At 36.6% G+C, this 144,179-nt stretch overlaps 3 protein-coding genes and 2 long non-coding RNA genes across 7 annotated transcripts; 1 reads left to right on the top strand and 4 right to left on the bottom strand.

Moving 5' to 3' along the window:
- Window positions 1-1,427: 1,427 nt before the first annotated feature.
- On the bottom strand, window positions 1,428-74,205 carry LOC120774233. 2 transcript variants are annotated; one of them, XM_040103694.1, is made up of 5 exons: window positions 74,129-74,205; window positions 4,189-4,439; window positions 2,131-2,241; window positions 1,909-2,061; window positions 1,428-1,849 (listed from the first exon to the last, which is right to left on the bottom strand). In XM_040103694.1, exons 2-5 carry the CDS (start codon window positions 4,411-4,413, stop codon window positions 1,733-1,735), a joined length of 606 nt encoding a protein of 201 aa, XP_039959628.1. In that variant the 5' UTR covers window positions 4,414-4,439; window positions 74,129-74,205; the 3' UTR covers window positions 1,428-1,732. The 2 variants fall into 2 exon arrangements, with proteins under 2 accessions (XP_039959628.1, XP_039959627.1); XM_040103693.1 differs by lacking the exon at window positions 74,129-74,205 and adding an exon at window positions 30,831-31,005.
- Window positions 73,457-83,704, bottom strand: LOC120774231 (pancreatic lipase-related protein 2). 2 transcript variants are annotated; one of them, XM_040103691.1, is made up of 5 exons: window positions 83,507-83,704; window positions 83,143-83,442; window positions 74,662-74,816; window positions 74,129-74,596; window positions 73,457-73,968 (listed from the first exon to the last, which is right to left on the bottom strand). In XM_040103691.1, exons 2-5 carry the CDS (start codon window positions 83,349-83,351, stop codon window positions 73,559-73,561), a joined length of 1,242 nt encoding a protein of 413 aa, XP_039959625.1. In that variant the 5' UTR covers window positions 83,352-83,442; window positions 83,507-83,704; the 3' UTR covers window positions 73,457-73,558. The 2 variants fall into 2 exon arrangements, with proteins under 2 accessions (XP_039959625.1, XP_039959624.1); XM_040103690.1 differs by having other exon boundaries at window positions 83,143-83,704.
- LOC120774232 lies at window positions 77,204-78,154 on the bottom strand. Its single transcript, XM_040103692.1, has 2 exons — window positions 78,036-78,154; window positions 77,204-77,977 (listed from the first exon to the last, which is right to left on the bottom strand). The coding sequence occupies exons 1-2, from the start codon at window positions 78,081-78,083 to the stop codon at window positions 77,297-77,299; spliced, it is 729 nt and encodes a 242-aa protein (XP_039959626.1). The 5' UTR covers window positions 78,084-78,154; the 3' UTR covers window positions 77,204-77,296.
- An 11,097-nt stretch (window positions 83,705-94,801) lies between the features above and the next one.
- LOC120774234 lies at window positions 94,802-95,291 on the bottom strand. The gene is made up of 3 exons (XR_005705228.1): window positions 95,222-95,291; window positions 95,007-95,172; window positions 94,802-94,938 (listed from the first exon to the last, which is right to left on the bottom strand). It is a non-coding gene; the product is annotated as an uncharacterized LOC120774234 (long non-coding RNA).
- A 17,350-nt stretch (window positions 95,292-112,641) lies between these two features.
- On the top strand, window positions 112,642-117,958 carry LOC120776098. Its single transcript, XR_005705385.1, has 3 exons — window positions 112,642-115,330; window positions 116,348-116,971; window positions 117,920-117,958. It is a non-coding gene; the product is annotated as an uncharacterized LOC120776098 (long non-coding RNA).
- Window positions 117,959-144,179: the final 26,221 nt, after the last annotated feature.

Here is a 144,179-nt window from a genome sequence, read left to right on the forward strand (position 1 = left end):
TTGACGAAATTTCTTCAAAACATTTGGTATAAGATATTATCCTAGACAAGGGTGCAATCTTCAAAAAATTCAGATCAGATCACTATAACATATAGCTGTCATATGAACTGATCGATTAAAATCAAGTTCTTGTATTAAACTATATTATTTTTCAAGGCTATTTCAGCTGTGGTACAATTGAAATTAAGGTTTTCCCTGCTTTTATAATATTTTAAGTCCAGAAAATTGCATTCAGGTATGGCGTAAGACCACTGTGCGCTTGCAGAAGTAAGTCATGTACGGCATCGCTAGACAAAAAAAAAAGCGGCAAGGCAGTTGTCTCGTGAGTATCGAATTATGACACTTTTAGTGGTTTTTAAAAATTGCAAAACTCTTACTATAGTGCAAACACTAGTGATTTGATTTGCGAGTGTTGTTGCATCGGCAACTACTGGCTGCCGCTTATAACTAGTATGTCTGTTGTAGTTGCCGGGCATTGTGCTTTCGTTGTATAATTTTATGTTTTTAAAGTTTTAATTCTTCTTGGCTGACTATGTGTGACTGCTGGCACATCCCAGACGGGATAAACGAACCCAAAGTTGCTGGCATGCGACACGATGATGTCTTCAACAAAGCATGCGACAAGTGGCAACGGCGACAACAACATTTCGAATGACAACGACGACGACTATTGCCACCAAAAGTTTATCAATAAAATTCTGACATAAACTTTTTAATTTGATGTGTTATTATCTGGTGGATGTGTTGCTGCTAAAAGTGAGCTACTAAGTGTATATACGTGTGTGTGTGAGTATGTGCATAGTTGCTTAAGTTTTGTAAAGAAAACGTCTACGCATCTGGGTATTAATGTGTTGACACTGGGAATACGCTAGTTTACTCACGCAACTACAAATGTTTAAACGTATGTACTTTATAACATATTTTCAAAAAGTTTATTTCATCCTCGTTTAAGAGGTGACAACATTTAGCGCTTGCAGTAGAAATTTACAACGCAAAGTTGTGTGGTTGCTTTGGATATTGACAGTTAACTGTAATGCTGTTAAGGGAATACGGCATGGTAAAGGGACCGTGAAATTGGTTATTTCCTATAAAAAAAGGTTGGCCTTTCGGAAATTGATTTGAGTTTTGGCAAAACCAAAAAATTGTGTGGTACGGCTGTACGCTAATTAATCGTTTTTCGGCCACCAGCAATATTGTTATTTACCATATTAGAATTTAGAATTTTATAATCATTACAATTGCCATAATTTCTGATTTTATCGTTTGTAATAAATTTCTTTTCCCAACAACTATTTATGTAAGTAGTTTCTAACTGATAATGAAAACAAAAGTTCGACCAGGTTTTATTAAAATATTTTTTATGTACAAAAATAGTGAAATTTGTTAGTTTTCATATCGTTTAATTTTTTGTACGTAAACAATTTCTATCACAGAATAAATAATTGCCAACTAAACCGCCTACAATATAAAAAATTCTTATCGACTGCATACTTTTTCATTAAAATAGGCAAATAAAAATGTAGAATACATTCTATACAAACTACAAATTTACCTATTATTGATTTAAAATTATGAAATTTTTTAATATTTAGCAGAATATTCTAAAAAATTATAAATACAAAAAGTATTAATGTATTTGAGCATACAGCAGCTTCTGAGACTTAAATGCATACTTATTTACAGCTTCCTCTTCGGCGTAAGGTATGTACAAACGCACCTGGTAAACTTCACCTCAGCCAGCGATAGCCGCTTTCAAGCCTTTAATTTTATTCACCTTCTCCACACCGACACTATTTGCGAATTGTTTGCGTGCTTCATCTTTGTATTCCTGTATGTTGTAGTGCGATTGCTATGTAGAAAAGAAATCAACAATTTAGTGATTTTCAGTAAAAAAAAAATGTTTCTTACATTAAATGCATCCTGGAACTCGATTTTGGTCAAACGCTGCAAACCACGGAAGTTGCGCCCTAAAATGCGTCCCAATTCATAGCGTGACACTCGGTAAGCTTCGGTTGTGGTGGACATTTCCGCGCTGCCAGACTGATCTTCATCGCTTATTTTCTAGCATTGAAATTATTGATAATAATTAAAGTTTACGGTGATTATAATAAATCATTTAATTTCCATTACCATTGTACTCGTGTGTGGCCTTATTGTCGCTTTTGGCGGCGCTGGATCGCTGAATCCTTCATTCAATAAATTGTAAACGTCGCTAAGTGTGTCTCTTGTGTCAACATATTGCTGTAATTAAAGAAATAATGTCATGACGGTATTAAGAATGAAACGTATCAAAAACGAAAAAGCTTTAACTTCGGTTGCACCGAAGCTGTAACATCATTCATAAATTAAAAAATTGTCATATAAGAAATATTATTAATAATAATATTATATAATATTATTTCGATTGTTCAGTTAGTATAGTAGTATGTATTGGAGAAGAAACAGCTGAAAGACATGTTTATATATATACAGAGAGGTAGACGGGCAGACTAAGTAAATATATAGCCATAATTGTAATATTACTTCAGTTAATAAAGAAAGGCTAAGATCGGCAAAGCTGATCCTTTGGTATTTATGTAATTTAAGAACAGGGAACTTCATGAAATTATATATTATATAACTTATTTATTTATTGTTATGGATATTCAATCCTGACGGAGATTTTGGTACTGCTTTTGAAGTCTATATCCCACCACGAATTCCACACCGAATTTGTGCTCCCTTATATGACATTAGGCCGGACCGGACATTATAGGTGCATACCCCTAAATCATAATCCTTAATGGTTCACTTTCTTTCGGGGCGTTTTTTACGTGGCGAGTCCCAAACCCAACACACAAGCCTGGGCGGAAAAATGGTTCACTTTCTTACTTTAGCTCGCCTTCAAACGGATGCTCTTAGGCTTCCTCTGGGTAGCTGTGAGCTGCTTGAGCCAAATGTAAAAGAATCGTTGCTGGCCACTCCCAAGTGAATGGTGTTCAACTTCTACACATGGCTTCATCCTCCTTGAGAACTTCACAATACATATAGTATATAAAAAACTTACATATATTTTATATTATCTAGGAATGCGCTCGGTCTTGTAAAAAGAAATCCATTGTTATTGCATTTAATTGAATTTTGTATTTATAATTATCCTATTTTGATGAAATGAACAATATTCAGTTCAAAAACTTCTGGGGCGACTTTCAGTGTTGCCATTCTCATAGCAGCTCTCGTCTTTATTGGCGAAAAACTGGCACAGTATACAAATATTATCACAAGTTTGTTTTTAGGTGAATGTTTCAAAAGCAAAATCATACACCATCAGCGAAAATAAGTAGTAATCACTTGATGCCAGGTCCCAGGTCTTCTTGCTAATCCTTTCCGATGCGCGTGGACCGGCGTCGTTCTAATTGAACACAATTCTCTCTTATTAGCCAAAGCTGGCCACTTCGGGGCGATTGCTTAGGTTAGACGGCTTAATTTCTCACAATGCAGGTCTGAAGTGAAATATATCATATTATATAATTCCCTGCACATTCCACCACACAAATAGCAAAACCCTTCTTAACCGTTAATCCTTACTTAAAACCTTCAAAAATGGATCGATTTATTGTCTAACAATTCATATTACGTTTCAGAAAACGTGAAAATTTCAACAAAAACAATGGAATAAAAACATTAGAACTAATATGTATTTATTAAAACTAATCGAGCAACTTTTTAAATAAAAAAACAATTCGAATGGAATATGGAACTACTTTCCTGTATACTTGATTTTCTGTCTACGTCACCATTGTTTAGATATTTATTGATTTTTTGTAGCTAGATTATGGTTCAGTATACAATAATTTTAATTATATGAAGTGTATGTATATCATGTATATCGACCACCAAAATGCAAAACAACTTATTATCGAAGAAATCGATTTTGAGTTTTTTATTGCTCAAGATTCACTACATCATATTACATACTTATATGTAGCATAACATTTTTATCTTCCGCTGTTAGATATAACCAATATATAACCATTGTATAAGCAAACCTCAAACTATATTTCAATATGAATGGTATATCGTTCTTCTATCGTCTGTAAACTTATGAAAAGTGATGTGTATATGTGTAATATTTGTACGAAAATAAAATTTCTAAATAATTTTCATTTGCAACAATTTTTTAGTTAATTATATTATTATAATACTTACATCAACAAGTAAATTTTTCGTCGTCACCATTTTCTGAAAAAAGTCCCAAAATATGCCACGTTTTGTACGCGATTTTGGAATATCTTCCGGCGCTATTGTCTTAACTATTTCATGTGTTATACCATATGCATCTGTTTCTATATCCACTTCATCCGGCAACTGCGTATAACCTGTCACTACTGCAGACAAGACTAAGCACACCAAAAATAATTTGTGAGATGCCATCGCTTCTTAGTGATTACAACCAAAAACTGCAATGAGTCATTAACAAATATTTTAATCATTTATATTAATTAATTACGTTAAGATCAAATAGAAATAAATAACAACCTTAGTAGGTGATAACAAAATAATAATTTAATCAATCAAATCATAAAGCACTTTTCATAATAGCTCGATGTGAAACAGAATTATGGAAAAACAAAGATCGGACCATTAGCAAAAAGAGCAATGCAGCGTTGCTGTAGTGGCGTGTGTTCGTGGTGCGGATCACATTATGACACCGTAACAATGTGTAAAAGTCAGTTTATGTTTGTCAGTGTCATTGTTGCTCCACGTTTTTCCGATAATCTAAGCTATTTGCGAGCGTTATGTGCCTTCATGAGCAGCTCATTATTTTGGCATTTGACATGCATACATAAGTAGTACGTACATACATACATACATGATGTACGTGAGAAGGACACGCGAGCTAACAGAGACAACAGCAGATTTATATTCATGTAATTGACTATCATCGAATGACTTTGCTGTTGGCATTATACCCCTTGATCAAGTAACAACAATAAGCGGAATAAACCATGCAACATGCAATGACCAGCAAACGGTAACCAGCTACTAACGTGAACAGACATAAAAAATGTGTATGTTTTCATCCAATTCACGTACGCACTAACATATTCATTCATTCGAACGGGTGAGAAGCTGGAGAAAGGGGTAGTGGTAGTTTCTGCCACACAACAACAACAAGCGCTATGCAGGGGTATTAAGTTTTCGCCTTTCATAGTTGCAGCGATACGCCAGTGAATCGGCGAAAATCGTTTTGGACACGTTGTTGTTCTGGATGTATGCATGTGTGCGTGTATGTATATATGAATACGTAGTGCTGTTAAATTAGCAGCTGATTGCTCTGTTTGCCATGGATTCTGCATTGCCTGGAATGCGAAAACTATTGAGCATCATAGCAAACTGAATGCATAATTAATCATTACCCATACATGTAAACAGTCAAACAATCACGTACTCCTATTTAACCAATTACAAAACTAATTGAAATACGCATCTCTTATTGTGCTAATTGAATTAAAAATGAATTACAAATCACAAATGAATTTGAGAAGTGAGCATGAAATTTGATGTACCGAACGTAATTAAGCGTAATTAAGCGGTACAACCACAAACTATTCGTTTACGTTGTGTGTGTGTGTGTGTGTGTGTGTGTAAGAAATCAATTATTATTATTCTATTAATAAAACGAAATTAATTGAACGGATTTTATTTAGAATTAAATTTATTTTAATCTTATAATTTTTAGTGTGGGTTGAATTGAAAATTACATAAATGCATACATACATGAAACCTTAAAAGGTCACGTGACAGTATAAAATGTGATAATGTGTTTGTAATGTCTTTCAAGCGTTTAAAAGCAAGCAAATGTTAAGTTTCTATCCAGGCAAGAAAAATTATATGCAAAACTCATAGAAATTTTTTAAAGCTAGCATAAAGAGTATGTCTGAGGATACTGGAAGCACCATATTAAATGAATAAAAAATTATGTAAGCAATACAAACATGTTTTTATTAATTTTTTTAAACTTTCAAGTAGGTTTTCCTTAACGGGTAACATGGGCCTACGGGTTTCGAAAAATCGATAATTTTATTGCCTTATTAAATTCTACAACTCTAGCATTTTATCCCAAATTTTCAAGTTGATCTGAGTAATAATTTCGGAGAACTTGTGCACTCCAGGCTAGCGAGGCTAAGTGCGCCGTCTTTAAACGCGTTTTTTTCGAAACTGTGTTTTCGAAGTCGGTTGGCAAGATTTATGGGGAACTGCTGAAACGATATTCTTGAAGTTTAACACAGGTCCTTGAGATACAATTCTTAGAGGCTCAGACGAAGGACTTTTTTTCGATTACAACAATTTGAATGAAAAAAAGTGTAGGAAAATTTTCATTTTTTTGCAAAAATGTCTAGCAAATATACAATTTTCAGTTTATTTTTTTACTTTAGATGATCCTGTAAGGAGTTATCTTGCCAACGCGAGCGCATCTCTCTTTCTAGGGTTCACCGGAAATGGCGTCATAATGGCCCAGTTCCAAAGATTTTTTTCCAAAAATTTCAGAATTTCTTTCTGAATGATGTATGTTTGAAACAATAAAAAACTCGAACAAAATATTTAATTTTTTATATGAAAAAAAATTGTTGATCAAAGGCTGATTTTTACCCAAGGAACTCCATATAACCCCTTAATACTTCAGACATCGTATACCAGTAAATTTATATCATTGGGTTGTAACTGCTTAAACACGATGCATAAAGTGCCATTCCTATTCAAAACATTTATAGGTACTACTGTGAATCAATTGAAGTGATTAAATTGAAAGGTGAATTTTGTCCATTTCATCTCCATCAAAGTAATCCCCTACCGCTGCAATCCACTTATGCCAAGAAATTTTCCAGTCATCATTGCACTTAGAAAAATCCTCCGTCGTGATGGCCATCAAAGCCTTCACCGATTCAGCTATTATATCCTCAATTGAGTCAAAACGGTGCCCTCGGAGTGGTCATGTAAATGTGCTTAATAGCTAGAAGTTACACGAACGTAAATCAGGCGAATGCAGTGGTTGCGGGACGATATTAGTTGAAAATGTGGCGAAATGATCACACCTAACGAATGCAGTATGAAATGGTGCATTATGGCACTTCTTTCTTCAATAGATTCAGACATAGTAAAAATCGAAGAAATCACTTTTAAAGCCTCACAAAACGACGCCTATCTTAAATACTAATGAATATTTTAACGTGAAATTTAGCATAGATATCACTAACAGTACTATTAACTTACAGAAAAACACACGAAGTATAAATTAAAAGCAGTATACCTAAAATATTCCTCAATTAGGTTAGACTAGGTATTGGCTTGATCCAAAATCACTTGGACAGTTGTTTGAGCATTGTTTTATTCAAAAGCTTCTTAAAATGCATCACCTCATAGATTGACGAAGCATATTGATCTTGCAACGAATTTATTCAGGCGGTTAATATCAATTGCAGTCACTTTGCTGGGTTGAACAGAGGTATGTCTATCGAGATATTTCAATATAAATCTGTTAGAACTTAAGCACTGTTGCTTAAGTTTCAAATTAATAACATATACTCCAAAAGATGCACAAGAACACTAAATTTTCGAAGCATTTTTGGGTTACTTAGCTTGAAAATAGTTAGAGGCTCAACAACATTCCGCCTACAGTTATGTGTTACTTTCATATATTCACGGTAATTGCATGGAGCTGGCTTTAAGGCAAGCAACGCAATGTATGATAATTTAAGCAATTTCGTTGCTTGGCAGATGAAAACCCGAAAAAAATGTTGAAAAGTAATAACACGTTTTGTCAAAGAAAAGCATCACCCACGCTTTACCACTATTTTGTCACTACACTAAATTCAATCTGTTGCCGTATAACTACAGCTGTTGCCGCTATTCCTGGTCGCCAACAAATATCCCGTTTTTAGCTTTGCCCCCGCACGTTTTTTGTCTTTTTCACAAACTATTTTAATATTTACTTCTCACTCCTTTTATTATGCATAGCTGCTAGCTAGACTGGATGCCTGTCACATTTGCATACAATCGCTTCTAAGTTGCCACATCTGCCTTTTCATCCACTCGCCACAGCCTCATTATTATGAATATATGTTTTCGCAATAATAGTCTAGAGGCATTTTTTAAATTAATTTTCGCGAATCGCCTCTAACTTCATTTAATAAAATGCATTACAAACGCTTTTGTAGTTTTGACAATTTGTACAAACTTTTGCTTTATTTAATATTCCACTCTCTATTTATATCCGCATGCAAACATATGGCTTCTTTTATGGCCACTGGCAAGTCATTTTATATTAATTTTTCTGTGTTTGTTTCTAAAATAAATTTTAATTTAATTGAGTTTATATGTAGTGTAGGCAAGAGCAGCGATGGATAATATTTAATGTCTACATAAAATATACATAAATATATATTGTGTATATATACATACACATATTTATGTATATTCATTTGTTTATTTTCATTCACAAACTTATTCAAGCGATTATTATTAAATAAAACGTTTGATAAATTGAAACCTGAAATTGAAAATGAATTGACCCACTTTGTTTTAGTTACCGTAAAAGTAGTTATGATGACAAGTAATTGTAGTCATTAATTAATTTAAATCTTTGGCGCTGTTTAAGAACCAAAGGATAAAACAATAAAGGTCACACTAAAAAGGTCCCAAACTGACAACGAACCTTTTTTTTTTTTAAATTTGACTAACCGTTTCTTTTAACAGAGAAAATTTATCCAGATTTTCCGTATCAGATTTTTCCAATACATTGTGAAATTTCCTAAAACTTTCGATGACAGCAAAGTTGAGTTAAGTTCGAACGGCAAAAAAAATTATTTCAAATATAGCGACAAAAACCAAACAACATTCTCACATATCTTAAAACAAAACTTTTTCATCGCCCTCGAAATAAAGTCCTATTAAGCCAATACAAGCATACCGATGCTTAATCCAATTTTCTATACAGTTGTTATAAATCTCGCCTAGGATGGTCTTCAAAGCCTTCAGCGAGTTTTGTTTTTTATTTCTGATTTTGGTTCATTTTTGGAGTGTCATTCGTTAGATTGTTGGACAAATTTGACGTCATATTCATAAATCTACGATTTTATCATCATTGCGCTCTTGGAGCATTCCTGGATATTTCAGGATCATTAAATAACGTCTATACGGAATCTATACTGAACAGTATCCAGTCAACTGGTGTCGATCCTGTTATACAATAATAGTTCTAGAATGTACTTGAAAGGCAAGGCCCATAAGATAGTGGCATATGAGGACGGCATTGCCATCTTAATAATGGGTAGGTCTACAGACTATTAGGGGTATTATGATCTCCACGGAGGTTTCACCTTGCGGACACCTTGCGGTAGTCTTGGACAGTAAAGGAAGAAAATTAAGGAAGGCCAGCAATGTTTTATATGCGTGTAGGCAGAAGCGTGGAACAACCTGCAGTTTCTCTCCATCTCTCATGCACTGGTGCTATACAGCTACTGTAAGATCAATTATGCTTTACGGCGCAGAAGTATGGTAGACAGGCGTACGGGAATCCACCTTCCTGAAGCCAATGGAAAGGGTTGAAAGGTTCGCTGCGATGTGCATAACGTAAGCTTTAAGAACAACTTCAACGGCGGGTTTTGAACTGATACTAAACCTAGCACCTACAGACCTCTACGCTGAAACCCGGCAGCAAAATCGGCGGGACGACTACTTACTGCTGAAGAATTTACATATCGAACTTTTGGGTATAGCTTGGTAGGTAGTGGCGGTTGGGCAAACACCGACTACACGATCCCACTTTTCAACTGGGCAAAAAAGGTTCAAGGAAAACAAAAGAAAAATATGGCAGGACTATACTGTCCAGAGTTAGGCATAAGGCAACCTTTTAAGTTGCCGGACCACTGCAGTATCTTTCAAGCTGAGGTCTTTGCTATCGCAAAAGTCGCGGAACTGGCCTCCAATGCACCTGCAGGCAATTCTAGAGTCAACATCGACATCTAGACAGCTAAGCAGCAATGAAGGCAATCACCTCGTTCGCATATCAGCCAGAAGTGTCACTGAAAAGTATTGCGAGAAGCAAGCAACTTCACTTCTACTGGATGCCAGGCCCCAAAGACATCGAAAGCGTTGAGATAGTGGACGAGATAGCCAAGAATGCTGTATGGCTAACATCCGAAAACTTTATCAACATTGGGAAACCCATGCATGGTCTTTACAACGATTTCGACAGAAGCATGATCATGGATCGGAAGAAGGCAAAATTCCTATTGGCACTCGAAAGAAGAGACTGTAGAACCATGATGGAAATACTAACCGGTCACCACGTGGTAACTATACCGCAAATGTGGACCACAGATATCGTTAATTCATGTTTCTAAAAGTTTATAGAAAAAGGTGAAAAGTTGTTACATTTTATTCAAAAAGCAAGAGAATTTAGTTTACTCAATGCCGCTTAAGGTTGACTAGCGGCCCCTCATAGGTGAGGTTTATCATTACAAAGACGAGTAAGTTTTTCGACTAATTTTTTCTAGTTTGCTCAGAAACTAAGATAAATAATTTCGAATGTTTTGTTTATGTATTATATTTCAAAAATATATAAATTGCCCACAGGAAGCCCACAACACTTTAAGTACCTCAAATATTTACTTAATCAACAAACAAATTCGACTAACTAAACTCTAACAAATAAATATGGTATATTAACTGATAAATGACTAAACTAACCAAAGTAGTGAATTAGCTGCGAAAACATGGCTAACGGAAATATAATAAAAGAGAAAAAGCATTTGCAAATAGACTCAATTAAAAGTGTATGAAACTAGGAACTCACCGAATTTAATGTAGGCCCATTTAATAAACCGGTGAATGGTCACCAGCCACTATTCAAATAGAAGTGAATACACACGTTTACAAGCTTATTTATAATTTAAAATTACACAATTTTATTTAGAAATTCGAAACAATTTATTAAAATTAATGAATGAAAGGCAACATTAAACGAATTATCAAACAGCTAGCCATATTCTAATTGTGCGCGCATTCAAATATAATTAATAAACCAGCAAATTTCTAAATGTATTTTCATGTACTAAGCGACGAAACAGCAAAAAGTGAAAATACGGAGTAGCCAATATGCTGCAAAGGATTTCGAAATATGTTTTTGTTGCACTTATGTGTAGATGTGATAACCCCCTGCACAACATTAGTGAGGGAATATATCATATATGTCCTTTAAGCAATAACGCCTAAACGCTTCTCTATCCTCTTGTATTCTACTACTAGATAGCTGTACTTTGCGAAGCTCGGCAATTGATCGCAGGAGATCTAGTGATCTCTTTGCCCTCAGTACAGCTAGCCTGCTCTTAGTTGTGGGACTTTTAACAGGCCATTGCCATATTAGCGTCTATACGCTAAGGTTGGGAATCTGACCAAACGCCAATTTCAGAAGCTGTATGGAAAAAGATGGGATGGAAAAAACTTCTTTCTTGACTATTCCGCGTTTGGGAGGTTAAGGCTTTTGTACTTAGGACCCTTCAGACATCCCACTGAACTGGCGGCGGAAGAGAATCTTATTCTCTTAAAACATGCTTCGCTAAAGAGCGGATCGCAGTTTGGCTAGTTTGTGTTTGTTGGGTAAAGTTAGAATCTACATACTTATGTATATATGTGTTGGCATTTTAGAGCTTTTACGCTTTTGGCTTGCGCCCACAGATATGCAACAATATTCGCGTAAATAGTGGCACAAAAACATTTTATTGTTGCAATAACTGTGAAATTTATACATTTAATTAAATTGCAATCGCGCTCCCATACATATCTACACACCCGCATGCATATGAATTGCGAAATGTCAGTGGTCATGAAAATATGTTGCCACAAATACAAACATGTGTTACACACATTGTATACTAATTTCTACGTGTTTATATCTGAAGTTTTTTCAAACTAAATTCGAAAATGAAGCTGCAGCAGGCTTTGGTTCATAGCCAATGTAAATTAGAAGTGGAGCTGCGAATTATCAATAAATACGTACGTACGTATATTGAGTTTAGGGTATCCATTATTTTTCAAGTTGATTTTTTTTTGTGCAGACAGGCCGTGGTTTCATTTTTTGCTGAAAATTCCTAATCCTTGAATTTTGAAAAAGTTATATCCTTATAAAAAAAAATTCTGGTCTAGAAGTTGGGATGCTCTTTTTAATAAAAAAAAATACCTTTCATAGTTATATGCAGTTAAAGTTATACATCAAATGATCTGAGCATTCCTACAAACGCCTTATAATTTCTCTGTTGCTCATACGGCATGGTGTACTATATAAGTAGAGCAAATTCTCTGTTGCTCATACGATATGGTCTACTATATAAATGCGGTTTACTTGGGACATATCATTTGCTCCCAAAAATAAGCCATTTTTATTTTCGAGCGCATACGTCTATGGGACTTTCGCTATGCTTACTTTTCACATATCTGCTATTTGCAACTTCAACAGCCTGTGTTTGTGGGCTGCTGTTAAACCAGCATTTTCGCATTAAATAATTATTTATTTATTATTACTTTTGCGTATTTTGTTGTTATAATTTTTATTTATGCACAGTTAACTTTGACATCCAGCTTCTGGTTGGCACCGAATTGGGAATCTACTTTGGTAATTACAACATACGAATACAATAGCTGGCCTAATTAGAACGCATGTGTGCAATTGTACGCAAATATTTTGCAAATATACCATAATTAGTTTTATAATAAATAAATCAATTGAGAATTGAAAATTTGCGAAGCAACTAATATGCAATATACGAACATAACAGTGAGTTCACGAGCATGCTTGCATAACTATTATATTTAGACATGAGAATCACTGCCGCCAGCAGCCAGAGAAAAGCAGAGATTTTTCAGCGGAGTGGAAAATAACTAAAACACAATTTTTTGGGTTAGAGATTTCATGAGTATTTGTGAAAATAATACATGAGCAATGCTGAAAATAAGGTTAAAGCAGTAAAATAATTTTTTCAAGTATTTTTTCAAGTTAATCCTTAGCAGGGTAAAAATCCGGATCCGTTCACGTTAAGCCCGACTGTCGTGGGAACGGAATGAGAGTCATAGTGGTCGAGTACCTAAAAGTGCATACGTGACTTGAGTTTAGTACCAGTTTTGTGACAAACATAAAAAGTAACCTATAAGTTGGTTACTTTATATGCTTCTTACGTTATAAGTTACTACACATAATCCTATTTTTGAGTCACCTAATTCTCCACGAATCTCTTTGATTTCGTATACGATAAATCTACATTATCCACGTTTTTCTTCTTCTTAATTCACCTCTTGGGTATAGGTTTAAACAAACATTACGTATGCAAATATGTTCATATATATGCACATATTTGTAAAGATCCCGATGTAACTAGTTATAACGACTTAGTTGGCTTCATTCAACCGTTTGACTGGCCACCTATTCGACTTGAATATAAAAACTTTTCTTGTTTACATTCCGCCTTGATTTCATTTTCTCACCATTTTTCTTCATTTACTGCAAGCTTTTCCAACTACCGAGCAATTGCCACTGTGCGCCTGCAAACTTTAGCTCCTTGAGAATTTTAATTATACCCTAATGGTCTATAATGCAAGTACTTGCCTTACCTATCTTACTATCTTTCTTGAGAAAGTAGTTAAAAGAGAGTTTGAAGAGGAATAGCGATAGTGGTGCATTCCACTGCACTTCCGGTGTAGTAAGTAGCATTCATTAGTGTCCCGCGATTACGTTAAGCAATTTCTATTTCGTCTATTTCCTGTTATACTCGCTTACTTGTGTGACCTCGTTTTTACGTATTTTTTCGTGTTTGCTTGTACTATTTTTATTTTTTTTCTCTTTCTTATTAAATTCTCACTTTTGATTAGTTTCTCATTTCAACTTCATTTGGTCTTTATTTTGCTTGGCTTTTAAGAAAGTGAAGCTTTTCGTTTGTGTTTGAAACTTTTGCCATTTCGTAGAGCTTTGCGCACTTTATTACCTCCGCCTAGACGCTACCCGGTCATGCCTTGGCTGTTTTAACTTTTTCATGCCCCGTCAACAATTTCCCACCCATTTTATTTACCATTAGAGTTTGCAGGTATTTTCGAAATTAAAAATTTCAACAATATTCTGAGTCGGTTGTTTTCATTCCTGAATTTGTTAGTAACAAAGTAGAAGAACTGAATATCTTCAAGTAAAATGGAAAACAACGTATCCCCAAAAGTATTGAAATTAATATTTTGGTGCTAACGATTCACCACATTTTAATACATTTATGTAGCATAAAATTTTCTGCTTCCGTTGTCAGATATAACAAATATACAAGGTCTGTCGCAAAAGAAAAGAACAAGAAAAAATTAATATTTTCAAAAGATATATATTTTTATTCAAAGTAGTTTCCTTGTGCTTCGATATAGCGTTTAGCCCGGTCAATTAGCATTTCAAATGAGTGCTCAAGGTCATTTTTCGGAATGCTCTTGAAAATATCGGTCGTCGCCTTTTGGATAGCTGAAATGTCCTAAAACCAGTGTCCTTTCATGGGCAAATGAAGTTTTTCAAATAGGTAAAAATCACAGGGTGCCAGATCAGGTGAGTAGGGTGAGTGATTAATGGTTAATATGGAGTTTTTTGTCAAAAAATCAGTGAGAAGCGTCGACCGATGACACGGCGCATAATCGTGCAACAGGCGCCAGGACCCTGCTTCACGGTATTGTAATCGAGGACGACGAATGCGTGACAAAAGACGCTTTATAACACCAAGATAAAACACACCATTAATCGTTTGGCCAGGTGGGACGAACTCTCGGTGTACAATACCCTCGGAATAGTAAAAACAAATCAACATTGTTTTTATTTTTGACTTCTAAATATGACCGACTTCTGATCGTCACAGAGGTTCTCACGACCTTCTTGGAATCGTTTAAACCACCCATGCACATTACTACGGGATAGGCACTGATCACCATAAACTTTTTTCATCATTTGAAATGTTTCAGTAAACGTTTTCCCAAGTTTAAAACCAAATTTAATATTTGCTCACTTTTTGATCGATAACATCGATTGTAGTTATCCAATTGTCTTAAAATTTTTACGAAATATCAATAAGAAATCAAACTGTTTATTTCACTAGGTAGGCGCCACCAGAAACAGTTATATTTAAAAAGTTCTGTTTCTTTTGCGATAGACTTTGTATAACCATTTTATAACCAATATATAACCATTTTATAACCAAAACTCGAATTTTGGTTCCTTTTATAATGTTTTTCCTTCCATGTAATTTCATGAAAATTGATGTTACGTTAGTTTGCATTTTAGGTGACGATATGAGACCTTCTGCAAAGGAACGATATGTCTAAACACTATTAAAAGAGACTGAAGAATGAATTAATCAAAGAACTTAGTCTTAAATCTGGATTACCTTAAGTTAAAAGTTTTAGTCGTTCAGAGGTCAACAATGGCATTGCTTTTGTAGGAATGAGCTAAAATAATGTTTCAAAATATACTAAAATTCTTCGATTTATTTTTACCAGGTTTGAGACACATTCTTAAAAGTCTCCGAAGTTCTTTAACAACCAATTTTAAAAATATTTTTAGTTAGCAAGATTGGCCACTTTAGTTGAGAATATCAAATAGTTCTGTAGATATAAGAAATTTTTTATTCTTTCAAGAAATAGTTTTCCAAAAAGATACACGATAACCTTGAACAACTGGATTCCAAAATAGGTTTTGCTTACTACAATACGTACTATGACTCATCATAAAGTATTGTCACCAAGAAAACTCCATAACTTCGTCACTCGCCTACGTATGTTTTCTTCAAAACTGTATAGCTTCCACGTTTGAATGTATGTATGAAAGTTATTTATTTATGTAAAATGACTAATTAAATTTCTACGATATTCGCGTTTGCCGCACTATTTGCTCTGCTTCTTCTTTATCTTTTGCATGCCTTAAGCTAATTAAAGACATTCCTTGGAAATAACCCTTCGATTATTCAATGCATGTGACGGCGACAAGCAATCCATATCTCCTTTAGCTGACAGTAGGTTAATGTGTCATAAATAATACGCATCGATAAGCAAATTATCGCTTGTCAATATTTTTGGGTGTCATGCCTACATGCACAGTAAATGTATGCGTAAATATTTCGAATATGAAATTGCTCAAAGCACGCACCACTTGAATGCGTACAACTCTATTAGGCGAACTCACATATCATACACTCGTCCCTGACCAAAGAATTTATACAAATATGCTTATATTTCGTTTTTGTCACGTGATTTTCTGACAGTTATTAATAAATCTGAACATATATGCATATGTAGCTAAAATACTAGAATAAATGCAAGTTCGGCAATTGCCATTTGGCATGCAATATTTCAGCTTCACTCCATCACTCTATTACTCCGGTTCGTTGTAACTCAATTTAAACTAATACAATTGTCTCTCATTTGTGCAAATCGATTTGATTTGTGGTTACTGAAAACTGCTTTTACATATGAATTTTGTTGTTATTATACATTTAGATTTGTGCAGCACAATTTCTGTCCTTTTTGGCAAAAATTTGTCACATGTTCGAAAAAATTTACATTTAATTCAATAAGTAAACACAAATTTGTGGGATGCTATTAACATATTAAAGGATGAGGTAGGCAATAACATAAGCAAGTTTTTATGAATTATGTGAAATATAAATCTTTGCTGATTGTGTGATACTGTGTAGTACTTTATAACAGCTCATGATGTTTTGGCTTATTGTCTGTGAAGTCAGAGACTTAAGAAGATTCAAAAATAAGTATTTAACTTAGAAGGAAGGTAGTGCAAACTAGCAGTATTTGGTAAATATAACAACAAACTGTTTTCGTGAAATTCACTTATAAAAAGAAGAAAAGAAGGAAAACAAGTAAGGAAGGGCTAAGTTCGGGTGTCACCGAACATTTTATACTCTCGCATGATAAAGTGATAATCGAGATTTCATTATACCTCATTTACATATTTTTCAAATACCATATTTGTGTAATGTTTTATTCCGCTATCATCATTGGTTCCTAATGTTTATACTCGTATTATGCAGAGAAGGCATCAGATGGAATTCAAAATAGCGTTATATTGGAAGAAGGCGTGGTTGTGAACCGATTTCACCCATATTTCGTACATGTCATCAGGGTGTTAAAAAAATATTATATACCGAATTTCATTGAAATTGGTTGAGTAGTTCCTGAGATATAGTTTTTGGTCCATAAGTGGGCGAGGCCACGCCCATTTTCAATTTTTAAAAAAAGCCTGGGTGCAACTTTCTTCTGCAATTCCTTCCGTAAAATTTAGTGTTTCTGACGATTTTTGTTAGTCGGTTAACGCACTTTTAGTGATTTTCAACATAACCTTTGTATGGGAGGTGGGCGTGGTTATTATCCGATTTCTTCCATTTTTAAACTCTATATGGAAATGCCTGAAGGAAACGAGTCTATAGAGTTTGGTTTTTCCAAATATGCCCCTCCCTAATGCGATCCTTTGTGCCAAATTTTACTTTAATATCTTTGTTTATGGCTTAGTTATGACACTTTATAGGTTTTCGGTTTTCGCCATTTTGTGGGCGTGGCAGTGGGCTGATTCTGACTCTTTTAGTTTTCTTCTTCTTCTTAATTGGCGTAGACACCGCTTACGCGATTATAGCCGAGTTAACAACAGCGCGCCAGTCGTTTCTTCTTTTCACTACGTGGCGCCAATTGGATATTCCAAGCGAAGCCAGGTCCTTCTCCACTTGGTCCTTCCAACGGAGAGGAGGTCTTCCTCTTCCTCTGCTTCCCCCGGCGGATACTGCGTCGAATACTTTCAGAGCTGGAGTGTTTCATCCATCCGGACATCATGACCTAGCCAGCGTAGCCGCTGTCTTTTAATTCGCTGAACTATGTCAATGTCGTCGTATATCTCGTACAGCTCATCGTTCCATCGAATGCGATATTCGCCGTGGCCAATACGCAAAGGACCATAAATCTTTCGCAGAATTTTTTCTCGAAAACTCATAACGTCGACTCATCGGTTGTTGTCATCACCCAAGCCTCTGCAGTTTTAGGACTTACAAACAACCGTTATGTGAACAAAACTATAATACTCTCCTTAGCAACTTTGTTGCGAGAGTATAAAAACTTAGTAGGGGGCGGGGGCACGTCCATTTTTCCAAAAAAATTACGTCCAAATATGCCCCTCTCTAATGTGATCCTTTGTGCCAAATTTCTCTTTAATATCTTTATTTATGGCTTAGTTATGACACTTTATAGGTTTTCGGTTTTCGCCATTTTTGTGGGCGTGGCAGTGGGCCGATTTTTCTCATCTTCGAACTTGACCTTCTTATGGAGCCAAGAAATACGTGTACCAAGTTTCATCGTGATATCTCAATTTTTACTCAAGTTACAGCTTGCACGGACGGACAGACAGAAATCCGGATTTCAACTCTACTCGTCACCCTGATCACTTTGGTATATATATACCAAATATATCCTATATCTGATTATTTTAGTTTTAGGACTTACAAACAACCGTTATGTGAACAAAGAGAGTATTTCCTTAGCAACTTTGTTGCGAGAGTATAAAAACAAATACTAAGGAGTTATTTGTCAATTAGACAGTAACTTGTCATGTGGCTTATTCATAAGAGTAAAACTTCTCCCTGAACTGTAAATAGAAAATCGATTTATTGGGGTGTCATTAGTTTCTTGTATCGAATTGAAATCGTTGGCTTTCTTGTCGACTTTACATTTTTGTTGTATATGACACTTGTTTGCAAGACAGCAGCGCCCAAAACTAGCGAGCAGAGAAATAGCAAATCGATGGCGTCTAATATTGCAATAACAATAATTGAACCACATATTTTTCTTAACACCAACGAATACCAGCTGAAATTCCGTTAAAGCTTGAAGTGCTCTCTTTAAAACGCTAAAGAATACCTAATTTCAACCGCAACCTGAGTTAGGTATTCTGACCCAACCTGTTCCGTGGCAAGTACGAGTATATGGGAGTATTGCATTTTAAATTAGCAACATACCGCGGTTTCTTGTGTGTATGGGTACATACATTCCAGCAGTATTCGAACGGAAGGCCCAAGCACACTTAAACACACGTAAGCTTATAGGGGAAGACCTAATGCATTGCCAACGCGTTGGTGGGATGGCTGGAAAATTGTTTATGTCATACATGGTGCTCATTAGTTGTGGAAAATTGACATACCGACGTGAAAGCCGGAAAGCGCGGTGGAGGAGTATAATTGTCAGCGGAATGATAAAGTGAGTGGGTGTTCTGGCGATTCTATGCTACACATACACAACATAGAGGTGTGTATTAATGTAGACACGTGAGCACGTGGCGTACTGGTACGCTCATATTAGTCACAGTTAGCCTTTTAAATAAAGCGCGGGCATTTGGAAAAAGGAGCAAAGCGAAAAGTAATGGCCAAAGGTAGAAGTAAATTGCGTAAAAGTCAATACTGCTCAGGGGGTAAGGGGAAATCATGATTAGTCTAATACAAATACACAAATATGTACTTAGTTGGCTGGCGGCTTACACGGCTGTGTAGTGGCATATGCTTATGCTTCTAATGTCTGCCAGAAGAAGAGAGTGCTGAATAATAAATGTTAATAAGCTTTATGAGCAGCCATGCAACTTGACTGAGATACATGTATTTGGCGCGTGCCTTGCTATATGCGTGCATAATATGTAATTTGTAGGTAAGGTCGTGTTAATAAAAAATGTACAAACATACCCGTGCTTCGTGTACAAATAAAGTGGACTCTGTCCTTGCCGACAGACGTACTATACACCATCGTGTGTTTGTTTAGCGCAAGATTTGTTAAATGTTAAACAACACAAGCTTCCATTAAGCGTATGGATTGCCATTCATAACTGTCGCACGCTCAAAGTTCACGACAAACATTCATATGCTCATGTTAGCAATATCTGTACGCAATAAGAGTAATAGATACCCGAGTGTAAATGTATACAAATACACACACGATCTATGACCACACGGATAAATCATTTATATGTAGTCGTGCAAGATACCGACAGACAAGTATTCGTATAAGAGAAACTGAAGTAAAATCTTTAACATTATGCTCCATATACTCACATAGATATTTTCCATTTTTGGATTCGCATGCAGGCAAAATTACTTTTCATGTCGCGTACGTTTGAGTTATGGTGTTCGCAGGTGACTGCCATATCAACAACAATACTAACCCGACCTTAGCAGCGACCTGGGTAAAACCTTATCCAAACTATACAAGTCGGAAAGTGGGGGCATCAATAGCTCGCAATGTATTAAACAAAACCCAGAGTTTGGAAGGCGGTCACAAGCGCCAAAAATAATTATCACATTTTATGTCAAAGCCACATCTTAAAAGTTAAGTTTTAAGTGTAAGTGCAATCGTTTTTATGCCTGTTTATAGACGGAGCTGTCGGTTACTCAATGATATTTGAAATAGTTGCTGATAGTCTACATATCAAAGTTGCAGCAAGCAAACCTAAATTTCTAGATCACCCAGCTGAAAGTGAATTGTTTTCTAAAGTCATGTTTCAGTCGGATTACAAAATATTAGGTGCCAAAACAATAATTTAGCAGTAGCCTATCGATTCCTAGCTTATCGTGCCTTTATTAAGACAAGTCGAATTCCAAAAAAAAAAAATTAACTAACAAAATAAGATGCCGCGGAAACAACCTTCTAACATACGTAAGATTGGATCCTCCCTTCCGCAAATGGTGGGACAATCATTTCAAAACTTCTTTTTCAGATACAAATTCTTGGATATGTAAGTTGTTAAGTTACTATTTCTACAATCTACGTGTGGACTTAACCCAGCGAAATGAAAAGCTATGGCCTGCGCTCCGTTGGAAAGATCAAATAGTGAAAGATTTTGCTTGATATTGATTTTTGCAATTGAGAGAAAATGATGAATCATATAACTGAATGCCACGCTAAACTAGTTAACAAAGTTATAGGGTCAGTCCAAAAAAAAGAAGACGTAGCCTAATAATTAATAATAATAACAATATTAGTCTTGAAGTCGTTAATAGTGCGTTTAGGGTTGGCCAACCTTGCTATCAGAAACATAGAGTGCCTTTGTGATAAGACAGGTATCTGAGCCAGGCCCCTCAGTAAGGCTAGCTTTCCATAGTTTTGGTGCTTTCAACGGGTCATTGCCCTATTGGCGTCCACGTAGTAAGGCGAGGCGACCTACCAGACGTCACCTGCAGAAACTCTTTGCAGAAGACGAGGTGAAAACAACTCATCACTTTCTTCTTGAATGTCGCGCGCTTGGGAGGTCAAGACTTAAACACTTAGAACCGCATACATACATTTCGTGAATACATCTCGTCAAATGAAAAATGTTTACATATACGAATAAGAATTTGACTCCGATGTTCGAATGCTACTGTGGTCCGATATCGGCTATTTCAACAAATGAGCACATTCTTGGTGAGAAATGGGAGGGTGTAAGATTTCAGATCGATATCTAAAAAACGGAGAAACTAGCTCGCGTATATGTAGAAGGACATTGTTAAATCGGCTCAGCTCGTTACGCTGATTATTTATATATATATATAGACTTTATATGATTTCCGACATTATCTTTAGGTGTTACAAACATCGTGGAAATGCTAATTTAACCAGTTCAGTTTCGAAAAAATATATGTCTTTTAAAAAAATTAAGAAACGAACCAATCATGTACGTTTTTAAAATTCTCCTATTATTTACTTTGACCATGTATGCGACCATACATCCATAAACTCGAACGTTTATGTTGGCGCCCTTGACTTTCTTAAGTTTTGTAAGTTTTTTAACATTTTTATTTTTCAACTCAAACTGCTTGTTGTTGTTCAAGTATAATTTTTCTACGATTTTGAATATTTATGCTACTTTTTGACACTGGCTTATCGTCTTCACGAAGTATACATATGTACGAGTATGTTGTATATGCCATCGAGCGAAGAAGGGCATAAATATGTATGTATATACATCCACATACATATATGCATGTGTATGGTGTGAGAACGTGTAGAGTCTGCATTGTTTGAAGTTCAAGCTAACTTTTGAGTACGCGCCATCACACGTTCAATGCGTTTCATGCATTGACTGGCTGGAAGTTGTTGTTGCGCGATGGAAATCAAATGGTGGAAGAGAGCTCAAGAGAATTTGCATAAAATTTCAAAGTCAAACAAATTGAGCGCGCGTTTGAAAAATACCAGCACGATTAAACGCTTACATTTATGTGCGTATGTTTGCATACCAACCACTACAAGGCGCCGGCAGAGCGAAGTACCTTCATCATAACAACAGCGCCTCGCGAAAAAAATAAACGAAAAACTGACCAACAGCTATAACCCCGCGTTAAAGCAAATGTAGCGAGGAGCTCTAAAACGTGTGCCGTGCCTTTTTAGAAACCGTTGGCCAAAAGCGATCTGTGACGCATATTGTAAAAGTAATTATACAAACAATAAAAATAATAATATTAAAGTCAATGCATTTGACGTGAGGCCTGTCAACAATCACACGTTCAGCTCTGATTCAATGTAAATGTCAATAAACGATTAGTATGGCAGACAGTACGTACATAAATGATGCATACATACATATGTATGTACATACGTGGGTGTACGTAGCGTTGCCAAACGTTTTCGCCGCTTTGTTTACAAACACTTCACGGTATGTGACAGTTGTGAAATCTATGCATGGCGGCATGATAATTGAATGATCCAACACTGACACTGACAGTGAGAAACCATGAAAGCTAAACTATTTAAAAGAGACAGTCCCAATAAATATTTCGAAGTATTTTTGTGACCATTTGTGTACATTAGTGTGAACCGAGTGGGAAGATTTATATGTGTTTGATAGAATTTTCGAAAGATTTAGGTCACATACATTTTTATTGCGCTCAGTATTTTTGTACAATAGATGGGAAAGTGTGGAAAAATTTATTGTAATTAGGAAAAAACGCACTTTACAGTTGTATTTATAAAAAAATAATTAATAATAATTAATCATTTCAAGAGAATATGAGCGAAATAAGCGAACACAGCTACAGAACAGAGTTCAAAAAAATATTTTACTGAACTAGCTTTAGCTTATAAACTGAAAATGTTTATATTTGTGGTATAGTAGATATTAATGCCGGCTACATAATAGCATTTTAAAACTGAAATTTTCTGTTTGGAAATTTATGCTCTGAAAAAGGTAAGTTTAGGTCATCGCAAATATTTTGTTGTTTTTATAACTTTTTTTGTAATATTTTGTTTAATTATTTTTTTAACTAAAAAAAACTGCTAGACCATGGGGTCAATAGTTATTTGTTATCAACACTATATTTTTTAAAACTTTTTTTAAAAATACTATAATATTGATTCCACAAAGCATGCTCTTTTTTTAATTTTATTAAAAAAATGTTAATATTTTTTTAAATGTTGGTTTATCAAAAAAACATTTAAAAAAAAATTAATTGAAGTCACTAATAAAAATTGTCTTCTTCTTTACTGGCAAAAAAAATTGATAGATAAAAAATATGTTTTTACAAACAATAGTAAAACAGCGTAAAATATTAATGTAATGTAAAACCGCCCAGACCCTAGCGATCGTGGAAAAAACTAAAGTAATGCAGACGCTCACAAATTTTTATATATTTGCACATACCGATTGTGTTTATTTGGCTGCTTGAAAACAAACGTTTAGCTAGCGTTAATTGATATCTCGGGGTCATTGATATGGAATTTACGTTTCGCTTTAAGTTAGTATTATAACGAATTTTTTTAGTATTTTTTTCGGCGGAACTACGCAGCGTATGAGTAATGGGAATTTGTGAAATTTCAGTGTCTTACTTATACTGCATACATATGCAAAAATATGTAGGTATACAAATGTGTGTATGCATATATACATTAACTAAGCGCATGCCAAGTTCTGCAGCCATATTAAATTAATGTATTATAACCAGCGCAGACACTTTATTTAAGACGCAGAAACTTAAGCATTGATTTCGAAAATTTAATCAGAATCCAGCAGTATATTTAAGCTAGAGTAAATATTACTGACACAGGTTGCTTTTCAAAGCTATTTTTACATAATTAATCAAACAATGTGGCAAAAAAGCACACGGAAATTGTAATTAAATTTCCCGGGTAAATGATATTTCAAAAAAATGTATTTTGCTGAGTTGGTAGCACTGTTCTTAATTACTATGCCAAATATGATTGCGAGCTGTCAACCAGTTTCTTTATAGCGGCTGCTTGAATCGATACACTTCTGTAGTTTGTTGCGATTCTTACAATGGATAAAAATATCGATCACGGAATTTGTCTCAAATTTTAAATTTCTAACCAAATGTCATCTCTCGCGAGTCCGTTCGAATGATTTTGGAGGATATTTTGTGTACGAAACGCGTTCTTTTTCGACTTTTCGCAATAAAGTTGAAGGACAGATGGTCAATGAGGATTTCTGTTTGGCCGTATTGAGGTGTTTGCGTGAAAAACGCAACGAATACAACTGATCAACCAGATTAGGCTCCGTGGGAATTTTTCTTTTTCCCGAAACTGAAATTGATATTCCGTGAAAGACGCTTTCAGTTGATCGAAGATAAACTAACTGTAAGAGCTGAAGCCATCCCAAAAAGTGCTTATTAAAAGTGTTTCGAGGACTGTAAAATTCGTTGGCATCTGGTGTTTGAGCATCTGGTATCGACCACAGGAGAGTAATGCTTAGCGAATCGAATAAAGCTGTTACTTATTCATCACGCTTACAGCTTATTAAAGTGGTGTCTCAAATCAATACAGTTATCATAATCTTTATTAAAAAAGGTCATCGATCATTCAATTGCAGGATCAAAACAAATATATTTTCATTAGTATTTTTTTTTTAAACAGTTTCGAATGCTAGTAGTACCCACATCATTATTTATGGTGCAATGTTAAGTCTATAAGGCGAGAATTCAAAACCCGTATGAAAAAGTCTTTCCTAAAGTGGTCAGAATGTCAAACTTTGAGGAAAACACGTAAGCTTTTTCAAAAACTCATTGAGTTGCTTTTTGCGACTTCAAACTTCTACGGTCAGGAAATTCTTATTGAAATTTTCAACAGCTCTTCTTATTTATAGGCGTAGGCACCGCTTAAGAGGTTATAGTGTTATATTTTATAGATTATATTTTCAACAGCTACTGTTGTATAAATTAAATAAAAGTATATATTGGGTAATCGAAAAAGTCTTTTCGTATTTCTAGACAAACTTCAACTTATTTTTTTATATTTATAATAACAAATATGTACCATTTTGGTCGACTATTTTTTGCCATTTTTCCGCTCGAGACATTATTCCATCAGTGCAAATTGAAATTTCAACTTCCCCAAATTAAATAATTTTTTGGTCAAATGAAGCTTAAATGTTGAATAACTTTGGCAATTGCTAGCCGATTAGTTGCTTAGATACAATATAGGAACCAATGTTAGTATAATCGTGATCTCACCTTTCCAACACTATATGGTATGACACAATGTGATTGGTAGTACTGGAGATATTTGACTGCAACAACATATACGAAAAGACATTTCGACTATCAAATATTAATATGCATAATAATTTTTGATATCTTCAGTGCCAATTTTGAAAGTTTCGGGATAAAGCTATTTTTCAATCAATAATTGTGTCCATAATTAAATATTTCCAATTTATGGGTTGAGATTTCCTTAGAAAAAAAAGAATGATGTTGCATGAAAGAGGACTGCGCTAACTAATGCTGAAATCATACATAAATTCGGGATTAAATATACAAATTTTTTCAAAACGTCAAATAAAAAAACCAATCGGACTAAATTAATGATAAGTACGAACTATAATTTAGGGCAAATTCGGCATGACTTCTAACCAAATGCTGATAACCATTGGCAATGAATACGAAAAAATTATAAATAAATATTACGAATAATTAGTTTTCTCTTTTAATTTAAAAGTTTTATTGAAGTTTTATATTATTGTGATAACGTCGCACTTTCTTTTTGTTTTTTAATTATTTATGAGAATTGCATTTTTTCAGCGCAGTTGGTTTTTCCTGCTTAATAATCATAACACACAACGCGTAAAAAGCATTTTAATTCTGTCCAAAAAAAAAATTTGCCATTGAAATGCAGCGTTTCACAAATGCGCACCACCTGCACCCAAACTAAGGCGTAATATTTGCCAAACCGATGCATTAACATGCGCGTCTACTGCAGTTGAGTGCAAAAGCTGCACGAGTACTATTAAAGTGAAAAATGACCGAGTTGATCGACCGCTTTGTTTAAAGCTCAATTAGTTGACTACACAAACGCGCCGAATGTTGCACAAAATTTCAAAAGAAACTGCGAAAGCATAAATTATTTTATAAAAACCATAAAACAAATTGCGTAGACCGAAGCAATGGACGCAAAAAGAACCGAACCGAACCGCACAATAAATTGCGCAAAAAGCTAACAATGCGAAGTTCGCAGCGCTATCGTACCCCAAATGCAAAATAAAGCGAAAAATATATACATACATATATAAAAGTCGCATTTGGAAATCAAAAATATACGAAGAATGGTGCACATATGCACTCAAAAATTGTAACGTCGTTTTTCGTCTTTTTTAGTGTATTTGTTATTTTTTGGCTGCACGTGGAAATGCCATACAAATATGCACAATTCATTTTTTGCGGCATTAAAAACTTACCACTAAATGTATTTATAACATTTCGACTTTTTTTGTAATAAGCCCAATGTTGTTTAAAACAAACAAATAAAAACGAAAAAGCCGATTTACCTCGAGAAAATATGAATATGAAATATGGTCAGAAATATGTGTAGACGCAAAATTTGCATTTTATTATAGTTGGAATTTCGTGTATGCAAAAACAAACAAGAAGATAGATATGTACACATAATTGAACGTGTGGCTTGTATGTTTGTTTTCACAAAATATTACTAAGGCAACGCGTATTTGGAGTTGAATCTGCACTTAGGCGGTTTTTGAACCCGCTGTTAGCGAATACTTGCGTCACAGCGGCATGACCTTCAAAAATCAGCGAATAAAAAACCGACAATGAAGATAATGTATACAAATGGGTTTGGCAGTACGAAATGGCATAGAAAAAGTTATTGACACCTAGTGGATTTTGAAGCATTTTTCAAACAAACATTTTATAATTTTGGCACTATGTATATTAGTATGTTTTAATGTTCATAGCACAAAAAAAAAATAAAAGCCAAGCAAAAATTTAAAAATATAATTATAAACTGTTGTAAGTATTTTCATATTTTTTATCAATCATCAATCCTTTATCTTAAAGTATAAGTTTAGTTACCGGCTTTTGAATAAATTTGAAGTAATACAGTTTCTGTGACTTTTCAAGTGTTTTCAACAGTTTTTTTGCAAAAGTCTTTGTGTTATTTTCAATTGATACCTAACAGAGTTTGTTGACCGACTTGCATATATGCATTTTAGCGCCTCGGTTGACGAGGTGTGAGCTTAAGTGAATTTTTCAATAAATTATGACTATACGGCATGTAAATATTGAATAACTTTGGCATTTGCTAACCGATTAGTTGTTAAGAAATATTTTGGAAGCCAAAATTATTATAGTCGTGATATGTTTAATATTGAAAGAATGGATTGAAATCGACTTTACTCGTATAACCATACTTAGTAATAGTCAAGCGGCACTTAAAGCTGTGTCCTCCTACGAAAACAAATCGCTCTTGATGAAGGAGTGTATATGTATAATGGCTAAATAGCCTAGCGGAACGTTACCAAGTGCAGCTCATCTGGGTGCCCTTTCTACAAAGGCATAGCCGGGAACGAACTGGCTGATGAGCTCGCACGCCGCGCAGGATCCACTAACATGATAACTGCATGGCTACGGCAATTAACCTCCCTACGCAATTAACCTGCCTAGGGACAAATTCAGACAGTAGTCGCATTGAACACTGAAGAGGCACTTACACCACTTGGTCCTAGCTTCTTGCGTAAATTGACGGTTCTGCGACAGGGAGCCTGAAACACCAGAATATTTGCTAATTGACTGCACAGCAGTGTGCAGACGCAGATTGAAGGCCATTCGAAACATGTTTCCAAATAGGAATCATGCCCTAGGTGAGTATTTGTGCTTTAGGAGAGGGCGCAATAGACCTAAGGTCGCGGTGCATTCCTCAATCAAATTGTCGATTATTTCTTTTAACTCAATAATTTTCCTTTTTCACTCATACTGAAAGCATTAATAATAAACAAAAAAGCATAATTAGAGAAAATAAAACCAGTTCTAGGCAGTTGTTTGATGAAAACTGTTTGAAAACGAGTGGGCTCAGTTTCTGTTACGAATATTCCCAGAAATATGAGAAATTAAGTGTCAATTTTTATACTTCATATTTCACGCTTGTGACGTCTTTTTGAAAACCAGCAGTATTTCTCGGACTACTGACGAGCTCATTTTTAATTTAATTAATTTATTTTTGTATATGAATTAGAAATGCATTTATTTTTTTCAAAGTTATTAATATTTTTTTTATACATATTTATATAAAACATGGCGCATACTGTACATATGTTCGTAACCAAAGAATCGTAAAAATTATACTAAAACAAAAAATATTTGGAGTATTATAATACTATTTCCATAGGCTAAACAAAAATGTTTGAGAAATATTTAAATGAATTACAAAAACATTTATCTCAAAAAGTCAGCTCAAAAAATGTTTTCCAAAAATTTTTGGGCACTTTTAAAAATTCTAATTTAAGATAATTAAAAATTCTAATATTTTCTATACAAAGATTAAAATGAGCATGCAAAAATATTTATACGAGTATGCAGAAGGAGCACTATTTTTATATCGCATTATAAAATTTGCATACGCTTATAGAGTTAACTTAAAACATTCAGGGGATATTGCTCTAAAATCATTAAAAATCGCAATTTCAAATTGTGCTTAGCTTATGTTTTTCTTACAGGGCATCAGCTTAACTCCGCCTAGCTAATAAATCTCGACACACGAATACTTTGAAATGTGCTAATGATAATTTTTAGAACTTTGACTGATGAATGTTGTATATAAAACTGGAGTAACATGTGGCCAAAGTTCCATTGTTTGTTATTGAAGTTGGGTGTGGTATATACATACATATGTTAGTTTTGCATAATAAGTATACACATTAAGTTTAAAACATATTTGCTTTTTGTGGCAAGCGACATATGACAATTTCATGAAATTTCAATAAGAATTAAAAAAAAATAAGTTGAAGTTTGATTAAAAATACGAAAAGACTTTTTCGACTACCCAACATTACCAAACTAAGAAATTATAACTTCGGCTGCAAAGAAAGCATAAATACATTTTTAAAGCACAAAAACGTATAAAAGATCTTTATCTTGATTTTGATCGGTCAGTTTGTAGGGTAACTATACGATATAGTAGTCTGATCTGAATCATTTTTTTTAATTGATATCTCTTTATATAAAGAAGTTTTCCATACAAATACATGTATAAGATCGTTCAGTTTGTATGTTATAGAGGTCCGATATTAGCAGTTCCAACAAATGTGCAGCTTCTTTGGAAGAAAAACGTATTACAATATATATGTATTACAAAAACTGAGAGACTAGTTCGTGTATACACACACGGACAGACAGACGGGCACGGCTAAATCGACTCAGCTCGTCACGCTGATCTCTATATGGTACTTTATAGGATCTCCGACGTTTCTTTTTGAGTGTTACAAATATCGAACACATATCCCAACTATTCCCTGTGCAGGGTATAATAACCATGAGTGGTTGTATCTTTTAAGAATTTATTAAGACGTTACATGGGTTGAAGGGTTACAAAAAAATTATTATATTGTTAAATTCTACAACGCCTCTAGAACACTGTCCATTTTCAAGTTGATCCGATTAATAGTTTCGGAGATACATCCTTGAGAACTTGTGCGCTCAAGACTAGCTAGGCTAATTGACCCGTCTTCAAACGCGTTTTTCTCGAAACTGTGCTTTTGAAGTCGGTTGGCAAAATTTCTCGAGCAACACTCAACCGATCTTCATGAAATTTTACACAGGTCTTTGAGATACAATTATTTGTTAATAGTGTATGTTTGTATTAATAAAAACACTAATAAAATATTTTGTATTTTATATGAGGAAAAAATTGTTGAAAAAACATGTTTTTTATAAATGTTTTTATATTATTTATATATTATTATATTATTGATTGTTTGTTTGTTTCTACAAAATTCAATATGTACTACTTAATTTCAACTTATATAAACTCGTATTTCAAAACGATTTTTAATTTGTGCCGATTCAGCTGTCAATTTTTTTTATTGTACAATTATCTAAAAGTCCGTTATATATAGTTATGGTTAGTTAGCATGTAATTGTTTTCAATTCACTAGAACATGATTTTCTTAATCATTTTATTTTTTATAAGAAATAAATCGGAATCACTTTGGAACAGTTAAAACAAAATATTCAGTGTGTAAACAAAATTGGATAGCCCACGTGAATTATTTATAAAATTTTTCTTTTAAAAATTTATCACATTCCATATTATATTCTTTTACTATCGTTTCCACCATATTAAAACTCAAATTTTCAATCAGCAATTTATTTTTCATTGGCACAATTTTTCACAGAATTTTCCAATCAGCATAGCACAGTTCTCTGTATCACATATTAATTGATATTTTCGTTTAGTAATCAAGGGACACTCATTTTTATTCTTTAAATTAATATTAAAAACTAAACACATTTTTGACATAATTTTTTTCAACATACCTCAAAATTCTTTAAATTTATAATATCACACTAAATTAGTTAGAAGCAGAGAACCTACAAACCGCGCGCGTTCACCACCAAGAAAAAAATCAAACTGACCAAATAATTTGCCGAATTTCAAACAAATTTGTGCTCACTTTTAGTAACAACTGTCTTAAAAACAGCAATAGTGTGCAATGCTTGAGCTTGGTGCAATATGTGGTAATCGAATAGTAAGATATAAATGTTGAGTTGTACTAACACACAAACACACAGCTACGAGTAATAAATAAGTTAACGCATGTAGTACTAAATTGGGCTGAGTTGAGTAGGGCTAAGAGCGCTAAAAGCGAAGAGCGAAATTTCGTTGAATCAGTTTCAGTGAATGCTCCAACAAGGCCGTCCGAAACAGTGAATAGATTTGGTAATTCTCTCCAATACAAACGCTTATATTGAGGAGAGTGCCGCTCTCTCTCTGCTGTTTATGCACGCGATGCAATCTAAAAGATCAAGCGAGCGGCCAGAGTAGGTCACTCAGTCAGCAGCGAGGCAGTAGGTGCAGCAGCCAGCCAAATAGCCAGCCGGTCCAAAATGCATGCCACCAGACAGTTGTTTATATTGTGGGTTTTTACTGCGATTGCAACGTGCAACTTGAGTGCTAGTGTTGTTGACTAACCGATACAGCTGTTGCATAATAAAACCAACACTTTGATTGTTGATTCACTTGTGCTATTCGTATGCAGTGAATGGCGTCAGCGATGACGTCGTCGCTTTTAAATTACCCACCAATTACCCGTTTTTTTATCTCTCTTTGCGTTTACTTTTTACGAATTTTGGGTTTTCTTCAAGTTTTTACCCATTTATCAGTACAACGGCTACGCTCAAAACGATTGGTACGCATGCGTAGTTCGCGTTTAACGCTCAGCACTTACTTGTAGTATGATACATGGACCTACATATATTGCCGGCCATATAGGTAAATGCTCCATTTAAGTGAACATTAAATCATGTTTAACCTTGAGCTTTGAACCAAATGTTTTTATGATAGGTGCTTATGTGAATACACTGACAGAAATTGTTTTTGGAGTATAGCAACATGTTTCAAAAGGCATGAGAAGTAGTATTGTTCACATAACAACTGTGATGGTTGGGTTATACTTGTATGTAAGTTAGAATCATAAGAAGAAATCTACCATCAGCATATAAGTATAATCAAATAGAGATATGTCAATACAATCTGATATAGGATGTAAAAAATGAGACAAAAGCTTATTATTCAATACTTGGAACATATTACTTATCTGCTCTCTAGGAATAATAGGTCTGTTACTCTCATAACGTGTAAATAAAAGTAAATTTCTACCCACGCTGCTAATTTTACAATAATTATTATATAATGAAATAATGAAAATAAAATATAATGTATTTAAATCTAATTATATAACCGTAAAGTTAATTACAGCTGTTCACCAGAGGTGCGGCTGCGTGCGGGCTCACTATATAAATATGTATAAAACTTTATACGACTCGAATAGCGATGCTGTTGGCTGAGAAACCATTCCCAATGGGAAGAAAACAACAGCCTCGGATGAAAATTATGAACGACCGCAGCACCTAGAATGTCTGTTCCCTAAATTAGGAAGGTTCCGTCGCCCAGTTAGTTGATGTCTACATTATAGTAAAGGCAAGAAATGCGATAGACGGGACAAAAAGCAGACTTTTACTACACCGGACATTAAAAGAAGACATACCGACAGTGGAAGAGGGAAGCCAGGAGCATGTACAGACAAAACCAGAAAGAGGCCGAAAGAAGAAGAGTTTGAAAAACTCGTTGGCAGGGGTAATGAAAAGATGAGGTCATTGACGGAAGGTTTTAAGACCGGACCCATTGTGGTAATCTAGTGGCTGACATTCAGAGCAAGTTGAAGTTATGCAGAGAACAATCGATGACGATGGAATATATATTCCGTGGGAAAGTCCGACTATCGGGAAGGACTTCTCTGAGCTATTCGGTACCAAGCAAGCTTTCTGACACAAGTACTCACTTTCTTATGATTTCTTCAATCTTTTACTGAAGAAAATAATACGAAGTGCAGAACTAAATAGAGAAGGAACTATTACAAAAATGTACAGCTGCTAACGTACGTGGTATCATTGTCCTCAACAACCGCGTTGTAAGTTTTGCTTTCTCTAAACTGAATAAGGAAGCGAAGTATATGGGTCTGGTTATGAACGAAGACAAGACAAAATATCTATAGCCATCAAACAAACAGTCATCGGATTCGCGACTTGGCTCACATGTCACTGTTGACAGTCACAACTTCGAAGTCGTAGATAATCTCGTCTATCTTGGGGGTATTAACACCAACAACGTCAGCCTCGAAATCCAATGCAGAATAACTCTTGCCAACAGGTGCTACTTTGGACTGGCGAACAAAGACCAAACACTAAAAGTCACTCATTATTCCGGTCCTGCTATATAGTGCGGAGACATGAACAATAACATTATCTGATGAGTCGGCCTTAGAGCGATCAGTTTTTATGGCATATACGACGACCATTGGAAAGTTTGACATTTTTTAGCATAACATCACTCAGAACGTTTTGTCATTTAATCGTGAATTGTTTTATTTACAGGGAATTAAAAAATTCATCTCGGCCAAAAAATTGAATTAACTCATGAACATTTTCGTGCGATAATTTTTCACAACTTTCGACGTGGATTATCACGACAAGAGTGCATCGATGAACTAAAATCTTTGTATGGATATGAAGCACCACCCTATAGCACTGTGAAAAACTGGTACAACGAATTCAATCGTGGCCGACGCTCGCTCAAAGACGAATTCCGTGAAGGTCGTCGCCGTTGTGCCAGAAAACATCGATGCCGTACGTGAACTGATAATGCAAGACCGTCATGTAACATACCTTCAGATAGAGGCATGCCTATGCATTTCTCCCACCAGCATACATTCGATATTGCATGAACACCTGGCCGTAAAAAAGGTTTGTTCTCGTTGGATCCCGCACAATTTGACAATCGCTCAAAAAAAGGCTCGTGTGGATTAGTGTAAAGAAATGCTGAAAAAATACGATCGCGGTGCTTCAAAAGACGTTTATAAGATCGTCACAGGTGACGAATCATGGATCTATGCGTATCGACAAAACAAAAAATAAAAAAAAAAAATAAAAAAAATCCATTTTCGTTGATAAATATGCCTATTTACATTATTAGGCCAGAAATATATATAGCAACCTACGTATATGCAATAGTTGTCCAACGTCGGCAGGTCCGAAGAAGGAGCCACTCCTTTGTGAACAAAGTACGGGTGAAAAACTTCTAATCGATATCTCAAAAACTAGGTTATATTAAGGCGAACAGACGGATAGACGGACGCCTCAAACATTGTGGCATACTTAATATAACCTGTCCGTCAATCCATCTTGATCTTGGCCTTCTCCTAGCCTTAGTGTACAATGCTTTGGCTGCAACAATTTTCTTATACGCTCTTAGTAATATTATCATAATAACATCCGATCAGAAATTTCATTCCTTCATCACTCTTTGTCAATAATAATAGCATTATGGGGAGTTGTTGTTCACTTCCGACAGATGATCTAAATGAAAATACAAAAAACACGTTGCCAATCATCAAGGAAATGCAAACATCAAAAATATGTTTGTATTTACTCATAACACTATTTCACCCAGTGGATTTCGAAGGATCATACTCTTGTGAAACAATACCTCTTAAGATCAAATATGTATTACCAAATGTATGAAGAAAGCACCATCCATTGTAGAAAAAACTTGGCAAAGGTCAAACATTCATTATATAGACTATCTTCATTCATACATATTGCACATCACCAATCCTTCAACTTGCATAAGGCACAAAACATTACAGATAAAGAAAAATAAGATTAAAGAAAACAAACAATGACGACATTGTGCAAAAACCACAATAATCATATTATTTGATATATTACACGTTACCATATACATATAAGTTCTTCCACTCGATAATAAACTGGAAACTTTTAAGTTCTAACTAATACTGAAATTCGGCTTTAAAGGTATACAAGTGGTCCTGTATACTTTACCGTACAGATGACATAAAATTAAAATAAGTGCATTACCATTAAAATTTCATGGCAATTAATACTTAATGAAGAAATAAAATTAATTATATAAATCATTTAATTAAATTGTGTTAATCATTTTAATTCATGAAGTATTCAATTGACACACTTGACTCTGATCGATATCAATTAAATTGAAATGTAAGTGAAATATGAACAAGTGACACGACATTAAACGCTTAGCCTCACCCAACCCCCCCACGACCCTTTGAAGCGCCAACAACCACAATTAACCCGCACTTTTAAGTTCCCGCTACCCTCAGAGATATTTCGAAGCCAACGACCGCAAAGTGTTGGAAATTATTTAATACGCATTCGAGTCATGTTGCGTTGAGCGGCGCTTATCTCGTCAGCATATAATGACTGTCAGCGGCAGTGGCAGCCAGCAGCCGCTGGCACTTGGCTGTTGGCTGTCGGCAGCTAGCAACAGGCAAATGACTTTGCTCTGTGTTTGAGGACCAGCCGCACCCCCACCAGCGCCAGTTTGGCGCGTTGACGACAAAATGAAACGGTACGTTGCTTTTCATTGATGGTGTTAACAAAAAGTTACAATCGTTATAATAAATATTTTGGCGCATGCGGTCTGTGTGTGGACGTGTTTGTATGTGTGTGTGTTAAGCTATGCGTGTGAGCAATATGTGCAACGTGTAATTTATTGTTAATTACATAATATTTTAACTACTCATTAAAAAATTATGTTGTCACTACAAACAATGTGGCATATCGCGCTATACATTCATAAGTACATATGTATGTATGTATAATGTCTCTTTATTCTTTGTGTTGTGCTTAATAATAATTTTTATTGTTTACCTTTTTAATGTTAAATTTTTTGTTACAACATGCAGCATACGCCACTGTAGGTAGAAAATGCCTCTGCCAATACACCAGCAAGTACTAATTGTAGACAACTATTTTTCCGACAATTTAGCATTAGATGGTGTCTTTACGTACGAATTTACATGTATTGCACATAATATGTATGTATTATGTATATTATTCGCCGTATATTTTACATAATACATATAAGGTAAAAACACAAATTGATGAATTTATTTGAAGTATTATTTGAGCGTGGTTCATTTGTGGGATGTTGAAGTACTCCACAATATGATTCTCTGTAATGTCATATGTCCATACCAACTCTTGTCAACATCAGCTCATAACCAAGCGTTAGAGAGTAGCCACTCGAACAAATTATGTAAGATGTTTAAACAAACAGGCGGAACTTACGCTGCAACTCTGTGTTATCATGGCCTCTGACGCATGTTGAATTGTGCTACGACTCTTTCTTGGTGGAGAAATTCTTTTCTCCGTTTCAAAAACGGTTTACTAATCTCTTAATTTTATTAAGATTACTTAAATGTTAGCCGATATATGCGGCATAAAGTCACTCATAAGTTTCAAATCTTTATATTAGACTCATGGAGTATTTGATCCGATTCCACCCTTTTGTAACATGCAAACATAATACACTTAGGAAAAGATTCTCTCTGAATTTCAATTGCATATCTCACAATTTGTCTGTCAGTCCGTCCGTCCATCTGATAACGCGATACCGGCCGCCTTTAGGTGAAAGCGTATATCTCAAGAACTAATATTAAAATTCGAGGAGCATATTGTCTTGATGACAGCATGACCTTGTTTCAAACCAGCGTAAAATCTAGACGATACTGCGCTTAGATCTCATATATCTAATATACATGTTATGGAACTTTTGTCTCACTTTATATCGCATTAGTCGGCCATTATGTAGGAAATCTTAAAGAAATTCAGAAAAAATTCCACACTAATAGCAGTGTATCCTATTGCCTAAAATGGAGGAAATCAAAATGATACACTTCCCCAAGTTCCCATATACTTAATATTCGGATTACCAAACTGTCGCTTGACTTTACAACTTATGCTTTGGTCGATCCGCGAGGTTTCCTAATTAAAATCAGAGGCATTCAGGTCAGAATATTTCCTAGCCCCCGTGTACCTTTTTTCATCTTTTGGTTGATGTTGTCCTCGTATACCTCACATATTAAATAAAGCCGCTTTGATTCTAAATACTTTCATTTGCCAATTGGCCAATTAACACGGTTTAATCGAAATTTTCATATTCTACGATCACTTTGAAATTAGAATTTGGAAGTTTTTTATGCAAGAAAATAATGTGGAACTCTTCTTTAAATGATACAAATACAATTTTCTTTTGCAAAATGTCCTTCTGAAGAGAACATGAAACTGAGCCTTAAATATTGAACAGGTTTCCGATTCTGCAAATTTTTACATTTTTAGATTTTTTGTGCGAGCTCTAGTTTAGAAGTTATAAGCATTTTTCTATTCGGCGGCTGCTTGCAACATACTCCTGGTTGCCTGGTAGAAATCCGGGATTTTGCTACCAAATTGAATGCAAATTTTCTGCAGCAGCTGCCGGAAGGAAAACTGTAGCATATGCAAAGGTGCAAAATTATGCAAAATATGTGGAAATTTGCAGCATTTTTATTTATTTTACCGAAGATTTCGCTCTCTAATCGATGTAAATGTTTAGCATATTATTTTTTTGAACTGTTAGAGCCTTATCACACACGGCAACTTTTGTTGCGGCAACTCTTAGTTTATAGGCGAGGGGGCGACGAGGAGAGGAGAATCGCGCCGAGTTTCCAGTGTTCAGCAACTCGCTTTGTGTTCTTATTCGTAACAGTTCGCTGCGACGTTTTTCGGCATTCGTGTTCTTTCTTTCGTAGTACATAGTTGCATTTGCGTATATTTTTTTGAAATTAATATTTTGAATATATATAAAAAATTTAATTTCATCTTTTGGTAAGTAATTTGCAAATATGTGTACAAATATACATAATATAATATAAATATTTTAGTAAATGGAGTATGACGAAAAAATCTAATTAATTAAAGATATTGTGAAATGTATAGAGGAAGCCATACAAATTGATTCAGACGATAGTAAAAAGGGTGATATATGTTTGTTTTAATAAATAAAATGTATTTCTTAATTGACAGAGCTAATTAATATATGTGATAGAGTGGCCCAAATACCTATAAGGAAAAAGAAACGACAATGGGTTAAAGTAAAAAGTAGACAATGGGTTAAAGTAAAGTGAAAGGGAATGAGAAAAAAACTCGAGCAGAGTTGCGCAACACAAGTTGCTCGTGTGAAGGTAATGGGCGACAGCAAAAGAGAATCGCCCGAGAATTAGCAACTAAAGTTGCCCCATGTAATCGCAAACTTAAGAGTTTGCTAGTATGGCTTATCATTCATACCAGTTCGAAACTAGTTTATTGCAAATTGATTCGACTACTGGGTTGCCGTACATATGTGAACATGGTTATGTGTTTTTGAGTAGAAATGTGTTTATAAATTCGATTCACTGGTGGCAAGTCGCGTGTTTAACGCTCGCAACATGTGCACACAAACACAAAATACGGATACGACCATACATACATATATCCGCGCATACCACGTTTGACAAAACGTTTCAATTAAAGCGATTATTACGTAAATACCGACATTGTTTGTTTGTGGCCCGCATGCAAAGCGCCACCACATTCATAGCGCATCAGAATACAAACCGCAGTAGCCAAACAGTAGTGGGAGGTGAAGGAGTCTATTTACGCACACACACCCATATGTATGTATCTATCGGAATGTGTGGAACGTGCCGCTTGCTATAAGCAGCTTTGCAAGTGTTTATATTTGTTGCTTACGTGCAATATCTACAGCAACAATAACAAAATTGTCAATGATTTATTTTTCTGCGGTGGCTGTGACAAAGCGGCATGTGCTACCAGAAACTGATTATTAACAGCTGAAGGAAATAAAAAATGTTGCAACACTTTGAAGGATAATAACCGAGTTAAGTGTTGTCATTAAAACTGTTATACTTTCACACACACACCTACATACTCGTACTGACTAATACAAAAAGATGATTTAATCGGAAAAATGTATGTATCTACTTATGTACGGATACATATACATATAGCTAGTTTGAAAAACATATTAATATTTTAAAGTGAACCTAGTTTAGAGTATAAATGCATAGCATAAAAGGGTAGAAACGCTCTAAACTTATTATGATCGGCAATACGCTATAGTGGGCCGATCTGAATAATATTTTGTTGCAAATTTCATAGGATGCCAAATATCAGATTTGACTGTTTTACTATAAACTAAATATATAAAACGTGTGATAGCTTATGCAGTATACATCCAATATGTTTAAAAATAAATTTACTTGAAATAAATTGAGTATCTGTAAAATATTTCCTAAACTAATATCCTTTTGTGAAACTATGATTAAATAATATAGCCCAATGGGAATGATATTTCGTCTATTGTGAAACCACACTTTAATCTTATTCCAATATCTTCCCTGAAAACCGAAATAAAATGAAATTCAACAACTGCTACTTTGAAATAAAAAGACAATTTAAGTGGAAGTCCTATATCTACTAAAAACCGTAGTAGTTTATGTGTGGGTTCGCTATGTTCGAAAAAATATAGGTAGTTCCTAGAAACATAAACACATATGTATGTTAAGAGAAGGGTTATTGTGGAAGATTTGAGAAATATTGAAAAATGCTAATCATTATTGAAAAATACAACCGGAAAACATAAACATCTAGTTAATTCTTATCGATCAATTAGTCTACTAGTAATTATCTCGAATATATTCGAAAGAATATTTTTACGCAGGCTTTTGCCGATGTTGAAAAGCAAACACCTTATTCCGATTCCTCAGTTTGGCTTCAGAAAATTTCATGGCAAAATTGAACAATATAATAAGGTAGAACACTTTATAACTGATGCTATGGAAAATAATAAATACTGCTCTGCTGAGTCAAGTATTTGAAAGTCAATGCCTTTTTGTTTGCTGTTAAAGTCTTAATAGTGTGATTTGAGATCTCATCATGCTGGCGTGCCCCAAGCCAGTGTACTCGTCCCTGTGCTCTATATTCTTTATACAGCAGATCTTCCAGTAATAACATCTGCCTCCACAATGACAGCAACATATGATTATGATACTGCACTTCCAGCAAACTGCAGATGCTATTGAGTACTCAGGAACCGTGGCTCACCAAATGAAACATTGGCATCAACACCGAAAAGCCCGTACAAGTAGTATATTGAACTCAAGATGCTTTATATGGTCAGTTGTTACCAACAAATAGGCGCTCAAAATATTTAGGAATTGCAATTGAGTAGAGGCGCACTTGGAAAGATGACGCAAATGCAGCGGTGCTAGCTTCTTAAGTCAAGATCTTGCCTCAATCTGAAAAATAAGTTACTAATTTATAAGGAAATACTTAGGCCAATCTGGACGTACGGCAAATCTGGCATAGGGGAACGAATTCAAATTTAAATAAAAATAATTCAAACTTTTCAAAATAAAGTTCTGAGCACCAACCTTATTATGTGAGAAACGATGTAATTTACCGGGATATAAAATTGTTACCTGTAAAGAAAACAATCCAAGAATTTAGCTGACGTTACCTCCTCCGTTTGGAGCATCATGAAAATATATTTGCGATTCCACTGCTGGACAATAGGTTACAAGGTAGAAGATGGAAAAAAATCGACTTGCTAGACCTCCCTTTTCGATTCGATTAATGTTAATTATTTTTTATTTATTTAATGTCATACTACCATAATTCAGTCTATTGTGTTTTCATGAAACTTACAAAATATGAGAACAAAATTTATATACAATACAGGGAATATTTATTGTCGAAAATACTTATAACACAAAGATATTCGTTAATGATCAATGAGTCAATTGCCTTGTGAGTGGTCAACACCCTTCCTCTATTATCTTGCCAAGGGTATTTTTACACATACGTGGATTTTAAGAAACAAAAGATGTCTTCAGGGAGAAAAATAGGGGAAGCTCATTTGCATAATTTTCAACCTTACTTAATTGTTAATTCCATCAGTACAACTGGTTGAGGCACTGCATTTTTTTCCAATATACCATTTTAGTTTAAGGCTTGGTGGCTTAGTACATACATAAGCTTTTAATTATCTCAAGTTTACTACATATTTCATATATATGCTATATGTGTCTTAAAACGCTAATTAATCAGCCCTGCAAACACAAAAATATTCAGCACAATTTAAATTACCGGAGTTTTATTTATAATTTACCACTTTTAGAGAGTTAGTAAGTAAATCAGCCTTACAATCCTGGTATGTATCGTGTAAACTTTACGCTCTCAAGCAAAATGTTGTTTATATTTACGTAAAATGCCTTAAACTCACAAATTTATTTGCACCTGCTGCACCTGTCTATTATTTGTGTGCTCTTCATGGCCAATTAGTAACGCTTTTGCAAAATATAAACTTTTTGATGTGATAAAAATCTAAAGTCAAAACATTTGAACGAGTTGTTCTCAACTCGAAAACTTTCGCACCCAACAACTTTTGTTAGTTATTCAGCTTTTAACTACAGAGTAAAACAAAAACTACTCCATGTACATAGCAAAACAATAAAAAATAGTAAAATCATTAGGAAATGTAAGACCACCGTGTGTACTCGTAAGTTACTTGAGGGTATAGAGTTTCTTTTTTATTTTAGTTTTTTTCGAGAGTAAGCTTGAAATTTCCGAACTTTCTCAACATGAAGCCAGATGCACTGTAATTTGACGATTACATTCGATTAAAAAAAGCTCAAAAATTTTGAACTGTTAAACTTTAAGTTATTGTATATTAGACTGACTAGAATTAGTTAGAAATAAAATTAAATATAATTAGGCTAACTTAGGTTTCATTAAAGCACGAATACATATAGTTTTAGAAAATTTGGAGATATGATTTTGTGAAAAATTAAATCAATAGAGATATGTTAAAGGATATACATATATGAGCAAACTTAAAGCCTGTGTTTCTATGGCGTTATGTACAAAAAGTGTGTTGGCCATAACTTTCTCATCATGGGAAGTTGATTTTAATAGGATTGTTCTTAATTGGAGTAGACACCGCTTGAGCGATTATAGCCGAGTTAACAACAGCGCGCCAGACGTTTCTTCTTTTCGCTACGTGGCGCCAATTGGATATTTCATGCGTAGCCAGGTCTTCCTCTTCCTTTGCTTCCCCCGGCGGGTACTGCGTCAAATACTTTCAGAGCTGGAGTGTTTTCGTCCATCCGGACAACATGACCTAGCCTGCGTAGCCGCTGTCTTTTGATTCGCTGAACTATGTCGATGTCGTCGTATATCTCGTACAGCTCATCGTTCCATCGAATGCGATATTCGCCGTGGCCAATGCGCAAATGACCATAAATCTTTCGCAGAATTTTTCTCTCGAAAACTCGTAACGTCGACTCATCGGTTGTTGTCATCGCCCAAGCCTCTGCACCATACAGCAAGACGGGAATTATAAACGACTTATAGAATTTAGCTTTTGTTCGTCAAGAGAGGACTTTACTTTTCAATGGCCTACTCAGTCCGAAGTAGCACCTGTTGGCAAGAGCAATCCTGCGTTGGATTTCCAGGCTGACATTGTTGGTGGTGTTAATGCTGGTCCCTAAATAGACGAAATTATCGTCAAAGTTATGACTGTCAACAGTGACGTGAGAGCCAAGTCGCGAGTGCGACGACTGTTTATTTGATGACAGGAGATATTTCGTTTTACCCTCGTTCACTGCCAGACCCATTTTCTGTGCTTCCTTGTCCAGCCTGGAGAAAGCAGAACTAACGGCGCGGGTGTTGAGGCCGATGATATCAATATCATCGGCATACGTCAGCAGCTGTACACTCTTATAGAAGATGGTACCTTCTCTATTTAGTTCTGCAGCTCGAACTATTTTCTCCAGAAGCAGGTTGAGTCGCCTTGTCTGAAACCTCGTTTGGTATCGAACGGCTCGGAGAGGCCCTTCCCGATTCTGACGGAGCTTTTGGTGTTACTCAACGTCAGTTTACACAGCCGTATTAGTTTTGCGGGGATACCAAATTCAGACAACTCGGCATAAAGGCAGCTCCTTTTCGTGCTGTCGAAAGCAGCTTTGAAATCGACGAAGAGGTGGTGTGTGTCGATTCTTCTTTCACGGGTCTTTTCCAAGATTTGGCGCATGGTGAATATCTGGTCGGTTGTTGATTTTCCAGGTCTGAAACCACACTGATAAGGTCCAATCAGTTTGTTGACGGTGGGATTTAATCTTTCACACAATACGCTCGATAGAACTTTATATGCGATGTTGAGGGGGCTAATCCCACGGTAGTTGGCGCAGATTGTGGGGTCTCCTTTTTTATGGATTGGGCATAGCACACTTAAATTCCAATCATTGGGCATGCTTTCGTCCGACCATATTTTACAAAGAAACTGATGCATGCTTTTTATCAGTTCTTCGCCGCCGTGTTTGAATAGCTCGGCCGGCAATCCGTCGGCCCCTGCAGCTTTGTTGTCATTGTTCTCATTTTTTAAATAATATATTGTTAATATTTCCATCAATATAATAATGTAAGTTTATTAGGATTCTAGTTTTGTATACAGAATAAATTCATTGATTATCAGTTCCTATCGACTCTTCACTAATGGCTACTAGTATGGGTTTTCTGGCTTTATTGGGTTTTCCTTTCTTAATCAGCTGCCAATCATCTATTCGTGCAAATTTAAGCTCCTCAGGAGCCTCTGCTCTGAAGGGGGCAGCCAAAAGCGAGCATCTTCAACATATTTAAGCTTCAATTTGAAACCTTCAAAAACCACATGCCTGCTCGGTTCGTGCGGTTGATGATCCTGTAGGTCATAAGGGTTTCTGAAGAGTCGAACTTCGGGTTGGGATCCACCGGATTGTTTAATACATAGTATAAAACCAGAACCGACAACCTGACGTCAATCTTCCCCCATCTCTGCTGTATAGTGCTCGGTGTGGTGGAGTTATCATCTATGGCAACCACCTGCAGGCTGTTCTTGCCTTATCGCTGAAGTGCCTTGCTACTACTGCACTATTCTCTTTTGTTTTAACTTTTTGCGCGAACCCTTTTCTTCATTACGATTCTTTTCTATGCACCGCTTTGCCTATTGATTTTGATAGAACGTTCTGAAAGTTTCCTCTTCAGGAAAGTTTCTTACTGATCCACTATCTGTTTTTGGCGCTTCAATTCCGCGTCCTATAAAGAGATGCTGGCAGCCTAGTCTTTGGTTATTTTACCCAGTGTAAAGACTGCCGTCTGGTATCGACTCACTCAATTATGGATTTATCCCTTCTTTTGCGTTGATTTTCTCCTTTAGCAGCCAGCGTACTTCTGTTGGTACTCATTACTTTCGTTGATACTCATGACTGCTTCGAAAGTGAATGATTCCATTTTTATGCTAAACGTACTTTGGTTGTTACCTGCTGTATTATCTGCTGTGTTCTCCAATATACTACAATAACTGGTTCATTCGGAAGAACTCTTAATAGTCTCTTGACGGAAGGGGAAGAGCTTGTCTTCGTTGGACTCCTTCAAGGTTTCTGGCATTCTATACGTCGTTTTCTTAGTCGTTGTCCCTGTCAAAGAGTTGACCGTCAATTTGAGATATTTATTTATTGTTTTCTGTGTTAATTTTTTGTCCCACGAATATGTCCGAAGAAATTGGTCACTCGACCTCAGAACCGATATGCGTTGAGTAAAAGTTTAAAACCAGTAACTTGGAGGGGATCGATGGATGGTACCGTATGTCATCAGCTATTCTATTACCGCCCGCTGATCATACAGTCATCAGCACCGGTACTTCGACACTTTTACTTAGGGTGGTGTTGGTGCGGGTTTCCTCAAAACTTCCAAGTCTATTCATTCATATTAGTTTGTAAAAGGAATACAAGTATGCGTACCCGTTTGGGTTGCGGTCATTACTTTTGTTTAAGCCTCTTCGCCACAGTAAAGCGTCCAAAGGCTGAAGAAGCAACATCTGATATAGTTTTTTTTCGATTCGTACATTCCAGCACTTGGCGAATCCAAGACTGCTAATACTATAACGAAAATATCTCTATTTTTTACAACTTATAGTTTTTTTAGTAGACTTTACGACTACTTCTCCCTTTACTTGATAATACCATTTATTGTCACTTGCTGGTATGATTTCTTATTTGTAGCTTATAATACATATTTTCAGCGAAGGTTTACATTTACTTCACTCAAACTTTCTTAGCATATTTTTTATCAAGCCAGCATTTGCTCTGTTATCAATAAAAATCGTAAAACTTGCACCCGTCATTTTCTACATTTCATATTAATTAGTTATTATATTAATCTGCAATTAAATAATTCTACCATCTCTTTGAAAAAATGCATTACAAAAAGCCTTAAACTGTCCATTGTGATTTAATAACAAACTGTTAATTTAAGAGTTGCATTCAGTTTGTTGAAAAAATCGATACAGAATTAACTTTCAGTTGAAAAACTTCCGCCACAATGGGACCGAAATGATTACATATGTAACCTTTTTCCTGTTTATCTGTCCACTTCCGCTGCACTATTGTTGTGGGTAAACGGGATGGCAACAGTTTTATCGAAACTAAAACACTCGAACTTGCCAACCCCACCCAGTCTAACAGATATTTGTTGCATACTTAATTTGTATAAAAAATATACCGGAAATATGATGTGTTCCTGGTCATTGCAACTTTTACCAAATAAAAGTTTGCATAGATATGACTTTTATATAACCACCTACACAAATGTGCAATTCTCAACTACCCAACACTTTACAACCTGGCAGCCAAAGCAACTAGTCAAAAGCTACATTGTAACTAGTATGTTATAAACGATAAGAGGAATCAGTCAGCTCAAAAACAGTACCTTTTGTGAGATGACAAGCGTCATATTTCGGTAAGAAAGTTACCAGTCTCAATTTTCTTCTACGTGGTTATAGCCGAGTACTATAGTCCCATTACAGTTCCAAAAAGTATATAAAATATTTAAATATATAAAATAAGTCATTATATGGCATTACAAGTTTCACGTCTCATGTTTTCCTGACTAGTTGGATTTCAGTAAGGAAAAGGAAATTTCCCTAGACGTTTGATGCTTCAATGTAGCAGTAATATTATAAATATACATTTACAGTTACATGATTGTTAAAAAACTGAGTCATACTGTAAATCAGCAATGCATATGTGTATACGTATGTATGTATATTCTAATATTTATATGCCATATTAATATATGCAGCGGTACGTGTAAAGCAATGCAATTCGCAAAGTAAACAAAACTCGAGGCTGAGCAAAGTGGAATTTTTGTTGGTGGAGGCTCAGTATACATACATATCTGGCTGTGAGAGTTCGTTATTTTCCAGTAAACTACCTGTTGCACAAATAATCGCTTCCAATATTCGCAACTCTCCATTTAAGAATTTCACCACACTACACTCACTGCGCAGAATCGTTAACAAATCGAGTTGTACCGACCAAACAAGGATACGGTATTTAAAATCTGTAACGGCGAATCGCTTCTCAGTAGTCTCTGTGTTCCCGAACCAAGATGTGTTAATGCTGATGAGATTTGCCATATTTTATTTTTATATTTTATATTTTATATTTTAATGTTCAATGCAGTTATTAAAGCGTCTATGTACATGCTATGACGTTATAAGATATCATGTCCTTTATTTATTTGCGGTTATAACGTTTTCTTTTTTTATACTGAATAATGTATATTAAGTTTGCCATGATATTAGTAATACCCAAAATGAAATTTTACAGACATTCATTTGTCGAAACCTTCGATATCGGACAACTATCAGGAGTCAGGTGTTTATGGGAAAATTTTCTATTTAAGTAATTTTTCGCGTATTATTGTCCAATGCAGCGGTGCAAACTCTGTAGGAATTGTTCAGATCTATATATGTGTATTCTTTTTCAATATAAGCTGCTTGCAACAATTTGGTTTGTTAAATTTTTTGACTAAAAGTTGAAGTATTAGTATTTGCGCTGGATAATTTATTTCTCTACATACAAGCGAAATTTGAAGCGGAAGCCCCAAAATTAACGCAAGATTTAAATTTCCTGCGATTTATGTAATAAAGTGTTGACAACTCTAAGAAACAAAACCAATTGACAGCAGACAGTTTAGGCTTAGTAAAATTGAGCGTTATACGATAGATCAAAGTGTTTTCAATATTGAATTAATTTATTATATACCTAATATTATTAATTATTATTATAATGATTTCACTCATTATAGAAAAATATTTCAAAGTTGATCAACAAGTGGATGCTGATTTTTCGATCAAAATCATCCTAAGCAATGAAACGCATTTTCACCTTGATGTGCTTGTTAGTCGCCAAAATTGCCATTTTTCGGTACTAAGAACTCACATATAACTGTCGAAAAACTAATGCATTCACAAAGTGTCAATACTTGGTGTGGGTTTTGGGCTGGAGACATAATTGGATGATAATTTTTTGAAAATGAGGCTGGTCAAACAGTGACTCTTACTGGTGCTTAATATTGCGACATGAAAACTCAGGCATTTGTGCCAAAATTAGATGATGTTGATTTGGTTAATATGTGGTTTTAACAAGACGGTGTCGCATATCACTCGTTTGGTGATCAGAATTGGTCTCCTAGATCGTGTGATTTTACACCATTAAATTTATTTTTATGGGGTTATTTGAAGGAGGATACTCAACGTTACATTTGTGATATTCAGTCAGTGTATGGCCAGTGCATATGTGTATGGAAAACCGTAGAGTCCATTTACTCGATGTGTTATTCCATACATTTCTTGTACTTTGATTCAATAAAAAAAATGTCAATAGACCAAAACCCTATTGAAGACTAAAGAGCTGTGTTTTCTACCTAATTCTAATCTTGCGTTAATTTTTGGGCACCCTTCATGAGATAGAGTTTAATATTTAAATTTTTGTGGAATTTGATTTCTATTGCTAATTCAAGAGTTCAAGTTATGGGGGACTTCAAGTTATGGAAGCTCAACTGTAAATAATGAAGGTGACGTGCTAAGTTAATTTAAATATTTCCGTCTATCTATCCATATATATATGCGCGAACTCCTCTCTCAGTTTTTGAGATAATGGTCTGAAATTTTACAGACGTCCTTTTCTCATTAAGAGGCTGCTCAATTGACAATTGACGATATCGGGCAACTATAGGATGCTGCTGCCATGCAAACAGATCGATCGGAATCAAGTGCTTGTCCCTCCACAAGGTTGTGCGCCGCGTAAAAATTACCCCCAATGAGAAGGACAAAACAGCCTCGGATGAGAGACCCCCCTTTTGATGACGACCACTGCAAACGTGTTAAGGATTACGATTTAAGAGCATGCACCTGGAATGTCCCGTCCTTTAATTGAGAAGGGGCCGCTGCCTTGGCTGGTCAAACTTGTCACAGTATCAGTTATTTTTGCCGAAATTGTCTATATCATCCAACCAACAAGATGGTGTCATATATCATACAGTTCGTGAAATACTTCAGTTATTGCATGAGACATTTCATTATCAAAAAAATCTGCACTCGATTTAAAATCCATCAGTAAATTGAACGCTTAGGTTTTAAAAACTCGTAATAGCAAATCTTCAGAAAAAATTCGCTTATGTGTATGTATGTACACGTGCTGAATATAAAAATTTATTACCAAAGTTATTTGAGTAGCTAATCATAAAAGTGTGTGAGGTACAAAATAATGTAGCACATCATCTTATATCATAAATCCCGCCCACATCGTTGCGGCTAAACCTACTTGCAAATAGATAGAATAATGGAAGAAGTGCGATAAAATTGAAAAGGAAAGAAGAAAACTAAAGCCATAAAGAAACTATTGCGTGCCTACACAAAAGAATGCTTGCTACTATCTGCCATTGTAACACCCCGCCATTACCGCACAACCAAACATCCTTGAACACATGCACGCACACGCACCAACACTAACGCTGCAACAATAAACTGGGAATATTCGAAATTAATATAAGTAAAATTTAATTTCACGCTTAGTAGACTTTGCTTGCAACTAGTTTTTTTATATTTTTTCCCCGAATTAATAAAAAAATTTAACTACCCAGACGGGCGTGCTTGAGAGCGATACATATGTTGATAATATATACATACATATATCTATGTACATGTTCACACGCGCCTGTGAATATTAGTAAACAATACATTCTCACGCATATGTGTAGATAGATGACATGTTATAAATATATCCATATCTACATGCATACATATGGTAAGGGTATGCTTCAGGGGCACAACTTAGTCCACACTTCAGCTCCATAAGTACGCCGACACGCATGTCATATAGTATCTCCCAAATTTTCCTTTCGTACTCTATTTCAATTTCAATAATGCAAGTAGTGTAAGCTAGTGTATTGTTCCGTACTTAATACTTTAAGTATCTTGCAAAAATATATTTCAAATATCTAAAAAATTATAAGATTACTTTAAGTTCAAATAACTCGGAAGCATTTCATTTTTTACTTTCGAAAATAAAATTTAGTAACAAAGCTAATTTAGAAGTCGATTGGTAAGGTCTATCAAACAGATTATATATACTTCATAGGGTCTCAGACGCTTCCTTCTGGGTGTTACAAACTTCGTGACAAACTTAATATACATACCCTGTTCAAGCGGGTAGTAATGGCACGCAGGACAATTATTCTGATTAAGCAGAAGTACAACCTAAGAACGTAGTTCATAGGCCATTCTAGATATTCGGCTCCGCTGTGAAAAGCCGTTTTCTGCATTATTTTTGTGAAAAACCGGCGAGTTGAAACACATTTATAATTCTCTAAAATTTAACGTATTTCCGAATTCGAATTTTCTTAAATAGGATGGTAGGCCATGCAATTCTGCAAATTTCCACATTTTTAGATTTTTTTTGCGAGCACTAGTTTAGAAGTTATAAGTATTTGGCGGCTGCTTGCTACATGCTCCTGGTCGCCTAGTAGAAATCCTGGATTTTGCTACCAAATTGAATGCAATTAAATTTAAGTTTGGAATTACCCGCAATTAAAAACGTGTCACAAATCGACGGTTTTATGTAAAATAATGCTTAAAACGCTTATTTTTCTTAGGTGAGTACCGTGAAATAGGATTGCAAAACTGTCAAGTATTTTGCTATCTACTCCAAGTACAAAACTTTTCAATTGCTTTAAATTTAAAACTTACCCGCTTACGGAAATCTGTTTAATATTTAAGGCTCAGTTTCATGTTTTTTCAAATAAAATCTCATCAAAAAAGCATTTTGCAAAATAAAACAAGAAAAAACGTTAACTTCGGCTGCACGGGAGCTAAATACCCTTCACAGGTGCATTTCTTTTAGTAACTATGTGTCCAATTGGTATGGAAGCTAGATGCTATAGTTAACCGATCTGAATAATTTCTTCGGAGATTATATTGTTGCTTTAGAAAATAACCTGTGGCAACTTTTGTGAAGATATATTGTCAATTGTGAAAGTTTTCCATGCAAGAACTTGATTCCGATCGTTCAGTTTATATGACAGCTATATGTTATAGTGGTCCGATATCGGCAGATCCGACAAATGAGCAGCTTCCTGAAGAGAAAATTATGTTTACAAAATTTCAAAACGATCTCTTAAAAACTAAGAGACTAGTTCGTATATATACAGACAGACGGACAGATGGACACGGCTAAGTCGACTCAGCTCAACATACTGATCATTTATATATATACTTTAAAGGGTCTCCGACGCTTCCTTCTGGGTGTTACAAACTTCGTGACAAACTTAATATACATACCCTGTTCAGGGTATAATTATATTTGTATTATTTAAAGAAGAGTTCTACATTGTTTTCTTGCAAAAAAAAAACTTCTCAATTCTGATTTCAAAGTGAGCGTAGAATAGGAAAATTTCGATTACACCGTGTTAATTATCCAATTGACAAATGTAAGACATGTTCGCATTTATTTTCAAACATTCTTTCCCCTGGAAGTTTGAAAATCCTTATATTGGATATATGGGGTTTAGGGAAGTATTGACGCGATTCAACCCATTTTTGATATACAGAGATAATAAAATCTACCAGGAAAGTATTCTCTCTTAATTCCCATTGCATATTCCATACATTGACCAATAATTACGGTCAAAAGTACACATTTCCAGTATTTGGGAGCTTCAAAAGTTTTGGTTGGATTTGGAGTTCTCCAAAGGCATTATTCGTGCAAAGTTTCATCCCGTTATATATAATGCTTCTTGATTTATTCAGTGGAAAAAGACAGACTCAAAAGGAATTTTAAATTGTCCTATATTTGTAAAGATCAAGAGTCTCCCGTTATTGTGTTTTCCAGATGATCACGCGCGAATGCATCTTTTCTTAAGTTTCGAATATCAAAGGATAAATAATGAATTCTAGTTACTCGAAGAACAACTAAATTTCATTTTAAAAATACTTTTTTGAAGAGTAGATAGTTGTGGCATCCGTTTTTTCGAAATTTGTCTTTTAAATAGGTATGAACTCATTGCAATAGAGCTGTATTTATTAAACATCCTAAAATATAAAATATATACACACTTGAAATAAAGGAACAGTTTAAGGAGTATACAAAATAGATAAACATGCAAACTATCTTAGAGACTCTATAGACATTTCAGAGTATATATTTATATGTATATATTAGAGTGATTCAAAAACAAATTTTTTTTTTTCGTTTCGTACTTGGAAAAATAGGTTCATAGACACCTCTAAGGAAGCCTCTCCAAACATGAGTTTTTAATTGTAACGGGAAGGTCCTCCTACATACAGTTTTCTATTTTTTCTTATTATCAGATTGAAAAATTTATATCTCGCTTCCAACTACTTAAAAAAAATATCTTGTTCCTTGGATTTTGTAGGAAATTGAATGTTCTTCAAAAAAGGTCTATTATGATTTTTTCGTAAACCCAACCGTTTGAAAGATATTAACGGTTGAAGTTTGATTATTTTTGGGAAAATTTTTTATTTCTTATCAATTTTATAACTCAATGAAAAAAATCATTATGAATAAGGTTTTTGGAGAGGCTTTCTTAAAGGTGTCTAGGAACCTATTTTTCAGAGTATCAAACGAAAAAAAATTTTTTTTTTTTTGATCCACCTTAATATGCATTGATGTTTGACGATGAATATCTCGTAAACGCTTAACTTAATCGAAAAATCATAAGAGACCATTTTATAGAGCTGTAAATTTCCTACAAAATTATGAGTTTCATCATTCATAATAATTTTTTTTTCATTGAGTTATAAAATTGATAAGAAATAAAAAAATTTCCCAAAAATAATCAAATTTTAACTGTTAATATCTTTTAAACGTTTGGGTTTATGAAAAAATCATAGTAGACCTTTTTTGTAGAGCATTAAATTTCCCACAAAATCTAAGAAACAAGATATTTTTTCCAGTAGTTGGAAGCGAGATATAACTTTTCTATCTGATAATAAGAAAAAATAGAAAACTGTATGTCGGAGGACCTTCCCGTTACAATTAAAAACTCATGTTTGGAGAGGCTTTCTTAGAGGTGTCTAGGAACCTATTTTTCCGAGTACGAAACGAAAAAAAAAATGTTTCTTTTTTGAATCACTCTAGTATATACATATATAATCTGCATAAATATCCAGTCATAAAAAATAATAAGGTGAGTTCATCGAAAGTGAAACTATCTTTCGCGGAAGTATAACAGGACAGTCAACAAAGGAAGGAAAGTTTAAACGAGGCAGCTCAAAGTGCAATGAACTAGAAAAATTCCCAACGTTCCAGAGCAACCCACAAAATAACGAAAATACCCAATAAGTCTGAATAAAGCGCAAGCAATTTCCATACACAAGCGCATGTTTATTAGATTCTATGAGTGAGTAAATTTGTTTTGTAATATATGTATATATATATTTACGTATACAAGGAAATGTATTCCGCACTTATAAATTATGCTAAACGGCACTAACACTGTTACGGTTACTCTGGAGGTGGCGGCGACTACGGAAATCCCCCATTTGACTGGCAAAATAAAAAGGCCAACCCGCAACAAAGAAAAGAAGAAAAAAACAATAACACCAAGAAGCAAGGCAATAAACAATGAAATTTGTTGCTTTATTTTATGAGTTCTTCCGTTGTACTAACCCAAAACCCTATCCTACCCGCAGAGCCAATAATGCTGCTACACGCCTAATAACGACTCGCACTTTGATACTCGTTATGTCAGTGGCGTCATGCAATTTGCCACCGCTCAACACTGACTCGCACGTAGCCACAACGAAGGTCGCCCTTTCTCGGGCATTTTCAGCTGAATGTTTAGAGACTTCAAGACAAAATAATACAAGTGCAAGCAACCTGCTGGCGGCCCACTTAAGGAAGCTGCTCGTAAAACGCTTACTGTGCGCACACACAAATATGCTGCTATGCCGCACATAATATAAATATATATTTACAGACAGAGTGCCTTTGTTGTTGTTGTTGTTGGTTTGTATTGGAGTTTATGCTTTGCAGCGTTCCTTCGCTGACATATCATCAACGTGTAGTGTTACAAGTTGCTCCAAGGCCTAACGAAAGCAAATGAGCGTGGAATTTTATGGCATTTTGTTACAAAGCATGTTAGACAGCAGCATCCACAACAAAAACAACAGCAGCTAGCACTAGCAGTACAACTTCCACAAAGAAGTGCACTTTCATATGGAATTTTCGCAATATACTCGTTATTTTATCACTACAAATTTATTAAGAAGCTGGCGGATTTGCTGAGAATGGCAGCAAGGAAGGCAGATGCTTAACTTAAAGCTACGCTTCAACTCTTTTGATGAAACGCAAAAAGAATTTAGTAAACCATATACTCATCTATTCATATGAATGTGTATGCAAGAATTGTAGTTTATACCGTTGTTGCGTTTTGTTAAACGCTTTTGCGGCAATACATTTTGTTTAAGCACTCTCTTGGGGAAAACGACTGCTCTCACAAGTTTAATTTTGGTCTCATTACAATTTCAGCTTTAATATTTGTTAGCCAATTAACTCAAATTTATTAAGTGACTATATTATTCAGAAAAAATATATCAATTTAGCTAACTATAAATTTACAACTTTAAGATTTAAAAAACAGGTGATATAAGACGTGCTAAGTACGTTCTAATTTCAAGGTTGACCCACATTTTTATGAATTAGTAATTTACTACTTGTTAACTCGGCTATAATCGCGTAAGCGGTGTCTACGCCAATTAAGAAGAAGAAGAAGAATTTACTACTTATTTTTCATTCAAAATTTATCATGTATTTTTAGTTAGATCCAATGAATTGCTTACTAATTAATGCTGAGATTATAATGTTTGGGGAGTAAATGGCTATTTTCTTGTGTCGAGTGCTTTATGGAGCTTCCTTTACGAGTGCGTACGAGCGCTTCCTTTACATAAAAGTATGGTTCAAGCAGCTTACAACTTCTGGTTACTATTATTGTATTATACCAAGTATTCTCTGGGTAGCAAAAACACATCCGTTTGGGACCCGCCACGAAGAAACCTTTCTAATGAAAAGGAAACAACAACATCGGATAAGTGAATCCTCTTTTGATATAGAGTAAAGGCTGGCATCACCACCGTCCAAGAAATGCGATAGACGGGATAAGGACTGAGACGAGAAAGTCCTTGTGGCACTTACTACAGTGCCCATATAAAGGAGCTCAAATGAGGGATTCGTGGTGGGAGAGAGACTCCGTCGCTGAGTTGAGGCTGACCGACTTCGCCGGGGTTCGAAATATTGTCACCTAAATTCCAGCATAAGAATATTCCTCAAGCTTCACGGCTGTTTCTGAATCGAAAACTTACTAACCAGATCGATCATGTTGTGATAGACGAAGACACGTCTCCAATATTTTAGACGTGCGTACGCTCCGAGGTCCTAACATTGACTCGGACCACTATCTTGTTGTAGCCAAAATAGGCACCCGCCTCTGTGTAGCAAAAAACGCACATCAATCGTGGCAAAGGTCAAAATTGAATTTTATCTTGACAGTTTTCTTTGATTATCGAGTTGGGTTGCATTCCGAATTCCTTCCGACCGGCAAAACTATCAACAAGGAATACTATATAAATGTTAGTGAGAGTTGAAGCCATTAAACGTAAAAACGCACACTGAAGGCTATTCCGGAAATTGGCTTTAACAACTCTTTCGAAGATTGGAAAAATTCCTTCGTTGGTAAGAGTGTATTGGCACCAAGGGGGAATATTTTGAGGAAGACAACAAATAAAAAATGTCTGACTCATTTTTCGAGCCGCAAACAAATAGCAGTCAAGCCTCCACTTCCAAATTGTCGTTCAAAGATGAAACGGGTCTAAAAGAATTTCGAATCAAACTAGAGAAAATTTAAAGAGATTTTTTTGAATTATAACTTTTGCAGTAGAAAAACACTACTATTGGTCAAAGTAGTAATTTATTACAATAACAATGCATATGTGTATCATAAGTCCAAAAAATGTCATGATTCACGAAATTGTAAAACAAAATTTCTCAATTTGCATATGTAACTTCGATAAAATATAACTATCATATCGCAAAAGGTTCGTACGAGTAAGAATATATTTTAAGAAGTGACAACAATTACTCTTTGCTTCCTGCCAAAAAGTTTGCGAGCAAATAAACGTAGAAGAACGCGAACTATGAACAAAGTGCACACAAATAACGAATTTCTACGGAACCGTGAAAATGTGTTTTATAACAGAAAAGGACTACAGAATGCTATTATAACATAGTTGCATCAAAATTCCTAGCTCTTAACAGTTTTTCTAGGCATTTTTTAGTAGTCTTAGTCGTTTGTAAAATATATTTATATATTTGTATTGTAGCGTGGGCGGACTGTTTGTGGTTTAGCCAAGTCCCTTGCCGAGAGCCAAGAGGCAAAATGGCTCTTACGAAAATTGCATTTTGAAAATGAGTGGTCGTCGCTTAATATTTCATCCCACAGGCTCATTTGCAATATGCAATTTTACCTGCCCAGGCACACACGCATACATATAGAGTAAGCATTGAAAGTTGCAGGCAAGCAGCAGCAGCAATCGTTTTAAGGCGAATTCCATTGCAGTTTTTGCCACTTTCTTTTTTCACTTTCATTTCTTGTGGCCTAATAGCATAACTCTACTCCCTACTCGGTCCCAACATACTTCACACCTTTTGCTAGAATATATTTTGCCGTTAAGCGCAACACCTTGGGCTTCTACTGAGCTATTCGGTTTTGCACTTTGACTCTTTCATTCACTTCGCACTCGCACCTGAATGCGGGCGTTGCACCTGCTGCGCGTTATTTACTGCCACGAGCGGTCGTTTAAAACCATCGACCGGAAGTCTTAACGCTGGAATTAGTTGCAAGTGGCAAACTGGGAGTATTAGTGGTGTGGCACACCATTGCCGCACTTATGTAGACCTGTGGTTGAGAAAATTCTTCAGCCTTAACTTGAAGAAACACTTAACTTTTCGCTTTGTGGGCGTGTGCAACCTCATCCTTATATCACGTCGTGTTAAAGCTTAGACGTCAGGTGGCCCAGCAAGACGTGTGCAAATGTAAAAAACTGTATACCACACCGGGAAAGGGGGAAAGGGAGTGCGTCTAAGCGCTAGACAAGTGGCAGGGATACATTAATTTGCAGTAAGTTTCTTTTTCCGTACATACATATAAGCGCACACCCTCACTCTTCACTCCAGCTCTTACTTACTTACATTGTTCTTTGCGGCTATTTGTGCTTTTTGTGTGCCGCAATCTCATAATTTTTCCTTATGTTGAACGCGTTTAAAAATGGCGAGAAGTGGCCACGCTGACATTTGATGCAAGTCATTCTCACATTAGCACTATTTGCAGCTAACACCTGTGGATGGATCTTGAGCTGTAGTCGATTACACTGAATTAAAGTGAGAAAGAGTGGGAGGGGTAAAGAGCGGACAGAAAGTACCATGTGGCTAATGGATATGGCAGAAATAACTGTTAGGTGAGTACTACACTGTGCAGCGATAGCTAAGAATAGTTCAGCGATACAAAAAGTTTCTCATAAGAAATTTGTGATTTGGATCGGATACTTTCTATGGCAGCTATATGCTATACTAACTCGGTCTGAACAATTTATTCAAAGGTTAAACCGTTGTCTTGTGCAATAACCCATGCTCAATTTAGTGAAAATATTAGGTTAGGTTTATCTGGTAGGCTTATAAGCCACGCATATACTAGTTTGGTTCTTTGCGATATCAGATGGATGGATGCGAATGCGGGGCAAATACATCAGAGATGCTCTATTGTTTCCCTAGTGCCTTACTCTAGACATTTCCTGCAGTCCAGTTAGTATTATTAGTTTGATAGACAATAGGAATTTGTGTTAAAATATTACTTCAAATATCCAAATTTTCATAAAAGAAGACATAAATATAGCACTACATGAATGGTCCCTAATTCAATTGCGTGCCAGTTCAATTAGAAAACTAAGTAGGGACCATAACTTATTATAGTTTTAAAAGACTATTCGGTATCGCTTTGCAAAATCAGCTAACTATATTTTGCATTAAACAGAAAACCATTTCGCTCACTGTAAACGACAGCTAGCTTAGTGAAAGCTGACTCGGCTTATATCGATAAGACCAAAACAACACGAACACATTCGCGCGACTATTTTTACAACTTTTGACGTGGTTTATCTCCGCAACAGTGTATCGATGAACTTAATTCAAAATTTTTGCAATGAAGTTGATGAAGTGTTTATCGATGTTTTGGTGAAGTCAATCTAGATCGCAGATTACTTAAAGAGCGCTTTTGTGAAGGTCGCTCCAAATCGGTTGTTTTACCGGAAACTTCGATGTGAAGCTCACACAATTTGTCGATCGCTCAATTGGTCGGGAGAAGTGTTAAAAAATACGATAGCAGTGCTTCGAAATACCCCTAAGAAAACGTAATAGATGTTAAAACCGCCGAAGACGGATTACTATTCACCACGACAATTTGAAATCTCGCCCATCGACTGAAACAAGTCATTTTTGAGCATTCAAACCGTCAACTTGATCAGCAATCTACCGTATAGTTCTGACGTGTGATCGAATGACTTCTTTTCAGTTTTGGAGTTGAGGTATCTCAAAGTGGCAAAGGTGCTTCGAAAATTACTTCAAACGCATCTTAATTGAAAATGATTTGGAAAATAACAAAGCAATTTTCGACTATTAAAATTTGTGTTTGTTCTCTAATCCCAAAATATAAAATGGAACCTACGTAGAACTATCTTTTTCGTAATCACATCATTACCACCAACAATAAAGTCAGCTTCGAAATCCGACGCAGAGTAACTCTTGCCAGCAGGTTCTACTTCGGACTGAGTAGGCAATTGAGAAGTAAAGTCCTCTTTCGACGAACAAAGACCAAATTCTTTAAGTCAATTATAATTCGTGTCCTGCTATATGGTGCAGAGACATGAACGATGCGAAAGATTTATGGTGCTTCGCGCCTTGGCCACGGCGAATATCGTATTCGATGGAAAAATGAGATATACTTGATAAACGACGACATTGAGATAGTTCAGCGAATTAAGATGCAGCGGCTACGCTGGCTAGGTCATTTCGACCGAACGGAGGAAGAGACTCCGGCTCAAAGATTGTACTTTTGTTTCTGTTGAAGTTGATGACAAATGAAGGAGAAATTAAATGAAGCTATCTTATAACTAGTAGAAAACGAATACTAATTTTAATTGTTTACTTTGAAAAAATCGTATATATTTAACTAAACTTATAAGCGGTCAATGGTATATTCACGAAATTGGTCATTATGTTGTTTTTTTCAGTAGCAATGCAATGCATTTTATTTCTTAGGCGATTTACATATCATCACCTAAAATGCAAAATAACGTATGATCCAAAAATTCGAAATTGAATATTTTACTGATTACGATTCACTATGTCCTTCAAATAAATAAGTACACATGTTCAACATTTTAAGGTTCTGCTATCAGTTATAAACCAGTTTCAACCAATATTTAAATTTTGTTTCACTCATGTTCCATCTTGTAAATTTCCTCCCTGTAAGTTTCTGAAAATGTTGTTACGTTATACTATGTTCGGACCGACAACGAAAACATGTTTTCGTGGGAAAAACTGGTTTCGCACGAAAACTTGTGTTTTCGTCCATGTAAAATCTGTCAAACGAAAACAACAGAACATGTTTTCGTGGGAAAAACTGGTTTTCGCACGAAAACTTGTGTTTTCGTCCATGTAAAATCTGTCAAACGAAAACACAGTTTTCGCTGAAAACTACTTGAAAACTTACATTCAACTCATTATAATCGGTGCATGCTCTAGTTTAATCGATGTTTTTGGAAAACATATTTTGCCGGCCCTAAATTGTCACTTGATATTTGTTTACATTCCATATACAAAAACAGCTGTAGCTTGATGTTCTCATATTAGAGGGATTCTCTTGCTCTTGCAAAACCTTGGACGGTGCAGAAATTGCTGAATTTTCCTCTTGGCGCAACGGTACAACAACAAACACACGTAGAAAATTATTTGCAATGGCTATAAATATGTCAGACCAAAACCCACTTCTATTTTCGTGCCGTCATATATTACTAGATTCTGCAATGGGTGCTCTCTTGGACTTGCATATTTCGGTATAGGATTTTTGCATTTTATGTCATCGTGCAATCTTGCAAGGGCAAGAGAATGCCGCAATTGATAGCTGTCAGAGAAAACTCATCGAAAACACATACAAATGTGTTTTCAAAATGTTTTCAATGTCGGTCCGAACATAGTATTATTTTGCATTTTAGGTGACGGCATATATTTCATACATTATGGAAAGTTTTGCCATTGTTAAGAATATTCTATTTAGGAACGTTGGCAACTCTTTTAAGCCGTGATCATCAACCAGTTTTAATTACAATCCACACACATTCAAGAACACATAGAAACGCATAACGTTGCCTACCTTTAGGTACACTCTCGCTTTTAGGAAAATTTTAAATTTCGGTTGCTAGAATATCCAGCACAAATCAAGAGGTTTCTATGGAGCTGCATGGTTTGGTGGTACGTTCTAAAAACTTGTTCAGAGATTATAGTGTTGGCAATAATCCGTGTTAAATTCATGAAGATCCCTTGTTAAATAAAAAAGTTGTTTACCATGTCGGTAAGACGCACAAAACGGCTAAATCGACTCAACTCATTTATGTCTATATTTTATAGAGTCTCCGACGTTTTCTTCTGATCTTACAAACTCTGTGGCAAAGACAATATGCCCAGTTCAGGGTATAAATATACAAAGCGGCTATTCGGTCAACTAGAATTAAATCCAATTTAGTAATCGACCAGTAATTACTAATATTCCAAATCGAAAGTAGCGAGTCTCAGACTTCAACCGCCGTCTGTTCTATCCACCATAATCCACGAAGCACGCAGGGATGAAAGTTATGCGTTGGCGCTAAGTTTGTGTCACCTATTTCGGCCACTTTGTGCGCGTTTGCGTTCAAACTTTCTAAAACATTAGCGAAACAAATGAATAAAGAAACACAGTAGAGTTAAGAAAAGAAACTAAAACACAAAACTGTGGTGGCCAAAAACTAATAACGCAAGTAAAAGTAAACTAAGGGATTGGCTGAAGGCTGCAACATTTTCAACAGCCACGTAGCAATAAGAACTAGCCAACAACAGCAAGTAGCACAAAGTTATATTGCAGCGTTGTGAGAGCGCTGACAGCGGATGCAAGCCTGTGAACCGCTGACGAAGGATTGAAGTGATGACCACAAACTCCGTTGAAAGCGTACTCTAAGATGCCAGTCACCTCGTGCTCGCGAGAAGCAACCCAAATGGGAAAAGCGTTGTCATCAACGCAATCGGCGTCAGCTCTATAACAATAACAACAAATATAACGGCTACACAATCACAAAAGCACACTCATCGCTTTGGGGTATTGTAAGCAACATCGTGCCCATCATATCAACAGCGCTGCCAGCAGCACGTTGGCAACAATCGTCTACTACAACAGTACATGTCTGTAGCAAAAACAACAACAGCAAAACTAAAAACAATAATAATAGCAATAATGAGAGCAATAGAAAAAGTAATACAAGCAGCAGCAGAGTCAGTGGCAGCAGCAGCGGCCACAGAAGCTATTGTTATTGTTATCATCATTTGCCGCAGACACTTTAAAACCCCAGACAAGCCACTTGCGATTCTTGCCACAATGCGCCAACTGCGTGCCAGCGCTTTCCTCCGCATCATTCTGCGGCACTTAGTCTCGCATAAAAAGCGCGCGGCGCACAACTCTGTTCAATGAATTTGTGTTTCTTTTTAGTGCTGCTTCTACATTTTAACATTTTTCGCCAACATTTTTGTTATTATATGGCATTATGTTGTTGTAGTTGTTGGTGCTTCCGGTAATTGAAAATTCTGTTAAAAATTAACAAAAATGTTCAACAAGCTTTTTTACAACGCCACAGCGCTGCACAAGCTCGCATACAAGTGCGTATGTATGTGTGTGTGTATGCGTCCCTTGTAAATTTTTACAATCCATTGTTGGCGATTATTTTGCATATTTAAAAAGCAGGCTATTCAAGCGCTTCAGGGGCGAACGCCGCCACATTCACCAGAAGTATTCATATTTGAGGGTATGTGTTACGCATAAGCCCTGCCAGCGCTCGAAAGCGCGCCAGAGTGCGAAGTTGGCGATGGTTATTCTCAATTACTTTTTGTCAGCATTTGTGTGTAGCGCATTGCTACAATTTTAAGTGGTACAGGCGTAGATAACAATGACAACAACAACAATGAAACAACTAAAACAATATGGGGCAACAAAAAACAACAATGACAAAAGGGACAATGATCGGAAAATGAGTATACAGTATGTTGCGATATTGTTCAGGATTTTATCCCAAAACCCAGTTGCTGTAGTTAATATAAAAATTAAAAAAAAAATTAAGTTTGTTCAGGGAGTGTTTTAGAATGTAATCCATCTAAGAATCTGATTTAAAAAAGTGAAATAATTTAATTTCATATACGCATACCATGCGATTCTTAAATAAATATTTGTTCCATTTGCTTTCATTGTCATAAAGATTCCTATAACCAACTTTTTTTAGATTATTTCTTCAGAGAGTAATATCGATCTAAGGGCGAAAGAGGTCTTAAACTATATTCCTACGCTTTGTCAAAAGATGTCACAACTTGTTTGTTATTCCATTGTACCAATATTCCGTATACGCGTTCGAAAGCGACCGTCTTTTTTCTTCTCTTTCACGATATGTCATACGTCATTTGACGGATGAAGAATAATGTTTTTCTCACTCAAATATGTTGAGCTTTGATCATGAAAAGTGTTTTTTACAGTGAGTTCATTTACATTACATTAATTTGAAGAAAAGCTCAGCCAAAAGTCATCGTATTTTGGTGTCAGTTTATGGTGAAGATGCTCTAGCTGATCGAATGGTCAAAAGAGTTTTGCACGATCGTTAGTGATGGTCGAAAAAGTTGATAAATGAGGAACTGGAAGCATTATTGGGTAAAGAGCTCGCAGAAACTTTGAGAGTCGCTCAAGCAGTAGTTTCTTATATAGAACCAGCTGGCAGCCAGCTTCCATTGAAGTCACCTCGTGCCGGCTTTTCTTATATAGAGCCACCTCGTGACTTTCAAGTCACACCACCCAGCGGCATGAGCGTCACCTAAGCACTGGGCAGGCGCGATGCCGTCTTTTTTATACAGAGCCAGCTTTCCGTGATTTCTTATTTGTTACAATTTTTTCTCAGCTACACAAAAGTTAGCAACTGATCCCAAATGATTATAAACCGTTTGTCGGGGACAAACCCCAAGTGATTGCTTACTCAACACTGAGAAAAGTGTAGTTGTGATCTTTTATAATTTATATTTTATATTACTTTTATCTTTTATATTACCTACAAACTTGGAATTCTGAATAATATGAGAACATTAGAGAACATTAAATATTCTAGGTATCCTGTGCATGAAATAATGAACATTATTGTAAATAACTGTTAACGCCGAGCACTTCAGCCGCAAAAAGTGAAAAAAGAAAAACGCAAGGGATAGCTCCATCATCTGCCCAATTTGTTCGCAGAGCGTTAACAAATTTTCACTTGCTTTCGTATTATGTTTTCTCTTCACTTTTTTTATTTTTGTTTAACAAGTCTTTTAGGCATTTTTTGCTTATTCGCACCCGCCAGCGTTTGCCAATAACAAACTAAATACACAAATAACCAAAACTACTTACAAATACTGCAAGCTATAACAGTACATACATACAAACAAGCAAGCAGTCATTATAAAACGGCAACAAAAAGTAGTAGGAGATACCATGAATATAAATAGTAAATAAGTCAGGCAGCGGTGCGGTGGAAGCCAGATACCGATTCTTCGATCGAATCGCTGGAAAATGATTTTTATGGAAATTTCACGGAACGAGTATATTCCTGTTTACTTTCAACGCAGTTTTTTATTGCAAAGTTTTTTCCTCCCAGCCATTGTTTGTTGTTTACATTAATACTCTACACACACCCACACAGATAGACCCACTCACAACTACAGTCAACACATTTATGTGCACACAGGCATAAGAGTAAGCGCTAGCAGACAGCAAAGAGGGTCGAAAAGTTGCAGGTAAACTTCATATCTTTCAGCCAGCCAACAAGTCTGCCAAGCTGCCAAGCTACCAAGTTGTCAAGTGCTCTGCATTTTCATCGTTAGTTTCCCAACTTTAAATGATAATTTTGTTTCAAATTGAATTCAATTGAATATCGTTGGAAAAATAGTGGAATGAAAAACAAAATAATAAGTTAAAGTAGGCAGGCGTTAGTATCAGTGCATCTATTTGTGTGTGGTGTCGAGCAATGGTGGGTAGGCACCTCATTCGCATAAATGCATAAATCAATATGTGTGTATTGTGTATACTACGGTTACTCCTCCTCCTGTTGTTCACGTCTAATAATTTGAATGCATAATGAGAAAGTTACGTAATATTTGCTTTCATTGTTATTCGAAGTCGCTAAAGTGCAGATAGTAAATTAAAGTGTTTTGCATGGAATGCACGAAGACAATTTAATTTAAATTAAAAAAAAAAACTCATGAAAATTGCTCTCAAGAGATACAAAATACAAAAGTGGGTTAATGCTTTGCGGAAGAATACAAGATAAGTGACTATTTCTATGTACAACTTCGAGAGAAGTCTTCACGGCACAAGAGTGTAATTAAAAAAATAATAATAATTTAAAATTGTATTTAATTTTGCATAAGTTTAAAAATTCTTACTCATTAACATTTGGCGATACAAATTTTATTAATATATTGAATTTTTGAGAATTGCTGAACTGAATATGGACCGACAACCACTCATATGTTCCTATTTTCAAAGCTAAAGCAAAAAGTAAAGCTTGAACATAATGAAACAGTTGAGGAAAAAATTCAAATTTAATATTGAAACTCAGTCAATAAAAGGGGTTAGTGGCTACATTCTGGATTTTAAATTAATTTCGCTTCAATTTTTGGCAAGTACCGGTAATAAGACAAGAAACCCTCATTCAATGGGAAAATATTATGTGGGGTTCACGAGTATGTAAGTATTAATTATTACAAACTCTGATCTGGAATCTGGAAAACTTACCCTTGCATTTACTAATATACAGAACTCAACTCTCTCTCAAGGGCCGCACCAAGTACCTTGACGTAGCCTTGGACAACAAACTGCTGTAGAAGCACAACGTGGAAGAAAGACTGAAAAAATCTGACAATGCTTTATATGCGTGTAGACGGATGTTCGGCACAACCTCAGGGCTTACTCCCTGTCTCATGCACTGGTGCAAGAAAGCTACTGTAAGACCAATTCAATCCAACACTCTAAATATCTATACTGAATGGGCGATGATGTTAGTGCGGGTATATAATGTCCAGAGTATAATGCAACCTTTTAAGTTACTGGAGAACTGCAGTATATATCAAGCTGAGGTCTTTGTTATTGCGAAAGCCGAGGAGCTGGCAACTTCATTTCTACTGGGTACCAAAGGCATCGAGTGCAATGAAATAGTGGACAATATTGCTAAGAATGGTATACGGTCAATATCCGAAAACGCGATCAACATTGGAAAACTCGTGCATGATCTATACGACGATCTCGTCAGAAGCATGGTAAAGAATATCAAAACCCGATGGAACGAGCAACCTGATGTGTAGAACGGTAGATTGGAAGTACACAAAATTTCTATTGGATATTGGCCTGCTGAAAAATCGAGAAGACGACAGGAAATGTCTAGAGCAAAGCTTCAGGGAAACAGTGGAACATCTTTTGTGTACTTATCCCGCATTGGCAAGACTACGCTGTACGCATCTGAGGTCTCCACTTTTTGATACACTGGAGAAAGCATCAATAGTGAGGCCACAGAGTTTGTTAAAATTCACGTCAAAAGCAGGCATCCTAAAGGAAGACTACTCCTCTTGAACCTAGTAACTGAAATCACAAAATGCCAAAACTGGTCCATGCGCGACTCATTGGTCAACCAGATTAAGATTAAGTTATCTTAACCTACAAATATACGTACATAGACTGCCGTACTTTCAGTTTACTCGGTAATGAAGAACTTAGATAAAAATTGATATGTAAAACCCTAAATACATATAAAGAAATTAATTGAAAAAATGTATGAAATCTATATTTCATCCTAATAATCTAACACGAACGAAGAACGTATATGTGGCTTCAAGACAATATCCATTATACATTAATACTATGAATTTCACTTAAAAAATATATGTATGTCCTTTGTGTTAATCAAAAAACTCCCTAAAGTGCTTCACCTAATAGGTCGACAAAGCGTTTTAAGATCACCATAAATTTATTATCAATTACAGCTATTTCACTAAGTTTCCAAAAGTGTATAAACCGCGAATGCCGACAATAGAGAAGAAAGGGGCAAGATGATTCCACCTCGTTTTCTTCCTTAAAGTATTGACAAAGAGCGTCTATCAGAATATATAGTCGAATCATATGAGTACTTATTGGACAGTATCCAGTAAAAATACCTACAATTGCGACGATATGTACATTGCAAAGGGCAATTAATTCGGAATTGAATTTTTCAGAACCGCCAATACAAACTGCTAAAAAATACAGCTATAATACAAACTTTTCGATGAAACTTAAGTACATGTATAGAAGACTTTTTTATTTGAAAAGATATAGTCTATTCTATAATTAAATCTATTATTGCCCAAGGCAGCGCTGTAATATTGTTGTAAATTATTCAGATCGAACGACCATAAGCTATCATTGCCACTCAAACTGATCGACCATAATATATATACAGATCTTTTTATGTACCCTCTTTACTACAAAAAATAAAGGTGTGGCAAAAGAGCGATTTCCGTATTTACAATACTAATAAAAAAATAACAGCACAACCTATAACGGTGAAAAACTATTTTTAAATTTAATATTCTTAGGTACTTAAAGAAAAGAAAGACTTCATTTTGAATATGTCGGATCTCATATATAGTCACTCTCGAAATTTTTTTTTGCTTTTACTTATTGACTTTCAGGCACTTCTAACTGAATAGCTTTCCAAAATAAGCTTTCAACATGTTGACCGCTGTCTGCAGGTAAAACATAAAACATGAACAAGGAAAGGTCGTTGACTTACGAAACAACAACACCTGCCGTGCCCATCAAGCTACATACCTGAACGAACAATACTACAAGCCTTAACCGCAACAGAAACGCTTTAATAGGTGTGCTTGTGGGACGCTGTATTTGTATATATATATATATATATATATATATATATATATATATATATATATATCTATAGTATAGATTCTATACCATGCAAAAGTGCACATGTACTGACCATACCTACGCCCGCGTCCTCTGAAAAAACATGCGTACATGTACACAAGCCATATACTATACTTGTGCACACATAAATATCTTTCTTGCCATATGTTATGTTACGTATACGCCCCTCCTCCATACAAATTTCCTTGCAACCCTTGATTGCTCAGTTGCCTGGTCAGTTATTACATATTTACACATGCACGTGGAGAAATACCTTAAATTCAATTTGCCCACTACAAGACATAATTTCATTGCTTCGTTGCTCCAATTCTATTCGCAAGAATTCAATAACAAATTCACTGGCCCAGCTGGCCACTTTGCATGAGATATATTACGACTTATTGTTCTTTTCGCAGCGTGCCTTTATTACTGTAGCGATTTGTTGTTGTTACATTTTATAAAATTTATTACTTTGTCTGCGGCATGCATGAGTTATGTTGTGCAAGTTTTTCTAGGTGTTGTTGCCTCCTCTTCCACCACACAGCGAAACCAGTTGCCTCTTTCGTCGTATTGGCAGTGTTAAAAGCTTCCGCTTTCTCCACATTTTTATTTATGTTTTCCAAGCTGTTCATTGCTTATGTTATTCCTTTTTTTTTGTTGCATTTTTGTTGGCGATGTTATTGTTTCTTGAACAACGTAAACGTCAAGAGTTCTTCCGGTCCCGTTGGGGGTAAAATTGAAATTAGTAAGATTTAATTATGGCTTTTGCTACGACTGGGTGCAAGACCTTAGCTGTTGATTGCTGTTTTGATATGTTGCAACAGAAATGTTGCCACAGCGGCTATTTGCATTATACACGCACACATGCGCACCGGCAACACACACGCATGCAAGCATGTTTATAAACAACAAAACGGTTGCAAGTATCCGTTTGGTGTTTTACACTTAGTCCATAAATAATAAAGCCACGTCTAGACGTGAAGATATCAGTACAATTAAAAGTTTTTACAAGCGCACTTCATCCTGTTGAGTGGATAATGAACTATGCGAGTGAGTATAGGGTTGATTAAACTTTTACTTCAGATTTCCAGTTAGCAAAGTCTATGTTGGAAGCTTTGAAATTTGTTTAGAGGTAAATAGTTATATAAATGCAAATATATGGGGCTTAGATATAGGCTACTTGTGGGCGAGAAGTAAGCTACAAATGTATTCATCGCAGAGTTAGAGGAAATAGTTAGTTCTAAATAGCTGAAAATATATTTTTTTATACTCTTGCAACATGTTGCAACAGAAAGTATAATAGTTTTATTCACTTGGCGGATTACAAAAAACTAGGAGCAGCTGGGTATGCTCCGCTGCTAAGATGTTGAATATACATTTCTCATAATTGACTAAAAATATATCTACAAAACTTACTGAGCACAAGTATTTTTATCAACTGCTTAACCGCACCCACCTCTTATTGCCATCTACTTACATCTTCTATAACACAATTATCATATTTGATTTTTTCTCTTCACAATACATAAGAGACTAATATGTAAATAAAACAATAAGATGCTCCACTGTTTCCCTGGTGCCCTACTGTAGGCATTTCCTGCAGTCTTCGCGATCTGTCAGCCCCATCTTGTGGACGTGTGTCGCCACCAGACAGTGGCCAGCTAGTATTCCGATCATGTTCTTACAGTGTCTTCTATCGAGTGACAATAAGAATTTTGTGTACTTCCGATCTGTCGTTTTGCAGACAACTTTGCCCCCAATTAGCTCGTTCCATCTGGTTTTGATTTTCTTCATCATGCTTCGGTTCATTTCGTCGTATAGACAATGTATGGGTTTCCCAACCAGCATCGGACAAACGACAATCTATAAGTCACCGGGAGTGGACGGCGTCTTCCCGGCCCTCTTGCAGCAAGGTATGGATACTCTCCTGCCACACCTGCTAGGGCTGATGAGAGACAGCCTGGCAATGTCGCATATCCCTGAGCCATGGAGAATTGCAAAAGTAATCTTCGTCCCCAAAGTAGGGAGGAGAGACTATTCACTAGACAAATCATTCCGGCCTATAAGTCTCACATCCTTCATGCTAAAGGGGTTGAAGAAAGTAATAGATAACCACATTCGATCGGAAGCGTTGAAGAACGCACCCCTACATGCCAGGCAACATGCGTACAGAGCGGGCAGATCCACAAACACTGCTCTGTACCAACTCATGTCTGAGCTGCAAGATTCGCTGGATAACGGCGAGGTTGCGACCTGCGCCTTCCTAGACATTGAGGGTGCCTTTGACATGCGTCTTACACTAGCGTGATCAAGGCACTTGAGAGAAGGAATGTTACCACTTCAATATGCAGATGGATAGAAGCCCTTCTGCGTACTATGGAAGCGGAAACAACGGTGGGGGAAAGCAAGATTCGTCTTGGCACCACAAGGGGCTGCCCACAGGGGGGAGTACTATCCCCACTGCTATGGAGCTTGGTAGTAGACGAACTCCTCGAGTTGCTCGCCAGCAATGGAATCCGCTGTCAAGGGTCCGCGGATGACATTGTCATAATGGCGAGAGGCATGGTGCAACATGGTAGGGCTAAACATCAACCCAGCAAAAACTACCGTAGTCCCATTCACTAGGCGGAGATCTCTTCCGGGCCTGAGGTCCCTAACATTAGGAGGCACAGAAGTGGAAATGTCGAAAGAGGTCAAATTCCTTGGCCTCACTTTGGACTCATCACTACGATGGAGTAGGCATTTGGACTTCACGCTGTCCAAAGCAACTAGAGCACTTATGGTATGCAGACGCCTGGCCGGCAGATCATGGGATTGCAAGCCAGGAATCATTAGATGGCTGTATACCATGATAGTAAGGCCTATTATCACCTATGGAGCGGTGGCTTGGGCCACCAAAGCAGCTCAGTCTTCGGTGATCCGGAGACTATCAAAGCTGCAAAGACTTGCCTGTGTCTGTGCTTCGGGGGCAATGCGCACATGCCCCACTGTGGCACTGGAAGTCATATTGGAGCTCACACCGCTGCACCAGGTGATAAAACAAACAGCAAACCACACCATGCTGCTAATGTCAGCAGAAGGCTACGGTAGTGGAAAGTTAATGTCCTCCAGACAGATGGACGTACTGGCGGAAAGCACACCGCTAGTCCTCCTCCCAAAGGACGGCACAACGAAGAAAATAAACTTCAAAAGAAATTTCAAAGTTACTCTCGGCAGCAAGACGGAGTGGAGCGATTCCACGCTGGAAAGACTGCTGGAAGACAGTACCATTCAGTTGTACACTGATGGCTCAAAAACACCGGAGGGTATTGGGGCAGGTATCGCGGGACCGCGTACTAAGCTTTCCATACCAATGGGCTGCTTCCCAAGTATCTTCCAGACCGAAGTTTTTGCCATAGGTCAATGCGCTGAAGTCAACCTCAGTCGCAACTATCGCAACCAGCGTATAGCTATTCTCAGTGATAGCCAAGCGGCACTAAAGGCGATTTCATCATATGAGATCAAATCGCTTTTAGTTGAGGAATGCATAGAAAGGCTAAACCGCCTGTCCTTGTGCAACCGGTTTCACCTAATTTGGGTGCCAGGGCACAAAGGAATAGAAGGAAACGAGAAGGCCGACGAACTGGTCCGCGCTGCGGCAGCGTCCAAGGTGATGGGACCAGAACCATACATAGCGGTAGGATCCCACACTTTTAAGGAGCTGCTCCGCACGGAGGAAAGAACGGAGAGAGAACGGCATTGGCAACAATCATCAGGCATGCGCCACGCTAAACTGCGACTAGGGGGGTACAGTCTCTCCAGGTTCAAGGAACTTATTCACCTCCCCAGTGACAAATTCCGTCTCCTCGTCGCAACTTACACAGGGCACTGCAGGCTCAGGAAGTACTTGTACAACATGGGCATAGTATCCTGTGCTAACTGCCGGTTTTGCGACCTGGAACAGGAAACACCAGCACACCTAATCCTGGATTGCACAGCAATCTGTGGAAAAAGGCTTAAGGCCCTGGATTCCATCTATATCAGCAGGGATCACATCACCTCAGTAGCGCCCGGCAAACTCCTTGAGCTATTCAGGCTGCTGAGACTCTGGGAAGACATGTGATATCGTAGAGGGCACAATAGACCCTAAGTCGCGGTGCATTACCTCATAACATTTATCTTTCTATCTATCTATCGGTTTCCCAATGTTGATCACGTTTTCGGATATTGGCCGTACACCATTCTTGGCAATCTCGTCCACTATTTCATTGCACTCGATCCCTTTATGGCCTGGAACCCAGTAAAAGTGAAGTTGCTTACGTCTGGTAACACTTTCCACTACTGCCCTGCTTCCCAAGACACTTCTGGCCAACATGCGATACGAGGTTACTGCATTGGCTGTCTACGTTGATTTTTACTCTGGAATTGTCTGCAGGTGCATAAGAGGCCAGCTCTGCAGCTTTAGCAATAGCAAAGACCCCAGCTTGAAATATACTACAGTGGTCCGGCAACTTAAAAAGCTGCCTTATGCCTAACACCGGACAACTCCAAGGTCCATTTTCGAGCCACCCGTATACATGATTAGAGTTCTGGGCGTAGCTATCATATCTTTATGCCAGCCATTTTTTTATGTTTACTTTGAATCTTCTTTCTCACTTAAAAAGGAGGTCATGTAGTTGGTGTTTACCCTACTGTCGTTACCCATCGAGCTATGCCCGAAGGTTTTATTCTATTCTCAGTGGTTTTCTTAGCAGTTTTCCGCGGCATTGATTCGGTATTCTCCAGACTGGATATGGAAGCGAAGCAAATAGGTCTGGTAGTGAATTCGTTTTTCGTTTATCTTGAAACCAGTATTAATACCAACAACCATCTCACCCTCGAAATCCAACGCAGAATAACTCTTGACAACAGGTGTTACTTCGCCCTGAGTAGGCACTTGATAAGTAAAGTCGTCTCTCGACTAACAAAGACTAAACTCTGCGAGACATTCATCATCCCCGTCCTGATATATGGTGCAGAGGCATGGATGATGACAACATCTGATGAATCGAGTTACGAGTTTTCTAGAGAAATGTTCTGCGGAATATGTATCGCCCTTTGCGTCTAGGCAACGGCAAATACCGTAATCGATGGAACGATGAACTGTACGAGTTATACGAGACATTCACATAGTTCAGGGAATTAAGAGACAGCGGGTACGCTGGCTGAGTCTTGTCTTCTGTATGGATGAAAACACTCCAGCTCTGAAAGAGGAAGACCTCCACTCCGTTTGGGGAAATCAAGTGGAGGAGGACTTGGCTGCACTTGGTATCTCGAATCGGCGCCAAATTGCGAAAACAAGAAACGACAGGCACGCTGTTGTTATCTCTTTTATAACCGCGTAAGCGATGTCCACGCCATTAAAGAAGAAAAAGACAATGTGTTTGTTATCTGAATAAAATTGGGAATGGGAATACACAAAACCGTAAGGCCGGCCACAAAGTATTGTATTACCAGCTAAGACCGATTGTTTTTTCATATCTCACAAATCATTTGCACGATATAACCAAAATTAAGTGAGAAAAGTGATCTTACTTCATATCAGCTACCGAGAGAATACCATAATGAGATAACCCAATCATTACGAAGAGTTTTCGAAAAAAAAACCTAAGGCTATTTAGTTTGTTTCATTTCTGGTACTACGAATATTTACATATACCCCAACAAAATTAATTCAATTCGATTTCACTTAATTTGGTAGAAGCGATTTGCCGAACATGCCTAATTACTTTAAAAAACTTTTTTATTATTTTAAGTTATCTGGTATTCTATAAATTTCCACTTCACCTGTATATTTATCATATTATGCCTTTAACATTTTGAAATTAATACAGAATACCAAGAAGTCAAAATTGCTGATACAAACAGCATTTTAGGTATAAACATTGGTCGAAATCCAGTGTTCAATTACAGAACTTCGAATAAGCCTACCGAATACTTTCAAATGAATGCATACCAAAGGCCGATTCAGCATCAATAACAGAGCCGTAAGCAGACACCAGGGGAGAAAGAAGCCATGCACTTACATACATTATACAAACAAGTGAAGCAATGCCTATTATTACAGGTGTTCCAAGCGGTGCGGTGTACTGTGCTGCAGTCAAATTCCAATGGCACTCTGCCCCAATTTCTCACTGTACTACCAATAAACGAACAGTTTCATACCCACTTGAGCGCTAACGAATTGCATTCGAATGCCAAGCATAACAGCATTTCCAGCAATGACCGAAAAAACGAAACGAAACACATGTATTTACACATATTTACACATATGTTGCTGCGATTACGTGCATGTATGTATATCAACCGGGCAAGTCAGGCTTAAATATTTAGCAGCTCTGTGATTGCTAGAGGTCGACACTGACGTGTAGTTAACACTACCGCAATTGTAGCCACGCACACACGTAAACAGCTGTGTTTGTATTAACAACGGCAGGCAGCGGCGGTTGCACATAATTACGCAAATGCTGCCGAAACCACACAACAACGCCAAATGCCACATGCGGCGCCGCGCAACACCGCATTGCTCAGTTTATGGCATTTCGCAACCACAACTCAGAACTCCTGGAACCGCCGCCACCTTTTACCTTTCCTGACGCATCAGAGATACGCAGTCGTGTGAGTACTACGCAGCTCAAAGTGAATTTGGAATTAAATTCCACAGTCCAATATGGCAGCAGCAAGTGCATTTACATACCTACACACGCTGATTATTCAGTTAAGCACACATGTGTACGTTCGCATTCCTAGCGGAGAACAGACAATTACATACAACAACCAATACAACGTTTAACTATGCTATTCCTTCGGCAACAATGCATTTATTTCAATGAAAATACCATCAGTTATCCTTCAATTGCCACAACGCCAACGTGCAAGCAACAATGTCATCAGTAATACACACGCCGCCGCCGCCGCCATTTGCGCTGCCACGGTTGCATTGCTTTCACATCCGCTGCGGTGGATAGCGTCGGCCTTAAAGCGCTCCGTCCCAAAGCCGCTGAAGCGCGCACCTTATGTCGGCGCCACCACTGTTGCTGTTGCTGTTGATAATGTTGATGACGACGTCGTGGCCACAGTCTTCGTTGCACGTATGGCGGCTGCGGTTCGGTGACGAAGTAGAAATTGCCATGACTGCGGCGTTGTGAATGTATGCCAAAACGTCCGCGGTGACCCTGCGTACAGAGACCGTGCACGAAATTATCATAGCTGCTGCAATGGTTGCCCACGAACGGAAACGCCGGATTCATGGATTGCTTGAAAAACACAGCCGATGAGCTGTGGCTGCACGCTACCGCATCTGTGCGAACGAGATTGGGGGTGGGGGAAACAAATGAATTTTTAAGTAGATTGTCAACACATTCGCTGGCGCTGCTTGCTGCATTTAAATTACTATTGATATGCGCCGATTTGGTTGCAAGCACACATATGTACATATAGGAAAGCACAAACATACTTACTATTCTGCACATCCGTGACCAGTACTTTGCAATGGCGTTGGGGCGCCTTTCCGCCATTGGGATAAAAATCGGCGTGTCCCATTTTTAAGCCAGCTCCCAATGTGCCCGCCGATGTGTGCAGCACTTGTACGTACTGCGCGTCCGTGGGGTCCAGACGAAAATCTGGTGATACAACAGCTGGCAATGTAAAGAGCGGTCCAGCCGGATCAAGACCTATAATTTGCTCCAGCTCTCCATTAAGCATTGCACCCGCATAGCCAGCGGCATGTGCGCCCAAACTGTAACCAGCCAATGTGACATTGCGACGGGTGAAATATTCGGGTCGTAAATTTTCCATAGACATGATGATGCCAGCCACTGTGAGACCAACATCAAATATCGACATAGAAGCAGTCTTATAGTCTACCTGCGAGAGATGACCCCAATCAACAACACAAACGCTATAATACGGATCGAAGTGTGTCCAAGCTGTTAGAAGTAAAGAAATAAAATTATTGTTAGCTAAAAATAATTGTTAAATAAAAGTTTCTCACTTCTTAACATGTCCTGCACCCAGCCCTTGCTGCCTTCGTCGTTCCAACCATGCAGAAATAATGCCAACTTGCGACGTGGATCTAAGCGGTGAAAACCGCGCATATCTCCCAGTTGCAACTCGAAGTGTACTTCGTCTCCTAAACGCATATTGGAACTGGAAAAAGATTCAATTTTTTGTCAAAATCTTTTTTTGGGAATATACTATATAATCGATTATGGTAAATAGGGCTTGGACGCATTAAATTTTAAATAGCTGATATTAAAGTCTTAAAAGTATGGTTGTATTTGCTAAATTTTATGGACGAAACATGTAAAAAACCTTCTTGATTATATCCACGACATTTTTCGGAAATCACCAACACTTAAAATTGTAGAATCTGGTGATAACCAAGACGTGAAACGGAAGTTCTAAAATGACTATATTAGATATACTAGAGCACGGGAAAGTATTTAGACGGATCTATAGCACTAAACATATAATTATGTAGAAAAATTATGACTTTAAATTGGTATTGTTGATACAGAATCAATCGCAGGTACTGAGGTACTCATATCCGGGCTCCGAAAATTTTAACTCGATTTCCATCATTCTACGAAAAAATATCTCGCACCTTGTACGTATACGCTCTATTTGTGCAGAGCTTTATAGGCATTTCGATAACTTTATTCGTACTCGTTTTAAAGGGTGATCCATTTCGTGGCTCCTTACTTTTTAAAGAAAAATCACAGAAACTTCAAATTTAATGGGGAATGTTTATTATCATTTGAAAGGATATTCTTTGGCATTTATTTGCTGAAGATTATCTCCTTCAAATGCTGGCCACGGCTACCTTTCAGATGGTCCATCCTCTGAGTAGAATTTTCGATGACTCATTTGAGCATTTCGACTGGTAACTGGCAAATGACACTAGTGATGTTTTCCTCTAAAGCCTGAATTGAAGCGGGATTGTCAGCAAAGATTTTGGTCTTTATATATCTCCACAGGAAAAAGCTAACGGTGTGATATCACATGATCTTGGAGGCCAATCGACCAGCCCGAAACGTGAAATTATCTGCTCACCGAAGTGTTCTCTTAACAATTGTTTGGTTGATGGAATGTGTGGAAAGTGGCGCCTTCTTGTTGAAACCAAATATCGCCGATTTCACGAGCTTCAATTTCAGGTCACCAGTCGGTTAGTCGGCGCGATAACGGGCGCCATCGATGATTACACCATTTTTTAAGAAATATGGACTGATGATTATACCGGTTCGCAAACCACACCAAACCGTTGTTTTTCTGAGTAAAATTGCAGCTCTCGAATGTCTTCAGGTTGCTCTTCGTTCCAAATGTTGTAATTCTTCTTGTTTACATACCTATTGAGCCAGAAATGGGCCTCATCGCAGAATAAAATTTTGTTCGAAAACGTCGGATCTTCTTGGAATTTTTCAAAAGCCCATAGAGCGAAGCGCTGTTGCTTGGAAAGGTCGGCTCTGCACGGTCTTCGTGTACACCCTCTGCAACGGCTGCTAAATTTTCTTCACTACGTGCTGGACGTGGTCTATTCGTTCGAATATTATCCAATAATTAATACTGGATCGCTAAGGTGGCTGATTATGTTGCCCATAAGTTGAGTGAAGCGCGCAAAACACATTATTTACAGAACGTGAGGTTTCGTAATAAAGATAAACGTTTTGTCGACGTTGTTCAGGCGTAAGTGTTTCAATGATGAAATGCCAAAAAATTCTGAACAAAAATAACATCTACTTGGATCATCTTGTAAAGTTAAAGATCCTGACAGAATTTAAAATTGTGTTATTCGGAAAACAGGCGAACCCATGCACTAAATTTCCATCGAATTTGTAGAGAAGTTGTTGAGTTTTCGGATTTCACCTAAAAGTGGAAGATAACACATTCATTCCTATAATGTCTCGCTATACTTACGGCACAGTTTAGTGCCCCTGGAATTTTATTCAGAAACTTACTTTACTTTTAGTATCTTTCGACAAAACTTTTATAATATCTAAAAAAATTTAATACTGTAGATGTTACCTCCTGTATAACGGACCCGAACAGAGAACAGGTTGCGAGAGTATAAAAACTAATTTTGTAAAATTTTTATCATTTTTCTATAATTGCTTATAAACCCTAGCAGCTGAAAAACGAGAAATTCAGAACCATCAATATTGCTTCTACAATTTATTTACAAAAGTGTCCATGTCCAGCAAAAAAAAATTTCCAGCCAAGTTGATATGAAAAATTCAAAATACTTAGAACTGAAAAGCTGGTCATTTTTAGAAAATTCAACTTTAAATATGCTACTTTATTTATAAATTCAGATTCACATATATAACTCATATAGCAGCTACTGAGTAGGCTATAAATATTGTTTGGTGCAAGTTTTTCTATAAATTTTTTTAATTGATAGAATATACTACGGCTATAAAACCGGTTGGCACCTGCTACTGGCTATGCAGAATATTTTTCATATTATAATATATAGTATGAAATGTTTATATTTTTAAAATAAATTTATATTTTTTTATTTTAATATTTTTATTATAATCGTTGTAGGATAATAACTGCTTATACATATTTATTACATGCAAAAGTATCTCTAAAGCAGATATACATATATCACTTCTTCAATTCATTGACTAAACCAAGTCAAAGATTTCACCGAACTTGTCAATTTTTTCACCTTCGTCAGTTTCGTTAGTAAATTCTTCATACCAGTTAAGCACCTTGGCTTGCTTTACCTTCTCATCTGGACTTAAACCTTTGGCATATTCGCCAAATACAATATCGAACTCTTCAACTAAATTCACCATTTCCTCTTCAAATTTGTTCTGAAACTTTTCGTATCCATTATTTTCAAGAGCCGTTTTCAATGTGAGTTTCAAGTCTGAATTATCGGGCATGGCTTCGTAGTCAGACATCACTTCCGAAAAACTATTCATAGTGTCAAATAGTTCTACAATGTTCGCTCCATCTTTTTGCAATTTAAAATCCTCGGCTTCTTTGGCTACTTTTGCCATGCGTGTGATATTAGCTTGTAGCGATTCATCTTTGTTTGGTAACTTCTCCAGATCGTTAACAGTACTTTTAAGCAGAACGCTTCCACTTTCAAGCGCCCACGTGGATAGTTTACCTACCGTTCCTATGACATACAACAAAATTTTTGATGGTGCTTCATCTTTCTCAGATGAGGAATTTATACTATTTTCTCCATTGACCGCAACCTCCACAGATTCCTTAGGCGAGGAATCTATTTTGTTTTCTCCATTGACCGCAACCTCTACAGCTTCACGTTTAGCATGTGGAAATGCATTGACGACCTAATAAATCAAGCGTATGGGTGTATGGAATATTTCTAAATTTTTATGACAATCTTACTTGCATTAACAGCAAAGCAACGCCGACAACTACTGTGATTTTCTTCATTTTCGAGGATAATATTTGTAGACGAAATAAGTAAGCTTTGTAGTAAGTTTCAAGACGTACTGAGTTAGAAGAAATTGTAAGAATCTTTTTATACAGTTGCAGTTGGAGAGCCGGTCAGCGCTGCTACACAGAACATATATGCACTCAAACTCAAACTCATGTAAGTACGAGTATTGGATAATAAAGATAAGCTATGCAACTAATAAGCCTAACGATCAGTAATCGCATAATATTAAAAATTTCTCCGTAGTATCCATATCTATATACATATATATAATTAATTCTAACAATTCATTGTTGACCATTTGTTTGATAAGAATTATACAATAATAATTCATAGTAATTATTTTTATTGCACGTTGTAGATGTTCATATTAGCATCATCTGCCGATCAAATAAACTTTTACTGAAAATTGAAGCGCAATATCACATGACCTTAGGAGAGATATGTTAAAGCGACTTAAGTAATTTTCATATCGATTTGTATACCCTCAATAGGTTATATTAAGTTTGCCACGAACATCCCAAACGTCAGAGACACTACAAAGTATATACAAGAATATACCTGATTAGCGTGACGAGCTTAGTCGACTTAGCCATGTCCGTTTTTAGTCGTACCAGATCTTTCACGGAAAACTTCTGCACTAATACAAGGTTTATCCGGAGAGTAATAGGACTGATTTTCTTCCATCGCGACTGTACTTCGGAACGTGCGCGCATCGAGTGGATTCGGTAGAGGGCGTTCCTAGGTAAAAAACGAACGGCTGGTCAGTTGTCTCCGAGTACCTGGAGAGTCAAGTCAGGATAAACATTTTTTTCTGTGAGTAGTACAAGCCGAAAATGCAGGGTTCGTTAGACAGGGGTACGCGATTAAATTATGTGTGAAACTCATATGCGCAAAGTTTGGAACTCAGACCGTCGACTAAGTATTCGTTTAATTTCCCAGATGTTAAATTTATCCAAATCTGTGGTTATCATGCCGGAGCACTTGAATATGCACAAGTTGTGCGCGAAAATGATCCCAAAAGTGCTCACCGACGACCAGAAATTGCGGCGAGTGAAAGTGTGACAAGAAAATTCGAACATGTGTGAAGCATGTGTGTGACCCCCAATTTTTGAATAACGTAATCACAGGTGACAAGTCATGGATCTTTGAGTATGATCCCGGGATTTTTTTTATTTCCTTGCCTGAAAAGGTCGATGGAAGGCAAGTATTTTGAGACGATAGAGGGGATACAAGCAGCATGCATCTCGGCTTTCAAGGCTATTCCGATGAATGCCTTTTGTGACGCCCTCAATGCTTGGAAATCGCACTGGCAGCGCTGCGTCGACGCAGAAGGAGCCAATTTTGAAAGTCTTTAAATAATTGCAACGATTGGTTCAAACAATTAAATTCTTCTAAATCGACTCAGTCCTATTACTTTCTGAACGAACCCTGTAGGGGACTCAAATCCCTTAATAGATATTTCACGAAAAACTTCTGAAGAACAAATACTGCACTAATATAAGAAGCTGATAGTCTAGGTAAGTGCGACAGAAAATTTTGGTGCGACAGAGATAGCTCAGAGAAAGCTAACATTTTGGGATACTAAAAACCAAAATCTATTCTATAATGTTGATAGAAGAAAAAGTGCCACTATTGGATGAAAATATAGATAATAAATCTATTTTCATTGATTCTAAGTCTTACTAGTATACCACATAAAATGAAAGTCACTATAAGAACCTCTCTAATGTGAGTATACGCTAATTAATGCGATTTTTTTAAGCATGATAAGTATTAGAAAAACGTGTCGAATAATTAGCCTAAAATACTTTAGCTTTATATAAAATGTAACTAGTTGCTTATAAAAGCTGGAATTTGTTTTTAATTACACATAAATAGTAAATCTATTTTATACTCTCGCAGCATGTTGAAAAAAGCATGATACATAGCTTTGTTTACCTTAAAGTACTTTGTAATTGAATAATAAATTAAATAAATAATAGAGGTAGACAACGAAATTAGTAGGAACAGTAGGATTAGGAGATTTCACAAAGCAAGTTAATCGACGTGGTTCTTGGGTCTCTGAGGAGGTTTCAGGACCTTGTCAAAGGTAATGACGACATTTGGTTCAGTTAATACCTAAACTCTAACACATTGGATTTCAGCATTTGATGATAAAAAATTAATAAACGTAAAATTAGATTTCAACAGCCTCAATCTTCTATCTAATGTTTGGAAGCACCTACTAAAAATGCGATAACTTTTTGAGAGAAATACAATTTTTCGATGAAAAGAACTTGATGAATAATATCCGGGCTCCGCACTAAGCGAAGCAATCATAATTACAAAAGTCTGTGCACTAAGGGGAATTGCCGAGCCTAAGGTGTATTTGGAAGCAAAATAACAATCACATTTTAATCGCTGCATTACTTTGCCAGCATTTAGGTTGAATAATAATGCGGAATAATGAAATAAATGTTCGGCAGCGCCAGAACTTGTAACTTCCTTAGTTGCTGAATAATTATTTAAGCCCTACACATGAGCGCATACCTACATATATGTACATACGTACTATCTCGAAAAATTCACTACACTAAAAAGCTTTTGCACCTAGTTTGCAAGTCAGTGTTATTTTGAGCCTACTGCAGTAGGTTATTCCGGCCGAGATCGTGAAAAATTAAAAAAAAAAAAAAAAAAACAACTAATTGTTACTATTTTGCATAACAATAACTAATTTTAACTGCATAAGCGCCATGCCTTACAACATTGTAAATATTTGTGAAGTATATGTATAAGGTATTGACCAGTTTTGAGCCACTAATTCGTTCTTTGTCATAAGGACTGATCAATCAATAGTGTTCAACTGGGAGTTAAATAATTACAAATAAAAAATATTGCCTTAAATAATCACATTTCAACCGTTAATATCTTTTGAATGGTTGGGAAAAAATCGTAGAAGACCAGAAAATTGAATTTTCTACAAAGCCCGAAAAAGGAAATATTTCATCAAGATGATATTTTATATCTGTTATATTTTAGAATGTGCTAAGCGAAAACATATTGTTGTTTTTACCCACGCTACAGTACACGTATACTAGGCTACAGTATGTTTCACAATGAATGGGAAATCTCAACAAGTTTTGTGCCAAACAAAAAATCGGGTCAATACTGCCACTATACCTAATTAAAAGGCTTCAAACATTCGATTGACTATTTTTTACCACATAGTATATCGGTCAAACAAGACTCCCGTACCATGGTAAAAATTATCAACTCTACCCCTCCTGTTGTATTTATACAATACAATTAGTATTGTAATGGGAAAGTTTGTTCAGTTTGTATGGCATCTACATATATGTTTTAGTGGTCCGATATCGGCTGTTCCGACAAATGAGCAGCTTCTTGAAGAGAAAATGACGTTTGTAAAATTTCAAAATGATATCTTAAAAACTGAGAGACTAGTTCGTATATATACAGACCGATGGACAGACCGACAAACAGACAAACGGACACGGCTAAATCGACTCAGCTCTACATACTGACCATTTATACTTGTATATTTTATAGAATCTCCGACGCTTCCTTCTGTGTATTACAAATTTCATGGCAAACTTAATATACCTTGTTCAGGGTATAAATATTATATCGTAAATAACACCGGTCAACAAAAAAAATATTTTTTTTGGGTTTCTGTTCTCATGCTTTGATTCTGATTCTAGACATTGAAAAACACTTAAATATTAATCTTTAGTTCTTTAAGTTTGCTTTTGGCTGATCTACAACGATAAGTATATTTGGGGTTTAATACGAGAGAGCTCATAGGAGCATAAAAGAAATACAAAAAATATGCACTTTTAGACAGTAATTTCTTGTTATTTTACATTTATATATTAATGTTTATCACATAAAAATCGAAAAATTGCTCTAATTTCTACGAAAGCAAACTTTAACCGGAAAAAAAAATTTTTCCTTATTTTTGTCATAGGAGAAACTAAAATTTAACATGTAGATGTCAGACCCAAAAATCATGTTGACCTGTGTAATACAGCTCAATCCCGAAAATGTGTAAAATTGGTCTGTAAATTATTCCAACGTTCTTTCTCAATAGGGACGCTACAAAAGTAGTCCAATAGGGACAGCAAATTACTTCACATTTTTTCTCGCTCTTTCGACATTTCTCTTCAATTAAAATTTACTACCGAAATTCGGAGTCAGTGGCTTCAACTTTAAGAGCGCTACGTCCTATTTATAGTCGTCATAATCGCCGATCTAACAGGATCAACAATTGAGCGTCTAGTGGTATAATTTTAATCCACAGCAGAGTACAAAATGTTCTCGTGTCAGGGAGACAAAATAATGCCGTAGTTTCGAGAATATTGTTGCCACTAATATGCAAAAATATCGTAGCCTGCATCTTTACAAGATCAAATTGACCCAAGAACTGAAGCCGCTAGACCACCAGAATCGTCGTATGTTCGTGAATCGGGCTGAGCAACCACCATGATCCGGATTTTCACCGAAAAATCATCTTCAGCGATCAGCCTCATTTCTGACCGAATGGCTTCGTCAATAAACGAAATATGCTTTATTGGTCAGGCAGCAATACACACGTACTCCATGAGTCACCTAACTAGCAACACTATAAGAAAGCACTGAATTTTATTTTATGATGTCGAAATGCCTTTATAAACGAAAAACAAATGCTGATTTCTATTAAAGTAGAAGTAAAAGAAAAATTAACAATATTATGCTAACTTTTCTGTATTTCCTTGCAGCGTGATGAACGAGAGCTCCTGTTATTCACTTCTTCCATAATTTATACTTTCACTAGTACACATAAAAAAAAATGTTAATATTTTATGCACAAAATATTTAAAATTAGTAAACTCAGTGGCGACCTAGCATGGCTTTCTTACTTATTTGTGTTATTTTTGTTTCTTCTTCGTAGGCTTTCTTCCAATATTTAAATTAATTTTGCAGAAATGCTAATTTGTTTTTATACATATATAATAACACTTAATACCACATAGCTACAAACACAGTTACACAAGATAGTATTTTAGGAACACGTACGTTGTACGACATTCGAAAACGATTCCGTGGTTTGGAGTTGCACGATTTAAGCTAGTACGCAGCATAGCCTCCTGCATATAACGCATTGAAGTCTTCAACGCCTTCCATTTATGAATATGATGAGCAATGAATGTGGATCCATTAAACTTCGGTAAAGTTAATATTAGGAATCCACAGACAAAAAACACCAAAAAACGAGTTGTTTGCATTTGAATCGCTGGACAAGTGCTCAAGCCTCTGTTTTAGTTCCCAAGTTCCCAAAATTTGAAGTGGCAAAACGGCACAGTAATGAGTTAAAAGCTTTAAAATCAATGAACTCTTAATTGCTTGGGATGGACAGTGAAAATAAATAAAAGAAACACACTTATCGCAAGTTTTTGTTAGTGTTTGTTACGAAACTTTTACGGTGTCTAATCACCCGTCACTTTCACGATCGCCACACACTTTTCAACGCCAAACTGTTTGTGCTGCCCTTTGGCATAGAACTGATGAGTTGTTATGCCGAATTTCATGCGTTTTCCCGCTCATCACGTCGGCTGTCATTCGATTGGACTGTACGTAGCCGTAGTCACCGCACTACTACTCAACTTGTCTGCTGGCTGATACGCTCCTAAGTGTAAGCCGGTGACGCGGTTATTAGAAGAGAAATAAGTAGATAAAAGATGCTAAAATTACACGAAGGTGTGTGTATGTATAAAAAATAAAACAACAATATTTGAGAACATGTTCCAACAAATTATGTGTATAAGAGACTACTTCGTCTCAGCTGGCTACATAACTTGACTAAACATTGGAGAATGGAAGTCAGATATTGGCGCAGCTTTTACCTTATTGATAAAAATTTTGGTCTAGCCCTGTGGTATGAGTGTAACCGACGGAATAATTTACAAGCGAAAGTGTTGCATTAGAGCGGAAACCGCAAAGTATTATCTCCATTGACGAATACCGTCGGCTGCAAAGTAAAACAAACAATGACAAAAATAATCAAGCATATAAAGCTTATTTTGTTTTGACGGTTTTAAAAACAAAATTAAAACAAAAAAATAAAAGACGATTGTTTGTAACACCTAAAACTGGTCTACATAATATAGTTATATCCAAATGTATCCAAACTCTCAGGTTTATGAGACGAATGGATGATCTCTTCGTTCATTAAAAATTTATATATCACTGACTACTAAACTTAGTGGGAAAATCAGAAAACATGGCTTTGTGTTAAAGGGAAGAAAACAATTTTACTATTATACTAACTTGTAATCAAAATGCTACTGGAAACTCAATATCTGAATATCTGGTATACTTTCTATAACCATTAAAACTGCACTCATTTTGTTCAACTTCAAGGTAAACAGGACTTTTTGAATCTAGCGCCCCCTGCTGACGCCATCTATATGTAGACTGGTGCGTTAAAAACTGCTATCTTTATTGATTATTAAGTGAGAATTTCATGACATTTTATTGATTGGAAATGAAGTTATTGTGTTTCAAGTGTCAGTATGTTAGTGTGATCGGTGCGAAAATGATCTTCGAGCAAAGAGCCAACATTAAATTTTGTTTTAAAATTGGTAAAACTTTTACCGAAACGTTTCAATTGATGAAACAAGTTTATGGCGATGATTGCCTATCCCGTTTCAGAGTGCACGAGTGGTTCCAACGTTTTCAAAGTGGTCGTGAGGACATAAATGACGATCAACATGTGGGCCAATCAAAATCCGTGATCACTGGAAATTCCATCAAAACTGTGCGTGAATTCATGAAAAATCAGCCGAAATCATCATTTAAATTCATGGAAATGGAATTGAGCATCTCCAAAACATCAATTTATCGCATTTTGACCGAACATTTGGTTTGTTGGTTTGTTCCACACAAATTGACTGACGACCAAAAATTGCTCAGAAGCCAACATTCGAAGGACGATTATTTGATCAAAAATCTCATTGTAACCATTAACTACTCCCCGTATTCACCTGATATGACACCGTGCGACTTCTTCCTTTTCGGAAAAATGCATTTTCCCATGAAAGGAAAGTGTTATGCAGACTTAGAGGCTATTCAAAAGACTTGCACCGGCATACTGGCGGCCATACCGGCCAACGAGCTAAAACACTCGTTCGACATGCTTATGGACCGTGCAAAAAGATGTATTGAAGCATAAGGAGACTATTTAGAATAACATAAATTGATTTTGCCGAAAAAACATTTCTTCTGTTTTTTTGGAAAGCCTTGTATAAGAACTGATAAACTGCGGCTTTCGCAAATCCCAAGTTATTTGACTCGCCTTCGGTTTACAGTTAAATACATAAATATAGAAGAGTTTATTGCCTGACCACAGCACTACCAGGCATTTCATTAGCATATAGAGCGAAAAGGTATAATCCAATGAAAAGGAGAAAAACTTGCCACTTGACGACTTGTTTTGGTTTACCACTCGACACATGGTTGACGTTGTTAACGCTCAATTATTCATGATTTGTGTGACCAAAATTAGATGTTAAATGTGCTGATTCATCCAAGGTCTTAGTAATAATGGAATGTCCAGAATTCTTTTAACCTGTTGAAATTTATATATCGTTAGCAAATTTTTTATATTTTTATATAATTTATCTTGGGCAGAGCTTACTAGGTCTAGTTTTGATATAAGCTTAAAATTTGGATAACAATTTTGTATTTAAATGTACGTCGTGCTTGGCAAAATTAAGCGGAAAATTTCCACTAAATTAATGTCATTGTAAAAAGTTAAACGAAAGTATAGTGCAAAACTTAAATAAGTTCATAATTTGGAGCTTTGGAATGAAAGAACAAAAATCCGTTACAACCCTTAAACAATTATTCTTGGAACACTTTGGTTGCCAAAAAATTAAATCTTCAAACATTGCCGCCTTCAAATAAACAGTTCAATTTTTCACTAGATTGGAATATATCCATCTCATTTTCGACATCTTTTCTTTTGCACTTTACTATGCAGCGTTTATGCAAGCTTCCATTACGTATAATACGAACATTTATTCCACCAAATATGTTACTAAAGCACATGGTGGTAAAAAAGTTTACGAGCGCATGGCAAAAGCATGTCTTGTGGTAATGGCTTAATTTAAAAACGACGCATGTCATGAGCCTTGCCCGCCTGCCAAACTATCTACCTAGATGATTATTTTTGCATAAGGTGAGTGTAGCTGTTTGGTGACATAATCACATGCTGATGTCTGATGCTTGTCTTTACTTTTGTAAGTATTGTTGCTCTGCTCTGCAGACACATAGCAGAATCCTACAAGTTGCTTAAGTCTCGACATATTTTTGTTGTCTCTTATTATATGTAGTTCAAAGTTTCTTAAAGTTTTTGTAGTATGATTTAATTTCATTTAAACTTATTTTGATTCCAGCCTTTTTCATTAGCCTCGCTTTACTTCATTCACTGATGGAGTCGTGGGTGTTATGTTTTCCGCCTTTGTTACCAATTTAATGCCTTGCCAGCTGTTGAGCTTGCGAAGTTGTATGAAAGTATGTTTGTGGAAGTCTGTAAGTTGCAAACTGCTTCCTTCAAATTATCCCTCATCAGATAAATGGTATTGTTTCTTCCTCCTGTCTTTCATCTCAACTCCATCTGCTGCTGTATTCATCCGCTTCAGTATCCTTCCGCTTCGTTTTTACTTTTCTTTCATATGTATATGGCAAGAATGTCCTCGAATTTCTGTTATTTCAATCATCATTTCTAGAATTGTATTTGTTTATTGGCTTTTATGCATTTATGCACATATCGTTCATGACTCTATTTTGCATACGAACGGCTTGGTTCAGAGTTACCTGTGTAATTTCATATGCCCTTCTCATTTAAAACAATACAACAGCGTTCCTTCAGCCTTCTTCTTTAAGGGCGTGGACACCGCTAACGCGGCTACAGCCGAATTTAAAAAAATGCGCCAGTCGTTCTTCCTTTTCGCTATTTGTCGCCAATTGGAGATTCCAAGTGTAGTAAGGCCATTCTACATCTGGTCTTTCCAACGAAGTGGTAGTCTTCCTCTGTTCCACCCCGCGGGTACTGAGTCAAACACTTTCAGATCTGGAGTATTTTCATCCATTCGGATGACATGACCTAAACAAAGTAACCGCTGTATTCGCCGTTGCCAATGCGCAAAGGACCATAAATCTTCCGAAGAACTTTTCTCTCGAGACCTTTCTCTCGAAGACTCGTAACGCCAACTCATCAGATATTATCATCGTTCATGCCTCTGTACTTTACAGCAGGACGCGGATGATAGGTGACTTGTAGAATTCAGTTTTTTTTCGTCGAGAGAGGACTTTACTTTTCAATTGCCTACTGAGTACGAAGTAGCATCTATTGGCAAGAGTTATTCTACGTTGGATTTCAAAGCTAACATTAATGTTGGCGTTAATACTGATTCCGAGATAGACGAAACTGTCTGTCAACAGTGACGTGTGAGCCAAATTGAGAGTGCGAGGACTGTCTCTTTGATGACTGTATATATTTCGTCTTATACTTGTTCACAACCAGACCCATGCGCTTCGCTTCCTTATCCAGTCTAGAAGAAGCAGATCTAAAGGTGTGGTTGTTGAGGCCAATGGTATCGATATCATCGGCATACGCCAGCAGCTATACACTCTTATAGAAGATTGTATCTAATCTATTCAGCTCTGCTGCTCGAATTATGTTCTCCAGCAGTGGATTGAAGAAGCCGCACGAGAGGAAGTCGCTTTGTCTAAAACGTCGTTTGATATGAACGGCGCGAAGAAATCATTCCCGATACTGACGGAGGTGTTGGTGTTGCTCAACGTCAGTCTACACAGCCGTATTAGCTTTGAGGAGATACCAAGTTCAGTCAGCCTTTTCTCTTTGGAGGACATCACCACCACCAACTGGGTAGTCGCACCTTCCCAATTATGGGGTCGGACATTTCAAGTGCATTCAGTGCGTTTGCATTAAAAGAGGTTGTCTTCGAAATTGAGCCTCTCATCCGAGGCTGTTTTGATCTTTCATTTGGAATGTTTTTTAGGTAGCGGATCCCGAACACAGCGCTCAACCCTGTGGATAGCTTATACAGTGCTCTCTTCAAAATCAAGATTTGTATGTATTTGACTTCCAAATATAGATGCCTTATATATCTGACGAGAATTTATAAAATAATAGACGATTCCTTCATTGCCATTTCATTGAGGGTATCTTTTTGGCCAACAAATGTGATCGAATACTATGAAAGTTGGTTATTGCTATACGGTTTTATTGTAATGTATAGTCAGCTAAATTGTCTGGGATTCACATGGTGTTTACCTATTTAACCGCTCAATTGATTTTGCAATTTATTTGTACGTCTTTACTTTTCTTTTTTTAGGATCATCAGTAATGCTTCTTAAACTGCTGAAATGAATTGTTTGAGGTGTGTTTCTTTGTTTCTTCTCTGCGCACAGGCACTCACAAACTTTTGGAACACTAAATTGCTTGCTCTTGTCTACTGGTGAATGCATGCTCATTTCCACATTTCCCTCCTCTACTTCGATAACCTCACCACATTCCGGGCAATTGACTTTTCCTCTCATCATTGACTTTTTCGCATTTTCGATTCTATTTACGCCCAATAATCATCATCAATGTCAACTCCGTGCCCAACAACAATGACACACGCACACACAAGCAACATGTACCGCGTGAAATGAAACGACGTAGAACAAAAGTGGAAAAAACAACATTACATACACATACAAATAAACAACATAATGAAACACAAAACAACAACGAAAGTACGAAAAATACAGACTGCAATGGCAGTAAAAAACCATAAAACGTATAGCAACTGCAGCAGCAGTAGTCATGTAGTCGTAGGACACTCACACACACACACATACGCACTCTCGCATAAAACAGGCAATACGGCCACTTAACGTAGGTGACCGACTCTGCCACGCAATGTGGCAGCATGGCGGCACCATCCTTGATATCATTTGCCAGCAGGAATTGTGCGCGTTGGCAGTTGTGACATTTGATGCCACTAAAAAAGCACACACACATACATAGCTACCCATGCACTGGCGGTACGTGGCACACAGGAGGCGTGTATCATTGCTGTCAGTTGTTTGTTGGCAGTCACAATCTCACCCGGTCCACTCTGCCCAATCGACTTTTCACATTCACTCACATTCGCTGTTCGATTCCACACTCGCATTGACATTTATATCGATTGCTGGCAATTTACTGAATTACTGCAGCGCATGATGAGTGCCGCTCGCTGACTGCATATACCATTGACTACATATAGTCTTATTCTATGGCACTCGTTTGCCTTTCAAAGCACTTTCTGCTGCTCATTCTTGCTCATGTTTGGATTCTCCTTATGTACATGAGGGCACTAGTTTTTGTTGTAGTTATTTTTGCAATTCCTTTCAGTATTTATTTATTTTTATTGTGAAGTGTTACGGCTTCTTGTTGTTGCTCAAATCACCATCGTCGTATACTGATAGGAACTATATTTGAAATGTGTGTATGTGTGTGTTATGCGGCAGAGTAGTGAGAAGCTGTTCAGACTTATGCTTGTACACGTACAATGCGAGTAAGTATGTACATATGTACTTAATCTAATCGACGTTCAAAATTAGCAATTATATTAAATAGGAAGTGAATAGATAATCAATTAGAGAAATTCTGATTTTTTATTTGCATTATTAATTTAACAAATGACATACTGCAATCCAGATTCACATCTACCGGAAGCAAATTATTATATTCTCGCAACAAAGTTGCTAAGGAGAGTATTATAGTTTTGTTCACATAACGGTTGTTTGTAAGTCCTAAAACTAAAAGAGTCAGATATAGGGTTATATATACCAAAGTGATCAGGGTGACGAGTAGAGTTGAAATCCGGATGTCTGTCTGTCCGTCCGTCCGCCCGTGCAAGCTGTAACTTGAGTAAAAATTGAGATATCATGATGAAACTTGGTACACGTATTTCTCGGCTCCATAACAAGGTTAAGTTCGAAGATGGGCAAAATCGGCCCACTGCCACGCCCAAAAAATGGCGAAAACCGAAAACCTATAAAGTGTCATAACTAAGCCATAAATAAAGATATTAAAGTGAAATTTGGCACAAATGATCGCATTAGGGAGGGGCATATCTGGACGTAATTTTTTTGGAAATGTGGGCGTGTCCCCGCCCCGTTTTTTATACATATCTCAGAAACTACTATAGCTATGTCAACCAAACTCTACAAAGTCGTTTCCTTCAGGCATTTCCATAGACAGTTCAAAAATGGAAGAAATCGGATAATAACCACGCCCACCTCCCATACAAAGGTTATGTTGAAAATCACTAAAAGTGCGTTAACCGACTAACAAAAAACGTCAGAAACACTAAATTTTACGCAAGAAGTGGCAGAAGGAAGTTTTTTTAAAAATTGAAAATGGGCGTGTCGTCGCGCACTTATGGACCAAATATCTCGGTAACTACTATACCGATTTCAATGAAATTCGGTATATAATATTCTCTTAACATCCTGATGACATGTACGAAATATGGGTGAAATCGGTTCACAACCACGCCTTCTTCCAATATAACGCTATTTTGAATTCCATCTGATGCCTTCTCTGCATAATACGAGTATAAACATTAGGAACCAATGATGATAGCGGAATAAAACTTTACAAAAATACGGTATTTGAAAAATATGTAAATGACGGATAATGAAATCTCGATTATCACTTTATCATGCGAGAGTATAAAATGTTCGGTGACACCCGAACTTAGCCCTTCCTTACTTGTTAGAACTCAATTTAATAAAGGTCACGTATTGAAAAAACAAAAATTATGGCAGTGAGTTAATGGACATGAACGTGAATAGACCATGTCCAGCATGCAGTGAGGAAAATACATCAATCGTAGTTGAGAGCTACGGCACTTCTGCGAGCGCACTTTCTGGAAAAAAATTCGGGAAGAGCAGAGTCTACCCATTGTTTAACGCAAGCCATCTCGCTTAGATTGGGTTAGCGCAATTCAATTGCTTAGATTACGAAATAAGGACGAAGGCGCTGAAAATTGCAACTCTGCAGGTGAATCAGCATGCTTACAGAGCAGGAAGTCAACCAATAATGCACTGTACCAACTAATCTGGGAGACAGAGAGTTCGCTGGAAGGAAGGAAAGAGATGCTTTGCACCTTCCTAGACATCGAAGGGGCTTATGACAACACGTCTCACAAGAGCGTGGCCAGAGCACTAAAGAAAAGGAATGTGGCAGCACCGGCACGCAGATGTATACAGGCCGTACTGCGCATCAGAATAGCTGGCACCATAATAGGAGATACAAGGATTCGTCTCGGTACTACAAGGGTCTGCCCTCAGGTAAGAGCGCTATCCCCCGGTTATGGAGTCTTGTTGTATTTCTAACTGACAATGGGATCCGTTCTGTCAAGGTTATGTGGCGAAAGGGTGGTGTAGTAGGGTTGAGCTGAACATCAACCCCTCATAGACGACCATTGTCCCGTTCACGAGACGTATGTATGTCCCTGGCCGGGCTTAGGAACCTTACATTTGGAAGCAGAGAGATAGAGATGACCAAAATGGTTAAATCTCAAGCCTCATGCTGCATTCCACTCTGCGCTGGAAGCAGCATGTTGACCTGACCTTGGTCAACTCGACTACAGCGCTAATAGTATGCAATCGGCTGGCTAGGAAACCCGGGGGCTGCAGGCCACGCATCGTTACGTGGTTGTACACCATGTCTATGTGAAAGATAATCACGTGTGGGGCGATGGCCTGGGCCGCGAAAACTTCTCAGAATTAGCGAAGCTGCAACGACTTTCATGCACTTGAAGTCATGCTAGAGCTCACACCGCTTCAGATAGTGAGCGTTCAGGTAGCCAAGCACACATTCCATTGGCCCTTGTCCCAAGCAACAGCATTACTAAAAGAGTTAACTTCATCAAGAAGTTCAAGGTTACCCTTAGCAGCAAGGCTGAATGGAATATTTCCAACCTCGAGCTACTGCTTAGGGATAGTACGATCAAATTGTACACTGACTTCTCGAAAAAGTTGGAGGGAGTCGGTGCAGGGGTCGCAAGACCACACCAAGCTCTCAGCTATGAAACCTCAGACAACTGATCGCATTTTACACTGGCCACTGCAGGCTGAAGAAGCATTTACACAATATGAGCCTAGCTTCTTACGTAAATTGCCAGTTCCGCGACAGAGAGCCTGAAACATCAGAACACCTGCTAATTGACTGCACAGCTGTCTGCAGACGCAGGTTATAGGCCCTTGGATCTTGTTTGCAAATAGGGATCACATTGCTTCGCTATCACTCAGCAGAATATTGAACTTTATCAATATGCTGTGGCTAGGTGAGTCTTTTTCATTTAGGAGAGGTCACAGTAGACCAAAAATCGTGGCGCATTCCACGTTTATCAATCAATTGTATATATCATATAGGGGCCTTTATTATTTGTTTTGATTTCATGTGATTCAAATATTGCTTTACATTAATATATATAATCAATTTAAAGATATTTTTTGACCCGTTAATAGAGCTTATATAATTCCGATGAAGTTGTCAATGTTTTACACAATTATTAAGGGAGACGTAATTTATAAATTCGGCAACTGTGAAAAGTCAAAAATAATACCAGCAAAGCTAGCGGTTTACGTGTATTTATGAAGTTATACATATATCTGCTCGCAACGACAAGGCGATTAATGGCAACTCAGCGAACAACCAACTAATAGCGGAAACAACGGGAAAAACTGCACAACAAACATATTTGTAAAGGATTACACAAGCATGACTCCACATTTTACACATTAACACATACTCACACTCAACGAATCACGCACTTCAAGCAAAATATTTTGACTTACACGCATATACAAACACATGCACAAATAGACCTGCAAATATGTCATGCACGCCAACTAATACCACACTAAAACAACAACATAAATAAGAGAACTAAATAACAAAACTTACAGCGAGGTGAGGTATGTGCTTTGCTGAGTTGTGTGGCGCCAAAAGTTCACAATTTCGCATGAAAACATGCGCGAAAAAACGCGTTCGAAACAAAAACTTACAAGAACAGAACATAACAAATTCAGGCAGTCTGACGCAAACAAAAACACCGCGAATGTTAAACTTGTAATGTTTTAAGTGATGAAATATGCGAGGCTTCCACATTGCAGAGCGTAGTTTGTTGAACTTGATTTAGCGGTGGTTTTGTAGGGATTCAGTCAATCTCAAGGCACTAATATTGTAAGTACAGAGTTAGTTTCTTCAGCGTTGCAAGCAAACAATTTGTTCAAAACATACATGAAACGTAAAGATTAGAGGGAAGTTCGTATACTTTTTATCTTAACCTAAATGTTCTCTGCCAAAAAGGTAACTAGTTGCGCAGAGAGACCGTCGAAAATTTTACTACATGGAATATACAAATGAATACTTGCGGATGTGTAAACTTTTCGAAGTAAACATGTGGGTATTGTACACGGTTAGGATGTGTACGTGCTGATTACCAGCAAAGCCGGGATTGTAAAATTCCGAATTAGTTAGCCAAACTTTAATAAACACTGCTGGAAAATACTTTTACCAAAGGTTATCTACCTTACACCTCTACATTGAACACAGGGTGTATTGCATGTATGAAGAATGTGCTTGAAGTCAGACAATATCAGTCTGTATCAGGTGAAAGTTAAAAGTTCCTAACTTTTTTAAAGAAATGACACAGAAATTTCATGTTTAATGGGGAATAGGGTGGGTCGATTCCGGACTTTTTTCGATTCGGGATTTCTAATAGTGCGGAAAAGTTGCCTTAGTACTTCCTGATTCCAATGCAACTTTCCGGTCTTGAAATTTCGGAAATTCGCCTAAAATCGTGAAATTGTCTACCTAGCGCCTGAAATACGCATCTCATGGCAAAATGTATAAAACAAAAGTTATTTGTCACGTCATTTGCTACCCAAATGGTGTAAGCGATCATGGCCGTAGGACGAACCGTTCCCGAGACACGAGCGAAAATGCGGCGCGCCACAGCGCAAGGTGAAAATCGGCTTGCGGCCACACTTCTTGACATTGATTTCGCCGAGTGCTATCACTCACATTCATTCGGATAGGTCTCCACACAAATATTTTTTCATCGAGTTCCTTCACTCTTGTCGGTGATTTCGCCGAGTTCTATCACTTATATTCTCTCAACAGAACACAGAACTCAAAATGTCTGTATCTAAATTTAAATTTAGACAGAAATGTCCTGTGTTTGGCATATATCCGTACAATCTCTCTGAGTCCCAGTTACCTACTTACCAGGATGTTCTTTTGTGTTATCACCCTGCAAAAAATTGTGCGACTAATCTCTAAAGAGAGTATTCCGGGACTAGTCTCGATGTGGAACAATTGAGTATTAATTAGTCGCAACTAGTCTCAAACGGGTATAATTGGAGATCAATTAGTCTCAATTAATCCCTATCGGGTACTATTAGGAAAAAAGTTAGAATTTTGGCAAAAATACATTCATAAATTTCAAAGCAAAGTTACTGAATTTCCTTCCATTCAATTATCATAACCTATTACATTTAAAAAAAACCATAAGTAATGAATTTCGTACATGTCTTTGCACTAGCAAGAGGCGGTGTACAAAAACAAACTGCAACAATATAATCCACCAATAAATGCTTACTTAAAAAAACCAACATACCTTATTATCAAATCCCCTGCAGAACGTTCCAGACTCTGATGAAATAACCAACTGTTGCGCCGGCTATCACATCTGTTGGTTGCTTATGTGATTAGCCATAGAACAAAACAGTTGCATGCTGCAATAATTCATAATATAATTAATTTATTGTGAGATTTACACAACTATATTTCAATAAAAACTTACCAATTGCTTCATTTGGTTGTTTATCTGCACTTCTGCGACTTTGTTTACATTTAAATACAGTGTTGTTAAGTTAGGGAAATTTCCCTTTTTTTGTGCTACTTACAAACAAAGGGGAAATTTCATCGATGTACTTTTTCTTAAATATCGTCGAGCTAAATGATATAACCTAAAAGATAAATGTTTAAGACGTTTGGAGATTTGATTTTAATACCTACATTTCGATTCGAAGTGAAATTTAGGTTATAATGATTAATAACCTGATGTTAGAAACAATTAATATGCAAGAGAATATTTTTGCTATACACGAAATATCAATCTTTGTACTTTTTGTATCACTTATGGTTCAAAGAAATGATTATTTATAATAGCTTTTTCTTCAATAAGAAGATACAATACTGCTTTAAGTAAAAGCCTGGATATTAGGCATGCTGTCAATTATTCTCTAAGCATAGACCTTTGTTTCTGCAAATATTTAGTAAGCTGTAGATCTGAGCAAAGCTTGTATTTTATAAGCATATTATCATTTTTAACAATTATTGATTTGGATTTAAAACCACTCAAGCCAATTCATTTTGAAAATTGTGAGCCTTTTCAACCTAAGCTCGAAAATGTCTTACGTAGTTAACAACACTCTTTTCACAGTTGCAGAACTAGAAGTCGAAACCTATCGACGTCTCTATATCGATAATTATCTACTGATATTATACCATTATTATATCGAAAGGTATTGCGAGCAGACAAAAGGAATCGACATCAAGAGATTATTTATCTAAACAAATTGATAAGCACTGTTTATATCTATTTTTTCATTGTGGTGTACATGTTTTCCAGCATTGTATTTATATTACATTGACTATTTTTGCGAAAGTAAACTAAAAAAGTGCTTGACAACATTTTTACGCGTAATAACATAAAACACCTATAACTACAATAAAATAAAATATAAAAAGAAATAAGTTAGAACTGTGATTTGCGTGCATATTACTATTGCCAGTGGTAATTTGTTAATAATGGGAAGAACAAAATATCTGCAGAAGGTAATAAATGTATTAAGGAGAAAAAGAGTTAACGAAAACTAATGACCCGGTGAGTAAATATATGCACATTTTTTATCGAAACACACTTACTAATTTATTTAATTTTTTTAGCGCAATTTGACTCGAATTACGCAAAAGTTTAAATGAGGGTAAATGTATGTATCGAGATAGTTCCAAGGCAGTACTATCGATAATATTTCCCGTATAATCGGTAATGTGCGGCCACTAGTTTTGCAACAGATGATTTTTAAAAAGTAAGAAGTGCGAAAAGTGAAAATTGAAAATCTGTTTGGCTAAATCAACATTATTAAAACAAATAAAAGAAAAAAGGAATAGCAGCAAAGTGAGAAAAGGAGTTTTTGTACAAGATGAGTAAGGTAAGCAAGCGTCACCTAAGGAGAATAATAAGTAGGGAAAGAAAAAAGAATCGTGAAAAGTTAAGACTAGGTAGAAATTACGCTGTGTCGACCGTGTCCACTGCTAGGAGTGCTGGAAATGTAGAGGAGGTTCTACCATATGTGCCAAGTCGCTCAGTGGAAGTCCCATTTCAGCAGAAATTGAAAATGTGGTCAATTCGTAATAAAATAAGCCACAAAAGCCTTTCTGAACTGCTTGCACTTCTTGCAGCAGAAAATATTAAAGTACCTAAAAGTGCACAATCTCTATTAAGAAATAAGCCCCAGTTAATGGTGCAAAATATGAGCCCGGGACTTTTTTGTAATTTTGGCATTAAGGCGCAGCTATATAAAATTGGGGAAAAATTGCTTGATTATAACACCATAATTGCAGATATAAATATTGACGGTCTACCCTTGTACCGTAGTAGTAGGATGCAATTGTGGCCAATTTTATTACGAGTTGTTAATGTGCAGAATGTATCTGTTTTTGCCACAGGTATATATGTAGGAAACACTAAGCCTAATTCTATAGATGAATTTTTAAATGCATTTATTGAAGAAGTCAGTGACCTTCAAACTAATGGGTTTGAATATAGTGGGCGTTACATCGCTTTTAAAATACGGGCATTTGTTTGCGATGCTCCAGCAAAAGCTTTTCTTTGTGGAATACCTGGCCACACGTCTAGACATGGTTGCCCGAAGTGCAATCAAGTCGGGAGGAAAAAGGATGGCGTATTAACCTATAGCACGAAAGCCGGAGTAACAGTATCCAATCGGGATTTTTTAGATCGCAAGTACCCCAATAAACATCTATCTCTTTTCAAAGAGAATTTATCTCCACTGGAAAAAATTAATATTAACATGATCTCTCAAGTTCCTCTTGATGTTATGCATTTAATCGATTTAGGGGTCATGCGAAAGTTTATTTTACGAGTAATAAATAATAAATCAAATTACAAATTTAAAAAAGAAACTAAATTGTATTTATCCAAAAAAATAGTAGCGTTATCTTCGTACATCACCAGGGAATTTGTTCGTAAACCAAGAACTGTAGATGAAATAGCGAATTGGAAAGCGATTGAGTTCCGCATGTTTCTTTTTTATTATGGAATTTATGTCTTCAAAGATGAGCTTCCGGGTGATGTATATTATGAATTCCTCCTATTGCATTGCGCGTGTAGGTTATTATTCTGCCCAAAAAACTATAACTCTAACATTGATGTAGCGGGAAATATGTTAAAGTTATTCGTGGAAAATTTTGCTGTTGTGTTTGGGGAAAACAGTATTTCGTACAATGTACACTCCCTTCTTCATATTTCAGAAGACGTTAAAGAGCTAGGTATTCCATCGAGTTACTCTGCATATTCCTTTGAAAACCACTTACAAATTTTGAAGTCATATGTGAAAAAACCGACACAAATATTACAACAAATACATAATATGATGAAACATGAAGAAATTGTGGTGGCCCCAAAATTTACTGGTTTTAAAATAAAAAATAACATTATAGTGAGTTTTAATTTTAAAGAATTTATGTTATCTAATAAAAGCCCAAATAGTTACTGTTCCGTAAAACCATTTCAGTACATAAGAATTGAGGAATTTAAAGACATTAACAGCAAAGTTATCAAAGGAAAGAGATTTTTACACCTAGAAAGATTTCATAGTTTGAAAGATTTCATATAGGGCGACTCCGAGGCGACAACTATGAACCTAGGAGTAAAGAGGTTACAGAAATACATAGTTGCAAAAAAGGTTGAAAATACTTTCAAAAAGCCATTTATTCCGATAGTTTCACACACCAGAGTTGTACAAATGCTCACCACATACCATAAGAAATTTCTGACTCTTAAACAAATGTTTTTAAGGAACCCAATAGGTTTGAGCTTTAAAAGAGACGACTTTGTTTCTTCTGCCGGAAAATTATTTGAAATCGCTGCTTGTAAATGCATTTATTTTTCTTCTTGCACTTGTCTAAAGGAAAGGAAAGTTCCTATCAATGAACAACCACTTCTCTTGGACCAGAGAACCAGAAGAATTGGTCGCATTGGAAGTGTTGATCTACCTGAAACAAAAAAGATTACAAAGAAAAATGAACGTAAAGAAAAGCTTTCAAAACGTCATTCAATATCAACTCTTACCAGAAAAGTATCAGCTAGAACACGTGACCATTCAGATCAGCCAGACTCTCATACAGACGACAACAATGTAGGTGCGTCGCACACGGATTCTTCCAAAAACGATGGTGATGATGAATTTTCTCTTCCATCCTCTAAAACCAAACAAAACACACTAGTATTAGAACACACTGCTTTAGCTGCCCAAAGATTTGGAGTAAGTGATAGAGCAGCGGCCTTGATTGTTTCATCTGCTTTTCTGGATGCCAAAAAAGCAGGTTTGATAACAGAGGATCAGGCTAGCTTTGTCACTGACAAATGCAAGATTAGTCGGGCAAACAAAAGTGTTGGAGTTAAGTTCCAAAACACCGAAAGTATTGACTCTGTATACGGGCTGTATTTTGACGGCCGCAAAGAAAATACACTTATACAAGTCAGCGAAGGTGAAAAGTACTAACGCGACACTGTCAAAGAGGAACATATTTCTCTTATAGCGGAACCTGGTTGTTATTACTTTGGCCACGTCACCTCTCCTTCCGGGTCAGCTGTGGGTGAGACGCAAGCTATATGGCAACATTTACAAGGCAATTCAGTTGATGTGGAACATCTAGAAGTTGTCGGTGCTGATGGCACCAACACGAACACAGGTTGGAAAGGTGGAATCATTCAGAAACTAGAAGAAATAATAGGTAGGCCATTACAGTGGGTTGTTTGTCTTCTACATTTCAACGAACTTCCATTTCGTGCTCTTTTCGAACACATAGATGGTGTCCCAAAGCGTGCAAATACATTCTCTGCTCCCTGATTGTGGGAAGTTGCCTGTTTTCAAATTTGAAAGTTTTCCATCCTGCCAATTACCTTCTGAGGTTATTAATCCGACCCAACTTAGTACAGACCAAGCTTATCTCTATAAAATATCAGAAGCTGTTATTTCCGGTCAATGTAACATGTGCAAATCTCGCTGGCTCACCTGTGCAAATAGAATTCTGAGATTATACATTTCTACTGAAAAACCAACAAAGGAAATAAAGATTTTGGTCAAGTACTTACTTACAGTTTACTCACCTTTGTTTTTCTCAATAAGATTCAACAGTTCAATCAAAGATGGCTCGCGCCATCTCTATGCTGCAATTCAAAGGTCGAGAGACTTACCTGCTAAACTGCGCAAGGTTTTCGATTCATCCATTCAACAGAATGCTTTCTTTGCTCTTCCAGAAAACATTCTCCTTAGTATGATGACTGACGAACGGATAGAAGTCAGAAAGTTGGCCCTTGACCGTCTTCTGGCAGCCAGAGAAGCAGAGTCTGACACTGTAAATGGAAGAGTTAGATGTAATAAAGTGCCAAAGCTGAATTTCAAAGCTAATAATTATTACGATATGATTAACTGGAAGACTATTACCTTGACTGTTCCACTAGTTCTTTGTTCAGTTTCTAACGAAGAACTCATAAAAGGGCTGTCGGGAGACACTGCAGAGGTATGGAAATTTAGTGAATTCCCCTCTCACACCGTGGCAGTCGAGAGAACCGTCAAACTGGTGACAGAGGCATCTTCTAAAGTTATTGGCCCCCAATCTCGTGATCGTTTTATACGCTCTACACTGAAATCTAGAAGTTTAGTACAAAATCTGATTTTATCAATAAATTTGACACAGATTCAGACTAAAACAGGCCTGACATATGGTTGGTTGGTTGGGTTGGGCTTGGGAGGAACCCGAAGAACAGCCACCTCCACGCGGTGGGCTCTGGGTGACCAATGCAGGTTAGCTGAAAGCTGCAACAATTTTCACCTTGCGCTGTGGCGGGCCCATTTTCGCTCGTATCTCGGGAACGGTTCGTCCTACGGCCATGATCACATTTCACCATTTCGGTAGCAAATGAGGTGACAATAACTTTTGTTTTATACATTTTGCCACGAGATGCGTATTTCAGGCGCTAGGTAGACAATTTCACGATTTTAGGCGAATTTCCGAAATTTCAAGACCGGAGTTGGGGTTGAAGATGCAATCCGATCTCAAAACAAAAAGTTGCATTGGAATCAGGAAGTACTTAGGCAACTTTTCCGCGCTATTAGAAATCCCGAATCGAAAAAAGTCCGGAATCGACCCACCCTAATGGGGAATATTTCTGAATTCTATGACTCGTTCGAGCATTTCGACTGGTAATTGGCGAATGACACGCTTAATGTTTTGCTCCAAGGCCTAAATCGAAGGGATTGTCCGCATAGACTTCAGACCTTCTCAGGAACGAGTCTAACGGTGTGATATAACACCTCCAATTGACCCGCTCAAAATGTGAAATTATCTGCTCATCGATACGCTGTGTGGGAAGTAGCGCCATAATGTTGCCGAGTTCACGAGCTTAAATTTTAAGCATCAAATTGTCAGTTTTCATGGTGTGATAACGGTCGCCATTGACGGTTACGTTCTCACCGGCATCTTTTTTGAAGAAATATGGACTGATGACTCCACCGGCCAACCTAAACCGTTGTTTTCTTATGAAAAATATGGCAGCTCTTGAATCTCTTAAGGTTACTCTTCGTCCCATATACGGAAATTTTTCTTGTTTACATACTCATTGAGCCAGAAATGGGTCTCATCGCAGGAAAAAAAATTGGCTCGATCGTTGGATCTTCTTGGAACTTTCCAAGAGCACATAGAGTGAAACTATGTCTCTTGGAAAGGCCGAGTGGCATCAGTTCTTGCAAAAGTTGTATTTTGTACACTTTCAATTTAAGATCTCGACGTAAAATGCGCCAAGTCGTTCCATACGTCCGTCCGAGTTGCTACGACCGGCACCGAATCGACTCTCCACGGAACACATTCCTTACATAACATGAATTTTCGTAATAACGTTGAACGATTAGTAAACGTTGTTTAGGCGTAAGTCTGATGAAAATACTTAATTATAACACACGTCTCACACGTGATCTGCAAAGAAGGACTATTGAAAAGAGTATATATGAGTTATGTGTCGATTTTTATTAAAAAATGAGACTGAAAAAAATTGCACCCTGGAAAAGACAGCGCTTATAGGCCAGATAAGCGAAAACGGAAAAGCTCCTTCCAAAATTGCTGAAATAATGTCTAGATCTTACAAAATTTGCATACGACTCAACGAACCTCAACTTTTTCGACGAATTAACTGGACGAAATCACTCCTGTCAAAACTACACATCAAAACCGGACTCAGATTTGCAAACGCCCACAGAGACAAACCAGTACAATTTTAAAACACATATCTTGGAGCGACAAAACTATAATTAAATTAGTTAGCCCCAGATGGAAAAATAATCGTACGCGTCTATCCCTTAACCCTTGGTATACGAAAAAAGCCATGAAACATGGTAATAGAGTTAACATGGCCCAACAAGAAACAAATCCTGATATCGGATTGGCCTGCACAAATATCAGTGCTACATCCAATTGAACATTTATGGAATGATAACAAAGCACTAGAGCAAGATAAAAATTAAATTAAAAACAGTGATGATGAAATATGGGAAGTAATTAAAATTTCTCAGTTCAAACTCCCAAGGAACGGTGTTAAAAAATGATGTTAAAAGAATGTAAATACATAATTTTTAGAACAAAACGTATATCTCTTTATGTCCATAAGTGTTAAATTTAAAGAATAAATGACCTTCTTTTATTTGAAAACCAAATATGCTATTTATGTGCCCACTATAAGATCACGTGGAAATGTGGAATAAAAGGTATATTAAGTTTACAAGGAGGATTGTATCACCCAGAAAGATTGGTCTGGTACTCTTTACATATGTATATAATCAGGATGACGAGCGGAGTTGATTCAGCCATGCTCGTCTGTCTTCATATACGCCAACCAGTCCCCAAGGTTTTGAAATATTAATCTGAAATTGTTGCATATGGCCCCAAAAAAGCATATTGCTGCCATACAAACCGAACGATCAAAATCAAGATGTTGTATGGAATCTCATTTACTTATGAAAAGTATTTCAATTTCTAAGCAACCGAAGATAAAGTTTTTTCTTCGTTTATATAGGAAGAGTATAACTCAAAAACAAGTCTCATAAAGTTATAAGTTATAACGATTCGAAAATATAGCATTGAGAAGTGTAAATGTGTGAACTCATTTTTGTATGAAATCCAACAATAATTTTTTTAAACAAGTGCAAAAATTTTCTAATTTTACGATTTTCTATGCTTTACGACGGGTTGTGAATACCCCAAATACTCGTATGTTTAATACCTACCATGATCAGAAATTATCTAGTATTATAGTTGTCAGTCATTTATATAAAATTAACAAAGCAATAAATTCCAAAAATTTGAAATATATAGTTAGCTACATTTAAATGACCTTTTAAATGTGGTAACAAACCACAATCGTGCAGTGTATCTGCTCAACATTTTAATACAAAATTTGCCGTTCTGTTCTCAAGAAAAATTTGACACATTGGCCCCGAAGAGAAATTTCTTTCTGCTTTCAGTGAAGGCAATCATGGCTGTGAACTCAAACAAATATTTTAAATATATTCAATATTTAGGAAGGTTATATTGCAAAATAATATTTATCAAGATATTATTTTTATTAGACGAATCTTGTGAGAATCCTTAAAACATGAGCAAAAGAAAGGTTATATTTAAAACCAGTAGAAATACGATAGCTGTCTAACGAAAAACGGCAGAAATAGTGAATTCATTCGAACAAAAATATTTGAGTTAAATTTTATCTGAGCAACTACTCCACTATTTTGAAACAAATTTGGTCCATAACATTAGCGTATCATGCACGACTCCTTCGTAACAATATAAAATGTGGTTATGAAACAACAACAAAAATATCGGAACAAATAGTGCCTTGAAGATTTAACACTTTTCATGTAAATATAATAAAAATCGAACCAAAAGTTTACAAAGGCCTCAAAATTCGAATATGGCAATCTCATAGCCTATTGCTGACTTTGACATTGCTTTCCAACAAGTCCCTGACTGGCCCCACAATGAATCGCAGGATTAGACAACAACTTGTACAAACGCCCAATTATAAATTCATAAATTTTATTACAAGCAAGCCGCATGTGAGTATATGTACGAAAATCTGAAAAGTTCATCAAACCAAATTTATTTAATTAACTTTGTTTTGTTTTTAATACCGCTTTGTCGGCGGTTGGAATTTTTGTTTGGCGCCAGCACTTAAATGGGGGAAAATAAACGAATGAATGGGAGTTAAGCTCTACATTATTCGCACTTGTGCGCTTTGACAAGCAACAATAACACAATCATGAGTGTCATAAATGTGGGCAAAAATTAATGAAGAGCATGATAGTTATAAACTCCTTTGTGTGTCCGTATGTGGGTATGTTATGAATATGGAATCATTTATGTGGGTATTAGTCTGTGCACAACTCATTACTTCATTATACTGGCTTTTGTGAAAATTTTATTTGTTTGTTATGAGCAATTTAAGTTGAAACATAATGTCAATTACGCACAAATGACTTTATTAGGTATTCCAAAGAATTATCAAACTAAACATATAGGGAGAGCATGAAAAATATTCACCACAAATGGTTGTATAGACATATAAATTTTTGTTCATTATGAATTGCAAAGTCTGTTGCCAGTTTAATACTTTATATAAATATGGGCTTAGGCAGAAATTCAAGCATGCACATATGTATATCGAAATATAATGAGACATTTATATAGTAACAGTAAAGCACAAGGAGAAAACTCTTAGTATTATACTCTACTTTGAGTTATACTCTTTTTAGATTTCTATGAAATGGTAGAAGTATTTTATTTGAAACATGTGTATATATTGCTCACGTGGTTTAGTGATTAGAGGTATGCTTTGGTAGCATAGCATGGAAATACAATATATAGCAGTTGGACTGATTTTCTGATTAAAACCAAAAAAATATGGCCTACAATTGCAAACCTCTGAGCATTTGATTTAAAAACAAAAACTCTGAAACTTAACACTATTTAGGTTTTACATTTTTCGAGTCACACCAAGGCATGCATATAAGATCTAAATAGGAAACATTTAATAACATTTTTTCTTTGTGAGTAATCGACTTACTATTTTTTACTAAAAGGAATTCAGACTTAATTTTGGTGGCACTCGCCTGAGTAGATGATCCATATTTCGTGTTCAAGAATCAGGCGAATACAAGAGTTTTTACCCGCAACTTGGAGTTAGCAGATGTTCATTAAGGGGTTAATGCATGATGACTTAAACCTGTTTTACTTCAAATTTCAAATAACTAGCCGACAAAACTCTCTATATTTGCCTATTCGCCTGGAATTTTGCCATGTTGAAATGGCCAAAGAAGACAACAAATTGATAAATTGCCTGTTGTGACCCATTTTGATCTAAACGGAAATGTAAAAATGCAGACTTGCCTTATATTGAGTGAGTCAAATCCACAAATACTTCATGAAACGGGACTTCACCCAGAAAGAGTCACACTCTGAGCATTATGCGGAGCCCAGTTTCGAAACAAGTTGTATTTACGGGCCAAATTTCCTTGAAGAAAACCGTGTACCAGCAACTGTATATCTACAACGTTATTTAAAGATATTGAATAAGTTATTTTATCGAAAAATGAGCCGAAGACGTATCCTTTTCATAATCGTTTGATTCCAGAAAGATGGAGCAACTGTACAAATTATTATTATGCAGAGCGCCAACAAAAAATTTAAAACAAATTGATATCATTAAACTCCTCTTTCAGCTAGCCCTCAAGGCCACCTGACACGACTGCCCAATACTATTTTAAGAGTGTTATGTTAAATAAAAGGTGTACAAAACAAAACCTATAAAACTTACTGAATTGAAACAGTTCATTAAATTGACAATTAAAGCTATCACGAATTCAACCATTCAGGCTACAAAAAAAAATTGCTTTACATTAAAAAATATAAACTTAATGCATTGATAAAATAAAATGTCATGGTTAATGGAACTCTGAAAAAAACACATGTTCAGAGTCTTATGTGCACCCTGTATACGTCGAAAAGGACGGACTAACGTCATGATAGAATTGGCACAGATACCTTTTAAAGCATCCATGTTCATTTCGTCAGGTGGAAATTCAGGTTCCCATGTCATCTGCCTATTGACGACTGTGGGTTTATCGTTCTCTTAGTACGTCAGAGTGGACCTTTTTTCATATGGCCGCACTATCTTTATAATAATCCCTCGAAATCCTTAGTTCATAATATGCTTATGAAAAGACAGCTTGGAAACTAGTTTTACCACAAAGATTTACAGCTGGCTTTTGCTGAAATATATTACTTTTCGGTTCGGCCGGTTCTAGTTCACAATAAACAATTCCGATATATATTTTGGAGACTTCAATTATTTTCTGTTTTGAAAGTATCTTTTACTAATCTCTTTTTCATGCATTATTTTTTAAAACTTGCACAGTTTATGGTGGCTGCAGTCCACAAGTGTACTATTTTCTGCTGACATGAGAAAGTCCTTTCCTAAACCACATATCTCGATTAATATATATCCATAGTCTTACCCCCCTCAATTATTATTCTAAATGTATTGCCTTGAAATTGTTAAATTTGGTCTTAATATATAGTATGTTTCAATATCCTCTAAAATACAATACAAATACATATGTTGCAATTCCATTAACAGTTTCTTAAACTTAAATTTAAAATACATTACTTAAACCAATCTATGTTCCAGCTTTGCAGCCTAGCGATGACAAATAAACCACAACCACTATGTTGCTATGCAAGTCATTAAACAATATCGCTACTTTTCAAGCCAAATTACCAACCAGCAAACAAAGTGAAGTATCCACACCAGACAATCAAAAAACTTTGGCCTCCAATCAAACTACAAATGGCCAAACGCTCACAACTCAAAATGTGTTGATTACTAAAATAAGAACCAAAAACTTTTACTTAAGCAAATGGACCACAAAAAACATAGCACAGTGAAACAATGAGCGCTTTCATACAGCAATTTGCACCTCGCGATAGAGAAACATTCGAAGCGCGCAGGCGGTGGCTATTGTCGCACAAGTGCACGAACTTTAAACTTTGTCCACTGGTAGACCGTCGGTAATTTTTTGCATCCACTTTCGTTGGCGCTAATAAACAATAGAAAGTTTGCTTTTAGTTATTTGCCGACTAATGAAGAAATATACACTTTAGAGAGTTGAATTCAGTTGAATTGAGTTGCTTTGAAAATACAGCAATTTCGAGGGAAATTTATGAAAGCCGCAGCTAGTGGAAATTTATTAAATTTTCGGCAGTTAAGTGGTAAAACGTTTCTTTAACGTACATGGCTTTGACTTTAGGTACAGCATTAGAAACGTCCGTTACTCATACGTCATGCATGCCCACATATGTGCTGCTGCTGCTATGGACAGTTCCATAAGTTCATATTTAGCGGAGAAGGAAACTAGTATTTCATGCACGTTCGATGTGCAAACAAATGCATACAAACATACATTACGTTGTGTGCTTGTGTGTGTATGCGTAATGGTATTTTTATGTTGCATCACGTAGTGGTCATAAGTCATGTTCAGTTGTCTGCTGCAAGAGTCACACTGGCCAAAGAGGAGAAAAAAACGGCAGTTTCCTCACTTAAGACAACTAGTCAAAAGCAAAGTAAAGAAAAAACTTGTGAGTAGTTCAATCAAAATAAATATAAAAACTGAAATCAGTGTGACCGTGTTGCCACAGGTTGAGCTATTGAAGGATCGGCATATTTTAATAATAAATTATTATCTATAATTTCGGCATCATAATGTCTAATAATAGTAGGAATTTGTACTTTCGAGGTGACCTATTGGTCCAAATATTAGGTAGTCGAAAAAGTTTCGTATTTGGTTGCAGTCGTATATCTCCAGTGCTACCAATCACATTGTGTCATACCATACCTTTCCAACAGGTAAGATTTTAAGCTTCACTTAACCATAAAAATTAAATTCGAGGAAGTTGAAATAAAGTTACAGCTGCTCAAAAATGAGTGAAAATAATGAAAAAATTCGCTATATTTTGAAATTTTTGTATAAAAAGTGGAAAAGTGCTACGCAAGCCGCCAATAAAATTTGTGACGTTTACGGATACGATGCTGTATCAGTTCGTGTAGCCCAACAATGGTTTGCTCGTTTCAGTTCATGGAATTTCGAAATTTCGACTTACACTGATGAAAGTTGTACATTTATGGAATAATGTCTCTAGCGGAAAAATGCCAAAAAGTGGTTGACCAAAATAGTATGTATTTGTTTATTTATTTATTACTATAAATATAAAAAATAAGTTAAAATTTGATTAGAAATACGAAAAGGCTTTTCCGACTACCGCTATATGTGATAGGCAGCCAACGCAAGCTCTGTGAAAGCATTTGACCATTTTGTCAAATAAAACTGACTAAGACTTTATTTTGAATTAAAAGGTGACTCTGATATTTGACTTGCTATACTGGCACATTTCTAATCAGCCTTAAAACTGGGTATTCATTTGTTGTTTCAAAGGTGGAACTAGACGCCGCAAATGATTAGAAATCATATACATACTTCATTCAATCTTCAATCCTAATGTAACCACAATAATCCAAACAATTTTGAATATATCTCCAATCCTTTACTAACACTAGAAGCCAGAGACGGATCTCGAATAAATTAAGTGGATCTATGAACTCTTCTTACAATACCATTTGGTTAAAGCATTGTTTTAAGTCGCACATTCCAACCATAATATATAATTACGCTATGTGGCAGCACTGCCTCCACAAAAGCAAAGCAATAGCAAATAGTCAGAGCCATCACTTCAACTTGCAACGGATATTACAAGGTGTTGTATAAACATTGACTGTACATGTCCTTAAAGCGAAATTAGATTCACAACAGTAAAAGAAGCGGAAGGCTGTATAATGCCATACAAAAAACAATTGAATGAGTGAGAGAAAAGCTGAAGTAAATTTAGGGAAGTAAACTCAATGTTCGCCCGTCAGAGACAAGACAACAATGGGTATAGTTAAACTACCAGGCAAGGATGGCAAATAAAAACGATATTTCATCAGCATTGAAACTGTAGTTAAAGCATTATTGTTTTTCTTTCTACAACTGCTGGTGGTGGTGAGGCTGCTTTCACCGCCCACAACCCAATATAATTTTGATTTATTTACCACGTTGAGTCGGTCACGCTTAAACCGTTCGGTTAATCAATGTTTAAGCAGAAACGAACACAAGCAAACGGTCAAGTCAATAACGTAGAAAGGAAGTAAAGTATGTGCGTAAGCTCGAGAAAAATGGTGAAGTTGATACCTATAAGAACTGAGGCTTAGCCACTTAACATGGCCGAATACTAAACAACAGCTTGGGCGTAACGCGTTGCTTTCTTTTGGAGATTAATAACCAGCACTTTTGTTACAGTTACTACTATTTCTACTATGGTGTAGCAATTTTTGTTTCTTCCTTCAAACATTTAGGTTTCATACATATAGTTTTCCCAAAGATTTTCATGCTAACACACACATATTTTTGAGGCATAAAGACATATAATATTTTATAGCATATATGAGAGTATATTATTTAACATATATGTAGGCATGTACTAAGGCAGCTCTCTATAATTATTTTTCTATTTTCCAGCCTCATTGCTGTTATCTTTTTTATACTCTCGCAACAAAGTTGCTAAGGAGAGTATTATAGTTTTGTTCACATAACGGTTGTTTGTAAGTCCTAAAACTAAAAGAGTCAGATATAGGGTTATGTATACCAAAGTGATCAGGGTGACGAGTAGAGTTGAAATCCGGATGTCTGTCTGTCCGTCCGTCCGTCTGTCCGTCCGTCTGTCCGTCCGTCCGTGCAAGCTGTAACTTGAGTAAAAACTGAGATATCTTGATGAAACTTGGTACACGTATTTCTTGGCTCCATAAAAAGGTTAAGTTCGAAGATGGGCAAAATCGGCCCACTGCGACGCCCACAAAATGGCGAAAACCAAAAATCTATAAAGTGTCATAACTAAGCCATAAATAAAGATATCAAAATGAAATTTGGCACAAAGGATAGCATTAGGGAGGGGCATATTTGGACATAATTTTTTTGGAAAAGTGGGCGTGGCCCCGCCCCCTACTAAGTTTTTTGTACATATCTCGGAAACTACTATAGCTATGTCAACCAAACTCTACAGAGTCGTTTTCTTCAGGCATTTCCATATACAGTTCAAAAATGGAAGAAATCGGATAATAACCACGCCCACCTCCCATACAAAGGTTATGTTGAAAATCACTAAAAGTGCGTTAACGGACTAACAAAAAACGTCAGAAACACAAAATTTTACGGAAGAAATTGCAGAAGGAAGCTGCACCCAGGCGTTTTTTAAAAATTGAAAATGGGCGTGGCCTCGCCCACTTATGGACCAAAAACCATATCTCAGGAACTGCTCAACCGATTTCAATGAATATATATAATATTTTCTTAACACCCTGATGACATGTACGAAATACGGGTGAAATCGGTTCACAACCACGCCTTCTTCCAATATAAGGCTATTTTGAATTCCATCTGATGCCTTTTCTGTATAATACGAGTATATACATTAGGAACCAATGATGATAGCGGAATAAAACTTTACACAAATACGGTATTTGAAAAATATGTGAATGACGTATAATTAAATCTCGATTATCACTTTATCATGCGAGAGTATAAAATGTTCGGTGACACCCGAACTTAGCCCTTCCTTACTTGTTATACCACTCAGAACATGGAGTGGTAATATTGGGTAGTCGAGAAATTATTTCGTGTTTCTAATCAAACTCATTTTTTTATATTTATAATGAACTTTAATGAACCAAACATTATCATTTTGGTCGACCACATTTTGCAATTTTTCCGCTAGAGACATTATTCCATCAGAGTAAACATTTTCTGGCTTCTCCGCGAAAAACTGCGACAAGTGATTTTCACAGGCTTCTCTTAAAGCCAACTTTACTCTATTAAGGGAGTTCTCCATAGATCGAAACAAATGGTAATCCGATGGTGCAAGGTCGGGGCTATATGGTGTATGCATCAAAACTTCTCAGCCAATCTTTCACAGTTTTTGCAGAGTCATTAAATATGCATGGTCTAACGTTATCCCTATTGGACATGAATCCCTTTCTGTTGATCAGTTCTGGCCTTTTTTTCGATTGGTTGCTTCGATCTCATCAGTTGTTGACAGTAAAATGTAGATTTATTCGATCAGGCTGGTGTAGCTCATAGTGGATGATTCTTTTCCAATCCCACAAAACATTCAGCATAACCTTTCGAGGCATCAATCCTGGCTTTGCGACCATTTATTGAGCTTCACCACTCTTGGATGATGGCATTTGCATATTATTTTCATATTTGAGCCACTTTTCGTCTCCTGTTACCATTCGCTTCAGAAATGGTTCGATTTTATTTCGTTTCAGCAAAAAATCACAGATGTTAATTAGGTCCATTAAATTTCTCACAGACAGTTCATGTAGTAACCAAACATCGAGCTTCTTTTTGTAGCCAGGCTTTTTTAAATGGTGCAAAACCGTTTGATGATGAATCTTAAGTTCCTTATCGATGTCAAGGCTGCTTAAGTGACGGTCCTGGTCAATCTTTTTCATAATTTCGTCGACTTTTTCAACGATAGGTTGTTCAGAACGAGGTGCATCTTTCACATCGAAATTACCAGAACGGAGCGAACCATTGTTGTGCTACAGTAATTTTTACAAATTTCATTAATGGCTTGCTTGGCATTCTTTTTATACTCTCGCAACAAAGTTGCTAAAGAGAGTATTATAGTTTTGTTCACATAACGGTTGTTTGTAAGTCCTAAAACTAACAGAGTCTGATATAGGGTTTATATACCAAAGTGATCAGGGTGACGAGTAGAGTTGAAATCCGGATGTCTGTCTGTCCGTCCGTCCGTCCGTGCAAGCTGTAACTTGAGTAACTATTGAGATATCATGATGAAACTTGGTACACGTATTTCTTGGCTCCATAAAAAGGTTAAGTTCGAAGATGGGCAAAATCGGCCTACTGCCACGCCCACAAAATGGCGAAAACCGAAAACCTATAAAGTGTCATAACTAAGCCATAAATAAAGATATTAAAGTGAAATTTGGCACAAGTGATCGCATTTGGGAGAGGCATATTTGTACGTAATTTTTTCGGAAAAGTGGGCGTGGCCCCGCCCCCTACTAAGTTTTTTGTACATATCTCGGAAACTACTATAGCTATGTCAACCAAACTCTACAGAGTCGTTTCCTTCAGGTATTTCTATATACAGTTCAAAAATGGAAGAAATCGGATAATAACCACGCCCACCTTCCATACAAATGTTATGTTGAAAAATATGTAAATGACGGATAATGAAATCTCGATTATCACTTTATCATGCGAGAGTATAAAATGTTCGGTGACACCCGAACTTAGCCCTTCCTTACTTGTTTATACAACAATTTCGAATTATAGCGAATTTCTTCATTATTTTTACTCATTTTTGAACAGCAGTAACTGTTTTTCAATTTCCACGAAATTATTAATTTTTGGTTAAATGAAGCGTCACCTTTCCAACACTATAAATCTACGACTGCAACGACATAATATATTCTAATATATCTAAAATACGAAAAGACTTTTTCGACTACGCAATATAACATTTTCTCTTTACAATAGATAGGCACATAAAATATTGTACTAAATGACGATCTATAAATTATTTGAATGGATATATGTAGGCATGTTCTTCATCTCTCTGTTCCTTGGAAACGTAAAATAGTTTTCAAAAGTCAAAAAAACACGATTTCAACTCTTCTGGTCATCTCAATCAGTAAACATACTATTAGATCGAGAAACTTAAAAAATTAAAAATATACTCACGGCTATGACAATAAATATTTTTTTAATATTTAACTTCTAATATATTATATTCGACATTTACTAAATTTTATATAATTCTACAACAATGTCACACAATCTTAAATTAGCATTAATATTTTATTTCATAAACGGTATAAAGCCACCAGCATAACCGAAAACTACGATATTTCAAGGTTATGCAACGATTCTATGCAAACATAACGCCTTAGGCATCAATGCATACAGCGCCAATTTTTGTCAGGCATATCCATTAGACCACCGCCAATAACACACAACTTGACGTACACACTTCCGCATGCTGTCAATTCTATTTCGTCACAAAACCGCCTTGCTCATTCCAAAGAAAAACTATGTCACCTCCATCTATTCTTATCTCGCCCATAAAATCCATAAAAACATGGGCGTGTAAAAACGAAACAAAATTCTCCACCAGAAAATCCAGCCGCACTTCACCAGGGCTTTAGCTTTATATCCTGCCAACCATTTGAATGGCAGTAGATGTCTTAGCCGTCCATTTGTAGATGAAGAAATTGATAAGATCTCGCGTTCAATTCCATTTACACAACTTAGCATGGAAGTAAGGTTGCTGGGAATTCATTTCTTAATTAACATTATGCATTAATATTCATTTGACCAATGACACACCACACAATTTTGTGCTTCTTTTAACATTTAGCTTTGATGACTTGGCCTGATGACTTGATATGCATGTGTACCTAAGTGTCAAATATCAGTATAATCATAAAGCTTTTATGCCATATTACTTAAGCTTTTAAGGCAATTTAATATCGCAAATAGAACCCAGATTTTTTTTAAGCTCTTATCTGCGATAGAATTTTAAGTAATATAATAAATATAGCAAATAAGAAGGAGCTAATTTAGAAGATTAGTATTTGTAATAAGGCAAAAGTGAGAACAATAGGAGCCCATATTTGATGTATAGTTAGCCTATGCTGATTACAATATGCAGTTTGCAAGCCCCTGCTGTGTTCTCTAAAGATAAGGGGTACACACTACCAATACTGAGTGTATTTTGTACTCTTATTGCTTACTAGATTGAACTCACATAAAGAGCTTGAAAAGGGCGTGACTGTTTTTACGAATGCCCTAAATAAAGCTTATTACTACGCATACCCTACACTGCGACTCAAGCACAAAAAAAACCCGATAGCTTGGGTCCTGCAGCCGCAAACTACGAGAATGCTTCAATTGGGCCAAGCTAGCAGAAGGCGAAAAGTCTTAGAACGAATATAAAGATTTTCTAAGGAAATACAGGAGGTTGGCAGGAAAAATCGATAATCCTGGAAAAACTTTTTAGTGTATTTGAAAAAATCCAAGAGGTGACGACACTTAAGAAACTAATATCTAAAAGCCCTCTTCGCCCGATCTAATTTTCAAAAGTAGCGGAGAGTGGACGGACAACTGACATGACTCATTGGAAGACCTAGTCAGTGCCTTTTCAGGGTGTAAGACAGAATCATTTCGGCAATGCTGCGGAATGCACACTGTCTATGCATGCCTTGACTGAAGGCGATTTTTAGGGGATGCTTGAAGATCAGCTATGTGCTACACTCAAGGGGAGAGGTGAAGGTAGTTGTCATACCGAAGGTAGGTAGGAACAACCCAACCTACTCAAAAGAGTTTAGGCCTATAAGCTTAACTTCCTTCCTGTTGGAAACGCTTGAGAAAATAATTTAATATCGAAAAGGCTTTTGAATATAAGGAATATGCTCTTGGAGCACTCCTAGACATTTCTGGAGCCTTCAACATAGGTGTAGATCCTGCTATACAACGCCGCATCATAAGCCTTTTGACCTCTAGACGGATAAGAGCAGAATGAAACAACGCTAAAATGACCAAGATGGAGTGATATCTCCGCCTCTATGGACATAAGTCATGAATAAACTGCTCAGGAACTTGAAAGGCAAAGCCCTTAAGATTGCGGCATATGCGGACGACATTGCCAACTTAAAAACGGGAAGGTGTCTACAGAGCTTTCGCAGTATTATGATCACCTCTCTCAATACAGTCCAGAACTGGGCTCACAAGTGGGTCTGGGGTTGAACCCGGAAAAGCGGTTCTGCTGCTGGTGTTCACAAGAAAACACAAAAAAGGGTTCACAGGCTCGCTGCGCTGTGCAAACGGGAGCTTTAAGAACAACTCTAACGGCGGCTCTTGAACTAGTACTAAACTAAACCTATAGAATTTTCGATGAAAACTGCGCAGCAAAAACGGCGGGACGACTACTGGCTGCAGAAGAATTTACATATAAAACCTTGGGCCATAGCTTGGTTGGTAATGGCGGTTGGGCAACCCTGTCTACATGAACGGACTTTTCAACTGGGAAAGAAGGTTCACAGAAAAGATAGAAAAATATGGCTGGCGTAAAGGTGTATAAGCTACGCGCAACACTGCAGGCAATTCCAGAGCAGTAACCTCGCATGGCATATCAGACTGGAATCTTGGGAAGCAGGGCTTTCAGTGGAAAGTGTCTCCAGAAGTAAGCAACTTCACTTTTACTGGGTGCCAGGCTACAAGAGCAACGAGGGAAATGAAATAATGGACTAGATTGCCAAGAATGGTATATGGCTAAAATTCCAAAACATGGTCAACATTGGGAAACTCATGCATTGTCCATACGACGATCTCGACAGAAGAATGGTGAAAAAAATCAAAACCCGATGGAACTGGCTACCAGGGCGCAAAACCGCAAAAGTCATGTGCAAAACGGTAGATTGGAAGTATACAAACTTCCTATTGGCACTCGATAGAAGAGAGAGAAGGCATCATAGACGATTACTACTCCTCTTGGACTTAGCGACTGTACTCGATCTGGTATCGCAAAGGACCAAACTGCTCAAGCATGGCTTAGAGGTCTACGAGTTTGAACTGTGAGCCAAGTTTTATCAAGGTATCTAAATTTTTTGCGATTTATCACACCACATATATATCGAGATCTAGTTTGGTTATTTCAAATGGTGCTCGATTATTTTGAAATGTTACAAAACTTTCTATGTTAAAGAATACTCTTTGAAAAGATGTTGTGTGAGTGTAAAAATTTGTGCAAATTGTGTGTATGTATAAACACAAGCATTTCTTGGTGTAAGGTGTTAAGTTATTTTAAAACACAAAGCTATAGGCCATTGCTCATTTACTATATATAGTATTCGTTTAATAGTTGAAGCAGTTAGTAGCTGATCTCGCGCAAATTACTCAGCTTCTTTTGCAAACGCTCTAACGCTTTAGAACACTCATCTTTTATACTCATATACTTGTTCATATTCATTGTTTTTATTATAGCCGGCAATACTTGTACCCATGCAAATGAAATTCAATAACTATGAGTACCTGAGCTTGCAACTAGAAAAGTGAGACTCATGTACCACTATTGCAGAAGACGAGTACGAACTATTTCACTTTATTGCCTTCGTGCGCTACCAAAGCCAAATACTACATGTGGCAGCAGCCACAGTTAAAAACAAAGGTGGCAGCACGTTTGCAAGCTAGCAGGATATGTTTACGACACTTATGGGAGTACTCAAACGGAAAGAGTTACTGGGGACTTGCTGCTTGCCAACTACACACATTCAAACCCAAGTCCATGTAGTGGCTGCGTAAACGCATGCTTGCTCTGTAGTATACACTTGTTAGTAGTGTTTAGTAGTTAGTGCTACGTCATTGGGCACTTGTGGTAAAATACTAACAATGCACACTGGCAATTGCTGAATCTACGCACCAGAGTCATTTATCTAATGGCATTGCTAACATGACTTTTCGAGTGTTCTAGTTTAATCATTTTAATTTTTACTTTTCATTTCTTTTATGCGGCTATCTGGCTTTCTGCTAATCTTTGACATGTGAATTTTATTAGAGAAGTTCTTTATAAAAATAATATAATTCGCAAAATGCAAATTAAATTGTTTAATAGTCAAACGGATGAGTGAGCGGCATCAACTTGGTGGCCAATCGACCAGCCATGTGTGGGAAGTGGCGCTGTCTTGTTGAAACCAAGTGTCGTCGAGATCGCGAGTTTCAATCTCTGGCATTAAATAGTCGGCGCAATAAGAGCGCCATTTACGGTCACGTTCTCACCGGCACCATTTTTGAAGAAATATAGACCGATGATTAGACCGGTCTCTGCGGCATCAACGGAAACTTCAAAGCCGAAGGGTTGCTACGAAGGGCATCCTTACTTTAATTTTATCCGATTGGAAGCGAGTCGGTTTTCCGATGAATTCTGGTGTTCTGGCATTGCACGTATAACTGTGGACCTCAGCAGCATGCGCTGTACAACAACCAGAACTTTTGCGACTGCGAGATTCTTCTGGCCCAGAGTAAACCGTAAGATAAAGTCAAATTCACCGTATTTTTTCATGTTCTGGCCGACTTTTTCCAGCCTGAGTTAGAAATATCTGTGTTGACACACGTTTACCGAAGCTAGCAAAGTGGCTGAGATTGATTAATAAATTTGTGGTCTACTTAAAATGCTTCGTCGATCTATGAGGACCCAATTTTAGGAGTTTGTGTTTAGCACAAAGGCCGAATATCTCAGGTAAGATTCATCAATTTTGGATCAATCCTAAGACGGGACCTAACCTAACTTATAAAAAAGAAATTGCATGGCTGTGAACTAGGTGTCATTAAGATGTGTTAGATATAGAACTGATTATTTTTTAATTTTATAATACAGTAAAAAACCTCTAAAGAATTCAGCAAAGGCTTTCTTATTTCCACGAAATAAATATACAATTTATTTCCTGCTTACATTTTCAACATCTGTGAAGCAATTCAATCCGTTTTGTATATTTTAAAGCAGCAGAAAGGAGTTTCATTGTTTTAAGGAAGTAACCAAATATTTTTTAAATTCATTATTCACTTCAAATGTGTGTATACCTCAGAGGAATCCAGTCAAATACTGTAACAAAAGATTGACAGGAATTATGCTTTTTGCCATGAAGCAGTATACAGATTTTATACTAAATATAATATTCAAAGTACTAGAGAAAGGTCAGCATCAAAAGCAAAGATAATCCTAATTCGCGAACTTATTTCACTAGCTTTCTCCAAAACAAACAGTTTTTAGTTACGACTTAAGTTTCAATTTAAAATTTTGGTATTATCGAAAACAATTCAACCTGTCAAAAAGTTTTAGTTGAGTTGTTACAGCCTTACAACTTTACCCTTTTCGAAAATTTTTTAAAGAAAACGAAATAATTATTAAAATTTTAAGTTAGCAAGTGAAGAAAATATATCAGCCGTAGCTGAGAGTGCACACGTGGGGAGTCGATTCGGCGCCGTTCGCAGCAACTTGGACTGACGTATAGAACGGCTTAGCGCATTATACATGAAGATCTTAAATTGAAAGCGTACAAAATACTACTTGTACAAAAAGCGAAGACGTCCATCTTCTCAAGCAAGGCTATATATATTTCTGCCCTAATAATGTAAATAGGCATATTTATCAACGATAATGTTTTTTTTTTTTGTTTTATTTTTTCAGCATTTCGTTACACCAATCCACACGAGCCTTTTTTGAGCGATTCCAACGAGAACAAACCTTTTTTACGGCCAGGTGTTCATGCAATATCGAATGTATGCTGGTGGGAGAAATGCATAGGCATGCCTCTATCTGAAGGTATGTTACATGACGGTCTTGCATTATCAGTTCACGTACGGCATCGATGTTTTCTGGCACGTCGGCTGTTTTTGGACTAACTTCACGGAATTCGTCTTTGAGCGAGCGTCGGCCACGATTGAATTCGTTAGCCAGTTTTCACAGTGCCATAGGATGGTGCTTCGCCAGCCATACAAAGATTTTAGTTCATCGATGCACTCTTGTCGTGATAATCCACGTCGAAAGTTGTGAAAAATGATCGCACGAAAATGTTTCCTGTATTTCAAAATAAAACAATTCACTATTAAATGATCACGTCATTTGCTACCGAAATGGTGAAATGTGATCATGACCGTAGGACGAACCGTTCCAAAGATGCGAGCGAAAATGCGGGCGACTGCGAGGCGACAACTATGAACCTAGGAGTAAAGAGGTTACAGAAATAGTTGCAAAAAGGGTTAAAAATACTTTCAAAAAGTCATATATTCCGATAGTCTCACACACCAGAGTTGTACAAATGCCCACCTCATACCATAAGAAATTTCTGACTCTTAAACAAATGTTTTTAAGGAACCCAATAGGTTTGAGCTCTAAAAGAGACGACTTTGCCTCTTCTGCCGGAAAATTATTTGACATCGCTGCTTGTAAATTCATTTATTTTTCTTCTTGCACTTGTCCAAAAGAAAGGAAAGTTCCTATCAATGAACAACCATTTCACTTGGACCAGAGAACCAGAAGAATTGGTCGCATTGGAAGTGTTGATCTACCTGAAACAAAAAAGATTACAAAGAAAAATGAACGTAAAGAAAAGCTTTCAAAACGTCATTCAACATCAACACTTACCAGAAAAGTATCAGCTGGAACACGTGACCATTCAGATCAGCCAGACTCTCCTACAGACGACAACAATGGAGGTGCGTCGCACATGGATTCTTCCAAAAACGATGCTGATGATGAATTTTCTCTTCCATCCTCTAAAACCAAACAAAACACACTAGTATTAGAACACACTTCTTTAGCTGCCCAAAGATTTGGAGTAAGTGATAGAGCAGCGGCCTTGATTGTTTCATCTGCTTTTCTGGATGCCAAAAAAGCAGATTTGATAACAGAGGATCAGGCTAACTTTGTCACTGACAAATGCAAGATTACTCGGGCAAACAAAATTGTTGCAGTTAAGCTCCAAAACACCGAAAGTATTGACTCTGTATATGGGCTGTATTTTGACGGCCGCAAAGAAAATACACTTACATAAGTCAGCGAAGATGAAAAGTACTAGCGCGACACTGTCAAAGAGGAACATATTTCTCTTATAGCGGAACCTGGTTGTCATTACTTTGGCCACGTCACCTCTCCTTCCGGGTCAGCTGAGGGTGAGACGCAAGCTATATGGCAACATTTACAAGACAATTCAGTTGATGTGGAACATCTAGAAGTTGTCGGTGCTGATGGCACCAACACGAGCACAGGTTGGAAAGGTGGAATCATTCAGAAACTAGAAGAAAGAATAGGAAGGCCATTACAGTGGGTTGTTTGTCGTCTACATTTCAACGAACTTCCATTTCGTGCTCTTTTCGAACACATAGATGGTATCTCAAAGGGTCCAAATACATTCTCTGGTGACATAGGTAAACTGCTCCCTGATTGTGAGAAGTTGCCTGTTGTCAAATTTGAAAGTTTTCCATCCTGCCAATTACCTTCTGAGGTTATTAATCCGACCCAACTTAGCACAGACCAAGCTTATCTCTATAAAATATCAGAAGCTGTTATTTCCGGTCAATGTTCCTCAGATTTAGCGTCGATGCATCCAGGTAACATGTGCAAATCTCGCTGGCTCACCTGTGCAAATAGAATTCTGAGATTATACATTTCTACTGACAAACCAACAAAGGAAATAAAGATTTTGGTCAAGTACATACTTACAGTTTACTCACCTTTGTGGTTCTCAATAAGATTCAACAGTTCAATCAAAGATGGCTCGCGCCATCTCTATGCTGCAATTCAAAGGTCGAGATACTTACCTGCTAAACTGCGCAAGGTTGTCGATTCATCCATTCAACAGAATGCTTTCTTTGCTCTTCCAGAAAACATTCTCCTTAGTATGATGACTGACGAACGGATAGAAGTCAGAAAGTTGGCCCTTGACCGTCTTCTGGCAGCCAGAGAAGCAGAGTCTGACACTGTAAATGGAAGGGTTAGATGTAATAAAGTGCCAAAGCTGAATTTCAAAGCTAATAATTATTACGATATGATTAACTGGAAGACTATTACCTTGACTGTTCCACCAGTTCTTTGTTCAGTTTCTAACGAAGAACTCATAAAAGGGCTGTCGGGAGATACTGAAAGAAGCCTGACATATGGTTGGTTGGTTGGGTTGGGCTTGGGAGGAACTCGAAGAGCAGCCACCTCCACGCGGTGGGTTCTGGGTGACCAATACGGGTTAGCTGAGAGCTGCAACAATTTTCACCTTGCACTGTGGCGCGCCGCCTTTTCGCTCGTATCTCGGGAACGGTTCGTCCTACTGCCATTATCACACATACCATTTCGGTAGCAAATGACGTGACAAATAACTTTTGTTTTATACATTTTGCCTTGAGATGCGTATTTCAGGCGCTAGGTAGACAATTTCACGATTTAAGGCGAATTTCCGAAATTTCAAGGCCGGAGTTGGGGTTGAAGATGCAATCGGATCTCAAAACAAAAGGTTGCATTGGAATCAGGAAGTACTTAGGCAACTTTTCCGCATTATTAGAAATCCCGAAACGAAAAAAGTCCGGTATCGACCCACCCTAATGGGGAATATTTCTGAATTCGATGACTCGTTCGAGCATTTCGACTAGTAATTGGCGAATGACACTCTTAATGTTTTGCTCCAAGGCCTAAATCGAAGCGGATTGTCCGCATAGACTTTAGACCTCCTCAGGAACGAGTCTAACGGTGTGATATAACACCTCCTCGGTGGCCAATCGACCCGCCCAAAATGTGAAATTATCTGCTCATCGATACGCTGTGTGGGAAGTAGCGCCATATTGTTGAAACCAAATGTCGGCGAGTTCACGAGCTTAAATTTTAAGCATCAAATTTTCGGTTTTCATGGTGTGATAACGGCCGCCATTGACGGTTACGTTCTCACCGGCATCTTTTTTGAAGAAATATGGACTGATGACTCCACCGGCCAACCTAAACCGTTGTTTTCTTATGAAAAATATGGCAGCTCTTGAATCTCTTCAGGTTACTCTTCGTCCCAAATACGGCAATTTTTCTTGTTTACATACTCATTGAGCCAGAAATGGGTCTCATCGCAGGAAAAAAATTTGGCTCGATCGTTGGATCTTCTTGGAACTTTTCAAGAGCACATAGAGTGAAACTATGTCTCTTGGAAAGGTCGAGTGGCATCAGTTCTTGCAAAAGTTGTATTTTGTACACTTTCAATTTAAGATCTCGACGTAAAATGCGCCAAGTCGTTCCATACGTCAGTCCGAGTTGCTACGATCGGCACCGAATCGACTCTCCACGGAACACATTCCTTACATAACATGAATTTTCGTAATAACGTTGAACGATTAGTAAACGTTGTTTAGGCGTAAGTTTGATGAAAATACTTTACTATAACATACGTCTCACACGTGATCTGTCAAAGAAGGACTAATGAAAAGAGTATATATGAATTATGTATCGATTTTTATTAAAAAATGAGACTGAAAAAAATTGCACCCTGGAAAAGACAGCGCTTATAGGCCAGATAAGCGAAAACGGAAAAGCTCCTTCCAAAATTGCTGAAATAATGTCTAGATCTTACAAAATATGCATACGACTCAACGAACCTCAACTTTTTCAACGAATTAACTGGACGAAACCACTGCTGTCAAAACTACACATCAAAACTGGACTCGGATTTGCAAATGTCCACAGAGACAAACCAGTACAATTTTAAAACACATATCTTGGAGCGACAAAACTAAAATAAATTAGTTAGCCCCAGATGGAAAAATAATCGTACGCGTCTATCCCTTAACCCTTGGTATACGAAAAAAGCCATGAAACATGGTAATAGAGTTAAGATGGCCCAACAAGAAACAAATCCTGATATCGGATTGGCCTGCACAAATATCAGTGCTAAATCCAATTGAACATTTATGGAATAATAACAAGGCACTAGAGCAAGATAAAAATGTTAAAAAATGATGTTAAAAGAATGTAAGTACATAATTTTTAAAACAAAACGTATATCTCTGTATGTCCAAAAGTGCTAAATTTAAAGAACAAATGACCTTCTTTTATTTGAAAACCAAATGTGCTATTTGTGTGTCCACTATAAGATCACGTGGAAATCTGGAATAAAAGGTATATTAAGTTTACAACGAGGATTGTATCACCCAGAAAGATTGGTCTGGTACTCTTTACATAAGTATATAATCAGGAAGACGAGCGGAGTTGATTCAGCCATGCTCGTCTGTCTTCATATACGCCAACTAGTCCCCAAGGTTTTGAAATATTAATCTGAAATTATTGCATATGGCCCCAGGAAAGCATATTGCTGCCATACAAACTGAACGATCAAAATCAAGATGTTGTATGGAATCTCATTTACTTATGAAGAGTATTTCAATTTCTAAGCAACCGAAGATAAAGTTTTTTCTTATTTTATATAGGAAGAGTATAACTCAAAAACAAGTAAGACAATTGAAACATTTCTTCTTTAATTTTTTTTTTTTAAATAGGGTTTTCACAAGTCTCATAAAGTTATAAGTTATAACGATTCGAAAATATAGCATTGAGAAGTGTAAATGTGTGAACTCATTTTTGTATGAAATCGAACAATAATTTTTTTAAACAAGTGTAAAAATTTATAATTTTACGATTTTTCGATGCCTTACGACGGGTTGTGAATACCCCAAATACTCGTATGTTTAATACCTACCATAAACAGAAGTTATCTACTATTATAGTTGTCAGTCATTTAAATAAAATTAACAATGCAATAAATTCCAAAAATTTAAAATATGAAGTTAGGAACATTTAAATATGATAACAAACCACAATCGTGCAGTATATCTGCTCAACATTTTAATACAAAATTTGCCGTTCTATTCTCAAGAAAAATTTGACACATTGGCCCCGTAGAGAAATTTATTTCTGCTTTCAGTGAAGGCAATCATGGCTGTAAACTCAAACAAATATTTTAAATATATTCAATATTTACGAAAATTATAATGCAAAATAATTTTTATCAAGATATTATTTTTATTAGACGAATCTTCACGGTTGTAAATTTGTGAGAATCCTTAAAACATGAGCAAAAGAAGGGTTATATTTAAAACCAGTAGAAATACGATAGCTGTCTAACGAAAAACGGCAGAAATAGTAAACTCATTCGAACAAAAATATTTGAGTTAAATTTTATCTGAGCAACTACTACACTATTTTGAAATAAATTTGGTCCATAACATTAGCGTATCATGCACGACTCGTTCGTAACAATATAAAATGTAGTTATGAAACAACAACAAAAATATCGGAACAAATAGTGCCTTGAAGATTTAACACTTTTCATGTAAATATAATAAAAATCGAACCAAAAGTTTACAATGGCCTCAAAAATTCGAATATGGCAATCTCATAGCCTATTGCTGACTTTGACATTGCTTTCCAACAAGTCCCTGACTGGCCCCACAATGAATCGCAGGATTAGACAACAACTTGTACAAACGCCCAATTATAAATTCATAAATTTTATTACAAGCAAGCTGCATGTGAGTATATGTACGAAAATCTGAAAAGTTCATCAAACCAAATTTATTTAATTAACTTTGTTTTTTTTTTAATACCGCTTTATCGGCGGTTGGAAGTTTTGTTTGGCGCCAGCACTTAAATGGGGGAAAATAAACGAATGAATGGGAGTTAAGCTCTACATTATTCGCACTTGTGCGCTTTGACAAGCAACAATAACACAATCATGAGTGTCATAAATGTGGGCAAAAATTAATGAAGAGCATAATGCGTTTATAAACTCCTTTGTGTGTCCGTATGTGGGTATGTTATGAATATGGAATCATTTATATGTGGAGTATTAGTCTATGCCCAACTTTCATTACTTCGATATACTGGCTTTATTGAAAATTTTGTTTATTTGTTATGAGCAATTTAGAGTTGAAACATAATGTCAATTACAAAATGACTTTATTAGGTATTCCAAAGAATTATCAAACTAAGCATACTAGGGAGAGCATGAAAAAATATTCACCACAAATGGTTGTATAGACATATAAATTTTTGTTCATTATGAATTGCAAAGTCTGTTGCCAGTTTAATACTTCTATATAAATATGGGCTGAGGCAGAAATTCAAGCATGCACATATGTATATCGAAATATAATGAGACATTTATATAGTAACAGTAAAAACACAAGGAGAAAACTCTTAGTATTATACTTTCACTTTGAGTTATACTCTTTTTAGATTTCTATGAAATGGTAGAAGTATTTTATTTGAAACATGTGTATATATTGCTCACGTGGTTTAGTGATTAGAGGTATGCTTTGGTAGCATAGCATGGAAATACAATATATAGCAGTTGGACTGATTTTCTGATTAAAACCAAAAAAATATGGCCTACAATTGCAAACCTCTGAGCATTTGATTTAAAAACAAAAACTCTGAAACTTAACACTATTTAGGTTTTACATTTTTCGAGTCACACCAAGGCATGCATATAAGATCTAAATAGGAAACATTTAATAACATTTTTTCTTTGTGAGTAATCGACTTACTATTTTTTACGCCTAAAATGAATTCAGACTTAATTTTGGTGGCAATCGCCTGAGTAGATGATCCATATTTCGTGTTCAAGAATCAGGCGAATACAAGAGTTTTTTACCCGCAACTTGGAGTTAGCAGATGTTCATTAAAGGGGTTAATGCATGATGACTTAAACCTGTTTTACTTCAAATTTCAAATAACTAGCCGACAAAACTCTCTATATTTGCCTATTCGCCTGGAATTTTGCCATGTTGAAATGGCCAAAGAAGACAACAAATTGATAAATTGCCTGTTGTGACCCATTTTGATCTAAACGGAAATGTAAAAATGCAGACTTGCCTTATATTGAGTGAGTCAAATCCACAAATACTTCATGAAACGGGACTTCACCCAGAAAGAGTCACACTCTGAGCATTATGCGGAGCCCAGTTTCGAAACAAGTTGTATTTACGGGCCAAATTTCCTTGAAGAAAACCGTGTACCAGCAACTGTATATCTACAACGTTATTTAAAGATATTGAATAAGTTATTTTATCGAAAAATGAGCCGAAGACGTATCCTTTTCATAATCGTTTGATTCCAGAAAGATGGAGCAACTGTACAAATTATTATTATGCAGAGCGCCAACAAAAAATTTAAAACAAATTGATATCATTAAACTCCTCTTTCAGCTAGCCCTCAAGGCCACCTGACACGACTGCCCAATACTATTTTAAGAGTGTTATGTTAAATAAAAGGTGTACAAAACAAAACCTATAAAACTTACTGAATTGAAACAGTTCATTAAATTGACAATTAAAGCTATCACGAATTCAACCATTCAGGCTACAAAAAAAAATTGCTTTACAGTAAAAAAATATAAACTTAATGCATTGATAAAAATAAAATGTCGCTAGTTAATGGAACTTTCTGAAAAAAAACACATCGTTCAAGAGTCATATCTGCATTTTCTATACGTCGTAAAGGACGGACTGCGTCACTGATAGAATTGGCACAGATACCACTTAAAGCATCCGTATGTTCATTTCATCAGGTGGAAATTCAGGTTCCCATATCATCTGCCTATTGACGACTGTGGGTTTATCGTTCTCTTAGTACGTCAGAGTGGACCTTTTTTCCCGCACTATCTTTGCATAATAATCCCTCGAAATCCTTAAGTTCATAATATGCTTATGAAAAAGACAGCTTGGAAACTAGTTTTACCACAAGATTTACAGCTGGCTTTTGCTGAAATATATTACTTTTCAGTTCGGCCGGTTCTAGTTCACAATAAACAATTCCGATATATATTTTGGAGACTTCAATTATTTTCTGTTTTGAAAGTATCTTTTACTAATCTCTTTTTCATGCATTATTTTTAAAGAAACTTGCACAGTTTATGGTGGCTGCAGTCCACAAGTGTACTATTTTCTGCTGACATGAAAAGTCCTTTCCTAAACCACATATCTCGATTAATATATATCCATAGTCTTACCCCCCATCAATTATTATTCTAAATGTATTGCCTTGTAAATTGTTAAATTTGGTCTTAATATATAGTATGTTTCAATATCCTCCTCAAAATACAATACAAATACACCATGTTGCAATTCCATTAACAGTTTCTTAAACTTAAATTTAAAATACATTACATAAGCCAATCTATGTTCCAGCTTTGCAGCCTAGCGATGACAAATAAACCACAACCACTATGTTGCTATGCAAGTCATTAAACAATATCGCTACTTTTCAAGCCAAATTACCAACCAGCAAACAAAGTGAAGTATCCACACCAGACAATCAAAAAACTTTGGCCTCAATCAAACTGCAAAATGGCCAAACGCTCACAACTCAAAATGTGTTGATTACTAAAATAAGAACCAAAAACTTTTACTTAAGCAAATGGACCACAAAAAACATAGCACAGTGAAACAATGAGCGCTTTCATACAGCAATTTGCACCTCGCGATGACCGAAACATTCGAAGCGCGCAGGCGGTGGCTATTGTCGCACAAGTGCACCAGGCGCTTTAAACTTTGTCCACTGGTAGACCGTCGGTAATTTTTGCATCCACTTTCGTTGGCGCTAATAAACAATAGAAAGTTTGCTTTTAGTTATTTGCCGACTAATGAAGAAATATACACTTTAGAGAGTTGAATTCAGTTGAATTGAGTTGCTTTGAAAATACAGCAATTTCGAGGGAAATTTATGAAAGCCGCAGCTAGGTGAAATTTATTAAATTTTCGGCTTGATTAAAGTGTAAATAAAAAACGTTTCTTTAACGTACATGGCTTTGACTTTAAAATTTAGCATTAGAAACGTCCGTTACTCATACGTCATGCATGCCCACATATGTGCTGCTGCTGCTATGGACAGTTCCCATAAGTTCATATTTGGCAAGGAGAAGGAAACTAGTATTTCATGCACGTTCGATGTGCAAACAAATGCATACAAACATACATTACGTTGTGTGCTTGTGTGTGTATATCGTAATGGTATTTTTATGTTGCATCACGTCGCGTGGTCAAAAGTCATGTTCAGTTGTCTGCTGCAAGAGTCACACTATGCCAAAGAGGAGAAAAAAACGGCAGTTTCACTCACTTAAGACAACTAGTCAAAAGCAAAGTAAAGAAAAAACATGTGAGTAGTTCAATCAAAATAAATATAAAAACTGAAATCAGTGTGACCGTGTTGCCACAGGTTGAGCTATTGAAGGATCGGCATATTTTAATAATAAATTGTTATCTATAATTTCGGCATCATAATGTCTAATAATAGTAGGAATTTGTACTTTCGAGGTGACCTATTGGTCCAAATATTATTAGAGTAGTCGAAAAAGTTTCGTATTTGGTTGCAGTCGTATATCTCCAGTGCTACCAATCACATTGTGTCATACCATACCTTTCCAACGAGGTAAGATTTTAAGCTTCACTTAACCATAAAAATTAAATTCGAGGAAGTTGAAATAAAGTTACAGCTGCTCAAAAAAGTGAAAATAATGAAAAAAATTCACTATATTTTGAAATTTTTATTGTATAAAAAGTGGAAAAGTGCTACGCAAGCCGCCAATAAAATTTGTGATCGTTTACGGATACGATGCTGTATCAGTTCGTGTAGCCCAACAATGGTTTGCTCGTTTCAGTTCATGGAATTTCGAAATTTCGACTTACACTGATGAAAAGTTGTACATTTATGGAATAATGTCTCTAGCGGAAAAATGCCAAAAAGTGGTTGAATCAAAATAGTATGTATTTGTTTATTTATTTATTACTATAAATATAAAAAAATAAGTTAAAATTTGATTAGAAATACGAAAAGGCTTTTCCGACTACCGCTATATGTGATAGGCAGCCAACGCAAGCTCTGTGAAAGCATTTGACCATTTTGTCAAATAAAACTGACTAAGACTTTATTTTGAATTAAAAGGTGACTCTGATATTTGACTTGCTATACTGGCACATTTCTAATCAGCCTTAAAACCGGGTATTCATTTGTTGTTTCAAAGGTGGAACTAGACGCCGCAAATGATTAGAAATCATATACATACTTCATTCAATCTTCAATCCTAATGTAACCACAATAATCCAAACAATTTTGAATATATCTCCAATCCTTTACTAACACTAGAAGCCAAGAGACGGATCTCGAATAAATTAAGCGGATCTATGAACTCTTCTTACAATACCATTTGGTTAAAGCATTGTTTTAAGTCGCACATTCCAACCATAATATATATTTACGCTATGTGGCAGCACTGCCTCCACAAAAGCAAAGCAATAGCAAATAGTCAGAGCCATCACTTCAACTTGCAACGGATATTACAAGGTGTTGTATAAACATTGACTGTACATGTCCTTAAAGCGAAATTAGATTCAATACACAACAGTAAAAGAAGCGGAAGGCTGTATAATGCCATACAAAAAACAATTGAATGAGTGAGAGAAAAGCTGAAGTAAATTTAGGAAAGTAAACTCAATGTTCGCCCGTCAGAGACAAGACAACAATGGGTATAGTTAAACCACCAGGCCAAAGGATGGCAAATAAAAACGATATTTCATCAGCATTGAAACTGTAGTTAAAGCATTATTGTTTTTCTTTCTACAACTGCTGGTGGTGGTGAGGGCTGCTTTCACCGCCTACAACCCAATATAATTTTGATTTATTTACCACGTTGAGTCGGTCACGCTTAAACCGTTCGGTTAATCAATGTTTAAGCAGAAACGAACACAAGCAAACGGTCAAGTCAATAACGTAGAAAGGAAGTAAAGTATGTGCGTAAGCTCGAGAAAAATGGTGAAGTTGATACCTATAAGAACTGAGGCTTAGCCACTTAACATGGCCGAATACTAAACAACAGCTTGGGCGTAACGCGTTGCTTTCTTTTGGAGATTAATAACCAGCACTTTTGTTACAGTTACTACTATTTCTAACTATGGTGTAGCAATTTTTGTTTCTTCCTTCAAACATTTAGGTTTCATACATATAGTTTTCCCAAAGATTTTCATGCTAACACACACATATTTTTGAGGCATAAAGACATATAATATTTTATAGCATATATGAGAGTATATTATTTAACATATATGTAGGCATGTACTAAGGCAGCTCTCTATAATTATTTTTCTATTTTCCAGCCTCATTGCTGTTATCTTTTTATACCACTCAGAACATGGAGTGGTAGTATTGTGGTAATTAGAGAAATTATTTCGTGTTTCTAATCAAACTCATTTTATATTTATAATGAACTTTAATAAACCAAACATGTATCATTTTGGGTCGACCACATTTTGCAATTTTTCCGCTAGAGACATTATTCCATCAGAGTAAACATTTTCTGGCTTCTCCGCGAAAAACTGCGACAGTAATTTTCACAGGCTTCTCTTAAAGCCAACTTTTTACTCTATTAAGGGAGTTCTCCATGGATCGAAACAAATGGTAATCCGATGGTGCAAGGTCGGGGCTATATGGTGTATGCATCAAAACTTCTCAGCCAATCTTTCACAGTTTTTGCAGAGTCATTAAATATGCATGGTCTAACGTTATCCCTATTGGACATGAAGCCCTTTCTGTTGATCAGTTCTGGCCTTTTTTTCGATTGCTTGCTTCGATCTCATCAGTTGTTGACAGTAAAATGTAGATTTATTCGATCAGGCTGGTGTAGCTCATAGTGGATGATTCTTTTCCAATCCCACAAAACATTCAGCATAACCTTTCGAGGCATCAATCCTGGCTTTGCGACCATTTATTGAGCTTCACCACTCTTGGATGATGGCATTTGCACATTATTTTCATATTTGAGCCACTTTTCGTCTCCTGTTACCATTCGCTTCAGAAATGGTTCGATTTTATTTCGTTTCAGCAAAAAATCACAGATGTTAATTAGGTCCATTAAATTTCTCACAGACAGTTCATGTAGTAACGCAAACATCGAGCTTCTTTTTGCCAACCAGGCTTTTTTAAATGAATTTAAAACCGTTTGATGATGAATGCTTAAGTTCCTTATCGATGTCAAGGCTGCTTATGTGACAGTCTGGTCAATCTTTTTCATAATTTCGTCGACTTTTTCAACGATAGGTTGTTCAGAACGAAGGTACCTCTTTCACATCAGAAATGACCAGAGCAGAGCGAACCATTGGTGTGCTACGGTAATTTTTACAAATTTCATTAATGGCTTGTTGGCATTCTTGCTTTTTATACTCTCGCAACAAAGTTGCTAAAGAAAGTATTATGGTTTTGTTCACATAACAGTTCAAACACTAAGTCCTAAAACTAAAAGAGTCTGATATAAGGGTTTATATACCAAAGTGATCAGGGTGACGAAGTAGAGTTGAAATCCGGATGTCTGTCTGTCCGTCCGTCCGTCCGTGCAAGCTGTAACTTGAGTAACTATTGAGATATCATGATGAAACTTGGTACACGTATTTCTTGGCTCCATAAAAAGGTTAAGCTGGAAGATGGGCAAAATCGGCCAACTGCCAGGCCCACAAAATGGCGAAAACCGAAAACCTATAAAGTGTCATAACTAAGCCATAAATAAAGATATTAAAGTGAAATTTGGCACAAAGGATCGCATTAGGGAGAGGCATATTTGAACGTAATTCTTTTGGAAAAGTGGGCGTGGCCCCGCCCCCTACTAAGTTTTTTGTACATAGCTCGGAAACTACTATAGCTATGTCAACCAAACTCTATAGAGTCGTTTCCTTCAGGCTTTTCCATATACAGTTCAAAAATGGAAGAAATCGGATAATAACCACGCCCACCTTCCATACAAATGTTATGTTGAAAAATATGTAAATGACGGATAATGAAATCTCGATTATCACTTTATCATGCGAGAGTATAAAATGTTCGGTGACACCCGAACTTAGCCCTTCCTTACTTGTTTATACAACAATTTCGAATTATAGCGAATTTCTTCATTATTTTTACTCATTTTTGAACAGCAGCAACTGTTTTTCAATTTCCACGAAATTATTAATTTTTGGTTAAATGAAGCGTCACCTTTCAACACTATAAATCTACGACTGCAACGACATAATATATTCTAATATATCTAAAATACGAAAAGACTTTTTCGACTACGCAATATAACATTTTCTCTTTAGAATAGATAGGCACATAAAAAATATTGTTGCTAAATGACGATCTATAAATTATTTGAATGGATATATGTAGGCATGTTCTTCATCTCTCTGTTCATGGAAACGTAAAATAGTTTTCAAAAGTCAAAAAAACACGATTTCAACTCTTCTGGTCATCTCAATCAGTAAAAATACTATTAGATCAAGAAACTTAAAAAATTAAAAAATATACTCACGGCTATGACAATAAATATTTTTTTAATATTTAACTTCTAATATATTATATTCGACATTTACTAAATTTTATATAATTCTACAACAATGTCACACAATCTTAAATTAGCATTAATATTTTATTTCATAAACGGTATAAAGCCACCAGCATAACCGAAAACTACGATATTTCAAGGTTATGCAACGATTCTATGCAAACATAAGGCCTTAGGCATCAATGCATACAGCGCCAATTTTTGTCAGGCATATCCATTAGACCACCGCCAATAACACACAACTTGACGTACACACTTCCGCATGCTGTCAATTCTATTTCGTCACAAAACCGCCTTGCTCATTCCAAAGAAAAACTATGTCACCTCCATCTATTCTTATCTCGCCCATAAAATCCATAAAAACATGGGCGTGTAAAAACGAAACAAAATTCTCCACCAGAAAATCCAGCCGCACTTCACCAGGGCTTTAGCTTTATATCCTGCCAACCATTTGAATGGCAGTATGTATGATCTTAGCCGTCCATTTGTAGATGATGAAGAAATTGATAAGATCATTTTTACACAACTTAGCATGGAAGTAAGGTTGCATTTCATTTCTTAATTAACGCCATTAATATTCATTTGACCAATGACACACCACACAATTTTGTGCTTCTTTTAACATTTAGCTTTGATGACTTGGCCTGATGACTTGATATGCATGTGTACCTAAGTGTCAAATATCAGTATAATCATAAAGCTTTTATGCCATATTACTTAAGCTTTTAAGGCAATTTAATATCGCAAATAGAACCCAGATTTTTTTTAAGCTCTTATCTGCGATAGAATTTTAAGTAATATAATAAATATAGCAAATAAGAAGGAGCTAATTTAGAAGATTAGTATTTGTAATAAGGCAAAAGTGAGAACAATAGGAGCCCATATTTGATGTATAGTTAGCCTATGCTGATTACAATATGCAGTTTGCAAGCCCCTGCTGTGTTCTCTAAAGATAAGGGGTACACACTACCAATACTGAGTGTATTTTGTACTCTTATTGCTTACTAGATTGAACTCACATAAAGAGCTTGAAAAGGGCGTGACTGTTTTTACGAATGCCCTAAATAAAGCTTATTACTACGCATACCCTACACTGCGACTCAAGCACAAAAAAAACCCGATAGCTTGGGTCCTGCAGCCGCAAACTACGAAGAAATGCTTCAATTGGGCTAAGCTAGCAGAAGGCGAAAAGTCTTAGAACGAATATAAAGATTTTCTAAGAAATACAGGAGGTTGGTGTGCAGGAAAAATCGATAATCCTGGAAAAACTTTTTAGTGTATTTGAAAAAATCCAAGAGGTGACGACACTTAAGAAACTAATATCTAAAAGCCCCGCTTCGCCCGATCTAATTTTCAAAAGTAGCGGAGAGTGGACGGACAACTGACATGACTCATTGGAAGACCTAGTCAGTGCCTTTTCAGGGTGTAAGACAGAATCATTTCGGCAATGCTGCGGAATGCACACTGTCTATGCATGCCTTGACTGAAGGCGATTTTTAGGGGATGCTTGAAGATCAGCTATGTGCTACACTCAAGGGGAGAGGTGAAGGTAGTTGTCATACCGAAGGTAGGTAGGAACAACCCAACCTACTCAAAAGAGTTTAGGCCTATAAGCTTAACTTCCTTCCTGTTGGAAACGCTTGAGAAAATAATTTAATATCGAAAAGGCTTTTGAATATAAGGAATATGCTCTTGGAGCACTCCTAGACATTTCTGGAGCCTTCAACATAGGTGTAGATCCTGCTATACAACGCCGCATCATAAGCCTTTTGACCTCTAGACGGATAAGAGCAGAATGAAACAACGCTAAAATGACCAAGATGGAGTGATATCTCCGCCTCTATGGACATAAGTCATGAATAAACTGCTCAGGAACTTGAAAGGCAAAGCCCTTAAGATTGCGGCATATGCGGACGACATTGCCAACTTAAAAACGGGAAGGTGTCTACAGAGCTTTCGCAGTATTATGATCATCACCTCTCTCAATACAGTCCAGAACTGGGCTCACAAGTGGGTCAGGGGTTGAACCTGGAAAAGCGGATCTGCTGCTGGTGTTCTGAAAACACAAAAAAAAGGGTTCAGAGGCTCGCTGCGCTGTGCAAACAGGAGCTTTAAGAACAACTCTAACGGCGGCTCTTGAACTAGTACTAAACTAAACCTATAGAATTTTCGATGAAAACTGCGCAGCAAAAACGGCGGGACGACTACTGGCTGCAGAAGAATTTACATATAAAACCTTGGGCCATAGCTTGGTTGGTAATGGCGGTTGGGCAACCCTGTCTACATGAACGGACTTTTCAACTGGGAAAGAAGGTTCACAGCAAAGATAGAAAAATATGGCTGGCGTAAAGGTGTATAAGCTACGCGCAACACTGCAGGCAATTCCAGAGCAGTAACCTCGCATGGCATATCAGACAGGAATCTTGGGAAGCAGGGCTTTCAGTGGAAAGTGTCTCCAGAAGTAAGCAACTTCACTTTTACTGGGTGCCAGGCTACAAGAGCAACGAGGGAAATGAAATAATGGACTAGATTGCCAAGAATGGTATATGGCTAAAATTCCAAAACATGGTCAACATTGGGAAACTCATGCATTGTCTATACGACGATGTTGACAGAATCATGGTTAAGAATATCAAAACCCGATGAAACGGGCTACTTGGGAACAAAATTGGAAAAGTCATGTGCAAAACGGTAGATTGGAAGTACTCAAAATTCTATTGGCACTTGATAGAAGAGAGAAGGCATCATAGACGATTACTACTCCTCTTGGACTTGGCGACTGTACTCGATCTGGTATCGCAAAGGACCAAACTGCTCAGAAGCATGGCTTAGAGGTCTACGAAGTTTTATCAAGGTATCTAAATTTTTTTGCGATTTATCACACCACATATATATCGCGAGATCTAGTTTGGTTATTTCAAATGGTGCTCTAAATTATTTTGAAATGTTACAAAACTTTCACATGTTAAAGAATACTCTTTGAAAAGATGTTGTGTGAGTGTAAAAATTTGTGCAAATTGTGTGTATGTATAAACACAAGCATTTCTTGGTGTAAGGTGTTAAGTTATTTTAAAACACAAAGCTATAGGCCATTGCTCATTTACTATATATAGTATTCGTTTAATAGTTGAAGCAGCGCTGATCTGGCGCAAATTACTCAGCTTTTATGCAAACGCTCTAACGCTTTAGAACACTCATCTTTTATACTCATATACTTGTTCATATTCATTGTTTTTATTATAGCCGGCAATACTTGTACCCATGCAAAATGAAATTCAATAACTATATAATACCTGAGCTTGCAACTAGAAAAGTGAGACTCATGTACCACTATTGCAGAAGACGAGTACGAACTATTTCACTTTATTGCCTTCGTGCGCTACCAAAGCCAAATACTACATGTGGCAGCAGCCACAGTTAAAAACAAAGGTGGCAGCACGTTTGCAAGCTAGCAGGATATGTTTACGACACTTATGGGAGTACTCAAACGGAAAGAGTTACTGGGGACTTGCTGCTTGCCAACTACACACATTCAAACCCAAGTCCATGTAGTGGCTGCGTAAACGCATGCTTGCACTATTCACTGCCGTTTGCTGGAAGTAATTGCTGTTTCTGCAAATGTGGCTTTTATCGTATCGCTCTGTAGTATACACTTGTTAGTAGTGTTTAGTAGTTAGTGCTACGTCATTGGGCACTTGTGGTAAAATACTAACAATGCACACTGGCAATTGCTGAATCTACGCACCAGAGTCATTTATCTAATGGCATTGCTAACATGACTTTTCGAGTGTTCTAGTTTAATCATTTTAATTTTTACTTTTCATTTCTTTTATGCGGCTATCTGGCTTTCTGCTAATCTTTGACATGTGAATTTTATTAGAGAAGTTCTTTATAAAAATAATATAATTCGCAAAATGCAAATTAAATTGTTTAATAGTCAAACGGATGAGTGAGCGGCATCAACTTGGTGGCCAATCGACCAGCCATGTGTGGGAAGTGGCGCTGTCTTGTTGAAACCAAGTGTCGTCGAGATCGCGAGTTTCAATCTCTGGCATTAAATAGTCGGCGCGATAAGAGCGCCATTTACGGTCACGTTCTCACCGGCACCATTGTTGAAGAAATATAGACCGATGATTAGACCGGTCTCTGCGGCATCAACGGAAACTTCAAAGCCGAAGGGTTGCTACGAAGGGCATCCTTACTTTAATTTTATCCGATTGGAAGCGAGTCGGTTTTCCGATGAATTCTGGTGTTCTGGCATTGCACGTATAACTGTGGACCTCAGCAGCATGCGCTGTACAACAACCAGAACTTTTGCGACTGCGAGATTCTTCTGGCCCAGAGTAAACCGTAAGATAAAGTCAAATTCACCGTATTTTTTCATGTTCTGGCCGACTTTTTCCAGCCTGAGTTAGAAATATCTGTGTTGACACACGTTTACCGAAGCTAGCAAAGTGGCTGAGATTGATTAATAAATTTGTGGTCTACTTAAAATGCTTCGTCGATCTATGAGGACCCAATTTTAGGAGTTTGTGTTTAGCACAAAGGCCGAATATCTCAGGTAAGATTCATCAATTTTGGATCAATCCTAAGACGGGACCTAACCTAACTTATAAAAAAGAAATTGCATGGCTGTGAACTAGGTGTCATTAAGATGTGTTAGATATAGAACTGATTATTTTTTAATTTTATAATACAGTAAAAAACCTCTAAAGAATTCAGCAAAGGCTTTCTTATTTCCACGAAATAAATATACAATTTATTTCCTGCTTACATTTTCAACATCTGTGAAGCAATTCAATCCGTTTTGTATATTTTAAAGCAGCAGAAAGGAGTTTCATTGTTTTAAGGAAGTAACCAAATATTTTTTAAATTCATTATTCACTTCAAATGTGTGTATACCTCAGAGGAATCCAGTCAAATACTCTAACAAAAGATTGACAGGAATTATGCTTTTTGCCATGAAGCAGTATACAGATTTTATACTAAATATAATATTCAAAGTACTAGAGAAAGGTCAGCATCAAAAGCAAAGATAATCCTAATTCGCGAACTTATTTCACTAGCTTTCTCCAAAACAAACAGTTTTTAGTTACGACTTAAGTTTCAATTTAAAATTTTGGTATTATCGAAAACAATTCAACCTGTCAAAAAGTTTTAGTTGAGTTGTTACAGCCTTACAACTTTACCCTTTTCGAAAATTTTTTAAAGAAAACGAAATAATTATTAAAATTTTAAGTTAGCAAGTGAAGAAAATATATCAGCCGTAGCTGAGAGTGCACACGTGGGGAGTCGATTCGGCGCCGTTCGCAGCAACTTGGACTGACGTATAGAACGGCTTAGCGCATTATACATGAAGATCTTAAATTGAAAGCGTACAAAATACTACTTGTACAAAAAGCGAAGACGTCCATCTTCTCAAGCAAGGCTATATATATTTCTGCCCTAATAATGTAAATAGGCATATTTATCAACGATAATGTTTTTTTTTTTGTTTTATTTTTTCAGCATTTCGTTACACTAATCCACACGAGCCTTTTTTGAGCGATTCCAACGAGAACAAACCTTTTTTACGGCCAGGTGTTCATGCAATATCGAATGTATGCTGGTGGGAGAAATGCATAGGCATGCCTCTATCTGAAGGTATGTTACATGACGGTCTTGCATTATCAGTTCACGTACGGCATCGATGTTTTCTGGCACGTCGGCTGTTTTTGGACTAACTTCACGGAATTCGTCTTTGAGCGAGCGTCGGCCACGATTGAATTCGTTGTACCAGTTTTTCACAGTGCCATAGGATGGTGCTTCATAGCCATACAAAGATTTTAGTTCATCGATGCACTCTTGTCGTGATAATCCACGTCGAAAGTTGTGAAAAATGATCGCACGAAAATGTTCCCTGTAAATAAAACAATTCACTATTAAATGACAAAACGTTCTGAGTGATTTCATGCTAAACAAGTAAGGAAGGGCTAAGTTCGGGTGTCACCGAACATTTTATACTCTCGCATGATAAAGTGATAATCGAGATTTCATTATACGTCATTTACATATTTTTCAAATACCGTATTTTTGTAAAGTTTTATTCCGCTATCATCATTGGTTCCTAATGTACTATATATTATACAGAGAAGGCATCAGATGTAATTCAAAATAGCGTTATATTGGATGAAGGCGTGGTTGTGAACCGATTTCACCTATATTTCGTACATGTCATCAGGGTGTTAAGAAAATATTATATACCGAATTTCATTGAAATCGGTTTAGTAGTTCCTGAGATATGGCTTTTGGTCCATAAGTGGGCGAGGCCACGCCCATTTTCAATTTTTCAAAAAAGCCTGGGTGAAGCTTCCTTCTGCAATTTATTTCGTAAAATTTAGTGTTTCTGACGTTTTTTGTTAGTCCGTTAACGCACTTTTAGTGATTTTCAACATAACCTTTGTATGGGAGGTGGGCGTGGTTATTATCCGATTTCCTCCATTTTTGAACTGTATTTGGAAATGTCTGAGGGAAACAACTCTGTAGAGTTTGGTTGACGTAGCTATAGTAGTTTCCGAGATACGTACAAAAAACTTAGTAGGGGGCGGGGCCACTCCCACTTTTCCAAAAAATTACGTCCAAATATGCCCCTCCTTAATGCGATCTTTTGTGCAAAATTTCACTTTAATATCTTTATTTATGGCTTAGTTATGACACTTTATAGGTTTTCGGTTTCCGCCATTTTGTGGGCGTGGCAGTGGGCCGATTTTGCCCATCTTCGAACATAACCTTCTTATGGAGCCAAGAAATACGTGTACCAAGTTTCATCATGATATCTCAATTTTTACTCAAGTTACAGCTCGCACGGACGGACGGACGGACAGACAGACATCCGGATTTCGACTCTACTCGTCACCCTGATCACTTTGGTATATATAACCCTATATCTGACTCTTTTAGTTTTAGGACTTACAAACAACCGTTATGTGAACAAAACTATAATACTCTCCTTATCAACATTGTTGCGAGAGTATAAAAATGTCAAACTTTCCAATGGTAATGTCAGATTGCACCTGGCAACACTTAGTGTTGCCCTAGGCCAGAATATATATAGCAGCCCTCGTATACAGACAGAGGGACAGACAGACGGACATGGCTAAATCGACTCAGTTAAACATACTGATCATTTATGTATATATATACTTTATAGGGTCTCCGACGCTTCCTTCTGGGTGTTACAAACTTCGTGGCAAACTTAATAGTATAGTGATGTCGGTAGCCGTCAATGGCGACCGTTATCGCGTCACGATATCTGACTATTTGATGCCTCAAATTAAAGCTCGTGATCTCGGCGACATTTGGTTTCGATAAGACAGCGCCACTTCCTACATATCGCGTCAATCAATGGATTTATTGAGATAACACTTCGGTGAGCAGACAATTTCACATTTTCGACCGGCCGATTGGTCATGAAGATCGTGTGATATCACAGCGTTAAACTTTTTCCAGTGGGGATATGTAAAATCTAAAGTCTATGCGGACAGTTACCAGTCTAAATATTCGAACGGGTCATCGAAAATTGAACTCAACGGATGAACCATCTGAGACGTAGCCGCGGCAAACATTTAACAGAGATAAGCTTCAAAAGATAATAAAAATCCTCTATTCTCTTGAAGTTTCTGTGTTTTTATTTAAAAAAAGTAGGAAATGAATAAAAAAAATATTTATTTTAACTTCAAATCCATTTATTCAAACAAAAAGGTACTTTATTAATTGATATACCGTCTTTATTGAATTTATTATGATAAATAAAGAACCGCTCGGCAAATTTTATGCAAACATAAACCATCTACTAAATAGTCCGAACAAATCTTAGAAATTTGATTTGGATACGTGAGCCCGTTCTTTCAACGAAAATTTTGATTACTTTTTATATACATATTAGAGTGATTCAAAAAAAAAAATTTATTTTTTCGTTTGGTACTCGGAAAAATAGGTTCCTAGACACCTCTAAGGAAGCCTCTCCAAACATGAGTTTTTAATTGTAACGGGAAGGTCCTCCTACATACAGTTTTCTATTTTTTCTTCTTATCAGATAGAAAAATGTATATCGCGCTTCCAACTACTTAAAAAAATATATTGTTCCTTAGATTTTATAGGAAATTTAATGCTCTACAAAAAAGGTCTATTATGATTTTTTCGTAAACCCAAACGTTTAAAAGATATTAACAGTTAAAGTTTGATTATTTTTGGGAAAATTTTTTATTTCTTATGAATTTTATAACTCAATGAGTACCGAGTACCAAACGAAAAAAAAAAATTTTTTTTTTTTTTAATCACTCTAATACATATATAGATGCAACATATGTTTAACTAAGTTGCAAGTTTTTTAGAAACTCCAAAAGATTCAAATAAACCTAAAATTCTATTTCTAAAAAACTTTGCTTCGAAAAATTCCTTTCGTTACTGGTTAAACCGTCCTCTGTCTGCACCTCTTCTTGAGAGTTAGTTTCTGTAACTTCTCCGTTCTCTTCACTGTCTCCGGACTCTTTAAATTTGGCTTTAATCTGTATATTTCGCGACTGTCTACGATTGAGGCCAGTATGGTAAATACGAAGACCACGATTATAATCTTCATATTGATTAAAAGGCGTTTTTGTGTTCTGAAATATGAATATCCACCCTCAAGATAAGGCAGCAAGTGCATGGACTAGTAGCAAGTTCAATACTGACTATGCAAATGCATTAGCTTCTCGCACAATTACTTTCCCTGAAACCACAGAATTCTGTGGAACTCTATGTATTTCAAGATCTAAAACCGGAACATCATAACCCATATCTGATTCAACCTTTGGTAATAATCGGACCATTACTAACCTCACCAAATGAAATTAAACGGAAATGCATAAAGTGTTGTATCTCAGTCACTAAATATACCATTAAACTCAAAATTGGTATATGGATGTCATAAGATTTCAAAGTTGTCTCAGCAAATTAAGTAACATAATTTCATTTTTATGTTTCATAGATAAGAAAGAGAGGAAACTCTTTGAAGAATAGTGATAGAAACCACTGCAAATGCTTGATTAATAGTTTAATAATAATTTTGATCAAGCTTGTTGTTCCTTCACAGTCTGGATGGAAAAAGATCATATGCACGCCCGGCCACAATTGATTTTATTCGGCGAAACGTAAAACTCTTGAATTCTAAAGCTTTTTAGGCTTAATGCAATACTGTTAATAGAACTTTACGTCTCCAACGAACAAAACCAGAAATATTAGCATCAACTTAAATGAAGATATGTACAGTAAACAAATTTTGCATGAGACAATTCCTGACCTATCTCAAAAAAAAATCCAAAGTCTTACTATTTCTTGCACACAGGGTGCTTCAGCACTCGTAGTGAAGGGTATCCGATTTTTCCTCGTACAAACCAGAGAAACCATGATATAATGATATTTTCAATAAGCTCAGTTTCAAAATAAATACTCAACTAATCGATTTTCCAGACTAACTTCGAAAGACATAGAATACTCAATATCTCGAAAAAATTGTTTAGGTCCAATCAACAGCCGTGTGCTGTGCGGTCTAGATGTAATATTGCTTTGAGTATTACCTGCTCAAATGAATGCTCAACTTCTGCCTCATTTGAGCTCTTTTAAACAAAATTGCCCCTTAGAGCAATCCTGACTTTTCCATTACATAATAATTTGTGTGGACGAATGTTGTTAAACTTTTCAACTGTCAAATATGTTCACACTGATGACAAATGTAAATAATGGTGATTGCGGATATACCAAGCAAACAATCAGGGCAAACACAGCCAATCATATAATCAGTCTGCAGAAAAAAACATGAATTTATGTATGTGCGTACAGATGTTAGCACGTATGCATGTGTAATCGTTAAATAAACCGAAAAAGGCTCTTTAAAATGCAAATTAACGTATACAGTGGCATGCTACATAAAATATGAAGGATGGTTTGATAAAGTAGAATTAAACTATTTGCACATAATTTGAAGCAATTATCCGCGTGCACACAATTAACACAAACGATTCGCTGAGCCCCATACAAGCCTATGCACACAGCAAAGCACGAGGATATTAAGTAGAAGCATATACCACACTTTAATACGTATGTGTGTTAGATACATATATAAAATGTGGTATACACACACTATTGCTGTAAATCCCGGTAATTCGTATTCATCGAATTGTTATTTAAATATGATATTAATTATTAGTAATTTGGCACCAAGTTGGTGAACCCGATTCACCAATCGAGGACGATGGAGCGGACGTTCTATTGTTTGAGAGGAAAGAAGTTCGAATAACAATTACCCGTCTGAAGAACAACAAATCGGCGGGGGTCGATGAATAGCCGGCCCAACTATTCAAATATAACGGCGAAAAACTGATAAGGAGCATGCATCAGCTTCTTTGTGGAATATGGTAGGACAAAGGATGCCTGACGAATGGAATTTAAGTGTGCTCTGCCCAATCGACAAAAAGGAAGCCCCCACAATATACGCCAACTACCGTAGGACAAGCCTCCTCAACATCGCTTATAAGGTTCTATCGAGCTTACTGTATGAAAGATTAAAGCTTACCATCAACAAACTGATTGAACATATCAATGTAGCTTTGGGCCTGGAAAATCGACAACTGACTTGATATTCACTATGCGTCAAATCTTGGAAAAGACCCGTGAAAAGAGGATCGACAAACACCATCTATTCTTCGATTTCAAAGATGCTTTTGACAGCACGAAAAGGAGTTGCATTTATATTGCAATGTCTGAATTTGGTATCCCCGCAAAACTAATACGGCTGTTATCTGAAGGAGCTCTCTGAGCCGTTCGATAACAAATGAGGTATCGCTCTATAGTGCGATTTCTTTAATCTACTGCTGGATAAAACAATTTGAGGTACAGAGCTGAATAGAGAAGGTACAATCATCTAAAAGAGTGTACAATTGCGGGCTTACGCCGATAACATCGATATCATTGGCAATAACAACCGCGCTGTTAGCTTTGCTTTCTCCAAGTTGGACAAAGGAGCGAAGAAAATGGGTCTGTTAGTGAAAGAGGGCAAGACGAAATACTTCCTGTCATCAAACAAACAGTCGTCGGATCCACGACTTCGAAGTCGTAGATCAGCGTCAACGTCGAAATCCAAGGCAGAATAACTCTTAAATAATCTCTCGATGAACAAAACCATATTCTACAAGTAGACGGTGACAACAGCTGCTGAGTCAGGGTTACGAATTTTCGAGAGAAAGCTTCTGCGGAAGATTTATGATCCTTTACGCATTGGCCACGACGAATATCGCATTCAATGGAACGATGAGCTGTATGAGATATGCGATGACATTGACATAGTTCAGCGAATTAAAACACAACGGTTACGCTGGTTAGGTCACGTCGTCCGAATGGATAAAAGTTCTCCCAAAAATAATTCTCAGAAAATACTCGTCACAGTACCCACCGGCGGAAGCAAAGGAAGTGGAAGATATCTACACCGTTGGAAAGATCAGGTGGAGAAGGACCTAGCTACACTTGGAATCTCTAATTGAAGCCAAACAGCGAAGAAGAAGAACTGACGCGCTGTTGTAAACTACGCCAATAAAGAAGAAGAAGAAAGAATTTAGTTTTAGAGAGTTTAATATTATTTACACATATGTTATTCAATATTTTATTTTTTTATTACTTAAAAAAGGCGTTACAGATATATACTAAAGAAGCACTATTTAATTTAAGAACTCCAACTTGTAGATGCTATCAATAATTTGTGAATCCCGAAATTGTTCAGCCATTACAAATATCGAAAAATTGGTATCTCTCACAGCTCTGAACGCTGTGAAAGTTTGCAAAAAATCCAATTGTAAATCCAGCGCGACTTTGGCGCGTTAGCCAGCCAATTCAGCTTTCTACACAGTAATTTGAGGTAACTAAAAACTCATTCACATACCATATACATTGCGCATATATAGTGCAACGATTCTCTAGCAATCGGTGTGTAAAATGATTGCGGATACGAAACTATACATGTACTATACATGTATGTATGGAATTCGAGCGGCATTCGCCCCAAGTTTTACCATTTATTGACTACCGTATTGCGTGTTCGATATGGGCAGGTATCAATGCACCGCACACAAGCAAATAAATACAATCAAATATAGTATTATCTACGTTCATACACATATACTACATATATGGTATGTATTGGTTGCGGCATACCACATGCAAATAAAGTTCACGCATATTTGCACTGATGCACGCAATATCGAATGCGCCTTGCTAACGCTTCAATGCGCTTTGGTTACGCTGTAGCATATGGAAGCGAAAAAACGGATTTTTTCAAAAGGAATTTGCCATTCAGTTAATAAAACGCAATGTTATAGTATATATAAAATATATATGTATATATGGAGATATTCGTGCAATGCAAGGATATAAGCTCAATAATAAAGAATTCTCCTTTCACTTGCCATTCCATGAACTTGTAAGTTACCACCAAAACTATTTCTGTGGTGCTGCTGCTTTTGGTTTGCGCAAATTCCTGGAAATCCATATCTA

Source organism: Bactrocera tryoni, chromosome 4, assembly GCF_016617805.1.
Source record: "Bactrocera tryoni isolate S06 chromosome 4, CSIRO_BtryS06_freeze2, whole genome shotgun sequence".
NCBI lineage: Eukaryota > Metazoa > Arthropoda > Insecta > Diptera > Tephritidae > Bactrocera > Bactrocera tryoni.

Bases quoted from the DNA above. Each gene is read 5' to 3' on its own strand.
- LOC120774233 (XM_040103694.1), bottom strand. From the start codon at position 4,413: ATGGCATCTCACAAATTATTTTTGGTGTGCTTAGTCTTGTCTGCAGTA. The intron at 2,242-4,188 runs GTAAGTATTATA...CTTTAATTACAG, and splicing joins CGAAAAATTTACTTGTTGAT to CAATATGTTGACACAAGAGA. The intron at 2,062-2,130 runs GTAATGGAAATT...TTTCAATGCTAG, and splicing joins GGCCACACACGAGTACAATG to AAAATAAGCGATGAAGATCA.
- LOC120774232 (XM_040103692.1), bottom strand. From the start codon at position 78,083: ATGAAGAAAATCACAGTAGTTGTCGGCGTTGCTTTGCTGTTAATGCAA. The intron at 77,978-78,035 runs GTAAGATTGTCA...TTGATTTATTAG, and splicing joins TTGCTTTGCTGTTAATGCAA to GTCGTCAATGCATTTCCACA.
- LOC120774231 (XM_040103691.1), bottom strand. From the start codon at position 83,351: ATGCAAACAACTCGTTTTTTGGTGTTTTTTGTCTGTGGATTCCTAATA. The intron at 74,597-74,661 runs GTGAGAAACTTT...TACTTCTAACAG, and splicing joins GGTGCAGGACATGTTAAGAA to CTTGGACACACTTCGATCCG. The intron at 73,969-74,128 runs GTAAGTATGTTT...TCGTTCGCACAG, and splicing joins GGTCACGGATGTGCAGAATA to ATGCGGTAGCGTGCAGCCAC.